The 121896-nt window shown below is 42.4% G+C and overlaps 1 protein-coding gene across 1 annotated transcript; it reads left to right on the top strand.

Annotated features, from left to right (window-relative positions):
- Positions 1 to 424: 424 nt before the first annotated feature.
- Positions 425 to 96173, top strand: LOC116985511 (nodal modulator 1-like). The gene is made up of 31 exons (XM_033040272.1): positions 425 to 678; positions 17284 to 17373; positions 18107 to 18152; positions 23190 to 23290; positions 23772 to 23875; positions 24320 to 24392; positions 27539 to 27691; positions 27986 to 28123; positions 33885 to 33974; positions 36009 to 36114; positions 38573 to 38723; positions 38840 to 39014; positions 42866 to 43007; positions 46937 to 47068; positions 47165 to 47301; positions 47748 to 47835; positions 58371 to 58434; positions 58528 to 58623; positions 62969 to 63178; positions 64795 to 64877; positions 66987 to 67143; positions 73458 to 73584; positions 75085 to 75198; positions 78594 to 78721; positions 79804 to 79945; positions 83690 to 83773; positions 86815 to 86925; positions 87310 to 87411; positions 87533 to 87652; positions 90112 to 90204; positions 95624 to 96173. The coding sequence occupies exons 1-31, from the start codon at positions 523 to 525 to the stop codon at positions 95753 to 95755; spliced, it is 3645 nt and encodes a 1214-aa protein (XP_032896163.1). The 5' UTR covers positions 425 to 522; the 3' UTR covers positions 95756 to 96173.
- The last annotated feature ends 25723 nt before the right edge of the window (positions 96174 to 121896 follow it).

The following is a 121896-nucleotide window of genomic DNA, read 5'->3' as shown; positions in this document are numbered from 1 at the left end:
TCTGTCGCTCCCCCACCCTAGACATTGTACTAGTTTCACAGTTGTCCTGGTGAGTTTCATTTTCTGTATAATTGTGGGCTCCTCCTTTCCTTGACCAATCTTTACTTTTTGCATATATTTTATTCATGTTTTCTATATCTCTATATCACTATTTATATTTGTAGTCCCCCTGACTCTCAGTAAGAAGAAGGTCTCGACCCGAAACGTCACCCGTTCCTTTTCTCCAGAGATGCTGCCTGACCCGATGTTACTGCAGCACTGTGTGTCTGTCTCACGTTACTCTTCGACGAAGCTGTTCACTGGGGTGGACTGGCGGTCCCCGGGCTGCAGGTCGCGGCCGCTCCGCTCGGTGGCGGTGTTGCAGAAGGTCCGCTGGGTGGCGGTGTTGCAGAAGGTCCGCTGGGTGGCGGTGTTGCGGGAGGTCCGCTTGGTGGCGGTGTCGCGGGAGGTCCGCTAGGTGGCGGTGTCGCGGCCGCTCCACTGGGTGGCGGTGTTGCGGGAGGTGTGTGCGGCACCGGTGTAATGGCGGCGGCAGTGGCGGTGAGGGTGAGGGCACTGGCGCTGGTGGTTGCGCTGTCCGCGGCGCTGACGAGCCGCCTGGCGCAGGGCGAGGACATCGTGGTGGGATGCGGCGGGTTCGTGAAGTCGGACGTGGAGATAAATTACTCGCTGATCGAGGTGAGTGTGGGCACCGGGCCCGGGTTGGGGGGGGGCTCGTCCCCGTCACCTCACCTCGACCCCGCCCATCCCGTCACCTCGACCTGGGCCACGGCCGCCTCCCCCTCCCCCTCCCCCGCCCCTGCTGGGGCTCGACCCCCTGCCGATGTCATGTTTCTTTCATTCATTTGTTCCATATCTCACTATCACCGTCTATATCTCTCGTTTCTCTCGTCACTGACTCTCAGTCTGAAGAAGGGTCTCGACCCGAAACGTCACCCATTCCTCCTGTCCAGAGATGCTGCCAGACACACATATTTGTTCCCTATCAACTCCTCCTTTCAACCATGGCTGATCTATCTCCCCCATTCTCCTGCCTTCTCCCCATAATCCCTGACACCCGTACTAATCAAGAATATCTATTTCTGTCTTAAATATCCACCCCGCCACACAACCCCACCGCACTCCTGCACGGACCAGGCCAATGACCACCCCACCCCCTGTCCCCAACCTGCTCTTTCACCCCACCAGCCGTCACATACAACAAATAATCCTCCGTCAGTTTCGCCACCTCCAACGTGACCCCACTACTCGCCACATCTTCCCATCTCCCCCCATGTCTGCCTTCCGCAAAGACCGCTTCCTCCGCAACTCCCTTGTCAATTCTTCCCTTTCCTCCCGTACCACCCCCTCCCCGGGCACTTCCCGTTGCTACCGCAAGAAATGCAACACCTGTCCCTTTACCTCCCCCCTCGACTCCATTCAAGGACCCAAGCAGTCGTTCCAGGTGCGACAGAGGTTCACCTGTATCTCCTCCAACCTCATCTACTGCATCCGCTGCTCTAGATGTCAGCTGATCTACATCGGTGAGACTAGTGGAGGTTGGGCGATCGTTTCGCCGAACACCTCCGCTCGGTCCGCAAGAACCTACCTGACCTCCCGTTGGCTCAGCACTTCAACTCCCCCTCCCATTCCCAATCCGACCTCTCTGTCCTGGGTCTCCTCCATTGCCAGAGTGAGCAACACCGGAAATTGGAGGAACAGCACCTCATATTCCACTTTGGGGAGTCTGCATCCTGCGGGCATGAACATTGAATTCTCCCAATTTTGTTAGCCCTTGCTGTCTCCTCACATCCCCCAGCCCTCGGGCTCCTCCTCCTTTTTCCTTCCCTCTCCCCGCCACCCCCTATCAGTCTGAAGAAGGGTTTTGGCCCGAAACGTTACCTATTTCCTTCGCTCCATAGATGCTGCTGCACCCGCTGAGTTTCTCCAGCATTTTTGTGTACCTTCGATTTTCCAGCATCTGCAGTTCCTTCTTGAACACTGCTCCTTCACCTGCCCGGCCGCTTCTCTCTCTCTCCCCCCCCCCCCCCCCCCCCCCCCCCCAACCCCCGCAACAAGGTACAGTCAAAATTGCACATGTTTTCAACTGCAGTGGCTTATTAGGAACTTATTGGCAGGTCAACTTTATTTGCCACATACACATTTAAGATGTACAATGAAATGAAAGTGGCAATGCTTGCGGGATTGTACAAAACAACAGAACAGAATCAGTATTTATATTAAAAAAAGAAGACGCAACAGTATTTACGCCCTGGTGAGATCAGAGTTTACAGTCCTGATGGCCTGTGGTAAGAAACTCCATCTCATCATTTCTGTTTTTGCTGCGTGACAGCGGAGGTGCTTGCCTGACCGCAGCAGCTGGAACAGTCCGTTGCTCGGGTGGTAGGGGTCCTTCATGATCCTGCAGGCTCTGGATCTGCACCTCTTGGTGTATAGGTCCTCCGGTGGGGGGGGGGGGGGCATGTAGTTCCCATGGTGCGTTCGGCCAAACGCACTACTCTATGCAGTGCCCTCCTGTCCTGGGCAGAGCTGTTGCCAAACCAGATAGAGATGTTTCAGGCCAGGATGCTTTCTCCAACACCAGAGTAGAAGGATTGAAGGATCCTCAGAGAGACTCTGAATTTCCTCAGCTGCCTGAGGTGGTAAAGGCACTGCCTTGCCTTTCTCTCCAGTGTGGCAGTGTGTGTTGTCCATGTCAGATCCTCTGTGATGTGGACTCCCAGGTAGTTAAAAGTGTTCACCCTATCCACAGTAGTCCCATTAATCCCCAGTGACGTCCTTGCTTGTTGTGCCCTTCTAAAATCAGCTCCTTAGTTTTTGTGACATTCAAGAAGAGGCTGTTATCCTGACAGGTCAGCCACCTCTTCCAGGTAGGCCTTCTCATCGTTATCGGAGATCAGGCCCACCACCACTGTGTCATCAGCAAACTTAATGATGGAGTTGGAGCTAAACCTGGCCACACAGTCATGTGTGTACAGGGAGTACAATAGGGGGCAAAGGACGCAACATAGAGCGGAGCGGGTCAGTGGGCGATGGATAACAGGACAACGGACGGTGGAGCTTAGTCCTGTGTCAGCGCGATCAAGGGACCAATTGAGGTTACCAGCGCTTACATAGGAGTAAGCTCCACCGCCCACTGTCCTAGTATCCACCTCCCGCTATCCTGTTATCCATCGCTCGCTGATCCGCTCCACTCTATGATCTTTGCTCTTGAGCTGGTCCCCTCACTGCCAGGTCTACATTAAAAGACACGGACCGGGCAGTGAATACCATGCATGTCACCCATCACAGCAAGTGAGGCCATGTCCTGCTCCCAGCGGCAGTCGGAATTTAAGGATTTGCAGGAAGCGGCTGACATGGCAGGAGAGAGGTGTTCAGACGGAGAACACTGCCAGAGGTGAGCGGGCCGGCAGAAGGTGCTGAGGTCCCGGCGGCTGCTTGCAGCCACTCGAGCTACTTCCCTCCCCGGCCACAATGCGGCGGCTCCGCGGCACCGGTGAGTGAGTTGCTGGCATGATCTCCCACCCGCTCCTTCTCAACGCTCCTGCCCGTGCTGACCCGGGCCAGACTCCCCACAAGCTGTGAAAGGAGTGGCGCAGCACACCAAGCAGTGGCACTGTCCTTTTACAACCGCTTCCCACTTAACAGCCGCTTCCCATCAGCTGCCAGCAATGAGGGATAGACTTGACTATCCCTCAGTACAGCAACATCGTCCTTGATGTTGCTGTACTGAGGGATAGCCAAGTCTATCTTGGCTAACAACCTAACCTTCGGCCTCCAAGACGCAGGTAAATTTTCGAGCCTTATTTTTGGGTAAAAAATAGCGTCTTCATTGCCGGTAAATATGGTATTTAAAAACATATAGCTCAAAGAAATCTACTTACCACATTATTTGTACACAAACTCCATTCTTCTCTCTTTGTTTCTTATGATACTCTTAAGATAATGACAATCCATGTTTGAAAAATCCGCCAAGAAACTTGCGCTGCGTATGCGCAATACGCTGCGCATGTACGCAGTCCACGGTGCAAAGGCAGAATTTCAGCTGCCCTTATAAATCGTTGACATTGGACAAAGGACATTTATTGTCACATACACCAATTGGTGTAGTGAAATTTGAGTTGCCATTTGCAGCACACCAATAAAAGTAAGACACCACATTAAAAAAGAGAATTGAACATAAAACATAAAAACATCCCCCCACAATGGTTCCCACTGTGAGGGAAGGCACAAAGGCCAGTCCTCTTCCCCTTGTTCACCCCTGGTCGGGCCTATTTAGGCCTCCGCAGTCGCCGCAACGGTGGCCCGTTGTACAGGCTCTCTCGCCGGATGATGGGGCTTCGGCGTCGGGAGAACACTCTTATTCAGCGGCTTGGGGCGGCTGGAACGGCCGCTTACTGCCAGAGACCGCGGCTCCCGAAGTCCACAGGCCACGTTGGTCGGAGCTCCGACACTGGCGATCTCGGTGAGAGATCCCAGGCTCCACGGTGTTCAGAGTCAGCGCCGCCGCGGCTGGAAGCTCCGCAACGACAGCTCTGCGATGTTGGGAGTCGGCGGTCACAGCACTCCGGAGCCCACCGCAATGCGACCCGGGTAAAGCATCGCCCGCTCCGCGATGGTGCCCCAGCGCTGCGCCACCGCCGAAGTTCTGACCGGTCCCGGCAGGAAACGCCACTCCAGTCCCAGTGGTAGGCCGTGAGGAAGGGGTGAGGATACAGCCCGGAGAAAAGCCGCATCTCCGACCAGGTAGGGACTGAGAAAAATAGTTTCCCTCTTCCTCCCATCCCACCCCCCACATAAAAAAGATTAGACTTCCAAACGAACATTTAACATACTAAAAATGTTTTTAAAAGAGTGAAAGGACGAACAGCTGCAGGCTGGGCTGTCATACTCAATGACGCCCCTCAGAAGGCTTGAAGCAGCGTTGACGGCACGTGAGCTGCACATACTTTTGCATGTTACATGTACAGTGGATGAAAGGCACGGGAGAATTATGCCTACCTAAGAGATGATCTCTTAGGTAGGCATAATTCTCCCGTGCCTTTACTATTTCTAGTTAATAATTACCAATTTATAATTTTAGTCAAGGTAGGCACAGCCTACCTTGCCTACCCTGACGGCACATGCCTGGTAGGCATGGTGGTGTGGGATTATGATGATATTAGCTGTCTTGAGGTAGTGCTTCTTATAGATCACTTTGGTTGTGGGTATGTCAGTACTCTTGATGAGCCAGGCAATGTCCACCATATTCTACAGCTCTTTCACACTTGGGTGTTTGAATTATGGAACCAAGCCCGGATGCAACCAGTCAGTACACTTTCCACTATTCACCTGTTCAAGAGTATTTCCCAACATGCCAAATCCCTTCAAACCTCTGAGGAAGTAGAGGCATTGGTGAGCTTTCTTTGTTATTGTATCAATGTGTTGTGCCCAAGGGAGAACATCAGATGGGCATGCCCAGGATCCTGTTCTTGCTAATGTTGAGAACAAGATTGTTGTTCTGGCACAACTCAACCAGATTATCTCCCCCTGTACTTTGCTCCATCTTAACACGTTATTTGTCCAACAATGGTGGTATTGTTGGTAACATATCTGGATCTTTGGGAGCCTACAGTAATTGATATAGAGGAAGTAGAACGCACAGCCTTGGAAGTGCCCCTGTGATGAAGGTCAGCGAGGTGGAGGCGCTCCAAACTCATTGTCAAACCCAGTTCCCTGTGTATGATGAATGTGGAGGGATAATGGTGTTGAACGCTGAACCGTACTTGATGAACAACAGCCTGACATATGTGTAGGAAGGAACTGCAGATCCTGGTTTAAACCAAAGACATACGAAAGCCTGAGAGAAGGAATGGATGATGTTTCGGGTCGAGACTTTTCTTCAGGCTGATGTCAGGGGAGAGGGAGATACATAGATAAGGAAGTGTAAGGTCTGAAAATAGGGCAAAGGGAATGGAGATCAAGAAAAATGTATAATAGATCATTGTTAGCTGGGAGAAGGTAACAACAAAGCCAACAGATAAAATGTAGTCGGAGACAGTTGGACTGGTCGGAGAACTAGGAAGGGAGAGGGATGAAGAGGGAGGGAAAGCAAGGGTTACTTGAAGTTAGAGAAGTCAATGTGACAATATTATCAATTTAAAAATGTAAGACTGTAATGATGTAATTTGGTTATGTACCTATCTCCAATAAAAAATATTTTCAAAAAAAAAAAAGAAGTTAGAGAAGTCAATGTTCGTACCGCTGGGGTGTAAGCTGCCCAAATGAAATATGAGGTGCTGTTCCTCCAATTGGCACTGGGCCTCACTCACAATCGTGAGGCCCAAGACAGAAAGGTCAGTTTGGGAATGGGAGGGGGAGTTAAAGTGTTTAGCAACTCGGAGATCAGGTAGGTTTAGGCGGACTGAGTGGAGGTGTGCAGCGAAACGATCGCCGAGCCTGCACTTGGTCTCACCGAAATACAGGAGTCTACACCTGGATCAACGGATACAGTAGACGAGGTTGGAGGAGGTGCGAGTGAACCTCTGCCTCACCTGAAAAGGCTGTCGGGGTCCTTGGACGCAGTCGAGATGGCAGGTATAGGGACAGGTGTTGCATGTCCTGCGGTTGCAGGGGAAAGTACCTGGGGAGGGGCTGGTTTGGGTGGGAAGGAACGAGTTGACCAGGGAGTTGTTGAGGGAATGGTCTCAGCGGGAAAGGGGTGGTGATGGGAAGATGTGGCTGGTGGGATCCCATTGGAGGATTATATGCTGTGTGCGACGTCTGATGGGGTGGTAGGTGAGGACAAGGAGGACTCTATCCTTGTTACAACTGGGGGAGGGGGAGCAATAGTGGAGCTGCAGGATTTGGAGGATATGGCGAGGGTCTCATCTATGATGGAACAGGGGAACCCTAATAAACAATGAGGGCATCTCCAATCAACGAACATCAATAATACCAGTGCTGAAGAATAGCAAGGGAACATGCCTTAATGACTATAACCATATAACCATATAACAATTACAGCACGGAAACAGGCCATCTCGGCCCTACAAGTCCGTGCCGAACAATTTGTTTCCCTTAGTCCCACCTGCCTGCACTCATACCATAACCCTCCATGTCAATTGAGATGAAGTGCTTTGAGGGGATAATAGACAACAGGTGCAGGAGTAGGCTATTCGGCCCTTCGAGCCAGCACCACCATTCCATGTGCATGGCTGATCATCCACAGTCAGTACCCCGTTCCTCCCTTCTTCCCATATCCCCTGACTCCGCTATCTTTAAGAGCCCTATGTTGCTCTCTCTTGAAAGTATCCAGAGAATCGTCCTCCACCGCCCTCTGAGGCAGAGAATTCCACACTCACAACTCTCTGTGAAAAAGTATCTCCTCATCTCCGTTTCAAATGGCTTACCCCTTATTCTTAAACAGTGCCCCCTGATTTTGGACTACCCCAACATCGGGAACATGTTTCCTGCCTCTAGCGTGTCCAAACCCTTAATAATCTTATGTGTTTCAATAAGATACCCTCTCATCCTTCTAAACTCCAGAGTATACAAGCCCAGCCGCTCCATTCTCTCAGCATATGACAGTCCCGCCATCCCGGGAATATGCCTTGTAAACCTACGCTGCACTCCCTCAATAGCAAGAATGTCCTTCCTCAAATTAGGGGGCCAAAACTGCACACAATTCTCCAGGTGTGGTCTCATTAGGGCTCCATACAACTGCTCCTATACTCAACTCCTCTTATAATAAAGGCCAATATGCCATTCGTTTTCTTCACTGCCTGCTGTACCTGCATGCTTACTTTCATTGACTGATGAACAAGGACCCCCAGATCCTGTTGCACTTCCCCTTTTCCCACTTGACACCATTTAGACACCATTTAGATAGTAATCTGCCTTCCTGTTTTTGCTACCAAAGACCTCACATTTATCCACATTAAACTGCATCTGCCCACTCACCCAACGTCCAAGTCACCCTGCATTCTCATAGCATCCTCCTCACAGTTCACACTGTCACCCAGCTTTGTGTCATCTGCAAATTTGCTAATGTTACTTTGAATCCCTTCATCTAAATCATTGATGTATATTGTAAATAGCTGCAGTCCCAGCACCGAGACTTGCGGTACCCCACTAGTCACTGCCTGAAATTCTGAAAGGGACCCGTTAATCCCTACTCTTTGTTTCCTGTCTGCCAACCAATTTTCTATCCATGTCAGTACTCTACCCCCAATACCATATGCCCTAATTTTGCTCACTAATCTCCTATGAAATGCTATGATACAAATTAATGCCTGACTTAGTACAGAACTGGATCAATTTCACTCTGCCTATCACCACAACAGATTGGCAGAGGATTCAATCTCGACACTCCACTCTGTGCTGGACCACCTGGCCAATACACATTGAGAAGCAAAGACCAGCAGTCAGAACATCCTCAATCTGGGACTCAGAACAAAGGGAAGCCGCAATTTTAGTTGAAATAGCTCACCATCATTTGACATGACAAGTTTTGAGTGCTCGTAGTTCCTTTGTAATTAAGAGATTGAATAAAGCTAAGTATACTAGTAAGATTAAACGAGAACTTACCAGTTCGAAGTTTGATCGTTATTTTATGAGGAGTAACGTTGAGGGATTACGTGAAGAACCCGCCAGGACGCATGCGTGTCATTCTTCAAAGCAGCGGTGTGAAATCACAGATAACAGTAATGATTGAACATAGTAAGATTAGAGAAGAGGATACCAGTTGAACTGTATGACCAAGGGTGGGAGCGGAGGGCACGTAATCCCTCAACGTTACTCCTCATAAAATAACGATCAAACTTCGAACTGGTAAGTTCTCGTTTAATCTTACTATTTTACTTCGGAGTCACGTGAGTGACTACATGAAGATTTCAAAGCTCTGTGATTTCATGCCGTGGAAACGAGTCCATGCATCACATCTGCCTTAATTGACTAAGGGAGGAATTGTGTTAACATGTTTAAACATGAATCCGACATTGAAATCCATGATAAAGTTATTAACAACAAATTATAGCCCCTATTTCATGGGGTAAAATCATATTACAGAACTTAAAATTGATTCTGCAAAAGTTCCAGGTTTAACCACTGGTTTATGGTAGAATTGTTGGAACGTTTTTTCCCTTGACCATCCTGCTGTCTCCAGGATTTGGTCCATCGGTACGTCCAACTCCATAGCTGCCGATGTAGCTGCAGCCCTGGTGGAATGAGATTTGAATATGTTAGTATCCACTCCTGCTGTTGTTAAAACCTGTTTCAGCCATCTGGAAATAGTTTGAACCGACATTTTTTGTGGGGTTGCTTGTGGCTGATTAGTAGTGCCATCTCATAGCCTCTGATGTTTTTGGTGTTCTCCATATATAACAATAAATGTCTTATTATACAGAGATGATCATCTATAGGGTAAGCCCTAAATTCTATTTTGAGGCCTGATGGTCCCGGTCTGTTCTGTTCGACTAATTCGTGAACATGAAAAGTTATATTTCTTGTTGAAGAAGTTATATTGTCCAGCCTTAACTTATGTAAAGACTGTACCCTTTGTGCTGTGACCAAAGCCATCAGCATAACTGTTTTATGCGTCAGTTTTTGCAGGGACAGAGCTGTTGCTGGAGACCAGTTCCTTAGCAACATTAGGACAATACTCACATCCCATATTTGAGAGTACCTGGTTCTTGGGGGATTGATATTAAAAAATTCCCCTCATAAGTTTGGTTACCAGGGGGTGAGTCCCAACAGAATGACGCTCTGATCCTCGCCATAGATATGCTGAAAGGGCACTTCTGGTGCAGTTAATGGCACTGTAACTGAGCCCCTCATCATAATGGAGGCCTGCCAGGAATTCCAGAACATACGTTTTGTTCGTCGTACAGTAGTGATGTTGTTCCTAGAACAATATTTCCCACTTCCTGATGTGGACCCGATATAGTTTCTTTGTGGACTGCCTGTGAGCCGCTGTATATGTTCATTGTTCGGTTCGTTAGTCCCAGGTCCGGAAATGGTTACTTAAGATTCTGCTGACGAACACATTTGTCCTATTATGGTAGGGATGATTTTCCCGCCCGTTACGGGATGAACCAACAATCTGGTTATTTCGGAACGGAGAGCCATGTTTAGTTGTATTTTGCGTAATACCCGACTGATGAGGCAGAAAGGAGGGAATGCATAGAAAGAACAATTCCCCCCCAATGCAGCGAGAAGGCATCCATCGCTGATGCCCCAGTCTGATTCCCAAGAAACACAGATAGGCAACTGGTGATTAAGCCGAGATGCAATAGATCAATCTCTGGTGTTTCATATCATGCTACAATGTCAGCAAACACTTTGCGGTCCAACATCCATTCGATGTTTGTCATGAATTTGCGTGACCTGGTGTCTGCCACTAAATTTGAGGATACCTGGTAGGTAACTAGCTGATATTCAAATGTTTTTCTGAATACACCATTGCCAAATTGTGTTAGCCGGATTATCACATGATACCGATTTGATTCCATCCATGTAGTTAGTATATGTCACCATGGTGGTGTTATCAATCTGTAGTCTAACATGCAGGTGATGCATTTCTGAACAGTATGATTTTAGTCCATAGAACGCACCCAACATTTCCAAGTAGTTTATGACATGTATCTGAAGCAATGATGCTTCTTGTGCATCCCATCTATATCCACAACTAGAGATGGGGTTAGTAACACGCCAACCATGAACACTGGCATCAGTTTGTAGCACCACTGAATGGTTGCTGACAATGATAGGGTTTGAACAATGCCCAATATTTTCCCTATCATTGTAATTCCGTGATTGCTTAGATTGGTAGCCTCATTGGTCCCTACACATGACCAGTATTGATTTTAAGTGCTTATACCTTTGTCCTTGTAATTATTGGTAAAACAAAGGTCAAACAGTGTGGCTGGAAAGGCCACAGTATTGACAATTACCCTTGCTACCAGTCGAATAGATGGTTTACTGATGTCAATGAGGTTGTTGGCCTCAGTTAAGTCTGTACCTTCCTTTGATAAGTTACCCACATGTAGACTAAGTCAAAGGTGAACCCCAAGTAGTCCTTAGTGGTGGAAGGTGTTAGCTTAGAATTAATAACGTCTATAATCCTTCCGCATAGGCACCGTATAGCAAGCATCTTTTAATGGATGCAATCCATAAAGTAGCCTATGGAATCAATTGTTTGGCAGTAACAAAAGTTTCCAATTTCGAATGAATTTACTGCACAATGTATTCAGGTTTGTCAGACCTGAATGATTGGTAACCACATCTTTTTGTTTTTCGTAAAGATATTGACACGAATTCCAAAGAGTCGTGTTGGGATTTCCCCATGATTCCCTAGCATCTAGCCTCTCCAGTTCAGCATGCACTTCCAGTTTTTCTTATCGTGAAGGCACGAACGTTCAGTTCGGTACATGCTGAACCGGGAAATTTTGTGCACAAATTCAATTGTATATCCCTAAACACTAGGTAGAAAATAAGTGTTAGTAGTTATTGCACTCCATGCCTCCCAAGATATGTAATCTACACACCAATTTGTGTTATTTACACCTCCTGTTTTTTGGAAGAGACCAGACCCCCCTACCTCCATGGTGACCAGTGGAAAGTTTGTTTTCTTCCTTGCAGTCGCCGTAGAGGTTGTGGCGTCGGATTTGGGATTTGGGGTTGCACGTCTTCCACGAAGGCCGGTCTGGGCCAGGCCTAAAAGACCTCTGTCCTGTAGCCTGGCCTTTGAGCTTTCACCTGCTTCTGTGTGTCCTCCTGCTGGTGGGTGCGTGGAGGTGCTGTTGTCGTGTGTAGGAGATCCTGCCTGTTGCCGCCTTTATGAGCCCCAGGGTATTGGCCTCCTTATTGAGCTCTTTTACCTGTTTTGACAGGTTGCCCCCAAGTAGTAATATTGGTGGTTTAATCCCTCCAGGTCTGCACAGCTCTGCAAACTTAGGGTTTAAAGCTGGGCGGATGGCGTTCTCCTGAGACTATTAATCTCATACTTCATATTGCAGAATAATGCCACAGCATCTTAGCTAAACATCCTGCCTTCTGACTCCTGTTCCAATGTGTTTTCAGATGTAACTGTTCACCGTGGGAAATTTTTGAGGGATACCCATTTTCCGGTGCCAAATATTTGGCAGTAGTGTCTATTACAGCCATGTTCCTGTAGTTGTTTTTAGATGTACAAACTTGGACACCTTTTCCAGGAGGTTCCCTTGTTCTTGCACCCCCTGCACACTGATTTCTTCCTTCAGCAAAACCCCTCTTCAGAGCCAGCCCAGAATTGGCTCTCAGTACTCCCCTCTGTCGAGGGAGATGCACTGTGCAGCCCTGATAAGGTGCTGCCATGGGTGTATTATATAACCATTGTGACTAGACTCTATCTCCCAGAGTCTGTCACAGTGGAGCATGTGCTCCATAAGCTGCTCCATTTGGCCTCAGTAACGCTGGTCCCCGTGGCATTTCTTTGCAGTTCGACTTGTCAGCTAAGTCGGGCACAGCTGATCCCACTAACAGTAATCTGGTGCCGTCAGCCGCTGCTGGCTGTCCGCAACTCCGTAGTTCTTCCCAGCCAATGCAGCCCTTGTGGACTCCTGTCCATAGTTTCCCCCTGTGAAAACCAGCACAGGAAACAAAGCATGACCACAGTAATTCCCTTACCTGTCGGTCTTGGTTTTAAAAAACTTGCCACTGCAGGGGAATACTCCCCCCCCCCCCCGCCTGCCGTTTTGACTTGTCAGAGTCAACGGCTCTGTGTAGTCTTCCCACCCGGCCGTGGTGTTGATCTGGCCGGTACGGGTGCCAAGTCAGGCACAGCTGATCCCACTCACGGTGATGCTGGTGCCTTTAGCTGCTGCTGGCTGCCCGCAACTCCGCGGTTTCCCCAGCCAGTGCTGCCCTTGTGGACTCTTGTCCATATTTTCCCCCTGTAAGAAACAGACACGGGAAACAAACACGACCGCAGTAATTCCCTTACCTGTCGGTCTTGGTTTTAAAAACTTGCCGCTGCAGGGGAATGCTCCCCCTGCTGGCCGTTTCAACTTGTCAGAGTAGTCAACGGCTCTGATCTGTGTAGCCTTCCCGCCCGGCCGTGGTGTTGATCTGGCCGGCGCGGGTGCTAAGTCGGGCACAGCTGATCCCATTCATGGTGATGCTGGTGCCTTCAGCTGCTGCTGGCTGCCCGCAACTCCGCGGTCCTCCCCAGCCAGCTTTAGACGCAGCCCTTGTGGACTCTATTTTTGTCCAGTTTCCCCCTGTAAAAAACAGCGCGGGAAACAAAAAATGACCGCAGAGTAATTCACTTACCTGTCGGTCGCAGTCTCAAATTTACCGCTGCGGGGGAACTTCGTTCCACCCCGTCTGTCGTTTCGCAATGCGTGAAGCGATATGACACGCATGCGTCCTGGCGGGTTCTTCACGTAATCACTCACGTGACTCAGAAGTAAAATTTACCATTTGCCAATGAAATGTCTCTATAAGTGCACATTTTTGGCACAACATCTTCACTCAGTCCTTAATCCTGCTCATTTTCCCTGTTGCCTCTGTCTTTCTGCAGATATTTTTTCCTGCTGCATAGAACATATTTTGGCTTAGTCAAGCAGATAATCTGACCAATACTTACATGCTGTTTATGCGGTATGTTTTTGACCATTTATTTGACTCAAGTTTGAGTAAAAACCTTGAGCTGGACGGAGTCGGACTTGATCCTATAATCTGAGAGCATCAGAACTGTACCATAGCTGTCGACAAAAACAGATGATTACTATTGGGATGCTAAGAGTCATACAGCATGGAAACAGGCCCTTCAGCCCAGCTTGCCCATGTCGACCAAGGTGCCCCATTAAAACACTATCGCACCTGCTTGCATTTGGCACATATCTCTAAACCTTTCCTATCCATGTACCTGTCAAAATGTATTCTATATTGTATTCAAATATTGTAAGTTTCTGCCTCAACTGCTTCCTCTGGCAGCTCATTCCATATATAGGAAAGTGAAAAATTTGCCCCTCAGATTCCTATTAAATCCTTCCCCTCTCACCTTAAACCTATATCCTCTGGATAATATTCAATGTGTCTACCCAATCTATTTCCTTCATGAACTTATACACCTCTAAAAGATCACCTCTCATTCTCCTACACTCCAAGGAATACAGTCCTAGTCTGGTCAACCTCTCCCTATAGCTCAGCCCTCAAGCGCACCCAACATCTTCTTAAATCTTCTCTGCACTCTTTCCAGCTAAACAACATATTTCCTGTATTAGGTGACCAAACCTGAACACAGTACCCCAATAGTGGCCTCACCAGTGCCTGCACATCTGTAACATAACATCCCAAACTCTATACTTAAAACCCTGACTGATGAAGGCCAAAGTGCTGAAAGCTTTCTTGACCACCTTATTCACCTGTGACACCACTTTCAAGAAATCACATACATGCACTCCAGGATTCCTCTGCTCTACCACAATCCCCAGTCCCTGCCATTTACTGTATAGGTCCTTCCCAAAATGCAAATCCTCGCACCTATCTGTATTAAACTTCATTAACCATTCCTCAACACACCTGCCGAACTGATCAAGATGCAGCTGTAACCTTAGATAACCATCTTTGCCATCCACAATACCTCTTCTGCAAACGTACTAATCATGCTGATAGAAACATAGAAAATAGGTGCAGGAGTATGCCTTCGAGTCAATATGATCATGGCTGATCATCGAACTCAGTATCCTGTACCTGCCTTCTCTCCATACCCCCTGATCCCTTTAGCCACAAGGGCCACATCTAACTCCCTCTTAAATATAGCCAATGAACTGGCCTCAACTACCTTTTGTGGCAGAGAATTCCAGAGATTTACCACTCTCTGTGTGAAAAAAGTTTTTCTCATCTCGGTCCTAAAGGATTTCCCCTTTATCATTAAACTGTGACCCCTTGTCCTGGACTTCCCCAACATCGGAAACAATCTTCCTGCACCTAGCCTGTCCAACCCCTTAAGAATTTTGTAAGTTTCTATAAGATCCCCCCTCAATCTTCTAAATTCTAGCGAGTACAAGCCGAGTCTATCCAGTCTTTCGTCATATGAAAGTCCTGACATCCAAGGAATCAGTCTGGTGAACCTTCTCTGTACTCCCTCTATGGCAAGAATGTCTTTCCTCAGATTAGGAGACCAAAACTGTACGCAATACTCCAGGTGCGGTCTCCCCAAGACCCTGTACAACTGCAGTAGAACCTCCCTGCTCCTATACTCAAATCCTTTTGCTATGAATGCTAACATACCATTCGCTTTCTTCACTGCCTGCTGCACCTGCATGCCTACTTTCAATGACTGGTGTACCATGACACCCAGGTCGCGTTGCATCTCCCCTTTTCCTAATCGGCCACCATTTAGATAATAGTCTACTTTCCTGTTTTTGCCACCAAAGTGGATAACCTCACATTTATCCACATTATACTGCATCTGCCATGCATTTGCCCACTCACTCAACCTATCCAAGTCACCTTGCAGCCTCCGAGCATCCTCCTCACAGCTAACACTGCCCCCCAGCTTCGTGTCATCCGCAAACCTGGAGATGTTGCATTCAATTCCCTCGTCCAAATCATGAATATATATTGTAAATAGCTGGGGTCCCAGCACTGAGCCTTGCGGTACCCCACTAGTCACTGCCTGCCATTCTGAAAATAACCCGTTTACTCCTACTCTTTGCTTCCTGTTTGCCAGCCAGTTCTCTATCCACATCAATACTGAACCCCCAATACCGTGTGCTTTAAGTTTGTATACTAATCTCTTATGTGGGACCTTGTTGAAAACTTTCTGAAAGTCCAGATATAACACATCCACTGGTTCTCCCTTATCCGCTCTACTTGTTACATCCTCGAAAAATTCTATAAGATTCGTCAGACAGGATTTACCTTTCGTAAATCCATGCTGACTTTGTCCAATGATTTCACCACTTTCCAAATGTGCTGCTATCCCATCTTTAATAACTGACTCTAGCAGTTTCCCCACTAACGATGTTAGACTAACTGGTCTGTAATTCCCTGTTTTCTCTCTCCCTCCCTTTTTAAAAAGTGGGGTTACATTAGCTACCCTCCAATCCTCAGGAACTACTCCAGAATCGAAAGAGTTTTGAAAAATTATCACTAATGCATCCACTATTTCTGGCGTACTCTGGGATGCAGCCTATCCGGCCCTGGGGATTTATCGGCCTTTAATCCATTCAATTTACCTAACACCACTTCCCGGCTAACCTGGATTTCACTCAGTTACTCAGATCCAGTTTCCGGCAGATTATTTATGTCTTCCTTAGTGAAGACGGAACCAAAGTAGTTATTCAATTGGTCTGCCATGTTCTTGTTCCCCATGATCAATTCACCTGTTTCTGAGTACAAGGGACCTACATTTGTTTTAACTAATCTCTTTCTCTTCACATATCTATAAAAACGTTTGCAGTCAGTTTTTATGTTCCCTGCCAGTTTTCGTTCATACTCTATTTTCCCTTTCCTAATTAAGCCCTTTGTCCTCCTCTGCTGGACTCTGAATTTCTCCCAGTCCTCTGGTAGGCTGCATTTTCTGGCTAATTTGTACGCTTCATCTTTTGTTTTGATACTATCCCTGATTTCCCTTGTTATCCACGGATGCACTACCTTCCCTTATTTATTATTTTGCCAAACTGGGATGAACAATTGTTGTAGTTCATCCATGCAGTCTTTAAATGCCTTCCATTGCATATCCACCGTCAACCCTTTAAGAATCAATTGCCAGTCAATCTTGGCCAATTCACGTCTCATACCCTCAAAGTTACATTTCTTTGATGTAAGCCACAAACTGCAATGGGCCCAGTACCGATCCTTGAGGTGACATTTCTGGTGGGGACCCTTTTCAGTAACGGTCACCTATCCATATTCTCCCGAGATGCTGCCAGACTCACTGAGTTACTCCAACTCTTTGTGAACGCATGACATATTAGATCATGAAACCTGCTGTGGAAAAGGAGGAACATTGAAAGAGGGTGGGTTATTCAGCTCCTTGTCCTGCCATTCATTTACATTTGGCCGATCTGAATCGAAAATCGCATTTTGCTGGGGTGTTAATTTTGAACTCTTCTTGTACCTTTCCCTATTACGGCCCAACTGCCTTGATAAAGATGGTCTGTAAGCCCAGTTTTACGTTGAGGTTAAAAATGTAGAATGTTTAGATTATGTTTAACAAATATTAAAGGAATTGATGAAACAAATGTTCTCAGAATTGAAGTTTCTGAGCCAATTTTCTTCTAAATTAAAGGAAAACCATGATTGCTTTCACAGATCAAACTATACACAAAACAAGGAACGCTGAAATATCAGACAGATTGTGCTCCCAACAATGGCTACTTCATGATTCCCCTATATGACAAGGTAACATATTTTGTAAACTATGATAATGCCTTTATGGTGGTATGAATCAGTTTGTACTCTGTTTGGTTATGATAGAATCCTATTTCAATTTCCAAACTATGTTTTTGGTTTCACACTTTCTCAATGATTATCTCAGTTTTATAAAAAGTATTGACTAGTTAACCAATGATAATCTGAGCAGCTCATGCAATTGTTCGGTAGTTTTAATAAATTAGTTTGAGGGTGGCACAGTGGCGCAGCGGTAGAGTTGCTGCTTTACAGCGCTTGTAGCGCCAGAGACCCGGGTTCGATCCTGACGTTGGCTGCTGTCTGTACGGAGTATGTACGTTCTCCCCGTGACCTGCGTGGGTTTTCTCTGAGATCTTCGGTTTCCTCCCACACTACAAAGACGTACAGGTTTGTAGGTTAATTGGCTTGGTATAAATGTAAACATTGACCTTAGTGAGTGTAGGATAGTGTTCATGTGCGGGGGTTGCTGGTCTGCGGACTCGGTGGGCCGAAGGGCCTGTTTCCGCGCTTTATCTAAACTAAACTAAAAATGGTATATTCATTACAAATGTATGTAATCTCTGCAGAATCAACTTTATAAATTTTATAAAGTATTCTGATTTGGAGTGTTGTGCTGACATTGATAAAGTTATCTGTGGATTAATTATTGCATTGGTGAAAGGACCACTTTCTTTGTGTATAAGCGTGCCTTGTTCTATAATATCTATTACAATTTGCTTTCTAGGGGGATTTCATTTTAAAGATTGAGCCCCCCCTAGGGTGGAGCTTTGGTGAGTACTTTTTAATTCTGACTAAAATCAGCCATTTTTTTTTATTTTGTGAAAACCTGCAGGGTTTACACCAGCCCCCCACCTCCCCCCCTCCGTTGTATGTCCCCAACAGAAGGCCACACCTCAATTAGGTTTGAGCCCATAGTGATGTGGAGCTCCTTCCATTGCCTTTTTATCCAACAAGGAGTCCTCACCTCCCAGTAACGACCCTTTTTCTCATCTGCAACATTCCTTCTTCACATGGACTCCTCCTGCCGGCCTTATACATCTCTGCACCATTTTATTTCCAGTTGCTAGTGTGACATCAATCATCTTGACTTCTTCACTCCTGTCACCACACCAATCTCATCCCTTCTGAACATACAGCCAGCCCTCAGCCCACTCAATCCGAACAATCCGCTATCAAAAGTGCCTACATGGGAGGCGCTGTTGTAGTCTGGCAGGCTGCCCACTACTGTGCTGAGGCCAGCTCTCAGACACCTTCTCATAACTACCCCACAAGACCCCAACAGACAAACCATCATCTCCCAGACCATAACTGATCTTAACACCTCTGGCAATCTTAGATCATGACATAGGTACAGAATTAGGCCATTCAGTCCAGAAAAGTGCATTGCTGTTTGATCATGGCTGATCTATTCTTCCCGTAACCTAATCAAGAACCTATCAAATTCCACCATAAAAATATTCAATGACTTGGGCTCCACAGCTGTTTGTGGCAATGAATTCCACAGATTCACCTCTTCATCTCCATTCAATGTCTATGCTCATTGGTCCTAGATTCTCCCACTACTGGAAACACCCTCGTCACATCTACTCTATCGAGGTCTTTCATTATTCAGTAGGTTTCAATGAGATTCCACCCCCTCATCCTTCTTTAACTCCAGCAAGTACAGGCCCTGCGCCATCTCACACGCCTCATACATTAACCCAATCTTCCCCAGGATCATTCTCGCGCCCTCTGGATCCTCTGCAATGCCAGCGCATCCTTCCTCAGATCTGGGGCTTAAAACTGCTCACTCACTCTTCCCTCCACCATCTTAGAGTGCCCCAGTCGTGTACAACCCATTTCTATCTCCCAAAATCCTCAAACAGGACTGCCCGGGCAGGCCCATTGTTTTTGCCTGTTTCTGTCCCACAGAACTCATTACCAAATACTTCAATTCTATTCCCCCCCCCCCCCCCCCCCCCCCCCTTGTCCACTCAATTCTGACACTTCTGAGACACCTCACATGCTCCTCAACACTTCAATAACTTTCAATTCCTAGGCTCCCTTTGCCTCTTCATCACCATGGACGTCCATTCTCACCTGGAGGGTCTTAGGGCCTTCCAGTTCTTCCATGATCAGAGACCCAATCGATCCCCACCACTAACATTCTCCTCTACCTGGTGGAACCTGTCCTCACCGTCAACAACTTTCCTTTTAACGCTGCGTTACTTTCTTCAAGTTAAAGGTGTGGCCATCGCCATTCGCAGGGTCCCAGCTATGCCCGCCTTTTTGTTGGTTACATCAAATATTCCTTATTCCAAACTTACATTGGCAATACCTCTCAACTCTTTCTCACTACATTGATGACTGCATCAGGGCTGCCTCCTGCACCCATGCAGAATTCGTCAATTTCTCTGACAGCTCTCTCCCCTTTCTCTCCATCTCCATTACATAGTCTATGACTGATGTCTGGTATAAACCCACTAACTCACAGTTATCTGCAATACATCTCCTCCCACCCTGCCTCTTGCAAATTACTCTGTCTCCGCCGCATCTGCGTCCAAGATGAGGCTTTCCATTCTAGATGTCTGAGATCTCTTTAGGAAATGTGGCTTGCACCCTGGTATTGTAGATTAATTCCTTATTAATGCCTCCTCATGTGCAACTCCTCTAACCTCATGTACTGCCTTCAATGCTCCCGATATGGCCTCCTTTACATCGGAGTGACCGAGTAGGCATGGCAACCGGTATGCCGAACAATTATGCTCGGTCCATCAAGGCCTAGTGGATCTCTAGGAAAATGTTAACTTCCCTTCCCAGTTCCATCCCAACCTTTCTGTCCTGGGCCTTCTCCATTGCCAGAGTGAGGCTGTACATAAACTGGAGAAATAGCACTTCATATTCTGCTTGGGTATCTTACAACGTGACGGTATGAACAATGAATTTTCCAGTTTTTGTTAATTAATCAACCCCCACCCTCTCTTTTGTTCTCCCCTTCCCTGTATCCTACCTGATATGCACTAATTTCTCCTACAATTCTGCCCTCTTTCAGCTTCCAGCTACATTCATTCCCCTGGCCTTACAATTCACGTCACTTCTCTCTGAAGACTTCTTTTCATTCATGGCCTTTGTTCACCAATCAGCCAATCACCCTCTTCCCTCCTCGCCTGTATCCATCTGTCATTTGTCTGGCTCAGTGCCGCCCACCTCTGTTCCAGTCTTCTCCTCCCTACAACAATCAATTTGAAGGAGGTTCCTAACCCAAAATGTCGCCCATCATGTTCTTCATAGGTATTGCTTGACCCACTGTATCACTCCATTACTTTGTGTTTTTTGCTCAAGATTCCAGTATCGGTAGTTCCTTGTGTCTTCTATTTTGTAACAATGCACTGTTCTTCAATTCACTCGATTCTTTGCATGAATTGACTGGTTAAATATATTAATGTGATGATGTCAGCTGCAGACAATTATAGAATAATGGGTCCATAATTTTATTTTTACATAATTACGATTTTGATTGTAAATGTCATTGTATAGTCATGAACGTTGTTCATAGCTAAACCTACCTGGTCCCCTGTTTGCTCAGCAGTTTAACTCCCCCTCCCATTCCAAATCTGACTTTTCTGTCCTTGGCCTCGTCCATTGTCAGAGTGAGGCCAAGCGCAAATTGGAGGAACAGCACCTCTTATTTCGCTTGGGTAGCTTACACCCCAGCGGTATGAACATTGACTTCTCTAACAGCCCTTGCTTTCCCTCTCATGATGGCGGATGTGCGGGAGTGGGCGCCGTCTGTGTATGGCAGCCTGCCCGCAGTCCGCCTCTACACCTTTCTTTATTTTATTTTATGTTAGTGGAGGTCTTCTATGTGGGGGGTGGGGGTGGGGAAGGGGGAAACTTTATTCTTAGTCCCCTACCTGGTCGGAGAGGCAGCATCCCTCCGTGCTGTTTCTTCGCCCCGTCCTCGCGGCCTACCACCGAAAGGGGAGCGGCGTTTTCCTGTCGGGACCGGCTGGGACTACAGCTTCGGCGGCGGTGGCGCAGCGCTGGGATACCAACAAGGAGCGGGCGATGCCTACCGGGTCGCCGTGCGGTAAGCTCCGGAGCGCTTTGGTCGCCGACTTCCAACATCGCGGAGCTGTGGCTGCGGGCGTTCGGCCGCGGGCGGCGCTGGATTTGGATTTGGAGCGCCGCAGAGCCAGAGATCGAGTTCGCCGGGGTCGGAGCTCCAGCCGGCGCGGCCGAAGGACTACGAGTGCCGCGGTCTCCGCTCTCCGGGGAGGGGACAGCCGCTCCAGACTTTTCCAAGCCGCTGAGGAATGTTTCACCCGACGCCGATGTTTCATCTTTACGGCAAGAGGGCCCTGAAAATCATCGGACTGGCTGCACGGCCACAGATGGGCCCTGACCTCGGGATGTTTCACAGAGGAAGAGGACTTAACTTTCTGGTGCCTTTCCCCCGCAGTGGAAATGTTTTGATTCTGCTGTGGGGGGATGTTTGTGTTGAACTCTGTAATATGTTGTGTCCATTTTTATTCTTTTTTTTTTTAAAACCTTTTTCTATGGTTTGCAATGGAACTTATTATTATTTAAATTATGTAAAGCGCTTTGGGGTCAATGCAAATTGGCTTAAAATGCGCTATATAAATAAAGTTTACTTACTTACTTACTTACTCTCTCACCATCCCCTCCCCTTCCCAGTTCTCCCGCCAGTCTTACTGTCTCCCACTACATTCTATCTCTGTCTCACTCACTCCCCTGACATCAGTCTGAAGAAGGGTCTCCACCCTAAACATCACGCATTCCTTCTCTCCGGAGATGCTGCAGGTTCCGCTGACTTACTCCAGCATTTTGTGTCTATCGTGTCTATTTGAACCAGCATCTTTCCTACACACTGCACCTAGTGTTCTGGGCACAGTGCAGGTTTCCATATCTAAGAACAGATGTGCTTGTATTGGAGCATCGCAGAGAAGATTTTCTAGACTGTTTCTTGGGATAAGGGATTGACGTATGCCGAATCATCAGCCAATCATCCATGTCCTGCCTGCAATTGGTCCAAAACGCCGCAGCGAGACTCCTGATGGGCACCCGAAAAAGGGACCACATCACCCCGATCCTGGCCTCTCTCCACTGGCTCCCAGTGCGATTCCGAATCAATTTCAAGCTCCTTTTTGTTTACAAAGCCCTTAAACGGGCTCGCCCCCACCTACATCAAAAATCTGCTTTCCCACCATACCACTTCCTGGTCCCTCAGATGGGCCGACTTGGGGTTACTGACCATCCCCCGGGCTAGGCATAAACTCAGGGGCGACCGCGCTTTTGCAGTTGCAGCACCTAGACTATGGAACAGCTTCCCTCTTCCCATCAGAACTGCCCCCTCCATCAACTCTTTGAAGTCTAGACTTAAAACTTATTTCTACTCTCAAGCCTTCCTTGATGTCCTCTGAGGGAGGGCTGTATGTATTTATGTATGTATTGTTGATCTATGTACCACTGTTTGTAGCAAGTTAGTACCTGCACCAATCTAAAGCACTTTGGTCAATGGGAGTTGTTTTTAAATGTGCTACAGAAATAAAATTGACTTAACTTGACTTGACATAAGAAAATGAGAGGTAATGTTATGGGACCACATGATTCTGATGGGGATTGACATGGAGAATGCTGAGAATGTTGCCCATAATTAGACCATGATCAAAAGAGGGCATAAGCTCCTAAAGAATATGTGAGGTAATATAAGATAATGCCTCATTGAGCCTTACGACTTGTTGGAATTTTATAATCACTCGCCACCTTCAAAGGAACACTTTCTTTCTCCCCCCATATGCACCCAGAGCCTACAAATGTGGATCTTCACATAGATGGCATGAATGACATTTGCACCAAAGGCGAGGACATCAATTTTATGTTCACTGGATTTTCTGTCTCTGGAAAGGTAAGAAAGATATTTCTTTTGTATCTGTGGGTTAATCGGTAAATTTACAACAAATCCATTTTGTAGGCGACATGACACATTTTAGAACAACTTTGCTTTTGAAGATTAGTTTAAGAACGAACTGCAGATGCTGGAGATCCTTCTTCAGTCTGAAGAAGGGTCTCGACCTGAAACGTCGCCTATTCCTTCACTCCATAGATGCTGCCTCACCCGCTGAGTTTCTCCAGCATTTTTGTCTACTTTTGTTTTTGAAGATGGTATGATTAGATGTATTGGGGGAGCAAGTCTCTGAGGTTTCAGACCTTTCAGAGGAAGACAAAATTAGTTTAAATACACATCAATGATTCTGATTTCATCTTCATGGCTGATAGCTTTGGAGTTATCTTGCAATTTAATTTATATATTTTTCTTGAATTTATACCAAATTGTCAATGAATAAGGTGAATTTTCCACAGGATGTAAATATGACCTCTTTTCTCAGGTGTTAAGCAAAGGTCAAAGTTCAGGGCCTGCTGGTGTTCAAGTTACATTACGAAAGGCTGGAACCGAGGTGGAGCAGACGTCATTGACTCAAATTGGAGGAAAGTATGTGCATGCTTACATACACGTTGTAACATGATGGTAAATGTGCTCTAGTTTCATTCTAAACTGCTAGATGCAGGAAGATTGTTCCCGATGTTGGGGAAGTCCAGAACAAGGGGTCACAGTTTAAGGATAAAGGGGAAATCTTTTAGGACTGAGATGAGAAAAACATTTTTTACACAGAGAGTGGTGAATCTCTGGAATTCTCTGCCACAGAATGTAGTTGAGGCCAGTTCATTGGCTATATTTAAGAGGGAGTTAGATGTGGCCCTTGTGACTAAAGGGATCAGGGGGTATGGAGAGAAAGCAGGTACAGGATACTGAGTTGGATGATCAGCCATGATCATATTGAATGGAGGTACAGGCTCGAAGGGCCGAATGGCCTACTCTGCATCTATTTTCTATGTTTCTATGTAAACCGAGTCGGCATTTTCTATCTTTTTGTAGATATGCATTTACGAGAGTGCTACCTGGTGACTATGACATTGTTGCTTCTCACCCTACCTGGACTCTACAAAAAGTAAGTTATGGTTAATGCCTTGTATCTGTTGAGAAAATTCTGAAAGTGAATAATTTATATGTGATGTCTATTGCGGAACTCAGAATGTGTAGTTATTGTTATGTGTGATGGCCATAGAATTTCTTGATGCAGATTATCTCAATAAGTTGTCAATATGCAGCTGTCATTCATTAACAAATGCATCACTGATACTGGCCTATTCGCTTCAGGACTGGCACACAATGTGCATACAAATACACGCCAATTGGTGATGTTTCGGGTTGAGACCCTTCTTCAGACTGAAGAAGGATCTCGACCGGAAACGTCACCCATTCCTTCTCTCCAGAGATGCTGCATGATCTGCTGAGTTACTCTGGCATTTTTTGTCTATCTTCGATTGCATCTGCAGTTCTTTCATACAAAAACACATGCCAAGTTGTGTTGCATGTATTTGGAGAAGAGTGGATACCATTCTTCCGAGAACCAGATCTTGGGAATTCAAGTCTGGCGACGCAGAGTCATACAAGAAGTTCAGATACACCCTTGATAAATCATCAAAAAAGCGAAAAGGGAATTTTGCTCTGAACTGGAGGATGAGACGAACTTTTGGCAACTGTGGCAAGGCTTGCTCGCCATCACTTCCTGAAGGTAAGACCAGGGGTGTGCTCAAGCGACAGTGAAGCATTACTTTCTGATGAGCTCAATGTGTTCTACGCACGATTTTATAGGGAGAACATTGATGTGTCTTCCCGAGCCTCCATAGCCTCTGATGGTATTACAATCATAGTCACAGTGGCTGACACCATAGATTCTTCCGGAGGGTGAACTGGAAAGTGTCTGGACCTGATGGTAGACCTGGTCGCGTTTTTAAAGACTGTGGACCAACAGGCTGGACATTTGGTGGACCTCTCATTACTGAGGTCTGAAGTACCCACCTGCTTTAAAAGGTCATTAATAATACAAGCAGAGTAAGGTGCCGTGCCTCAATGACTATCAACCAGCGGCACTAACGTCCGTGGTGATGAAGTGCTTTGAGAGGTTGATTATGGCATATTTCAACTCCAACCTCAACAAGAACCTGGACCCACTACAATTTTCCAACCTGTTGACAATAGATCAACAGAGGATGCGATCTCACTGGCTCTCCACTGCACTGAATCGCTTGGACAATAAAAACACATACATCAGACTCTTCATAGACTGCAGCTCGGTGTTCAACACCATCATCCCCTCCAAACTTAGTTACCAAGCTCACAATACTCGGTCTATGTGCATCCCTTTGTAACTGGATGCTCGACTTCCTCATCAACAAAACACAATCAGTACGAATTGGCAGCAATATTTCCCATTCAATAATTGTTAGCACAGGAGCACCTCAAGGCTGCGTTCATAGCCCCCTGCTATACTCACTCTATACACATGACTGTGTTGGTCAGGGGTCAGCAACCTTGTTCTGCATAGGGGCTAGAACGCATGTCTGAACGGATGGTGGGCCACATCTATCACGTGTGCACATGGATCCCGCCCCGGATGGCAGGCATCAAATCACGTGTTCACAGAAGGTAGGCAAAAATGCTGGAGAAACTCAGCAGGTGAGGCAGCCTCATGCAATCCTTGCATGTCTCACACTGAGTTTCTCCGGCATTTTAGTCTACCTTCGATTTTTCCAGCATCTGCAGTTCTTTCTTAAACGTGTTCACAGAAGGTGCCGGCGGCTTTACACAGGATGCGGTACAGCCAGAGCTTGGCCGCTGCTTGGGGCGCCGCTGCTCGAGATACTCGGCCGTTGCTCGGGGTGTTCGGCCGCTGCTCGGGGCGCTGTTGCTCGGGCCGATGCTGCTCGAGGCACTCGGCCGCTGTTGGGACGCTTCTGATTGGGGCGCTTGGCTGCTGCTTGGGGCGCTCGGCCACTGCTCGGGGTGCTTGGCCGCTGCTCGGGGCACTGTTCGGGGCACTGCTGTTCGGGGCGCTCGGCCGCTGCTCAGGGCGCTCAGTGGGCCGGATGATTACGGGGGAAAAAATCCGCCTGCAGGCCGGATGATTTCGGGTTACAGGCTGCATTTTTTGATTGGTCGATGACACCACTGTTGTTGGGCAGATTATGGATGATGACAGTCAATATAGGGGGAAGATTGATCAACTGATCGAATGGTGCCAGAAAAACAACCTTCCTCTGAACGTCAATAACTAAGGAACTAATTGTTAACTTGAGAAGAGGAAGTCCGAGGATCCATGAACCTGCCTTCATCGACAGAGTGGTGGAGAGAGTAAAATACTTCAAATTCCTGGGCGTGTATATCTATGAAGTTCTTTCCTGGACCCATCACATTAATACAATCATAAAGATAGCCCATCAACGCCTCTACTTCCTTGGAAGATTGAAGAGATTCGGCAATTGGACAAATACTCTTGAACTTCTACAGGTGTACAGTAGAGAGCATATTGACTGGTTTCCTCACGGCCTGGTTCCGCAACTCGAATGCCCAGGAATTAAGACGATTGCAAAAAGTGGTGAACTCTACCCCGTCCAGCACGGGTATTGACCTCCCCCACCATCGAAGGGATGGACAGAAGTCACTACCTCGGAAACGCAGCCAGCATCATCAGGGACCCGCACCACCCTGGCCACACTCTTATTTCATTCCTGCCTTCGGGAAGAAGTATGGGAGCCTGAAAACTGTAACATCCTGCTTCAGGAGCAGTTTCTTCCCAACAACAATCAGGTTGTTAAACACAACAACCTCCAACTAAGCTCTGAACTACAAAGGGGGGAGTACTCTTTACATACTGTTGTGCTGCTGCAAGTAGGAATTTAATTGTTCCGTTTTGGGTCATATGTTAATAAAACACTTTTGACCCTTAAACACAATTGGACCACAGCCTAATTTTGTGGCTGAGCTCATGGCCATAAAGCACTCATGTTTTATATATCTATATATCCATGCCTGAACCTCTGAACTAGATTCATGGCTCTGTTATGTTACTTTAATTTGTCATTCTCTAAACAGTTTCATTCGTATTTAATGAGTTTTCAGATGCTGTGCAGTTTTAAGTTGGGGGCAATTTGCAGCGTAAATACAATTGGAATTTTCAGTTGAAACTTGAATGCATTTAACTGCTTTTGTTATTTTGAATTATAACTCATTCAATATGTCTTTGTTGTTCAGGCATCTACTTCGGTTCAGGTGATGAATTCTAATGCAAACACAATTGATTCTCTTGTGGTTGCTGGGTACGATGTTTTGGGCTCTGTGCGAAGTGATGGTGAGCCTATGAAAGGTGTATTGTTTCTACTGTTCTCGTCATCAGTCACAAAGAAGGTGAGAGAGAATAATGTGACCTTAAGAGAGCCATTCAATTAGAATTATATTTTGTAAGATGAGTTACAAACATTTACAATCTGTACATTCATAAGGAGTGATGATTATTTGCCTTTTTAAAAATACACATATATAATTTTATTTGAGTTTTTGAGAGCCTAAATAGAAATGGGTAATCTTACAGAGAAGATTGAAACTATGCTTGATCTCATTGAAAGCATTTAAATTGCTGTTATTTTTCATTTTGTGACGTAATTGCTTTTGACAATTAACATTCCCTCCCTTCCTTGGTAGGATATCACTGGCTGTAATTTATCTCTGGTTGAAGGATTTCAGGCAACAGATGAAGCAAAATCTTTCCTGTGCAGTGTAGTGTCAGGAGAAGATGGATCATTTATTTTTTCATCCCTCCCCAGTGGAGAATATACAGTGGTGAGTATGTGATAAATAATTCTTAGTGGTATCGACATTTTTTGGTTTTGAAGCTCTGCACAAGGTTCTGTTACAAATGCACCTGTGACAAATTAATTTTGGATATTGTAAAGACAGTAGACTATTGTGGTGTCCGTGTATAGTCTGGGAAAGGGAATGACAGATATTTTGTAATATTGAGCAGTCTAGGTTGGAAATTTGCTATTGTCAAGTATTGTCAGGTATTGTCAGATATTTCTATGCATTTACAATAGTCCTTTGGATTTCTAATAATGCTATCCTTCCAACATAATCTAAATATTTCAGATTAATAAAGTTTACAGGCAAAGCTACACAGAAGCAATAGTTTTATCGCAATTAAAACCAATGTTTAGAAAGTCGCACCTAATACATGACAAGACCTGTAATTGTTATATGGTTATATGGTTAAGACTCTAGTTATAGATTTTAGTGAATTAATCATATTACAAGGGAGTACTACTGCTTGCAGACATGTATCTGAGCATTTAGATACCGAATTTAAAATACAAATATGCTGCAAACACACCAGGTTGGACAGGATTTATGGAAACAGAAACAGAATTAATGTTTCAGGACTGAAACCTTTGTTAAAACGAAAGGTATTGGTTGTGTTTTCTTTGTACAGGTACTGCACGATCTATTGAGGGCTTCCAACATTTTCAGTGTATATTTTCGATTTCCAGCTTCTGCATTTTTGATTTTCACTTAATTTAGAATTACAGTAAAATTCTATTAATCTGCTATTGGACAATTCAGAAATCCTGTTGGCAAGGCATTTGGCTCATCTGATCCTGTTTCACTGCACTCCCTTTAAACTCACTGAGGCACTGATTCACATGTCCTTTTTTAAACTCACTAGGACCCCTTTAAATTCACCTGGTTCACTGGAAAATATGCTGCTGTGTAACATAGATGCATAGAGTGATGTAGCATGGAAAAAAGCCCTTTGGTCCAACTTGCCCACACCGGCCAACATGTCCCAGTTACACTAGTCCCACCTGCTCATGTTTGGCCCATATCCCTCCAAACCTATCCTACCCATGTACCTGTTTAACTGTTTCTTAAACATTGGGATAGTTCCTACCTCAACTACCTTCTCTAGCAGCTTCTTCCATACACCCACCACCCTTTGTGTGAAAAAATTACCCCTCAGATTCCTATTAAATCTTTTCCCCTTTACCTTAAACCTATATCCTCTGGTCCTCGATTCACCTACTCTGGGCATGAGACTGTACATCCACCTGATCTATTCCTTTCATGATTTGATACACCTCTTTAATATCTTAAAAAATCTTAAAGATACAACATCTTAAAACAATGTTTTGGGTTTTAACAGGAACAACCAATTGTACTGTGAAATCTGCCAATCAGGCACTGCCCAATTCTTGGGGTGCTAGAATCCAGTATTTTTCCATTTCCGAGGCATTCAGCCTGCTCTTGTAAATGCTTCTTTCAGGATCCCACTGCCCCAATCCTCTTCTAGGATGCTCCCCTCCTCATCTCCCCATCTTTTGTTACTAAGCTTCTTGCTGCTATCTTTAGAAGCATGGGAAACAGAGGACCATGGTGAGTTTGAAAATGAGCCTCAATGTCCCAGTTTCCTCCTTCATTCCAAAGGCAAGCAAGCAGCTGTACTTCTAAGCTACTGTAAGCTACAAACAAACTACTGTAAATTACCCCTCAAGTAGGGATGTGGCAAGAAGGGGAATTGAAGGGCATATGAATGAGATTGGGGCAACAGGGAGATATGAGGAGACGGTGGGGACTGGTAGGAATCCTCTTTTGGGAGAGGCTTACATCCTCTCTTGAGTAAACAAGCACCATTCTATTTCCAACCAAAATGTTTTTTTAGTCTATCTGCTATCCCCAGCTTTGTCCACCAGATGTCTCAGCTGATCTACTTATTCCTTTTGAGGCTCTGATTGCTTTCCTTCTGTAACCAGATCGTTTCATGTAACACAATTTTTAACAGCTTTTAAAATTACATTGATTTTAAGTATTTTTTCTTTGAGATACACCTGTTACGTAATGTTGTCATTCCCACATTGCAAAGAGCTGCAATGCCTTTGAAAAAAAATCTTATTTTTTATAAACTCAAAGGAGGAGCAAAATGTGTATTTGAAAGCATTTTGAAATCTGTTCATGTTTTTCAAATGGGTAAATCATTTGCAAATCTATACAATGGTGGGCTACAAATAGTTGACAGAGGTCTTGTTACCATCATGCTTGAAAGGAATCAAGCTGCAAAAGGAAGTGACCTTGTTCTAAATGACTAACAAGCACATGGATATTGGGGATGATCACAAGAGGTGGAAGGGAAAAAATTGACGTGTTTTTTTAGTGGAAAAGTTAAGTTATATTTAATTCTGTTGAGGGTTGCAATAACAGACTTGAGATGCAATAAAAAGTATTGGAAATTTGCACGGGTACTGAAGGAATATGAAAAGTACCCAGGAGAGATGCCATGGTAAATTCCTTTAGGAGATCATGATTGTTGCCATTTTTATTTATTTTCCTTGGAGTGCTCCTATTAGTAATTTTCATTTTAGTTGGACAGCAGTCGCAGAAAAATAAATCAATAATGGAATAAGAAAAGCAGCTATTGAAAAATATTGGGGGGAAAATAACATAAAGACTTCTTTATCTTCAGGCAATCTTTTTGGCTGTTTCAACAGTGAAAATCTGTTAGGGTAGACTTGATGGGGGTGAGTGGCATAATTCTGCTCTATGTCTTATGGTATTAGTATCAGTGAAGCTGAGGTTGAGTTGAACATATCTGAGGGACATTGCTAATCGCATAGATTGTTATCTGGTACAGCATCCCCTTTCCCATCAGAACTGCCCCCTCCATCTCTTTTAAGTCAAGACTAAAGACTTATCTATACTCCCAAGCCTTTCCTGACGTCCTCTGAGTGAGGGCTACATGTATATATGTATGTAATTTGTTTTGTTGTGCTATTCTTATAACAAATGTAAAGCACTTTGGCCAACGAGAGTTGTTTTTTAAATGTGCTATATAAATAAATGTGACTTGACTTGACTGGTGAACTTGATAGATTGATAAACGCAATGAAATAAGGAATTTGGTATGTGGGGAATTTGGCGCAGTGGAGCAAGAAATGTTAAATGCTTTTTAAAACAGGAGCAACAGTTAATATGTAAATAAAGTCATTAATTAGATCTAGAGATTAAAAAAAATAAATTGAGAATACTGATATTTCAATGGTTCAGATATTCTTGGAATAAAAATATGGCGGAGGTAAGTAGTGTAGCATCTAAGATTAAAGATAAATAAAAACATCATAGAGATCAAACAGAATCATTTAGCTGATTAGCTATAGTCTTCCTTGGAAGTCCATGAATCTTCAGATGGCCTCAGTAAGCATTTGTATTGGAAATGCCTTTTATTGGTTGACTTTGAGGGCACATCCAACTTACTTGGATACATCTGGGTGATGGCTAGTTCAGAGCTCCAGAGAATTTAGGAGAACAATATAAAATGGTTGGCTATCAAGCTGGTGTAGGATGTTGCTGAAAGTGAATCTGGATATTTCAATATGATTTTGCCGTGGGCAAATACTGCTTTTAGTTATTTCTGGGCGTGTAATTGTAACAACCCTTACACCATGCAAAGAGTAGAAACCCCAATGGCCAAAGGGGATTCAATAACTGAGGTTCGGTGTTGCCAACAACAACGTACTCTCTCCTCTACTCTCTCTACACCAAGGACTGCACCTCCACAGACTCCCCTGTCATGCTTCTCAAGTTTACGGAAGACACTATCCTGATTAGATTGATCCAGGTTTGGGGAGGAAGCCTTCGTGCCTTCGTAACAACCTGGAGCTCAATGCTCTTAAGACGGTGGAATTGATAGTAGACTTTAGGAGAGCTCCCCCTCCCCTGCCCCCGACTCAGCATCAACAACACCACAGTCACATCTGTGGAGTCTTTTAGGTTCCTGGGAACCATCATGTCCAAGGACCTGAAATGGGGGGCTACCATCGACTCTACAGTCAAAATGGTCCAACAGAGGATGTACTGCGGCAGCTGAGGAAACACAATCTGCCGCAGGCAATGATGGTCCAATTCTATATGGTCATCGTAGAGTCTGTCCTCACCTTCTCCATCATGGTCTGGTTTGGCTCAGCCACCAAGCAAGACATCTGGAGGCTGCAGCGAATTGTCCGATCAGCTGAGAAGGTTGTTGGCTGCAACCTTCTCCCCCCCACCCCCCATTGACAAACTGTACACTGCAAGGGCCAGGAAGCGAGCGGGTAAGATCATCTGTGACCCCTCTCACCCTGGCCACAAACTCTGAAGCACTTCCCTCTGGAAAGCGACTCCGGACTGTCAAAGCCACCACAGCCAGACATAAAAACAGCTTTTTTCCACGAGTAGTAGCTCTACTCAATAACCACAAGTCTAGCCTCATTTTGCTCTGGTATTTTATTTCATTCACTTATTTAAACTGTAATGTTTTATTATTAATGTTTAATGTTTTATGTGTCATTATTAATTGTTACTGTATGTCTTGTTGTTACTTGCGAGCGGAGCAGCAAGACAAATTCCCTGTATGTGAATACTTGGCCAATAGACTTATTCATTCATTCAACATGAGCCTCACATGGAGTGTTGCCTCCAGGGTAAAGGACATTACTAAGAGAGTTCAAAACATTTCATTGAAAGGAACAGAAATGGATAGATGCTGAGATCCACGTGGAAGGGAAAAGATTTGAGATTATGCAGTCAAGATTTTGGGAACAAGTGAATAAATTTAACCTGAGGTCTTAAATATGATAATTTCTACTTTATTATCAACTCCCCGTGGCAAGTAATATCAGTATAAAATTGGTTAGCACCTTTTGGATAAATGAGTACAGACCCGATTCCTTTAGCTATTCTGCGACATACTGGGACATTAAAAAAAAATCAGCATTAAACAAATAATTAAAACATAACTTAAACTTAATTAAAATCATGTCTAGAAATAGCTAAAAGCATTAAAGAAAAACTAAATACTTTCCGTTTGCCTCCTTCACCTTTGCCATACAATTCCCTTTGAACTCTTAAGGGTCTCAGATCCAGAGCCAGGTCTAGCTGCTTTTTCTTCAGCTTATGTTAGGGAATCCCAGCTAGACTGAGTCCTGCTGATGGAGTGCGGTAACTGGAATATGGTCACTCAGTATCTGTTTTGCAGCGGATGCTCCAAAGAAAGACATGCATAATGAATGTTGTGCATGTGCTACATATGGGGACATTCAGAAAGAGTTTAGTACAGTTGCACATTATAGGTTTCTTGACCGGCTTTGATTGAGTGAATAAGAAAATCTGTTTCCACTGAAAATTTTAACTCCAGTCAGATTTAAATTGATTGATGTCGATGCATCTGAATTTTGAAAATGGAGTATAATACCTAGACTGCACAAGTATAAGCACGAGTTCCTCCTGAGTATCATTAGCTATAATCTAAGCCATTTGTAATCATGTGGAATTAATCCATATATATTAAACCTTTATGGTGTATTCGAAAATTAGATTTAAGGCAGCTTTTAAGTTTTCAAAGTATTTTGGATTTAAGGCAAACATAAATTTAAATATTGTGGATTAAACTAAATTTTTGCAAAAAGATTTCAAATCCTTTTGCAAAAATGCGTGTTGATATGTAGTCAGATTTTTATTTACCATACTAGGAAGACTTTTTTCTACACTCTGTTAATGTAATGTCCTGTTTAAATTGTAGATACCATTTTACAGAGGAGAAAGAATCACGTTTGATGTTGCTCCGTCAAAGCTTGAATTCTCTGTGGGACATGATAGTTTGAGGATTGAGGTACAGTATCATAAAATGTCATATGTACAGTTGGCTTACAAAGCTTAATGCATATACCTCGGCAATCTGCTTTTACTGTTGTGCCATTATATAGAAATCACAAATTTTAATATGTACTAGACCAAGTGCAGACCCGTTCGGTCTGTTCCCCCAACGTGCGTTTGTGGGGGGGGGGGGGAGGCGGCATGCAGTGTCACAGACTAACTATCCCCCGCCCCCCCCCCCGCACTCATGCTAATTACCCCCCTTGATATTATATTAATATTATTAATTTGCTCCTTTTACCCCATAACCACCCTATCTACTGATGCATAGCCCCCAACTTGCAGTCACATCTAGGGGGGGTAAAGAGTGAGGGCAGAGAGAGAAGGGGCAGAGACAGAGAGATAGACAGATACACAGAGAGAGGGGCAAGAGGGATAGAGAGGAGGATAAGAGGGAGGGTGGGTGAGGGGGGAAAGGTGGGGGAGGAGAGAGAGAGAGAGGGTGAGAGTGAGGGGGAGAGAGAGGGGATGCTGAGAGGGGGGTGAGGTGGGGAGCAGGGAGGGGGAGGGAAGAGGGTAGGGGGTGTGGAGGGGGTTTAGGGGAGGAGGGGAGAGAGAGAGAGAGAGAGAGGGGGGGGGGAGAGAGGGGGGAGGAGAGAGGGGGAGAGAGAGGGTGTGCTGAGGGGGTGAGATGAAGGGAGGGGGAGAGGTGGGGAGCAGGGAGGGGGAGGGAGGGTGGAGGGAAGGGGGGTAGGGGTGTGTAGGGGGAGAGGAGAGGGGGGGAGAAGAGGGGGGGAGAGAGGAGAGGGGGGAGAGGAGAGGAGAGGGGGGGACAGGATGAGGGGGGGGAGAGGAGAGGAGGAAGAGGAGAGGGGGGGACAGGAGGAGGGGGGAGGGGAGAGGAGAGGGAGGGGATGGGAGGGGGGAGAGGAGAGGGGGGAGAGGAGAGGGGGGAGAGAGGAGAGGGGGAGAGAGGAGAGGAGAGGGGGAGAGAGGAGAGGAGGGGCAGAGAGGAGAGGGGGGAGAGAGAAAGAGAGGGATAGGGAGAGAGAGAGATGTGGGGAGAGAGAGGAGGGGATAGAGAGAGAGAGTGCCTTTTTAATTCAACCCAAACAACCATTTGCAGGCAATGCTTTTTTACTTCAAACTAACTATATTTTCATTTTCAAACCAAATTAAGGGTACTCACAGTGCTGTAGACATTTGTTCAGTGTCATTCAGAGCTCAGAGTGACAGGGAGTAATTGACAGAGCTCCAGCTTGCAGAGACTAATTGAGGCACACCACTTCCTGGTTTTATAGTCCCATCCCCTGCCTCCAGCGGGGGCAGCATAGAGAATGGGGAATTTTGTAAAAACGTTAATATCTCTGTCATTTTTCATTGACGGGAAAAATCCTCGGCCCACATACGGCGGAGGGGGGCTCTGAGCAAGGTGGCCAAAAATGACGGCCATAGGTGGCGGCGTTCTTTCGGAAATCGCAGCACAGATGGCCAAAACCGGTCAAGAACAGACTTTTAGTAATATAGATATTATCTACCAGCTGTTAGATAGGCAAATGTCATATAGGCCTTTATTGCAAGGAGATTTGAGTGTAAGTGACATGACATTTAACTGAATTATCTCAAGGCCTAGCAAAACTATACCTGGAATATTATGTGCAGGTGAGGTCTCTCTATCTAATCTATGCATGTATTTTTTAGAATTTAAAAGATGACAGCTGATGCTATGAAGCATACATAATTCTTATTAGTTTTGACTGGCCAGGTGTAGCATATTTCCCCTAAAGGTATCCAGAACCTTTAGTAGCAACAGGCATAAATAAAGGTTCACCATTCACAACCGAGAAGACAATTCTTCACCCAGAGGATGGTAGAGGTTCTCTCACTGAATATATTAAAGGCAATGAAAATATTTTGTTTGATGTTCATGGAATCAAGTAATATGGAGTTATAAAGTAAAGTGATGTTGAGGCATGATCTTGCTGAATGCTGGAGCAAGGAGTCGAGTGGCCTATCCCTGCTTATGTTTCTTACGTTATGTTTATTGCAGCCAGTGTTTCGAGTGATGGGATTCTCTGTTACGGGTCGGGTTTTGAATGGACCCAATGGGCAAGGAGTTCATCGTGCTACTGTTACCTTAAATAACCAGATCAAAGGTATTTAAAAGCTAAAGTTTGGTAGTGTTTGTTATGAAAGGGATACATTGTGTATTTCAAGTCATGTCAAATTTATTATATGCACAGCCACAGTGAGATGCCTGTACAATTAAAATCTTGTTTGCAGCAATCACAGGCACGCAGACTCTGACAGGGTAGTATTTCTCCTACGCATCTAAAATTATGAATTGGCCTGTTACTCATTAGAAGACCTCTGTGGAAAAACAAAAGCCAGAGCAGAAAATGCATTATTGAAGTTCACTGATTCTAGCATTGTATACCCTTTCTGCTTATTAATTTCAATATTTATTGATTGCAAATACATTGCAATATTTTTCAGATTCTAAGTGTGCTTGAGATTGGTGCCATTTGCTTCTGATGCACAAATGTTAAAAGAACCATTGAAAATTGCAGAAACAGGCAGTCGACTGCAGTTTGAGATCACCTCGCCAATTGCATAACTCCAGACTATGCAAAGTTTAGTTTTTTTGTGACGGAATTCTTCCCAGTCCACTATATAGTTGCTTCATAAGGAAAAATACTGGATGATAATGAGGAGTTGTGTTAAATCCCGCTATGGAAAAAAGATTGAGACAGCCAATGCCACTGATTCTATTAAATGTCTAACCTTAAGATTTGAGCTTGCATGTGCAAAAAGCCTACTAACACAAATAGCAGAACCACTACCCTTGTACAACTTGCGGACATGCAGAATGACTAACCGCAGAGAACTGATTTTAGCAAAGAATGGAAAACAAACAACTTCATAATTGGAGGTGATCAACTTTAAGCTACTTTGCTGATAACCAACTTTAAACAAAGGGTGAAAAACAACCCCATATTTGAAGAGGACCGATGACATCATGCTAATGGATGACTGATGTAAAGGAATATGTGGAAGAAATGTAATTGGATAAGAAGGGGGAAGGAAAGCTTTGTTTAAAAAGGTATATAAGGTAATGCCTGAAGAAGAGGAGTAGCGACTCTTTGAAGGGTTACCTGGCCTGCAGCCGGGTGAACTGATGTAAAGACTCTGCTCAATAAAAACGTACGTTTTTGGGAACCCAGTGGTCTGGTCGATTATTGTCGCAACAACCGATGAAAAAAAGGCTTGAATCCTCATATGGTGTCAGAAGTGGGATGTCAACCAACGACTGATCCTGCCGGTTGAGAAACGCCGACGGGTGGGGAGATCGGAGGAGGAGTGTGCACCCAAGTGAGTACATTTAGTTAAATTGCCACTTGGTCCTCCCTCAGATCTCGTCGCTCTAAGGTAATTCACCGGCGCGGGTCAGTTGAAGGGACGACATCCAGATCTACCAGTTGCAGACACTGGGATAGGAAGTCTCGAGGGCGACCCTTGCCTGACCGAGCAGGAAACACCCCAGTTGAAGGGGGACCGTTGACGGTATACAAAAGGTTGTGCACAGGGATTAAAAGGGGAAAGTGGAAATCCTTCGGTTCTGAGAGGCCGTAAAGATTATTGTCGCAACATGAAAAAAAGGCTTGAATCCTCAATAAGAACAAGTGGACAATCACTATCTAAAATTATCACTGGATATTTCAATTTTTAAAACACAATGCACCAAATTATCCACTTCCATGGTAATAGCAAAGAAATATTTTGTTTTTCTGCTGGTATTGCTGTTAAAATACAATCAGCATTGATCAGTGCTGCTTAATGGGAGCATTGGTCTGTTGGAGATCTAGCTGCCTACATTTCAATAAACCACAAATTACCTACAAAATTTAAATGTCCCCACTTCAGCAGACAACATTCATTAATATTGATGAACACAAATGATTTCATGTCATCCTCTGTTGGTCGACATGTGTAATAGTCAAAGCTGAGTTAAACAGCAGTGAATTGAATGACTTGCTGTTTCACAGTTTTGATTCTGGTGTATTTACTTGTGTTACTGTTTGGATGCAAGTTTGAGATTACATAGTAGAGCATTTCTGATCAGTTAATGAAGTGTGCAAGGGATATCACTCTTCAAAGACGAGCATTTTGTAAATTAATAAGATAAAACAATATGTTACAGAGAGAAAAATTGTCAGTTATATCTGCAATGTCAGACTTTATTCCTAAAAGCGTATTTGTGCAACGTTTCCTTTTTTCCAATCCAGTTATCAAGCATTTCAACTTACGGACTAAGAAGTTGGTTGTGAATGCTACAGGAATAATTTGTCTTGTATGAATATAAATCAAGGCTAGGCAACTCCACCGATATTTATACCCGGGTCTTTTCCGTACACAGCCTGTGTCAATTAATGGGATTGGTTCTTTTAACAGTAGATTTCCTTTATCAGCAGGATTAAAACAACTTGATTTATACCACATTGTAATAAATAGAAAGTTCAAAAGCATTTTGCACTGAATAGTTCCTATCGATTCCAATTTTTGCACAACTTTCATGTTCTTTTGTTTTATCACTCATCTTTTATTTTTGTGCAGTGACCACAAAGACTGATGGCTCATTCAGGCTCGAAAACATGACAGCAGGTACATATACTATAAATACACAGAAAGAACACATTTTCTTTGAACCAGTTACTGTGAAGATTGCTCCTAATACACCTCAACTGGCTGATATCCTGGCCTCAAGGTAGGAGAATTGCAGCACACAGAAGATAAATATTATATTAATTATTCAGTAAGCTGGCTATATCATTCAACCCACATTTTAACACAGCTTGGTGTTTTCCTTCTGTTGCTCCACAGCTTTAGTGTGTGTGGGCACGTGACAGTCAAACGTTTCCCCGAAGGATTAAAACAGATAGTCAAGTATAAATTAGCAATGGTTGCGCAAAATAAGGAAAAGTCATCAATTATAACAGAATCGGATTCTCGTGGATTATTTTGCTTCCAGGCTAAGACAGGAACCTACAACATTCAGGTGAAGATGTAATTTTTGCCAAGATATGTGCTTTGCTGAAGTTTTCTTGTTTGTTTATTTATTAGTCTGAGAGTACAATGTGGGTTCATTATTATGTGCTTCGTTTCACTTTCTACACTTAGGAATCCTATTTATTGCCATATATTTGGTTCCTTCCCATCCAGTTAGAGCATTGTACTATCAATGATCTTGGTTTGAATATCAAGAGCAAATCACCAGATGTTTAAAACAGCAACTGTGTTACATTTGAAATTTAAATTGTCAGCAAAATTGAAAAATCGAATAATTTAATGATCATTTACAAGCAACTGTTTTATTTCCTATAATAATGAAATCTAGCTTTATTTCCTTTTATTATGGTGTTTGCAGTAAACTTCCTGTATAATAATGAAGCAGCATAGGCAGTAAATGTTGGCAGCTAGTTGATATTGGATGCAAGAAACAGCTTTATTGGTCCCCCATTCCAGTGCACAAGGGAATGATTAGATTTGAGCTAAAGACTTGAACTCTTTCCGATGTTATTCTCCAGCTGAGGGGCAATGGTTCATTACATACAGACTACCTCTTGCCTGTAATGAGCTAACTCAGACCATGAAATTGAAATCAGGACTCTCTTTCTTTAGATTTTGTGCATTGTCTTTGCACATCTGGCTATCAGAAAAGATGGGGTTATTGATTAATTAACAATTAATTGGATGAATATAATCACTTTTTATTTCAACACTGTGCATTTTTTTGCCCTTTTCTGAATAGGCAGACTTATTAACCTCTGCACGTTGCAGATAGCTAGATCGCAGATTAAAAGCGGTGTCCGACGAGAGACACAAAAAGTTGTAGCTACCAATGGCCTGTTTCCTTTATCTTTTTTACTTATTTGCATATCTTTAATTCATTTGTTTTATATCTCTATATCACCGTCTATATCTCATGTTTCTTTTTCCCCTGACTCTTAGTCTGAAGAAGGGTCTCGACCCGAAACATCATCTATTCCTTTTCTTCAGAGATGCTCTGTCCCGCTGTTCCAACTTTTGTGTCTTCGGTGTAAAACAGCATCTGCAGTTCCTTCCTACACATGGAAACAGGTCCTTACCTCCAACATGTCCATGCCGACCAAGATGCCCCATTCAGCTGTCTTTGGCCCATATCCCTCTAAACATTGCCTATCCATCTACTTGTCCAAGTGGCTTAAATATTGTTATAGTACCTGCTTCAACTACCTCTTCTGGCAACTCGTTTTATATATACACCACCTTCTGAATAAAAGAGCTTCCCCTCAGTTTCCTATTAAATATTTCCCCTCTCACCTTAAACATGTGTCCTCTGGTTATTGATTCCCCTACCCTGTGTAAAAGACCCTGGGTACATTCCCTTTAATGCATACCCCTCCCGATTTGATACACCTCTATAAAGTCACTCCTCAGCTTCCTGGGCTCCAAGATTAAAGTCCTAGACTGCCTAACCTTTCTCTTTAGCCCAGGACCTGGAGTCCTGACAACATCCTGGTAAATCTTTTCTGCATTTTTTAAAATTACATCCTTCCTATATCAGGGTGATGAAAACTAAATACAATACTTCAAATGCAGCTTCACCAACATTTTGTACAACTGTAACATAATGTCCTAACTTCTATACCCGATACCCTGTTTAATCTAGTGATACAGCATGGAAACAGGCCCTTGAGTCCACCGAGTCCACACCAACCAGCGATCATCCATGCACTAGTTCTATCCTACATACTAGGGACAATTTACAGAACACAATTAAGCTACAAACCTGCACGTCTTTTGAATATGGGAGGAAACCGGAGCACCCTGAGAAAATCAATGCGGTCACAGGGAAAAAGTACAGTCTCCATACAGACAGCACTGATGGTCAGGCTTGATCTTGAGTCTCTGGTGCTGTAAGGAAGCATCTCTTCTGTGCTGCCCCTGACTAATGAAGGCCAATGTACCAAAAGTTTTCTTTACCATCCTACCAACCTGTGGTGCAACTTTCAGGGAATTTATTAAAGCTTTATTTCAGACACAGGTCCATATAACACATCAAACAGTACAAAGAATTACAAAGATACATTAAAAATTGCATATTAGCCTAAAATATATATAAGCTATTGCACCAATGCCGTCTTAGCCTAGAAGTGAATCTATAGCAGCTTTTCAGAGGGCTGTACATGTACTGTTCAAGAAGGAACTGCAGATGTTGGAAAGTCGAAGGTAGACAAAATTTACTGGAGAAACTGAGCGGGTGCGGCAGCATCGATGGAGCAAAGGAAATAGGCAACGTTTCGGGCTGAAACCCTTCTTCAGACTGATGCAGGGTGGGGGGGGCAGGAAGAATAAAGGAAGAGGAGGAGCTAGAGGGCTGAGGGAGAGCTGAGAAGGGGTGGAGACAGCAAGGGCTACCGGAAATTGGAGAAGTCAATGTTCAGGCCACCGGGATGCAGACTGCCCAAGCGGAATATGAGGTGCTGCTCCTCCAGTTTCCGGTGGTGCTCACTCTGGCAATGGAGGAGGCCCAGGACAGAAAGGTCAGATTCGGAATGGGAGGGGGAGTTGAAGTGCTGAGCCACAGGGAGATCAGGTTGGTTAATGCGGACCGAGCAGAGGTGATAGACTTTTGACCGACATCCACTATAAACCCACTGACTCCCATGGCTATCTAGACTACACTTCTTCCCACCCTGCTTTCTGTAAGGACTCCATCCCCTACTCCCAATTCCTCCGTCTACGCCGCATCTGCTCCCAGGATGACGTGTTCCACACCAGGGCATCGGAAATGTCCTCATTCTTCAGGGAACGGGGGTTCTCATCTCCTACCATGGATGAGGCTCTCACCAGGGTCTCTTCAATACCCCGCAACACTGCTCTCTCCCCCCATCCCCCCACTCGGAACAAGGGCAGAATCCCCCTAGTCCTCGCCTTCCACCCCACTAGCCGTCACATACAACAAATAGTCCTCCGTCATTTTCGCCACCTCCAACGTGACCCCACCACTCACCACATCTTCCCACCTCCCCCTCTGTCTGCTTTTCGCATAGACCGCTCCCTCCGTAATTCCCTGATCAATTCTTCCCTTTTCACCCTTCCCACCCCCTCCCCGGGCACTTTCCCTTGCAACCGCAAGAGATGCTACACGTGTCGCTTTACCTCCCCCCTCGACTCCATTCAAGGACCCAAGCAGTCGTTCCATGTGCGAAAGAGGTTTACCTGCACCTCCTCCAACCTCATCTATTGCATCCGCTGCTCTAGATGTCAGCTGATCTACATCGGTGATCATTTCGCCGAACACCTCCGCTCGGTTCACATTAACCAACCTGATCTCTCTGTGGCTCAGCACTTCAACTCCCCCTCACATTCCGCTTGGGCAGTCTGCATCCCAGTGGCCTGAACATTGACTTCTCCAATTTCCGGTAGCCCTTGCTGTCTCCTCCCCTTCTCAGCTCTCCGTCAGCCCTCTGGCTCCTCCTCTTCCTTTCTTCTTCCCGTTCCCACCCCCCCCCCCCACCCCCCCCCCACCCCACCCTGCATCAGTCTGAAGAAGGGTTTCGGCCCGAAACGTTGCCTATTTCTTTCGCTCCATAGATGCTGCCGCACCCACCCATAGATCCCTCTTATACAGCACTCCCCAGACCCTACTATTCACCTACTATTCACTGTCAAGGTCCTACCCTGGTTTGCCTTCCCAAAATACACCACCTAACACTTATCTGCATTAAGGTCTATGAGCTCCATTGTGGTATCTAAATTATTTTCAAGAAGATTCATGTGTTTTTAATGTTATTGGTGAGTGAAAAAATTGCCGAATGTTTAGCACACATTTGCTTTGCTGTCATTAATTTTGAATTCCAATAGGTTATGGTCAGTGATGCTGAAGACAAAGCAGGACTTGCACTGAAGCCACAGTTTCATGCAGTCACAGTAATAAATGTACCCATAATGGACCTATCCTTCATCCAGTTTATGGCATCCGTGTCTGGGAAAGTGATATGTTTGGGTAAGTGAATGTTTGGAATTTATTAAATGACTTGCTAAAATTGCATCCCCACTAAAGCCATTTGTCCTCCTACATTCAATTTTGGATCTGATTCTTTTCATATTGTTAAAGTTACAAAATTCCAAGAGTGATATAGAGAGAATTTGACCCACAGTTAGTGAAGACAGTCCTGCCGTACCAAACAAATCTATATTATATTAAGTCACCAACATTGACAAGTTTGGTGCTTTAATACATGTTTAAAATGTGTTATATATGCTTTAATCTATTTTGTTACCTCATAGTCAGCTGAAGAACAGATAAAATAGAATTCCTGCATTTTGAATTTGGCTGAGGAATGAGAAATGGCTGTTGGGAAGTGGTAATCTTAATGTAACATTTAATCAGGGCAATCCTACAATCTGTAAATTAGTGACGAGTAAAACAGCTACCAGCCCAGATCAGATTGACAACAGGAAAGGTTTGGTCTGATTTGACAGCTGTTCTCTCTTCCCTCAGTCTTTTCCAATCATTATATACCCAACTTTATGAATTGGTGAATGTTTCCGATCATTTCTTATTTTAATGACATCTCCATACAGAGTAAAAAGAGAAAAACTCCTCCCATTGTGAAAGGATCAGGAATCAAGAGACATAGATGGAAGATGAATGGCAAAACTAAATAAAGAACTATTCGATGAAATGCTTGTATTCATGCAGAGTGTGGTTAGAATCTGGAAAACACTGCTGGAGTAGCTATGTGGACAGGTTTAAATGGTAGCCTTTAAAGGAGAGCTGAAGGAAAATAATTTGCAGGACAATGTAGTTTGATGGGTTTGCTCTTTCATTGAGCTGGTATGGACTCTACTGACCCAATAGCCTCCCACCATGCTGTAACCATTCCGTCGCGTTATGGCTCATTGCGAAAGACCCACGTCGTGCACATTCAAGGGCAATAAGTGTTCATTATATTGTCACCTCATGGAATCTTAGATAATCCTTTGGATTTCTAATAATATCCTTCCAATATAGTTTAATATTTCAGATTAACAACGTTTATAGCCAAAGCAACACAGAACCAATAGTTTTATCACAATTAAAATCAATGTTTAGAAAGTCACACTAAATAGATGATGACTCTAATTATATACTTTAATTAATTAATCATATTACAAGGCCAGTGCAGGTTGGACAGGATTTGTGGAAACAGAAACAGAACTAATGTTTCAGGACATAAACCTTTGTTAAAATGAAAGGTATTATCTGAAGCATTAGTTCTTTCCACGGGTGCTGCATGATCTACTGAAGGCTTCCAACATTTTCTGTGTTTATTTCAGATTTCCAGCTTTTGCATTTTTTTGATTTTCACTTAATTTATAATTACAGTAAAACTCTGACAATCTGCTATTGAACTCTTCAGAAATCTTGTTGGTAAGGCATCTGTCGCATCTGTTTCCTGCACTCCCTTTAAACTCACTGTTGAGTCACTTCATGGAATCATAGATAATTAATGCGGAGATGAAGATCTTTCAGCCTAGCGTCTCTGCTCGATGAAAACGAGCCACCCTTCCTAATCTATTTTCTAGTAGCCCAGATGATCTTGGCTCTTTCAGTGCAAGTCCATCTATTTCTACTATCCTTTCAGCAGTGGGTTCCACCTCAACTGCTATCTGAATGAAAATACTGTTACTCACCTCTCCTCAGATCCTTTTACCAATTATTCTAAATCTATGCCCTAGTTTCTGCTGAGGGGTATCAGTCCTCTGTAATTGTTCTAATCTCCTCATCATTTTATACATCTCAATTAAATCTCATGTTAGCCCCCTCACCACCATTTAAAAGTAAACAGCCATAGTTCATCTCACCTCTCTGCACCCATTCTGATTTAATTGCAGCTTTCTTGTAATATGACCCGATCTGTACCAAGCTCAAACTGTTGTTTAATTAATGTTGTTTATAGGTCTTGCATCGGCTCACTGCTTCTGAAGTCTGTACCACAGTTAGTAAAAAAACCAGCAATGTATGAAAACTGAGAAAGTGTTTATAAATGTTCTAATTATTCAATTTGTCAACTTGTCAGTAAAATTCTCATCAAGGACACTTGAGTAAGGTGAACGTAAACAGCTCAACATCAATGCGTATTTCGCCATGTACAGTGCCCTCCATAATGTTTGGGACAAAGACACATCATTTATATATTTGCCTCTACTCCACAATTTGAGATTTGTAATAGAAAGAAATCACATTTGGTTAAAGTGCACATTGTCAGATTTTAATAAAGGCAATTTTTATACAATTTGGTCTCACCATGTAGAAATTACAGCAGTGTGTCCCCCCATTTCAGGGCACCATAATGTTTGGGACACACAATGTCATGTGAATGAAAGTAGTCATGTTTAATATTTTGTTTTGTATCCTTTGCATTCAATGACTGCTTGAAGGCTGTGATTCGTGGATATCACTAGTTGCTGGGTGTCTTCTCTGGTGATGCTCTGCCAGGCCTGTATTGCAGCCATCTTTAGCTTATGCTTGTTTTGGGGGCTAGCCCCATCAGTTTTCTCTTCAGCATATAAAAGGCATCCCTAATTAGGTTCAGATTGGGTAATTGACTTGGCCACTCAAGAATTGACGATGTTTTAGCTTTGAAAAAATTCCTTTGTTGCTTTTGCAACATGTTTGGGATCATTGTCTTGCTGTAAAATGAACCGCTGGCCAATCAGTTTTGAGGCATTCATTTGAACTTGAGCAGATAGGATGTGTCTATACACTTCAGAATGCATTATGCTACTACCATCAGCAGTTGTATCATCAATGAAGGTAAGTGAGCCAGTACCTTCAGCAGCCATACATGCCCAGGCCATAACACCCCCACCACCGTGTTTCACAGATGAGGTGGTATGCTTTGGATCTTGGGCAGTTCCTTCTCTCCTCCATACTTTGCTCTTGCCATCACTCTGACATAAGTTAATCTTCGTCTCATATGTCCACAAGACCTTTTTCCAGAATTGTGGTTGCTCTTTTAAGTACTTCTTGGCAAACTGTAACCTGGCCATCCTATTTTTGCAGCTAACCAGTGGTTTGCATCTTGCAGTGTAGCCTCTTTATCTCTGTTCATGAAGTCTTCTGCGGACAGTGGTCATTGACAAATCCACACCTAACTCCTGAAGAATGTTTCTTATCTGTCAGACAGGTGTTTGGGTGTTTTTCTTTATTATTGAGAAAATTCTTCTATCAGCTGTGGAGGTCTTCCTTGGCCTGCCAGTCCCTTTGCGATTAGTAAGCTCACCAGTGCTCTCTTTCTTCTTAATGATGTTCCAAACAGTTGATTTTGGTAAGCCTGAGGTTTGGCTGATGTCTCTGTTTTATTCTTGTGTCTCTGTCTCATAATGGCTTATTTGACTTTCATTGGCACAACTTTGGTCCTCATGTTGATAAACAGCAATAAAAGTTTCCAAAGGTGATGGAAAGACTAGGTGCGGAGAGGTCTCATACCTGCATTAAGGAGGCAATTAAACACACCTGAGCAATTACAAACACCTGTGAAGCCATGTGTCCCAAACATTAAGGTGCCCTGAAATGGGGGGACTATGTATAAACACAGCTGTAATTTTTACATGGTGAGACCAAAATGAATAAAAATGGTCTTTATTAAAATCTGACAATGTGCACTTTAACCACGTGATTTTTTTCTATTACAAATCTCAAATTGTGGAGTACAGAGGCAAATAAATAAATGATGGGTCTTTGTCCCACACATTATGGAGGGCACTGTAGATCAGTAAATTATATTTCAATCATGCCTCAGTTTTTTTTATACCAGCTGTGCGTTGAAGAATGGGTAAAATGTTGCGTACTTTTAAAATGAATTAATGCAATATTCAACACTAAGAATGGGTAGGGTTTTTTAGGTGATTTAATTTATTTCACCGAGTTAATCCCTTTTCATTCAGATTCCTGCAGTGATTTAACTGTGACCCTTCAACCATTGAGGCGCCATGGTGAGAAGCAAAGCTTGCAGCTCTCGGGAAGCGCTGACTCCGTGCTTTTCACTTTTAATGACATCCTGCCTGGGAAATACAAAGGTGAGACCTTTATGCCTGGATGCACTGAATTTTTTTTCTTGGATGTTTATGAGCAGCAATTCATTCATTATTGTCAATGCTGTGTTTTTTTTGCAGTGAATATTGTTCATGAAGAATGGTGCTGGAAAAATCGCTCTCTGGAGCTTGATGTTGTTGATCAAGATTTAACTGGCACAGAGTTTAGACAAACAGGCTATATGCTTCGATGTGCGCTCTCACATGCAATAACGTTGGTAAGTGGAATCCTTTACCTCAGTACCAGTTTCTTATACCACAAAGTCCCTTGATTCTCTTAATAACTAAAAATCTGTGGATCTCTTACGTGGATCTGAGCCTCCACGGTATTCTTTTATGGAAAAGCCAAAGATTTAGCACTCAAGAAATTGCATCTCATCTGTGTCCTGGATGCACCCCCCCCCCCCCCCCCCTTCCTTTCCTTTGTAGGCACTCAGCCAAAGGAAAGAACATCTCTGCATCTACAATAGTTGAGCATCTAGAGATGTTTTTATGCATCTTTTGTGAAATGTTAATATTTATTTATTGAGAGCTAAAACGAGTAAGCTGATCATTTCAGGTTGTTGCATTGCTTGAATTTTCCTCAATGTTAGCACTGATATCAGACTTTGCACATTATATTTATCTCGTGCTTAAAGTTGCCTTTTTTCCGTCTATTTTTTAGGAATTTTACCAAGATGGAAGTGGCCCAGATAATGTCGGTGTTTATAACCTTACAAAAGGAGTGAACAGATTTTGTCTATCTAAACCAGGTATGAAACCTCTGTTGTTATTCCTTGACTTGAAACTGATTTTAAATCTTTCCTTTTCAATTTCCGATTCCTATGGAGATTCTACTGAAACTATTGCAAAGCAATGTGTATTTGTCTTGTACTCTAAGATAGGAGTATATGCCAAAGTACTTTGCAGAAGGTAGTCAACAAATAACTGTTGAATCATTATTAGGTGAAACCACAAAGCTTAGTTTGAGTGAGATATATTGAGTAGCCTTTAACATTGGGAAGTATTGTAGAACAGGAGAAGGTTTTCAAGACAGCATAGAGCCAATTGGTTGAAGATTGTAGTTGGAGTGGGGAAAGTTGTGGTGGTTGGGGTTGTGTATTGGGGCAGGGCAACATTGGTTGTTGTGGAAAAGAAGCACAAGAGGACATAAAAATTGGTTAAGACTATTAAAGTAGATCCATTTAGGTGCCAGAGCTAATGTAGGTTAGAAAATATAATTTGAAATAAATATGAAGCTTAGCTTGCATCGATATGGGCATCAGAACATTGTATAATAGTTATATGTAAATCTTGGGATGTAAAGGATGTGTTGAAGAAATTGTATCCAAAATAAACCAATGTATGGTATTTAAGGTGTAGGAAGGAATTGCAGATGCTAGTTTACACTGAAGATAGAAACAAAATTCCAGAGTAACTCAGCGGAACAGGTAGCATCTCTGGATAGAAATGGGTGACGCTTCGGATTAAGAAGGATCTTGACCCGAAACGTCACCCATTCCTTCTATCCAGAGATGCTGCCTGTTCCGCTGAGTTACTCCAGCACTCTGTTTTAATCTATGGTATTTAAGGTTTCAATATCAGTGGGAGTAATTGGAATCGTTGATGTTGGTGATGCATCTTGCGCCGGTCGTAAAACTGCCTTTATGTATTGCCAGTTAATTGGCAGTTAATGGTACAGAGTTTTTGATGGAAATCAAAAATAATGACTAGTTGAGGAAATTCTTAACTAGTACTTTGCAAAAACATGAGACAACATGCCTGGAAGCTGGTGCATGTGGTCAACTTATTAAAGAACAGTATAGACGTTAGGCTAAGGGTGCATTGTTGGGAAATTAAGTGATCACATGACAGAAGACTTGCTGTGATTGTTGGGAATCACAAAAATACTGCCTGGAAGTACCACCTGTGAGATGGGCCATGGACAAGATTATGTAATGTAGATAGAGTTTTCTAATATTGCTGTTCATAATTAGCTTTGGAAACATTTATGTTTCCTGAGTATATTATTCCCAGTTCTCATCTTAATATGCTTGATGTTTTGCTTTCAAATTCCATGCTGTGATTTTCTTTTTACGTCTGCCCATATTTTATAGAATCATAGAAAATTTACAATACAGAAGGAGGCAATTGGCTCTGTGTGTTACCTGCCAAATATCGTTTTGCAGCACCAAGTCCCTAACCCAGCAGCTCACAGCTTTTCAAGTAATCATATTAGTAATTCTAAATATAACAAAGGTGTGTGGTCCACCACCCTGTCGGCAGTGTAATTGAGACTTCAACCATCCTCTGGGAGATTTTTTATTTTCATTGCCTCCTCCATAATTCTTCTACCAATTACTTTAAATCAATGGAGACACAAGAAATTGTAATAAAAAATAATTGCAGATGCTGTTTTTTACCAAAGATAGATGAAAACTGCTGGAGTAACTCAGTGGGTCAGGCAGCATCTGTGGGGAAAAGTCCGTTAACCAGTTCAACAGTCGCAGCAATGTATCCCTCTTGGGCTCACACCGTCTCTAACCAACAATCAGCCTATTAGGGAACCTCCTTGCCTGAAGTCATCTGTTGTTGGCCCCGATTTGTCTATTTTTTTTCTCATTTCCAGTTGCCCTCCACTACAATCAGATGGAAGAAGGGTCACGACCATAAAAGTCATGTATCCATTTTATCCAGAGATGCTGCCTGACCCACTTACTCCAGCATTTCATGTCAATCCAAGGAATTGCCATGCTGATTTACAAAAAAAAGACAAGGAATTAATGGCTTTGTGGCCAAGTTTACGGATGAGATGAAAATAGGTGGAGGGGCAGATAGTGTTGAGGAAGGAGGTAGTCTGCAGAAGGACTTGGACAGGTTTGGAGAATGGGCAAAGTAATAGCAAATGAAATACAGCCTAGCAAAGTGCACGGCCATGCACAGTGGCAGAAGGAATGAAAGCGTAGACTATTTTCAAAATGGGGATAGGATTCAGAAATTGGAGATACAAGAGGACTCGAGTGCTGGTTCAGGATTCCAAAAATCAATGACAAGTCTCACCCCGGATGCTCTTCTCTCTATGTAAGCTAATTATGAACTGCAATATTAGAAAACTCTATCCTACATTACATAGAAACAGAGAAAATAGGTGCAGGTGTAGGCCTAAATCTCGCTGTTTCACAAGCCATTCGGCCCTTCAATATGATCATGGCTGATCGTCTAAAATTATATACCCGTTCCTGCTTTTTTCCCATAACCCTTGATTCCTTTAGCCCTAAGAGCTAAATCTAGCTCTCTTGAAAACATCCAGTGAATTGGCACACACCTTCAGATTCCGGGACAATTTCTTCCCAGCTGTTATCAGGCAACTGAAGCATCCTATTACCAACTACAGAGTGGTCCTGACCTACCGTCTACCTCATTCGAAACCCTTGGACTATCTTTAATTGGACCTTGCTGAACTTTATCTCGCATTAAACGTTATTCCCTTCATCCTGTATCTGTAAGCTGTGGACGGCTTGATTGGAATCATGTATAGTTTTTCCGCTGACTGGATAGCACGCAACAAATAAGCTTTTTCACTATACCTTAGTATTCGTGGCAATAAACTAAACCAAACTAAAATGTTAATTTGTACCGTGTGTTGGTAGTAAGGAAGGCAAATGCAATGTTCCCATTCATTTCCAGAGGGCTAGAATATTAAAAAACACAAATGTAATGCTGAGGCTTTGTAAGGCACTGGTCCAACCTCATTTGGAGTATGGTGGACAGTTTTGGGCCCCATATCTGAGGAAGGATGGGATGGCATTGGAGAGGGTCCAGAGAAGGTTTACGAGTATTCTACCAGGGATGCTTGGATTAACATATGAGGAGCGTTTGATGGCTCTAGGCTTGTACTTGCTGGTGTATAGAAGGATGAGTGAATTTCATTGAAAACTAATGAAAGGCTTAGAAAAAGTGTATGTGGTAAGGATGTTTCCACCAATGGGAGAGTTTAGGACCAGAGGGCGCAGTGTCAGAATAAAATGAGATACCTTCAAAATGGAGATGAGGTGGAATCTCTTTAGCCAGAGGGTGGCTCATCTGTGGAATTCATCTGTGGAGGCCATGTGATAGCGCATTGTTAATTTGGAGATTGATATATTCTTCATTAGTAAGGGCATCAAAGGTTATGGAGAGAAGGCAGGAGAATGGGGTTGAGGGGGAAAGTGAGATCAGCCATGATCAAATGGCGGAGCAGAGCGGACAGTGGAGCTGGGCCGTATGGTCCAATTCTGCCCCTATGTATTTTGGACATGGTGCTGGACTAACTCAGCGGATCAGGCAGCATCACTGGAGGACATGGATATGTGATGTTTCAGGTCGGGACTCTTTTGCAATGTCTGAAAATGGGTCCCGAACCAAAGCCGATTCATGTCCTCCAGAGATGCTGCGGATTTGCTGAGTTACTCAAACATTTTGTGTATTTTTGTTTACTTTAAACAGTTTTGTGTTGTTTGCTAAGGGAAGTAAGTTCTTCCTATTTACTCTATCTAGGTGCCTGGTCATTTAATACTCCTCCTTTAAATCTCCTCCTTGGTAATTTATATTCTAAAGAATCAGTCGGAGCTTTGCAATTTTTCTTTATGGCTACAATTTTCCATTCCTGGAACAACCTCATAAATCCTCTTGTCTAGTGCAATCACATCTTTCCTGTAAAGTTACATTGCTCAAACTCCAGTTTGTGTTGGAGCAAAAACTCTGCAGTTTATTCAAAGCCTTGAATAATATCGAAAAGGTTCTTATCTGACTTTTTAATCATATTATTGGGTTATCTTGTTATGTATGAGGATTTTTGGATATCTACTCTTACTCTAACATCACTTTGTGCATCCAAACCATTTACGGAGTCCTCCATAATGTTTGGGACAAAGACCCATCATTTATTTATTTGCCTCTGTACTCCACAATTTGAGATTTGTAATAGAAAAAAATCACATGTGTTAAAGTGCACATTGTCAGATTCTATTAAAGGGTATTTTTATACTTTTTGGTTTCACCATGTAGAAAATACAGCTGTTTATGCATAGTCCGTCCCCCCCCCCCCCCCCCCCCCCCCCCCCCCCATTTCAGGGCACCATAATGTTTGGGACACATGGCTTCACAGGTGTTTATAATTGCTCAGGTATGTTTAATTGCCACCTTAATGCAGGTTTAAGAGCGCTCTCTTCAGCACCTCGTCTTTCCTCCAGTCTTTCCATCACCTTTGGAAACCTTTATTGCTGTTTATCAACATGAGGACCAAAGTTGTGCCAATGAAAGTCAAACAAAGCCATTATGAGACTGAGAAACAATAATAATGCTGTTAGAGACATTAGCCAAACCTTAGGCTTACCAAAATCAACTGTTTGGAACATCATTAAGAACTTACTAATCGCAAAGGGACTGGCAGGCCAAGGAAGACCTCCACAGCTGATGACAGAAGAATTCTCCCTATAATAAAGAAAAATCCCCAAACACCTGTCCGACAAATCAGAAACACTCTTCAGGAATCAGGTGTGGGTTTGTCAATTACCTCTGTCCGCAGAAGACTTCATGAACAGAAATGCAGAGGCTACACAACAAGATGCAAACCACTGGTTAGCCGCAAAAATAGGATGGCCGGGTTACAGTTTGCCAATAAGTACTTAAAAGAGCAACCACAGTTCTAGAAAAGATCTTGGAGGCAATTAAATACACCTGAGCAATTATAGCCCTGTAAAGATCAAAGCTAAAAAATTGTCAATTATTGGGTAGCCAAGTCTATCGCCAGATCTGAACCCAATTGAGCATGCTTTTTAAGGGCTGAAGAGAACACTGAAGGGGACAAGCCCCCAAAACAAGCATAGGCTAAAGATGGCTGCAGTACAGGCCTGGCAGAGCATCACCAGAGAAGGTACCCAGCAACTGGTCATGTTCATGAAATGTAAACTTCAAACAGTCATTGTAGGCAAAAAATATGCAACAAAATACTAAACGTGACTACTTTCATTTACATGACATTGCTGTGTCCCAAACATTTTGGTGCCCTGAAATGGGGGGGGCTATGTACAAACACTGCTGAGATTTCTACATGGTGAAACCAAAATGTATAAAAATGGCCTTTATTAAAATCTGACAGTGTGCACTTTAACCACATGTGATTTTTTTCTATTACAAATCTCAGATTGTGAAGTACAGAGGCAAATAAATAAATCATGGGTCTTTGACCCAAACATTATGGAGGGCTCTGTATTATCTTGCCATTTTGCTTACATTCCCTTGCCATGTTGCCTCTACCTCAATTGACCAGAACATCTATATCCTCCTTCAGTCTAAGGCTTCTTTTATTGGCAACAACACAGTTCATTTTTGTATTCTCTGCAGATTTTTAGCATGGCCTTACAAGTCTAAATCAGTGTATATAAAAATAACACTGGAGGCGTAGTACTGAGGCAACATATTAAGCAGAACTCATATTTGTGACTGCTCTCTGAGCTCTAGAATCCTCTGCAACTGTGCTATTATAACTTATGGCTGGTCATATTCTTCACAAGAAATATGAATCTTTAGAACTACAGTGCGTCTGAGCAGAATACATAAAAGAAACCTAATGCGTAGAAAAGCTAGAGCTTTGGTGGTTATACTACGTCCTGAAACATAGTGATGACAAAAGTTGCAATGAACCTCAAAATGTGTGATTAATATTGAAGGGGTATTCAAAAAGAAATTGCCAATTGTGTTAAGACACTTCAACAATTTATTAAACTTGAATTAATCTTCTTGAAAGAAATGGGGCTACGCACCTTTAACAAAGGTTTCCACTCTTTGTTGCTTTTCATTGTCCAACTTAATATCAACCTCTCAATCAAATTTCCAATCTTCTAAATGTATAATTGAAGTTGGTGTTGCCTCATGCACAATACATTTATAAGGTAACCCATTGACTTCTCTGCAAAATTGTTCCAGTTCAGTGCATGTTTACCTGCTTTGAGGGCATACTTTATTAGGGAAGCCAAGGCAAACAAAGTAAACCATTCAATCTACTTTGCAAAAGTGAAATCTGTCTCTCTGAATTTCAGTTCTGTATGACTGAAAAGATTAAAAAATATAATATATTCATATTATATTTCCTGGTGGCGGCGCGACTCGTTGCAGCGGCACCTACAGCCTGTCTGTCTTTTTTTTATTTTTGTCTAGTTAAATGTAGTGTTTGTGTTTTTTTAAGCTTGGTTTTAAATGTGTATATGTGGGGGGGGGAGGGGGAAACCGTTTAAAATCTCTTCCCTGTACGGGAGACCCGACCTTTTCCCTGTCGGGTCTCCGTTGTCGTTGGGGCCTAGCACCGTGGAGCGGCCTCCAGCCTGAACGACCCGGGGGCTCGGGAGACTGCGGAGCTGTGGAGCTGCGGACTACTCACCATCGTGGGGCTGGCCGGCCTCGGAGCGTGGGGAGCGGTGGTGACTCGCTGCTGCGACTCGACTCCTGGGGCTCGGAGGCTCCAGCAACGCAGCCGCAGGTCCGGTGGACTGAGACAACGGGAGCTCGCGGGTCCGGGGGGAGAGAGAGAGACCGCTTCCCGGAGCTCCCGCAACGCGACTTCTCCAGCCCGTGTCGCGGGGTTGGAACGACCTGGAGCGGGGAAGTACATCACCCGGCACGGCTTCATGGCCGTGGGACTCACCATCGCACGCTGGGGCTCCGACCTTGTACTTTCAGACCGGGAGCGGGGCCGTAAATCGCCCCGCACGGCCTAAAATGGCCGTGGGACTTATCATCACCCGCCTGGGGCTTGGACATCGGGAGAGACATGGAGAGCAGGGGAGAGAAAAGACTTTTGCCTTCCATCACAGTGAACCCATGTTTGTGTGAACTTAATTGTGTGTATGTCTGTAGGACATTGTCTTTGTTTGTATGGCTGTGGAAACAAAATTTCGTTTGAGTCTCACTGGGGCTCAAATGACAATAAATGACAATAAAAAAAAATATATTAACTTCGGATGAACAATTATTTGAGTATTGTTTGTTGGGTTTTTTTATGACGGCCATAATCTATCAATATATCTGGTTTAAAGGAAATATTCTGTGTCCTTTCAATCATGTGACAGTAATTGCAGGTAACGTATATTGCATTTTCTAAGGAATTAGACCATAAGACATAGGAACAGAATTGGGCCGTTCAGACCATCAATCATGGTTGATCTATTTTACCCTCTCAACCCCATTCTCCTGCCTTCTCCCCGTAACCTTTGATGCCCTTCCTAATCACGAACCTGTCAATCATTGCCTTTAAAATACCCAAAGTCTTGGCCTCCACAGCCATCTGTGGCAATGAATTCCACAGATTCACCACTCTCTGGGTCATCTCTATTTTGAAGGAACATCCTTTTATTCTGAGGCTGCGCCCTCAGGTTCTGGAATCTCCCATTACTGGAAACATCCTTTACACGTGCATTCTATTTGGCCCTTTCATTATCAGGTAGGTTTAAATGAGATCCTCCCTCATCCTTCTAAACTCCAGCAAGTACAGGCCCAGTGTCATTAAAAGCTCAACATACGTTAACTCAATCATCCCTGGGATTATTCTCGTAAACTTCCTCTGGTCCCTCTCCGAAGCTAGCACATATTTTCTCATGTATTGGGCCCAAAACTACACACAATATTCCAAATGTGGGAATCCTGCACCAGCACTCCCAAGTCCCTTTAAGCCTCTCATTTATGAATCTACTCTCCATTTAGAAAGTGATCTACACCTTTATTCCTTCTACCAAAATGCATGATCATACATTTTGTCACACTGTATTCCATTTACCACCTCTTTGCCTGCTCTTCCTACCTAACCAATTCCTTCTGCAGCTTCCCTGCTTTCTTAACACTACCTGCCCTTCACCTCTCTTCGCATCATTTGCAAACTTGATCACAAAGCCATCAAATCCGTCATCCATTTTGGCATATAAGGTGAAAAGTAGCGGACCCAACATCGACCCCTCCGGAATATCACTAGTCACCAGCAGCCAACCAGAAAAGTCCCCATTTATTTCCACTCTTTCTGCCAAGCAGCCAATCTTACATCCAGTGTAGTACCATGTCTCTAATACCATGAGCTCCAATCTTGTTTAGCAGCCTCAAATGCGGCACCTTATCAAAGGCCTTCTGAAAGCCCAAGTAAACAACATCCACTGATTCTCCCTTGACTATTCTGCTTGTTACCTCCTCAAAAAATGGATTTGTCGAGCAATATCTCCCCTTAGCAAAATCTAGTTGACTTTGACCTATTTTATCATGCACTGCCATGGAACCTGAAACCTCATCCTTAATAATGGACTCTAAAATGTTTCCAACCACAGAGGTCAGACTAACAGTCTTATAATTTCCATTAATTTGTCTCATTCCTTTATTAAATAGTGGAGTCACATTTGTGATTTTCCAATCCTCTGGAACCATTCCTGATTCTAGTGATTCTTGAAAGATCTCCACTAATGCCTCCACAATCTCTACAGTTAGCTCGTTCAGAACCCTGGAGTGTATCCAGCAGGTCTAGTGATATCCACCTTCAGACCTTCCAGCTTCCCAAGCACCTTGTCCTCAGTAACAGCAACTGCATTCACTTCTGCCCCCTGGCACTTGAATTTTTGGTACATTGGTGGTGTCTTCCACTGTGAAGACTGGCGCAAAAAAAAGTACTCAGTTCATCTGCTATTTCTTTGATCCCACAATTGCCTCTCTTTTACTCTTTACATATCTGTAAAAACTTTGGTATCCTCTTTTATAATATTGGTTAGTCTACATTCATATTTCATCTTTTCTCCTCTCATTGCTTTTTTAGTTGCCTTCTGTTGATTTTTAAAAGCTCCCCAATCATCCAGATTCCCACTAGTCTTGGCCATGTTATATGCCTTCTATTTTGCTTTAGTATCTTTGACTTCCTTTGTCAGCCACAGTGGCCTAATTCACCCATTTGTCCTCTATGGGATGCAAAGATCCGGCATCTTTAGAATTATTCCCAGAAAATCCTTCCATTACTCCTTCACTGTCATTCCTGCTGAGGTCCCCTTCTAATCAACATTAGCCAGCTCCTCTCTCATGCCTGTTATCTTTACTCAACAGTAATATCCATACATCGTAATAATAAGTTTGGCATGAGTGCATATCACTGGAATATAACTGTCTCTGCAAATGACAGTGTCTATCATTCTACTTTACAAATATGAATGCAACATCAACTTTGAAAACAAACAACACTCATTTCTAGCATCTGTTTGTTTATCAGGCCATAACAACCATATTACAACCAATAAATTATATGAGGAAAAACCATTGATATTATTTATGCGGCCATGTTTATACAGATAAAGCATTAGTAGAAAAGGGAAAGTAGAAAATTGCATTGCAATTAACATTTGCAATGAGTTAATGATGAGTTGATGTATTATTATATCATTTGAGAAATAAATATTTTACCATGATACTGGGGAAAAGGTGCCTCTGTTCTTTGAGAATTGCAAAAGGATCTTTGTTGCTCATCTTACAGAGGTTCCTCTGAATATTTTAATTGAAATAAATCATCCATTAGTGCAGCATTTAGAATGGATTGGATGGGAACCTCTGTTGAAACAATGTTTCAGAAGTATGCAAAAGCAAACTTTAACTTTAGAGGCAAGAGAGGAAACAATTTGGCCCACAATCTTTTGTGCTGCAATTCGTCTTGCATAAATGCAGATGGGAACAGCATAAAATGTGGATTTTTCATTGTTTGATAAAATATTAATGTAAGTAGCCAATAAAAATAACTACCAAGCTTGTGGTTGGTTAGTTATGTTCCCAATTTCTGCCCAATTCACGGAAACTAATTTCTTTCTTTGAAGGTGTCACAGGTCTTCAGGAACTACCCAGTCTGGATCAGTTTTCCCCATGACCTTTCCCTCCCCATTCTACAACTTGTGAGATGTGTAGGAAGGAACTGCAGATGCTGGTTTACACTGAAGATAGATACAGAATGCTGGAGTAACTCAGCGGATAGAGAGAAGGAATGGGTGACGTTTCAGGTCAGGTTTCGGTCTGAGGGAGGTTCTCAACCAGAAACGTCACCCATTCCTTCTCTCCAGAGATGCTGCCTGTCCCACTGAGCTACTCCAGCGTTTTGTGTCTATCTGCAACTTGTGATATCATTAGTCTGGTAATTATTCTGTTATAACAATTATCAGCGTGATGAATATTGGATGTTGTATGGAATAGGCTTCCTATTGTTATTAAATAAAGTGTCATTGAGAAGGAGAAATTTTTAATTTGATTTTAAAAATCTTGATTCCAGGTGTATATAAGGTAACCCCTCGTTCATGCCATCAATTTGAACAAGAATTCTACATCTATGACACGTATGTATTCAACCTTCTTTCCTAATGCAAAACCAATTTATTTAGGCTTTGTCATTAATTCTCAAGAGTAATACTCTACTATTTATTTATCAGAGCGGCACCGACCATTTTAACCTTAACAGCGACTCGACATCATGCCCTGGGAGCTGTTGTGACAGATAAATTAATGGATGTCACAGTCACCATCAGGTAAGAGTAGCCAAAGTCAAATCTTATTCAATCATTTGCTGTTCTAGTTTTGTGTTAGAAAATATATTTTCTTTCATTGGGAAAAGTAAAACATTTTTGGAGGATTTTACGACCCTGTCGTTACATTGTGGGCAATGTTATTGCTTGGTGTTCAGTGATTTGTGTTATTTTAATCTTTTCTCATATCTGCCAAATTTGTGTGTATTTTTGTTCTGCTAACATCATGAACATACATACATATTGACCAAAAAATGTATAACGAAAATGTGTTATCAAATGTTGCTTGCCTAGAATATTTGAATTCTCTGCATATAGTCATCAATTGGTCTATAGTATTATCAAAAAATGACTCTCAAAGTCTTCACAGGTAGACTGCCAGTGATGAGCCTTATCAGTAAAGCCCACAAATTGATATTGAAAGAGGCGTCACAGGTGAAGAAAGCTCTTAGCTCCTGGCCTTCATCAGTTAAGGAATTGAGTACAGAACTTGGGACATTATGTTACATTTGTACAAGACGTTACATTTGGAGTATTGTGTTCAGTTTTGATCAGCCTGTTCTAGGCAAATGTCATTATGTTTTAAAGAATGCAGAGAATTATTTATGAGGATGTTGTCAGGACTTGAAGGCCTGTGCTATAGGAAGATGAGTAAGCTAGAACTTTATTCCTTGCAGTGCAGGAGACCGAGGAGTGATTTAAAGAGAAGAATAAAATCATGAGGGCAATTGATAGGGTGAATCTTTTCCAAGGATGGGGAAATTTGAAAACCAGAGGACCTGGGTTTAGCAGAGCTGCTAAGTAGTACTGATTTTCCGTATTTTGTACGGAAATGCAATTAGAATACGGATGTAGTGTTTTGTGGTGTTAAATACAGATTTTAAATACGGAGTTCAGTTCAGTCTGAAGAAGGGTCTCCACCAGAAACATCACCCATTCCTTATCTCCAGGCTGCCTGTCCCGCTCCAGGTTTAAACAGAGCGCTGCCAGTTTAACGCGTGGGAATTGAAATGAAGAGCTGTCGGCTACAGCGCAATGGTTCTAAAAATAGCGGTACCAGCTGGAGCGCTATGGGCTTTACACATAGCGCTATGGGTCATAGACTGTTCAGGAAAATTCTCATATATCAATGAGTCTTTGGAATTATCTTTCTCAGTGGAAGTTGAGCCTTTGATTATTTTTCGGGCAGTGGTAGAATTCTGGATAAGGCTAGTGGTGACAGGTCCCCAGTGGGATTGCAGTTTCATTGGGATTGGCCCTGATTTTACAGAATGGTGGGTGGGCTCAATGGGAGAGAGGGAGGGGTGGAGAGAGGGAGAGGGGAGGGAGAGAGGGAGAAGGAGAGAGGGGAGTAAGGAGATGAGGCGTGAAGGGACTGAATATAGGTATAAAACCACATAGGAGGGAGGATTATAGTATTGTTAGAGGTAGTAGATAATTGGTGGATGTGGTCTTTCTGTGTTGGATCGTTTTCGCGACTTTATTTCTAATATCTCTCTTTATTCTCAATGGATCCTTTTATCGCTTGCTCGGCTTCCAAAATGGCTTGTACATCATCATCTGGTGCGAAAAGCAGGAAGCAGCTGTTCAAATAGCAGTATACAAAGAGATGGTAATGAATGCACTGTCAAGTAAGGTGCGTAGAAGACATGTCAATTGGTAGCAAAGTTATGCTTTCTTGTACTCTTTTTTGGGTATGACTGCACATTAAAAAATAAAATTTTTGTCAGCAAAATGGTACAGCGTAAAAATACTGATTTCCTCAGCAAAATACTGATTTTCAGGTATTAGAATACTGAAATGCTCTGACAAAACCTGGCAGCTCTGGTTTAAGGTGAGAGAGGAAGAGCTTCATCATGAAGTGCTTCGGATGGTGCACATTAACTTCAACTTCCCAGCCAGCCTCGATCCACTGCTGTTTGTTCCTCCCTGCTCCCTTCCAGCAGAAGGTATAGAAGATTGAAAGCGTGTAACTCAGGAAACGTTTCTCCTCTGTTATGCTCCTGATCCATAAGCTAAGTTACCGTCTGATTCTACTACACCATTGCAGATGACACCAGCAATCTTGGTATCATTCTCAAACTTAATAACCCATCCATCTAAATTTACTAAACAACAGAGGTCTCAACACAGATACCTGCTGAGCTCCACTGGTCACAGACCTCCATACTATCATCCTTCCACCACACCAACTCTTCATTCCGTAAAATAGTTCTCAGTCCAAGTCACTGTTAATTTCTACATATTAATCTTTTGGATCAGCCTACCAATGGGGACTTTATCAATTCCCTTACTAAAATCCATACCAACAACATCTACTGTCCTATCCTCATCGATCACCTTCATCATCTTATCAAAAAACGTGATTAGGTTAGTAAGACGTGTCCTGCTATGTACAAAGGCAAGCTGACTGTCCCTATTTAACTCATTCTCTTCCAAATGGGAGCAAATCCTACCTCTAAGAATCCTCTCCAATAGCTTTCCTACCACTGACGTGAGGTTTACTGGCCTATAATTCCTTGGATTCTCTCTTAATTCCCTTAAACCTAGGAAGAACATTAGTTATTTTCCAGTCCTCCGGGACCTCGTTAGTGGCCTGAGACAATGAAAAAATCTTTGTCAAGGCTCGTGCAATCTCCTCCTTTTGCCTCTATATCAATAACTTTCTTAATCACAAACTGTCCTAGCATTTTAGTATTGTCCACATTGACCTCACTGACCTCCATGTCCTTCTCTTTGGAGAATACTTAAGCAAAGTACTTGTTTAGTACCGCGCCTACATTCCCTGACTCCATGCACAAATTCCTTTCTTCATCCTTGAGCAGTCCGACCTTCTCCTAGATTACCCTTTTGTTTTTAATGTAGATATAAAAAGCTTTGGAGTTTTCTTTAATCTGATTTACCACAGCCATTTTGTGATCCCATTTGTCCCTTCCAATTGCCTGCATGTGTTTTTTCTTCAACGCTTTATATTCCTCACACGGCCTGTCTGATTTCAAATACTTAAACCTTGCATAAACATCCTTTTTATTTTTGACCAAATTTACAGCCTCTTTAATCAGCTGAGGTTTTCTTACTTTGCCACCCTTACGGGAACTGCCTTTAAACAATTTCCACATGTCAGAGGTAGACAAAAATACTGGAGAAACTCAGTGGGTGAGGCAGCATCTATGGAGCGAAGGAAAGAAGGATTTTCCAGCATCTGCAGTTCCTTCTTAAACATTTCCACATGTCAGATGTGGCTTTGCCCAATAGCAACTGCTCACAATTTATTCTCCCGTTGTAATTTGTCTTACACCAATTTAACACCTTCCTGCAAGGTCAGGGTCAAGGGACCTTATCCCACGGTCAAAATAATCTTAAAAATTTGCGGAGTTGTGATCAGCAAAATGCTCTTCCACTGACTGGGTCACAGGGTCTGGCTTGTTTCCCAACATAAGGTACAGTATGTTCCCTTCTCAATTTAAACAAAGCACATACTGTTTGAGGAAACCTTGTTGGATACACCTAACAGATGCTGCCCTGTCTAAGCCTTTGGCACTGAGCTAGTCTCAGTCAATATTGGGAAAGCTAAAAGTCACACACTAAAACAACCCTGTTGTTTTGGCATTTTATTAGTAATCTGTCTACATATCTGTTCCTCTATCTCCTTCCGGCAATTGGAAAGCTTATAGTTCGACCCACCTTTCTTATTTTTGAGTTCTATCCATATGGCCACAGCAGATGAATCCTCCAGGATGTCCTATTCTCCAGATTTTAGTCTGGTAACTCAACAACCATATTACCCTGTCTGCTCGATTTTGATATTGCCGTTGATCTAATGAGTGACTAAGGCTTTTTCTTAAAATAATGCATTGGAAATGAAAACAAATGCTGGATATATACAAGTAGACAAAAAATGCTGGAGAAACTCAGCGCGTGAGGCAGCATCTACGGAGACAAGGAGTAGGCGATGTTTCGGGTCGAGACCCTTCTTCAGATTGGTTAATATTGTTTGAAAAAAAATCGACAGGTTATGATATTTGAAGAATGCAATGTGTACCAGATTTATGGCTTAGAAATATTTAAAATTATATCTGTTTGGCAATTTGTAACCTTTGTTGGTTAAGAGGATGCAGAATGTATCCACTTGACTGAAAGGATGTATTCTTGATTATGATTACCATTTAAGTATTGATGAGTGAGTGATTCCTTAGATCATCGAGTCTCCGCTAAATTTAGAATATTTGGTGATATATCTTCAGTAAACCTACTCTGATTCAGTAAATACAACATTTCTTTTAAATAATTCTTTATGCTCATAATTTTTGCCTGCTTCTCTGCTGTTCTTCTTTCCTCCCCTGCCCAGATCTTCCATTGACAGTGAACCTGCTTTAGTCTTGGGACCTTTGAAGTCAAATCAGGAACTGCGACAGGAACAACAGTTGGCAGAAATAGAAGCCCGGAGATTTGAGCGGGAAAAGAAGGCCCAAAAGGAAGTAGAGAGAGAGCCTCCGGCTCAGGAAATTGTGGAGGAGCTCGAGGGACCATTTGTTTATGAATTCTCCTATTGGGCAAGGTAGGCTTTAATCGAGATTAATAATCCATAATTACATTTAGTGTTTTTTTGTTGTTGATTTGTACACAGCACTGTCAAATATTAGAAAAGGAGAAAAAAGAAACGCACTTCTTATTTTGCATTAAAAATGTGAAAATTTGTTTTGAAAAAAATCATCTTGCTGGGATTTCATTTTGAGAAGATGAATATAAATGACTTGGAAATCATGTCCATTGTATGTACTGCAAGCATTAACGCATCGCTCTCTAGCAGAAGTAGGATGCTTAACTATGATTTATGAGCACTATTTTGTCAATTTATTAAGTTAAACATCTTATCGGATTTTAGTCAGAATCTTTGGATGTCTTCCATTTATTGCAATCGATTCTATTAAGTTGTCTGGGAGAAACAATCTTGTCTATGTAAAATAAATTGCTTCTTCAGATTTATTCCAGAAATAGGAAAAAAAAATGCCATCTGGATTGCTTTCAAAGCAAAAGCAAAGCATATTTCCGAATATGCAGTGTTTTAACTTTAAAGTATTTTGTTATATATTTATCTAATTTGATATGGAATTTTCTTATTATCAGCTTTGTTCTTTGAAGCTTTGATGATGAATTTTGAAAACCTAGTGAAGTGTTTCTTTTAAATATTTTCAGTAAGTGAGTATTGAATGTGTAAATATAGTTTTAAAAAATCATAATCTAAATAGAGAGAGTACAGAGGAGATTTACTAGAATGTTGCCTGGGTTTCAGCAACTAAGTTACAGAGAAAGGTTAAACAAGTTAGGTCTTTATTCTTTGGAGCGCAGAAGGTTAAGGGGAGACGATAGAGGTCTTTAAAATGATGAGAGGGATAGACAGAGTTGACGTGGATAAGCTTTTTCCATTGAGAGTAGGGATGATTCAAACAAGAGGACATGATTTGAGAATTAAGGGACAGAAGTTTAGGGGTATCATGAGGGGGAACTTTACTCGGAGAGTGGTAGTTGTGTGGAATGAGCTTCCAGTGGAAGTGGTGGAGGCAGGTTCGATTTTATCATTTAAAAATAAATTGGATAGGTATATGGACGGGAAAGAAATGTAGGGTTATGGTCTGAGTGCAGGTAGATGGGACTAGGGGAGAATAAGTGTTCGGCACGGACTAGAAGGGCCGAGATGGCCTGTTTCTGTGCTGTAATTGTTATATGGTTATATAAATTAGTGCCTCAACATTAAAGGATATAAGTGAAGTTCTGTTTCTTCAGACCAGATCAGGCATGGCTGGCAGTTCCCCTTCCTTGAAAGACTTCTGAATCAGATGGATTTGTATGACATTCCTTTAGTTTCATGTTAATTGAGTATCTACCCAATTTATTTCTAGATCACGTGGTGTGGATTGATCATAAGTATCCTGTTTTGAACTGTTTTTAAACAATACTTTACCATCAAACTCAAAATTAGATCATGCATTTAAAGAAAGATATCCATGTTCCTTTTTCTGTAAAGATTATTTTTATGATTCTCTTTTGTTTGGCATTTACATTTTATAGTCTGTTCTACCACAAAGCTTCCATATAATTGTGGACACTATGGATAATAATATTTTTGTCAGCAGAGCCATCTATAATCTTACAATCATTTGGATTTTCTTATAGAGCTGGAGAAAAGATTACAGTCACACCTTCATCAAAGGAACTTCTCTTTTACCCTCCATCAGTGGAAGCAGTTATTACTGGAGGTAATATTTTACCTAGCTTGAAAATTAAACAATAAAGATAGCGAAAAATTGCATTTTATAAACATTTTGTGCTCAATTATTTCAATCCTCACTATCTTTTACATCTTCCTGGTAAAACATGCAGGTCTATAATCTGAAAAATCTGGCATGGTCATATCGCTGCAGTGCGCTTGATATCATTGAATTGTGATTTAAAAATAAGTATGTGGGTAACTGTTGTCACAGGAATGTCCTGCCACAGGAGATGTGTATGATGGTGGGTGGCAGATTGTAGAATAATAATTGTTAGAAGATCACCAAATCTCTTTGGCCAACAATTGGTCACTCCTAGATTGACAGAGGAAGGCAATAAAGCAAACTGTTAAAAGAAATCTGAGATTTTTAAGGTGAAGATGTAAAGCATTTAATAGTTGAACTGTTTAAACATGTTTTAATCTGACTATTAAAGGGAGTCATCAGACATTTAGAGATCAATTGGAAAGATTTACAATTAGGATATCGAACAGCGCCTCTGAGTCAGATGCAGAATTGTAATGTAATTCTAGTTAGCTGTCTAACCATTTTGTCTTTATAGGCTTATAGATTTATACATCAGATTTAAATTAATGTGCCTATTTGTAATCAACTAACAAACTGATTTTACTGTTCTACTTTACCATCTATCTAAAATTTGGGCAATAATGCGAACATTAGTTTTTATTTCACAAAAGTTCAGAGTCACATATTTCAAATGTAATAAACCAACACAATAAACATAAATGCGGGTGGACTTGCATGCACTTTTTAGAATAAACTTCGTTAGAATAATGGTATTTTGAATGATAACTATTGTAATACTTGAGATAACATTCAAGGCATGTAATGTTATAATCGGAAAAATGGCTCAAATTTTAAATGCTGAGGAAATTATGAGGAACATGACCTGAAACATTTATTTTTAGTACCTGAAACATTTATTTTTAGTGCAAGAAAGGCTTAAAAGTAAGAATTGAGGGTTGCACAGTGGTGCAGCGGTAAAGTTGCTGCTCTGGAGCCGGAGCACAGAGTTCGATCTTGACTACGGGCTCCGTCTGTACTCCCTGCGACCGTGTGGGTTTTCTCTGTGTGCTCTGGTTTCCTCCAATGTCCTAAAAACGTGCGGATTTGTAGGTTAATTGGCATCTGTAAATTGTTTCTAGGGTGTAGAATAGAACCAGTGTACGGGTGATCATTGGTCGGCATGGACTCGTTGGGCTGAAGGACATATTTCCACGCTCTATCTCTAAAACTAAATGCTAAAACTAATTAATTGAAATTTCAAATTGCTATTATTCTTTCACTTCTGACATTATTTTTTCATGCTGTACAAATAAACAATAGTCAAACAACATTTTTGAGATGGTACGTCGACTTGTCAGTGACTTAAGAAAAGAATTTACATTTTCTGTTAAAAAATAATTTTCCTTATAAGAAAATCATATTTACAACTGTTGATGTGTGTCCAAAAATTATTGCTGTAGTTTGGGCAATTTACACTCTCAGGTTTGCTGTCATGACAACACAATTTTTCCACATTTTAAATTATTAAAAATGTCTTCGTCCTTTTTGCTTTATTACTAGAAAAGAACTGCCTCACATATTAATGATCAGCTATTATAATAACCTGTAGTGGATTATAACGCTGCATACATATTGGTCTGATTAAATGAAGTATTTCAAGGTGAAGCATTGAAAAATATTCGAAGTGTGTATTGTTTTTTTTGTTAATCATTTTGACCTTTCATTTTTTTAATATTCCAACTGCATGGAGTGCTTGACTCCTCCATGGTTCTCTATCAGAATTTTTAACAGACTTATTCTAACAGTAGGTTGCCCTGAATGTTTTTTTCCTAATATTATCATGTAATATTTCATTCTGCTAGGTTTTTAATTATCTTGATGAGGTAAGTGAATGGGTTGTTGGCTTTCTTAAAACAAATATGCATTGCATTCAGCTATAAGTATGAAAAATATATTTTGTATTCATTTGGTTAATACTTTCAATAATAAAAAGCCTAAGAATATTTAAGAACTTTGCTTGAAGCATTTTTAATCTGGTGCTACCAATTAATGGATAATATTTTGTTGCAGAAACTTGCCCGGGAAGGTTAATCGAGATTCAGGGAAAAGCTGGCCTATTTCTGGAAGGACTAGTTCACCCACCATTGGAAGGTGTTGAGATAATCATCGCTGAGAAAAGCTCAGTACCACTTATCACTATGTTTACTGATGAAGATGGGTCATACAGGTAATCTGAAAAATCTAATGGAGGCGAATGTAGTAAATGTAATAAAATTGTATTAGGTGGTGCAGCGGTAGAAATTGTTGCCTTACAGTGCTTGCAGCGCCAGAAACCCGGGTTCGATCCCAACAATGGGTGCTGTCTGTACGGAAATTATACGTTCTTCCCGTGACCGCGTGGGTTTTCTCAAGAGATCTTCAGTTCCCTCCAACACTCCAAAGACGTGCAGGTTTCTATGTTAATAGGCTAGGTATAAGTGTAAATTGCCCCGAGTGTGTATAGGATAGTGTTAATGTGCGGGGATCGCTGGTCGGTGTGGACCCGGTAGGCCGAAGGGCCTGTTTCTGTACTGTATTTCAAAACTAAACTGTGCTACAGTAGGGTAGAATTCCCTTTATTTCATTTAGTAATATAGACCTAAAGAGAAACTTGAGTTGTACAAATGTTGGGATCACGACTGTAAGTGCTGCATAGTTTACAGTGTAAAACACTGAAATAGATTGGATTGCATCTGCTGCACCCAGAATTATTCAGACCCGTACACTTTACACCTTGTTGAATATTGTTATATGATATCAGGACATAAATGTAATGGGTCGCTGAGTAAGTTTGTTAACGACACTAAAATTGGAGGAGTAGCGGACAATGTGGTCGGCATTAAAAGGACACAGCAGTTTAGGAGATGTTGCATTTTGGGTGGTTGAATGTAAGCGAAAAGTATAATGTTAATGGCAAGACCCATAACAGTATTGTTGTGCAAAGGGATCTTGGAGTCCAAGTCCATAGCTCGCTGAAGGCAGTAGCACAAGTGAATTGGGTGGTAAAGAAGGCATATGGTATGATTGCCTTCATTGCTATGGGCATTGAATATAAGAGTCATGATGCAGCTCCATAGTACTTTTATTAGACTGTATCTGGGCGATCTCAAGAATCAGGGCTTATTTAATTTTTAACACAACTTTGCAGCACAGTCTAAACAGAAATTCAAATAATAATAGAACAGGCACTTTCACAAGTACAATTTTATTTTATCCCACGGGGGGGGGGGGGTTGCTGGGGGTAGTGGTGGAGGCTGTTACGAAAGTAGTGTTTAAACTTTTAGATAGGTGCATGGAAGTGCAGGGAATAGAGGGATACGGATCATGTATAAACAGATGAGATCAGTTTAACTTGGCATCATGTTCGGCATCATTTTGCCCGAAGGGCCCGTTCCAGTGATGTACTGTTATAGGTTCTATGTTAGGTAACGATTTTGAATAGATATTAGAGTTATTAAAAAAAACTGGTTGGACATTATGATATCCCAGTGATATCCTAGAGAGAGTACAGAGGAGATTTACTAGAATGTTGCCTGGGTTTCAACAACTAAGTTACAGAGAAAGGTTGAATAAGTTAGGTCTTTATTCTCTGGAGCGCAGAAGGTTAAGGGTGCACTTGATAGACGTCTTTAAAATGATGAGAGGGATAGACAGAGTTGATGTGGATCAGCTTTTCCCTTTGAGAATAGGGAAGATTCAAACAAGAGGACATAACTTCAGAATTAAGGGACAGAAGTTTAGGGGTAACATGAGGGGGAACTTCTTTACTCAGAGAGTGGTAGCGGTGTGGAATGAGCTTACAGTGGAAGTGGTGGAGGCAGGTTCGTTGGTATCATTTAAAAATAAATTGGATAGGCATATGGATGAGAAGGGAATGGAGGGTTATGGTATGAGTGCAGGCAGGTGGGACTAAGGGAAAAAAGTTGTTCGGCACGGACTTGTAGGGCCGAGATGGCCTGTTTCCGTGCTGTAATTGTTATATGGTTATATGGTTAAGTTGCTTTATGGTCTTTGGATTCTCGGCTTTTCATAAAGACGAAGGAAGCCAGAAGGGGGCAGTGTTGATCTTTGGCTAGAGCAGAATTCTAATTCTATTTCAGTTCAAAATTGTAAGCAGTGAGATAAAATAAAATTGTACTTGTGAAAGTGCCTGTTCTATTATTATTTGAATTTCTGTAAGTCGTGTTTCTCTATGTCAGTTTAGACTGCTGCAAAGTAGTGTTAAAAATTAAATAAGCCCTGATTCTTGAGATCCCAACCTGGTTATCGTTTTGTCTTATACATTTTTGTGCAATGCAATTCTTTCTTAATTATCAGTCATCTCCTTAAACTTCCTCTGCTGTCTATCGACCTTGCCTTCTACAGCAAATGTGAAGAGTTGGTTATTAAAATGAAGATCATCCATTCAGTTGTCCCCATACATCCTTCCCTACCATATCCATAAGACTTTTCCAAAGCATCTCCTCATGACTTCAAACAAAAGCATGACTTGGTCACAGCTGCAAATTAACTAGCAAGTTATTTATAATAAGAATTATTTTCAGTTGTGAATGTCAAAATAGTTGCCTTGTGTTTAAACAGGATAATTTCCATCCTTAGATGCCCTTCCTCATTAGTCTTTGTAGCCCCCAAACTCTAATAAAATTGTGGCTGACGTGATCCTGGCTCCATCTCCGCTCTCTTGCCCATTCATCATAACCCATAGTCCTTATAGAACAAAAAACTGTCCATCTTGGCTATGCGTATATTCAATGATGCAGCCTCCACAGCTCATCAAATGAGACCATAGAGAAGAAATCTCATTAAATAGGCCATTATTGGTTATTTGAAACAATGCATTGATGAGGATCTTTGTTTTTTCTCTAGCCACTGGGGAGGTCCCAGAGGACTGCAGAGTGACCAGTGTTCGTTGTTTAGGAAAGGGGGTAGAGAGTCCAGGGAATTATAGGCCTGTGAGCCTCACGTCTGTAGTAGGGAAACTATTGGACAGAATACTTTGAGATAGGATTTACTTCCATTTGGAAGAGAATGGACTAATTAGGGATAGCCAGTACATCTTTGTATGCGGCAAATCGTGTCTCATTAACTTGATTGAGTTTTTTGAGGAGGTGACAAAGGAGATTGAGGCAAAATGCTGGAGTAACTCAGCAGGCCAGGTAGCTTCTCTGGAAATAATAGGTGACGTTTTGGGTTGAGACCCTTCAGACTGAGGGGATTGTTGAAACTAGACTGTTGAAGGTAGGATCGGTGGACGCTGTATGCATAGATTGTAGTAAGGCTATTGATAAGGTCCCTCATGTTGGGCTGATCCAGAAGATTAAGATGCAAGGGATTCGTGATGATTTGGTCGTATGGACTCAGAACCCTCTTATTCATAAAAGAACGTGGGTTGTGGTGGAAGCTATCTATTCTGACTGAAGGTCTGCGACTAGTGGAATTTCACAGAGATCTGAGCTGGGACCTCTGCTGTTTGAGATATATATTTAAATGACCTGGGTGTAAATGTAGATAGGATGGTGAGTGAGTTTGCAGAAGACACCAAAACTGGAGGAGTTGCAGATGGTGAGGAATGCTGTCATAATATATAATAGGATATAGGTAAACAGCATAAGTGGGCAGCAAAAACAGCCGATCGAGCGTAACCCGAGCAAGTGTGAGATGGTGAACCTTTGGAGGTAGAACGTAAGGAAAGACTATACCGTTAATGACAAAACTCTTAATAGCATTGATGTGCAGAGGGATCTTGGATTCCAAATTCATAGCTTACTAAAGGTGGCAGTACAAGTAGAGAGGGTGGTAAAGAAGGCAAATGGTATGCTTGCCTTCATTGCTATGTGATTGAATATAAGAGTCAGGAAGACATAATACAACTCTGTAGGACTTTGTTTAGGCCGCATTTGGAGTATTGCATGCAGTTCTGGTCAATAGATAATAGGTGCAGGAGTAGGCCATTAGGCCCTTCAAGTCAGCACTACCATTCAATGTGATCATGGCTGATCATCCACAATCAATACCCTGTTCCTGCCTTCTCTCCATATCCCCTGACTCCACTCTTTAAGAGCCCTATCTAGCTCTCTCTTGAAAGTATCCAGAGAACCGGCCTCCACCTCCCTCTGAGGCAGAGAATTCCACAGACTCGCAACTCTCTGTGAAGAACTCTCCTCATCTCCGTTCTAAATGGCTTACCCCTTATTCTTAAACTATGGCCCCTGGTTCTGAACTCCCAAACATCGGTCACCCCATTAAAGAAAAGATGTGGTGGCAGAGGAGGTTTACTAGAACTCTGCCTGGATTAGAGGATTTCATCGACGGGGAGAGGTTGGATACACCCAAGGTACACAAAAATGCTGGAGAAACTCAGCGGGTGCAGCAGCATCTATGGAGCGAAGGAGATAGGTAACGTTTCGGGCCGAAACCCTTCTTCAGTCTGAAGAAGGGTTTCGGCCTGAAACGTTACCCATCTCCTTCGCTCCATAGATGCTGCTGCACCCGCTGAATTTCTCCAGCATTTTTGTGTACCTTCGATTTTCCAGCATCTGCAGTTCCTTCTTGAACACTTTGGATACACCCAGATTGTTTTCTCTGGAATGTCAGAGATTGAGGGGAGACTTGATAGAGGTAGATAAAATTAACAGAGGCATGGCTAGGATAAATAGAGGTAAATATGTTAGTGATGTTTAAGAGACTTTTAGATAGGCATATGGAAGCACATGGAATAGAGGGATATGGATCATGTACAGGCAGATGAGATCTGTTCAATTAGGCATCATGTTCAGCACAAACATTGTGGCTCGAAGGACCCATTCCTGTGCGGTACTGTTCTATGTTGTACATTCTCTCTAATATCCTCTCAGCAAACAATTATCATGTCAACCCCTCTTGGAATCTTGCATGTTTCAGAAAAACTACTTCTCAGTTCTCCTAATCCTAAACTTGCATAAACTTAAACCGCTTAATTTTTCCTCATAAGATTGAAAACTGCCTCCAACATAAGTGTATCTTTCTTAAATAAGGAGACCAAAATGATGGTCTCCTTATTAAGTATTCCTGGTGTTTAAGAAAGAACTGCAGATGCTGGAAAAATTGAAGATAGACAAAAATGCTGGAGAAATTCAGCGGGTGACACAGCATCTATGGAGCGAAAAAATAGGTGACGTTTCGGATCAAGACCGTTCTTCAGACTGATGTGGGGGTGGGGGGGGGGGGGGTGGGGGGAGGCGGGAAGAAGAAAGGAAGAGGCAGAGACAGGGGGCTGTGGGAGAGTTGGGGAGGGGAAAGAGGGAGAAAACAAGGACTACCTGAAATTGGAGAAGTTAATGTTCATACCACTGGGGTGTAAACTACCCAAGCAAAATATGAGGTGCTGCTCCTCCAATTTGCGGTGGGACTCACTCTGGCCATGGAGGAGGCCCAGGACAGAAAGGTCGGATTCGGAATGGGAGGGGGAGTTGAAGTGCTGAGCCACCGGGAGATTAGGTTGGTTATTGCGAACTGAGCGGAGGTGTTGGGCGAAGCGATCGCCAAGCCTACGCGTGGTCTCACCGATGTAGAGCAGTTGACACCTATTCCTGGTATCTCACTAGCAGCTTCTACAGTTAGAGCAAGACTTTCCCGCTTTTGTTCTCCATCCGATTTATCTTCTTAATTACATGCTGTTTCTATATGCTATTGAAATCATTCCACAAAGAAGCATTCTGTGGTGTCTCACCAATTTAACTATACTCCGCGTATCTATTATTTTCATCAGAATATTGCCCTACGTCTGCCAAATTTTTGTCCACTTGCTTTGTCTATATCTTTTTGCAGACATTGTGTCATCACACGTTGGTTTATTCCTTATTTTGTAACATAACTTACTAAAATACTAGAATAATCATTAACACTTACTCTCTCCATAGATGCTGCTAACCTTTCCAGTGCTTTGTTTTTTTTTCAGATTTTCTGCCATTCCACTGTTTTTGCTTTATCTTTATAAAAGTCATTGATATAAATTGTATATAGCTCACCCTTAGTACTGAGCCTTGTGGTACCACATCAGGTACATCTTTCTTAACTGAAAATGACCGCTTATCTTTCTTCACTTTACTTGCTAGCTAGCTAAATGTCTGCCACGCTTAATATTACCCAGTGCCAGGAACTTTTACTTTTATGTGGTTACCTTTTATGTGGCATTAAAAAAAAATGTTAAACCCCTCTTGGAACTTAAAAGTACACAACTTTTAATCTACTGGCCATATCCAGCATATTGCATCTTCAAAAAATGTATTTGTCAAAGGTGATTACTCTTTCTAATAACATATTGACTGTATTTGGTTGAATGTACTTGATTCTACAAATGTCCTGCTGCTTAATAATGAATTCCCAGCTTTTCCCAAAAACTAGATAGGCTGGCTTGTGTTGAGTTTCTATCCATCTCCTTCTTTGAACAGGAATATTTCATTTGTATTAAGGCACTTGAAGGGACACGAGTAGTATAATCTTTTTTTTGGTGAAATTTTCAAGGGTTGGACCATTACACAGAGACCAGGCGTATTCCATATCGGCTCAAAAGGAGGGTTTTGTACTGACCGCAATAGATGGAACAGTTGGTGATTTTAAAGCATTTGCACTAGCAGGAATAACTTTTGAGGTATGATAAATATGAATTACTGTGAAATAATTAATGGAGTACTTTGATATTTGTGTCTTTTTAGTTTGTAATGAACTTTATGGAAGCTGCTGATCAATGTGTTTTGGCATTTGCACCAATAAATATGGTTGCATGGCACATGGCTTCTTAGAGAGTTAAATGTAATGGACCATATTAACTGACAATCGTCATATTTTACGCTTTTCATTACAAAAGTGTTTGATGGAACTGAGCCTGTACTCGCTGGAGTTTAGAAGAATCAGGGGGGACATAGAAACATAGAAATTAGGTGCAGGAGTAGGCCATTCGGCCCTTCGAGCCTGCACCGCCATTCAATATGATCATGGCTGATCATCCAACTCAGTATCCTGTACCTGCCTTCTCTCCATACCCCCTGATCCCTTTAGCCACAAGGGCCACATCTAACACCCTCTTAAATATAGCCAATTAACTGGCCTCAACTACCTTCTGTGGCAGAGAATTCCAGAGATTCACCACTCTCTGTGTGAAAAATGTTTTTCTCATCTCGGTCCTAAAAGATTTCCCCCTTATCCTTAAACCTCATTGAAACGTACAGAATAGGGAAAGGTTTGTATAGAGTGGATGTGGAGAGGATGCTTCCACTCGTGGGAGAGTCCATGATTGGGGTCATAGCCTCAGAATTAAAGGACGTTCTTTTAGGAAGGAGATGAGGAGGAATTTCTTTAGTCAGAGGGTGGTGAATCTGGGGAATTCTTTGCCACAGAAGGCTGGGGAGTCAAAGTTGGTGGATATTTTCATGGTAGAGATAGATAGATTTTTGATTAGTACTGGTGTCGGACGTTATGGGGAGAAGGCAGGAGAATGGGGTTTGGAAGGAGAGATAGATCAGTCATCTACTCTGATTGAATGGCGGTGTAGACGTGATAGGCTGTATGGCCTAATTTTGCTCCTATCACATGATCTTATGAAATGCATATTTAAAAATCTTCCAAATGTTCTCTTTCTCAATTAAAAAATTTAAATCACTACCATTATATTTAATGGGTTAATTTAGTTATTACCACAGGTTTTTCGGGGTTGCATTCTAAATTGCTAAATGTTGAGATGTATCTTTCCTTAAGTCTGTTGAGGATTAGTATTTAAGTCATAGGTTGTGCTGGCATTAACTTTATCAAATTGATGTGTCTGTTTGGCTTACTGGTAACTGCAAATCTGCAAGTAATTCAATAGTTGAGAATCAGCTTGGGATATAAACTCTTAAGATTATTTGCAGTGGGTGCTTTCATGTCTAATTCTCAGAGCATGCATTTTAAAACCTTAATACCTACATATACTGTATCATCCCTTAAAATGGATATGACATATACTTTTTGTTAACAGAATAGACCTCTACATTAATGCATGATTATGATGCGGTTATAATATTCATCGTATGAACATTTGATGTCATGGTATTTGTGTAATTGTGAATTTTGACATTATCTTTTTAAAATTGTATATTACAATATTTGTAAACAGATAAAAACTGAAGACCTTCATCCCCTTGCTGGAGTCCTTTTGTCTCTTAGTGGAGGACAGTTCCGCTCTAATCTTCTCACACAAGAAAATGGCATGCTGACTTTTGCAAACCTGGTAATGATTCATTCATAAAAATGTGAAGTAATTGAACAAATCTTAACAATAGTTGGAGGCTTTGCTGTTAATTTTGTTTTACGGAGAGGTTTTTGGTGCCAGAGTTGGCATTTGGAGATTCAAGATCATTTAAAGCACGCATCAGGTGCATAGCAAAGATTACTTTAGTCTGCCTTGACAACAACTCTGCCCCAGGAAGAAAACACAGTGGTATTAATGACTATGATATAGTTGGGATCACGGAGACATGGCTCCAGGGTGACCAAGGCTGGGAGATGAACATCCAGGGATATTCAATATTCAGGAGGGATAGACAGAAAGGGAAAGGAGGTGGGGTAGCGTTGCTGGTTAGAGAGCAGATTAACGCAATAGAAAGGAAGGACATTAGCTTGGAGGATGTGGAATCGATATGGGTAGAGCTGCGAAACACTAAGGGGCAGAAAACACTAGTGGGAGTTGTGTACAGGCCACCTAACAGTAGTAGTGGAGTTGGGGATGGCATCAAACGAAATTAGAAACGCGTGCAACAAAGGTAAAACAGTTATAATGGGTCACTTCAATCTACATATAGATTGGGTGAATCAAATTGGCAAGGGTGCTGAGGAAGAGGATTTCTTGGAATGTATGCGGGATAGTTTTCTAAACCAACATGTAGAGGAACCAACGAGAGAGCAGGCTATTCTAGATTGGGTATTGAGTAATGAGGAAGGGTTAGTTAGCAGTCTTGTTGTGCGTGGCCCCTTGGGCAAGAGTGACCATAATATGGTTGAGTTCTTCATTAGGATGGAGAGTGACATTGTTAATTCAGAAACAAGGGTCCTGAACTTAAAGAAAGGTAACTTTGAGGGTATGACACGTGAATTGGCCAAGATAGACTGGCAATTGATTCTTAATGGGTTGACGGTGGATATGCAATGGAAGGCATTTAAAGACTGCATGGATGAACTACAACAATTGTTCATCCCAGTTTGTCAAAAAAATAAATCAGGGAAGGTAGTGCATCCGTGGATAACAAGGGAAATCAGGGATAGTATCAAAACAAAAGGTGAAGCGTACAAATTAGCCAGAAAAAGCAGCCTACCAGAGGACTGCGAGAAATTCAGAGTCCAGCAGAGGAGGACAAAGGGCTTAATTAGGAAAGGAAAATTAGATTATGAAAGAAAACTGGCAGGGAACATAAAAACTGACTGCAAAACCTTTTATAGATATGTGAAGAGAAAAAGATTAGTTAAAACAAATGTAGGTCCCTTGCAGTCAGAAACAGGTGAATTGATCATGGGGACCAAGGACATGGCAGACCAATTGAATAACTACTTTGGTTCTGTCTTCACTAAGGAAGACATAAATAATCTGCCGGAAATAGCAGGGGACCGGGGGTCAAATGAGATAGAGGAACTGAGTGAAATCCAGGTTAGCCGGGAAGTGGTGTTAGGTAAATTGAATGGATTAAAGGCCGATAAATCCCCAGGGCCAGATAGGCTGCATCCCAGAGCACTTAAGGAAGTAGCTCCAGAAATAGTGGATGCATTAGTGATAATTTTTCAAAACTCTTTAGATTCTGGAGTAGTTCCTGAGGATTGGAGGGTAGATAATGTAACCCCACTTTTTAAAAAGGGAGGGAGAGAGAAAACGGGGAATTACAGACCAGTTAGTCTAATGTCGGTAGTGGGGAAACTGCTAGAATCAGTTATTAAAGATGGGATCGGAGCACATTTGGAAAGTGGTGAAATCATTGGACAAAGTCAGCATGGATTTATGAAAGGTAAATCATGTCTGACGAATCTTATAGAATTTTTGCGAGGATGTAACCAGTAGAGTGGATAGGGGAGAACCAGTGGATGTGTTGTATCTGAACTTTCAGAAGGTTTTCGACAAGGTCCCACATAAGAGATTAGTATACAAACTTAAAGCATACGGTATTGGTGGTTCAGTATTGATGTGGATAGAGAACTGGCTGGCAGACAGGAAGCAAAGAGTAGGAGTAGGGTCCTTTTCACAATGGCAGGCAGTGACTAGTGGGGTACCGCAAGGCTCAGTGCTGGGCCCCAGCTATTTACGATATATATTAATGATTTGGACGAGGGAATTGAATGCAACATCTCCAAGTGTGCGGATGACACGAAGCTGGGGGGCAGTGTTAGCTGTGAGGAGGATGCTCGGAGGCTGCAAGGTGACTTGGATGGGCTGGGTGAGTGGGCAAATGCATGGCAGATGCAGTATAATGTGGATAAATGTGAGGTTATCCACTTTGGTGGCTAAAACAGGAAAGTAGACTATTATCTGAATGGTGGCCGATTAGGAAAAGGGGAGATGCAACGAGACCTGGGTGTCATGGTACACCAGTCATTGAAAGTAGGCATGCAGGTGCAGCAGGCAGTGAAGAAGGCGAATGGTATGTTAGCATTCATAACAAAAGGATTTGAGTATAGGAGCAGGGAGGTTCTACTGCAGTTGTACAGGGTCTTGGTGAGACCACACCTGGAGTATTGCGTACAGTTTTGGTCTCCTAATCTGAGGAAAGACATTCTTGCCATAGAGGGAGTACAGAGAAGGTTCACCAGACTGATTCCTGGGATGTCAGGACTTTCATATGACGAAAGACTGGATAGACTCGGTTTGTACTCGCTATAATTTAGAAGATTGAGGGGGGATCTTATAGAAACTTACAAAATTCTTAAGGGGTTGGACAGGCTAGATGCAGGAAGATTGTTCCCGATGTTGGGGAAGTCCAGAACAAGGGGTCACAGTTTAAGGATAAGGGGGAAATGTTTTAGGACCGAGATGAGGAAAACATTTTTCACACAGAGAGTGGTGAATCTCTGGAATTCTCTGCCACAGAAGGTAGTTGAGGCCAGTTCATTGGCTATATTTAAGAGGGAGTTAGATGTGGCCCTTGTGGCTAAAGGGATCAGGGGGTATGGAGAGAAGGCAGGTACAGGATACTGAGTAGGATGATCAGCCATGATCATATTGAATGGCGGTGCAGGCTCGAAGGGCCGAATGGCCTACTCCTGCACCTATTTTCTATGTTTCTATGTATGTACACCAAAGTGATATCATTGCCACCTCACTTACTGACTGCCTGATTCCTTCATTATGAATAGTTCTGTTTTCCAAGCTGAAGAACTGAGTTGAGATTGCTTTGGTTGGAAATTTTGCAACTGGGAGTGGGGGAAAATTGTAATGACAGTAATTCAGATAGTTAAATAAAACCTAGCAAATTTTATTACTGTCTTTTTTAAATGTACTTGTAATTATCAGTTTGTAATTTAGCTCTGAACTGTTAAACAAATGAAGAAGCATCTCTTTATAAGTATGTGGCCTGAATTGCATTCTTTGAACTTTGTTCATCAGAGCATGAAGTCACTTTGTGCTGTGTTTATATTGGGTTGCAGAGTCCTGGTCAGTACTATTTCAAACCAATGATGAAGGAGTTTCGATTTGAACCTGCATCCCAAATGATCGAAGTGCAAGAAGGACAATCACTAAGAATCCAAGTTACAGGCTATCGGACAGCTTACAGGTTTGTGGGGTTAGATCTGATCTACTTTTCGTGCACAAAAATAACGCATGGATTTTGGAATGGAAAACGTATGTGGCTGTTTTTATAATCATGACAATGGAACAGCTCTTGTGTGAAAGTAATTATGGCATTATGTTCATTATTGTAAATCGCAATATTTAAATTCAGAATAAAGTAAAAATGTAACATGCTATGAATGAATATTTGAGGGAAATGTCACTAATAAGGCAAATTCAATTCACTGATTGACAGAATGGTGAAAGTGATAGTTACAAGCAATAAACTAATAGTGCATTTATAGAGAACTAATTTAATACTTCATGTTTGAATGACTGCAATCTCTACTTTAGTGTGTTAAAACCTTAAATAAGCTTCAAAAATGGATTGTAAATTCATTCTACTACAGCTGAACTGAAGTGGAACATTTTTGAATGTGAAACTTGGAATCAGTGAGTGTAAGTGCTTATCACTGAGGTGCATTTTCTTTTATTCATATGGGATGAATCCCCAGTGCTCTGATTTTCATTGCAATTTCAACAGCCTGGTTTAGCGGAAATAGTGGCATATCTCAGTGAACCTCCACAGACCAGTAGGCTCACTGTGCTGCTGCTCCAAACAGGATGCTGTGATGCATATGGTTCTGACTGAGTAAAATATTAGCCCGCTGGAATGAAAGGGAGGAACACACTAAGCTGTTGTCATGAGCTTTTTAGCAGTTACCATCAGAGGAGCCCAGGGAAATGTTGTTTTGTCAAGAAAGGTGAATACAAAAAAATGAGAGACATATTAAAATATCTGGATTTCTTAGAAAGCTGAATTCAATGCAGCTGCAAGATAAATAAATTGTCTCTTCCATCCACTTTTTATTTGTAGCGTTGATGTTTTTGATAAAACATACACTCACTGAATATATTTCAAATTATGAGCTTCAATGGTGAATCTTGAAAGCTGGTAATTTACCAACGTAACCAGCCTTGCTGCCTCAACTGTCTTTGAATTGTCTTGAATTAAATTTTTGAGAAGGCGATTTCTTACATTCTACCTTAAAAGTTTAAAATGTATGTTCTATCTTTAAACAAAAGCTGCTATGGCACAGTATCTTCACTGAATGGGGAGCCTGAACAAGGAGTTGCAGTGGAAGCTCTTGGTCAAAAGGATTGTAGTATTTATGGAGAGGATACAGTGACCGATGAAGAAGGAAAATTTCGCCTCCGTGGTCTTCTGGTAATGAATAACAATTTAATTTTTATGGATCTAATTATAAACATATTAAATTGAGCATACCGATACACTATTAATACCCAGAATGTATTTCTGGGAACAAGAGTGCTGGTGAAATCAATGCTAAAAGGGGCACTGTAACTTTACAAACTTTAAGATGCATTACTAACAGACGTTATGTCAGGAATGTGACGTGAACCCTCTGTAATGGGAACATGGTTGATTGCCCCGTGGTTTGTTTTAAAGAAGAGAAATCAAGACTGAACAGTGGCTGCCACTGAGGGCTGATGTTGGACAGGTTGGGCGTGCAATGTAGCTGCTCAGCAAGGGACTGGAGTCATCTCCTGGCTGGCAAGACAAGTGAGGGATATGCTGGCGTCTGGCATTCCCTCTGGTAGGCTGCCCAGATCATGTGGAGTTTGTCATCATCTCGTGTTTGATATGGTAGAAATTGCTATCTCCCCCTGTCTTTGTCTGCATGGCTCAACCCAGTCCAGAGATTTCATTGTGGTAACAAGTGGAAAGGAGACTGTTAGTCCCCAGCAACGTCCTGCATTCACTGTGCTGACTATTACGCAGCCCTGAGCTACACATTGCAGTGCTGAGCAACCGCATTGCCCAGTCTTGCCGGCCTGATAGCTGCCCTCAGGCATTTGTACCTGTGAATGTTGAGGTTTGCGGACCAAGAGCATGATAATTAATCATTACTATTTGGGATAGCGCTAAACAGGATTCGAGTCACTGTTTTTAAAAAAAAAAGACACAAAGTGCTAGAATAACTCAGCGGGCCACGCAGCATCCCTGAGCATGTATACGTGACATTTTGGGTGAGGACTCTTCTTCAGCCATTTTGGATCGCATCTCTTCTTTGAGTCAGCGTTGTTCAATCAGTAGTATATGGCCTAAGTTCACAGACAGTGATAAATAACATAAAGTTTGTTAACTTTCTTTTATGGAAATCTACTTTGCAATTGACATATTCAAATAGGGCCAGTGCAAAATACTGACATTCCCCCAGTGATCTCTAGTAAGTATTCATCTTATGTACATTAATACATACATACATACATACATACATTACTAGCCAGGATTTTGCCATAAATGCCATGTGCCTTTTCATGCCTTTTTTGATGATTTCACCAGGATTTCACCTTTTTCAAGTGCCTAAATCAGCCTTTTTTTGCCATTATGCTAAAAGGTCGTCCTATTTTCTCTAGTTAAACCCTGATCACAATGACGTTTTCTGTGTTAACAAGTTAATATTAATAAGTTATTATAAACGTGTTAACATAGTATAACTTACAAGAAAATTTCCACCACCGGGCGAAACCGGAAACGCCACCGTCAGCTGTTCATTCGTTCATGCCACTTCCCGCTGGTTCAATCTTCTCCAAGATCTATTTAAAAAAGAACTGCAGATGCTCGAAAAATCGAAGGTAGACAAAAAATGCTGGAGAAACTCAGCGGGTGAGGCAGCATCTATGGAGAGAAGGAATAGGCGACGTTTCAGGTCAAGACCTTTATTCAAACTGATGTGGGGGGGAGGGGGGCGGGGAAAAGAAAGGAAGAGGCAGAGACAGTAGGACTGGAAGGAGAGCTGAGAAGGGGGAGGAGGGAGAAAACAAGGACAATCTAAAATTAGAGAATGTTGATACTGCTGAGATGTAGACTACCCAAGCAAAATACCCAAAGCTTGTCCCCTCACTACATTTACTGCTGGCTCCAGTCGCAAATCTGAGTTTTCGAGTGACCTGTGCATCCATTCATTGATGCTGGAATTCCACTGTGAAAATTGGAAAACAAATCTCTCAGAGTTTTTTAAAGAAATACACAGAGGAACATATACCAAGCGAGTCATCATTATGGAAAAATTATGTTGACACCAACGTCAACATTGTTGTGCAGAAAATTAGAGATGAAGTTGCATGCAACAAAATATGAATCTCAATAGACGAGACAGCTGATGATGCTGTGGGGAGTTATGTTGCCAATGTGGTCATCAGTACACTGGAGGCAGGTCAACCATAAAAGGAGTATTTGTTGACATCAGAAGTATTGGAGAAGTCAAACAGCTCAACTATTACTCAGTTATTTACATCTTCACCTGCTGTACTTTGGCCAGAAGGTATAAAACACAAAAACGTTCTTCTGTTTGTGACTGATGCAGCTCTGTACATGAAAAAATCTGCTCGTGCTCTTAAAGGTTTATTCCCCAAAATGTTGCATTTGACATGCTTAGCTCAAAGACTTCATAGAATTGTCGAGCACATACGTAGCTTGTTTCCAATTGTCGATCGCCTAGTTTCCAATTTCAAGAAAATCTTCCTCAAAGCACTGTCACGTGTGCAGTTGTTCAAGGAAATGGCACCCAAGATTCCGCTACCTCCTCAGCCCGTTTTGACTAAGTGGGGTACATGGCTCTGCTGGACTTTTGAAAAGATAAAAGTAATCGTCAACTGTTTTGAAGAAGTAGAATCTGCTGCAATCAGGATCGTCAGTGAAATAATGCAGAAAAGTCCCTTCACTGCGATCTTGTGTTTATTGCTTCCTATTTTGCAAACTTCCCACAAGCTATCACTTCGCTTGAGAAACGTGCTGAAACATTAGTGAATAACTTGCAGATTTTCAACAAAGTAACTGACGATATCCGTAAAGCAGTGACGTGGGTAAAGACATACAAGGAAAATGTGTGAGAGTGATTTTAGCTAACAAAGATCTTGAAGAAATACAAAACATAGCTAAAGTTCTCAAAGGTAGTTGTAATGCACAAGTTATCGACATGATTATAGGGTCTGTAGCTTGTTTCGGGTATGCACCAGTGACCTCAGCTGAGGTAGAAAGACATTTTTGCAACTGAAGCATATTCTGTCTGACAGACGGCATAGTTTAACAGCAGATAAGTTGAAAAAATACTAGTAATTATGTGCAACCAGGCAACTTTGGTCATTTAATGTAGCATACCTTTATATTATCATTTTAACCATATTTTAGTGGTGGAAATACATGCCTTGTTATGCCTTTTTTGGTCAATAAATGCCTTTTCATGCCTTTTTTGTGATTTTATTATGCCTTTTTGCTTGCCTATTTCAGAGTTCTTTAGTGCCTAAACATCCTGGCTCTATACATTACATGCATCTCTATTAATACATTGATAGAGTTTGGGATCTTTCCTAATACCCATGCTCATCATGCCAGCCAGGATCAGCACACACTGCTTTTTAATACGTCCTCAGCAAATTGTAGTTTCCATGAACTGCAGAAAATATAGTACAAACAAAACTGGTCAGGCAAGACTGACTAAATATTTTGTGAACAATATTAGATTGTCAACAGCACATTACATCAATGTATTTATAGCTATATATGCCAAAATTCTATTAATCTAATTAGGGCTAAAAAGCACTTCATTTTCTTGTTAAAATTACTGATCAGAAGTATTAAAAAGGAGGAAAGAACTGCAAAATGCTGAAGTAACTCAGCGGGACTGATAACATTCCTGGATAGAAAGAATTGGTGATGTTTCTCCGCTGCATCTGTAAAGTCTCATTGCAGCAGGTTCTTGAATGAGCCATTGTGCATTTGAGCCGAAGTGTGGCGATCTAACATTTGTAAATCTCGCATGCAAACACGTTGATCAAGTATGTGATCAATTAATTGGAATTCTTCATTCGTACATCAATTTCTAATTCTCAGTTTCATTGGGGTTTAAAAGAAAGCTGATTATTTTTTCTGTTTTCTTGTTTATAGCCAAACTGTGTCTATCACATCCAGTTGAAAGTTGAAGGCAATGACCACATAGAAAGGGCTCTACCACAATACCGTGCCATACAGGTGAGTTGAATGTGGAATTTCTTGGCCGAGATTTTGCGATCAGCTTCAAGGTGATCTAGAAGAAAATGAGCTGTGAAAATCTTTCATTTCAGCATGCAGATTTTCCTTTTCTATATAACCATATAACAATTACAGCACGGAAACAGGCCATCTCGACCCTTCTAGTCCGTGCCGAACACGTATTCTCCCCTAGTCCCATATACCTGTGCTCAGACCATAACCCTCCATTCCTTTCCCGTCCATATAACTATCCAATTTATTTTTAAATGATAAAAACGAACCTGCCTCCACCACCTTCACTGGAAGCTCATTCCACACAGCCACCACTCTCTGAGTAAAGAAGTTCCCCCTCATGTCCCAAACTTCTGTCCCTTAATTCTCAAGTCATGTCCCCCTGTTTGAATCTTCCCTACTCTCAGTGGGAAAAGCTTATCCACGTCAACTCTGTCTACCCCTCTCATCATTTTAAAGACCTCTATCAAGTCCCCCACTTCTACTTCTGCGCTCCAAAGAATAAAGCCCTAACTTGTTCAACCTTTCTCTGTAACTTAGTTGCTGAAACCCAGGCAACATTCTAGTAAATCTCCTCTGTACTCTCTCTATTTTGTTGACATCCTTCCTATAATTAGGCGACCAAAATTGTACACCATACTCCAGAATTGGCCTCACCAATGCCTTGTACAATTTTAACATTACATCCCAACTTCTATACTCAATGCTCTGATTTATAAAGGCCAGCACACCAAAAGCTTTCATTACCACCTGTCATTAATTTGATTCTGGAGTCAGCTGAGCAACAGACATATTGAAGAACTCTCACACAGAGCAGACTGTATCATGCATATTGTAGAATTTTACTGAAACCAGTAAAGATTGAGGTGTAAATATGAGATTAAGATGGAAGCTGAACATGAGCAAATTTTAACAAGTGTATGCTGAGGAATTTTTCAACAATTTTCTTGTAAAGACTTGCTGTAGAGTTTAAGGAGCATAAATCTACAAGATGGTAGTCACTCTAAAGTTGAGGATAGCAACTAATTTTAAGGTTCAGAGTTTAGTTTAGATCAAAAAATACCGTGCGGAAACAGGCCCTTTGGTCCACCGGATCCACGCCGATTAGCGATCCCTGCGCATTAATACTATCCTAAACACTAGGAACAATTTACATTTATACCAAGCCAATTAAGCTACAAACCTGTATGTCTTTGGACTGTGGGAGAAAACCAGAGATCCCAGAGAAAACCCACGCATGTCATGAGGAAAACGTATAAGCTCCGTGCAGACAGCACACGTAGACAGGATCAAACCCGGGTCACTGGCACTGTAAGGCAGCAACTCCACCGCTGGACAACTATGCTGCCCTGCAGTATTTCATAGTTGAAGTGGTGCTATTTGAAAAGTATGTTGCAGAGACTTATGGTAACCAGAGCCATACCCATCATTACTGGACCAAAATGATTTTCAGACCCTGTAATTTATACTTGGCTGATTGTTCTGCAAATACCATCATGGCGGCAACCAGTGTGGCAAATGTGACATCGGTCAGAAAGATATCTCCAGTTAAACTCTACAATAATGACAGCACCATTAATTAGTGTTCTTATTGTGAATTTCCTATTGCTTCTATTTTCTGTCCCCTTCATGGGATCTGCTCTTTTTATCTGCCCTTGTCACACATTTATCTCATTGATGAATTGGAAGCACTTTCCATTCATATCCCGATCAGTAGCAACAAAATTGCCAAATGCTGTGATACATCCCAAAGTGGGTAGATTGCTGGTGGCAACTATTTGGCAAGAGGTTCCTACTTCTCAAGCAATGTCATTTGCTCATCTTCAAATGTGTAACTGTGATACACTTGAACAAACTAACTTGAGTGTAGTTGCTTTATTCCTTGCAAACAATGGTGAGGAGAGTTCAGAGAAAGGTGCAATACAGCTTGTTCCATGCCACTGATCTGTATGGCTAATGGGCCTGTCCCACTTCGGCTATTTTTTAGGCGACTGCCGGCGACTAGGTTGTCGCCAGGGTGTCGCCTGTATGGTCGTGAGTAGTCTCCTCAGTCGTCCAAAGAGTCGTAGCTTCTTTCTGGTCGCCGCTGGATTTTCAACACGTTGAAAAATTTTCTGAGACAATCAGCGACAGTGGGTTTGATGCCAATGAGCGTAGCTTGACTTCTCCTGACGTAGGTGCTGTCATAGTTGTCGCCAGGTTAACGTAGGTTGTTGCCAGGTGACGTAATTTGTCACCGGTGCTGACTTAGTTTATTTTTTGTTAAAGTAATGATTCAATTTCAAATTTTATATTGAAGGGGGGTCCATTCGCGGTTTTTTTTCGGCGACCTGCTACGACTATGACAGTCGCCGGCAGTAGCCTAAAAATAGCCTAAGTGGGACAGGCCCATTAGACTTTTTACTAAATTAAAAAGGTAATTGTTAAGTATAAAATCTAGTTTTATGAATTTGTGCATAAATGTTATTTTAATAAAGTTATTTCTAAAACAATGCCATATAACCTTTATTTTTCTGAAAAGTAATCCTTGGGTCCAGACCTTGTTGGCCCTCTCTTCAGCCTTACTGCCCCTCCCCCCCCCCCCCTATGCATCCCATTTGTGGGCCAAAGGTGGAGGGAGGGTCTATCACTGGCTGTGCTGAGGTGTGATTAGATTGGTGACTGAACCTTGGGCAGGTCTTTGCAGGCCATTAAAGTTTATTATACTATTTGCTTAGCCTTTGTCACTTACTCCGAACATCTACCACTCACGCTTCCCCATTTATCACTTGCCACGATTTGCCCCATCCCATGCTCTCTGTTCCAACTTTCTCCCCCCTACTCCAAGCAGTCTGAAGAAGGGCCCTGATCTGAAATGTCATGTGTCCATTTCCTTCACAGATGCTGCCTGACCCTTTGAGTTCCTTAATTTTCTTGTTCAAGAATCCAACATCTGCTGTCTCTATTTTCTTTACCACCTCAGCCTGGTTAGTAATCTGGTACACTAAAAATCTATTTTGTCTAATCTTTTGGAATATTTTTTTGGACAGGTTGAGGGCAGCGATATTGATGGCGTGAATATTCTAGCATTCCGGCAAATTAATCAGTTTGATTTAAGTGGTAATATTATCACTTCACCAGAACATCTTTCCACTTTGCGGGTAAGTCTCACTGGTTCATTTGCACAAGTCGATACCATCTGTCTCTTTCTCCTGGCCTCTATTTCTGGATCTCAGTCAGTTATGGAAATAACCTGAGCACATATTTTCTTTGTCAAATATGCTTTTTTATGGCTTGAGAGATGAAGAAATAATGGCTGTGGCAGTTTTATCTCTCCTGCTTCCCTTTGATGAAGCATCTATTTTAGTTAACAGTTCACTACAGCAGTCTCTGATGGCGTTCATTATACAGTTGTAAAACTGCTGCTGGCTGACAAGAAACGTTGTGAACCTATTAGGATTTCATAATTTGTAGTAAGATATAAACGGATGCAAAATATTTGTTACCTAGTATTTGGTTAAAATATTTATGTTTGACTTATTTAGGTTGTGCTGTATAAAAGTGAAAACATGGACAACCCCATTCAAACTGTGTCACTGGGCCAGTCGCTTTTTTTCCACTTCCCACCGCTGTTGAGAGATGGAGAGGTAAAAGAAACTCCATTCTGTAATCTGAATATAATTGTGTAAATGCACAAAATAGTTTTTGTTGGCTAAATAAAGATTTTATTTAACGGAAAGGTATAACCTGCTTTGTTAATTCATACAGAATTATGTAGTGGTGCTGGAGTCGACATTGCCCAAATCACTCTATGAGTACAGCTTACCCCAGATATCATTCAGTGCAACAGGCTACCACAAGCATGTCACCTTTTTGTTCACTCCTTCGGTAAGCAAATTAAAAACTATTTTGAGATTCCGATGATAATGCTGTGTGAGGTAACTTATTTATCTGCTGTAACATCCATTACAATTGAGAAATGTTGAACATTTAATCTAATGAGAAATTTCTGACTCGTTCTTTTGATAAATTATACTTCATCAAGAATAAAATGAATTGAATATATAATATTGGAATTTTTACTGATCGGTAAGTTTTTCTCCTGATAGATGCTGCACTTCTTCACCCTTTTAGATTTCTGGCTAAAGCCTTCTGGAAATCAAAATCCTAAATTGTACAATTTATTGACACCGTGTCCATTGTTACCTAATTAACTTTAGGCACACTATATAGGCTAACTTACCAAAAGGTGCTTATTAAGCAGACTGCTTTTTTATCAGTTGACAGGGATTCATTTGTGCTATTTGACTATAAACATTTAGTCTCATTGCAGTAGTTAATCAAATTTAGGATGGCTTTATATTGCTGCTTTCCTGTTGACATAAAGCATTTTAGGAGGTGCAGCACAAATCGGCATGGTAACAAGAAGATTGTCAAGCACGATAAAGCTGTGTCTTCCAGAGATTAGTCTGTTCAAGTAATTGAGAATCAACAAAATCCGAAGATAGACACAAAATGTTGGAGTAACTCATTGGGCCAGGCAGCATCTCTGGATAGATGGAATAGGTGACGTTTTGGGTCGAGACCCAACGTTTATATTATGTGAATGCCCCCAGGCGGTTTCATTGGAGCAGAATGGGACAGAGTCAAGGAAACGCAAGGGAAGTTGACTGCAAACTTGGTCAAAGAGAAATGTTTAAGGAAAGGAAAGGGAGGCACGATTCCAGAATCTTAAACTTTAACATCAAGACATTGCTGTCAATGCTGTGGAATGTACAAGTTACCGAAAAGGAAGGGTTTAGAATTGAAACCTGTCTGATATGCTGAAGGTTTCCAGCATTTTCTGCTATTATTTTAGATTTCCAGCAAATGTAGTTAATTTAAGTTTCAAGGGTATGGAATTCTGGGGGTTGAAGCAGTGGAGGAGTTTGGGAGAGGGAAGGTGTGGAGGCATCCGAACCGATAGGATAAGAAATTTGTGAATGTTCACAGCAGAAGAAGCCATTCACTCTTTCAATCCGTCTCCATTAAATTGGAGCTCCACTACAACTCTATGTAATCAGTGTTAGTTAATGGTCTTTGATCATTGTGCATTGAAATTTGTGGTGAGGCCAAAGTTAATGATTTTTCCTGGGAAACTGTCAAAAGCAATTATTTCCAGCCTCTGCAGCTAAAATGAAACACTAAAAATAAATCTTAAATATATGTCAACATGTTTGCTTTACCATGTATTAGAACCTTTTATTCATATGGACAGTCACCTTTAACTATGAAGGTTTAACTTGGTTCTAAATAATCAACTTTGTTGTATCAAACATTATTAAAAAATATATATAGACAATTCCAAACGTGCCCTTATGTTGCATTGTGTCAAGGGGTTGAATTTGCAGAACATTAAACAACTATTATTTATTTATTAAACTAGATAATTTTTTGATGTATTGTTTAGTGTGATTTAGTTTGGAGGCAGTAGGAATATTCCATCTCCGATAGTAATCGGGCTGAATAATTTGTTTAAGAAAGAACTGCAGATGCTGGAAAAATCGAAGGTAGACAAAAATGCTGGAGAAACTCAGCGGGTGAGACAGCATCTATGGAGCGAAAGAATAGGCGATTTCGGGTCGAGACCCTTCTTCAGATAAATAACTTTGTAATTGTGAGAGAGAACTAAGTTCGTATTTACAATTATTGAAATTAAATGATGGCATTGTACTCTGATTTGAATTTTGGGAAAGTCAAATAAACTAATTTGAGTAAATATTACACAAATATTTTTGATTTTATGATGCTGTCTGTAATTTGTACTAACCTTTTCCAATTCAGGCAGCTCTGTAAGAAAGTTCTGAACTGCCATTTATGTCGTGTTTGTGGTGAGGAGTGAGTGGAAGGGAAGGGTTATGGAGTGTCGATCAAGCTTATGAGTCAGTCAAGAAAAGGTCACTCAAGTTTTTAGTTCATATATTCATGTCTAAAACAAACACACACGTGTGTGCAAGTACACATACAAGATTTCTTTCACCATCACAAACCTATCATTGCATTTAATTGAAAATAATTCTATTGCCATCTCTTCATGTGGAATTTCTACTACCATTGCAGCAAATTATCGTTTGGAAAAATGGCACTGTGGTCTTGAAAAGTATCACTACAGGATGACTGATCAATAGATGCGTTTGAAGAAGGGTCTCGACCCAAAACATCACCCATTCCTTCTAGTCAGAGATGCTGCCTGTCCCACTGAGTTACTCCTGCATGTTTTGTCTATCTTTGGTGTAAACCAGTATCTGCAATTCCTTCCTGCACACTGCAGGATGAAACCTCACTTTGTTGTGTTTTTTCTTTTCCAGAGAAAACTACCAGAGCAGGATGTTGCCCAGGGATCATACATTGCTTTGCCCCTCACTCTGCTTCTGCTGTTGGCTGGTTATAATCACGAAAAGGTAAGCTTCTGCTTCAAGGACTTAATTATAAATGAGATGTGTGCAGCACACGGGCCTTTTATTGCAAGTTTTATGATATAAAACAATGTGCGGAAAATTAAAGACAGCTGTATAACCAATTATGAAAACTCAAGACCAATGATGTAAATAGCAATTCACGTTTGATGCAAAAAATAATCAGATCCAATTACGAGTCGTTCGAACTAACACAGAAAACAAGGGCACAGATAAGTCTTTCACTGGAGGTTCAAAATTAGAATATTTTGAGAAGTATTTCTGTAAGCTATTTTTGGAGCTCAGTAGGCAAGTGCATGGGTCATTGAATCAGCCTTTTTGCGTTGCAGTCTATTTTAAATATCTCCATTTTTATTTTCAGTGGTACTTCACTCTTAAGATTAACTTCAAGATTGCCCAATTATATTTGTTAAGTCTGTCATTTATTTAAACCATTTCAAAGAGACAAAGGAAGGTTTATTTTAGTGATAAACTAACAACAATATTGTTACATATGAAGCTGTGGCATGTCAAACTGCTGAATTTGACCTTGATTGCATCAGGTTGGATTTATGTCTGTTACTGATTGATTAGGATGGAAAAAAAAACCAAATATATTTAAATTAATTTTACAAATATTTAGCACAGGAATGTGGCCTTTGGCTCACAATGTTTGTGCCGAATATTATGCCGTTAAACTGATCTCATCTGCCTGTACATGATCCATATCCACCATTGCTGTCAATCTATTTTAGGCACCCACTACTCTCGTAAACTTGCCCCACACATCTTCATTAAACTTTCCCTCTTCCACCTTGTGCCCCCGTGTTGGACATTTCCAGCCTGGCTAAAAGGTTCTGACAATTTACTCTATCATAATTTTATATACTTCTGTCAAGTCACCCCTCTACCTTCGATGTTCCAGATAAAACAATCCAAGTCTGTCCAACCTCTCCCTGCGGCTGAAACACAAGCAGCATGCTGGTAAACAACCTCTACACCTTCTCCAAAGCCTCCACATCATTCCTGTAAACGGGCACCAGAACTGCATGCTATACTCCAAATGTGGACCAACCAGTCCTATTGAGCTATATCATGACTTCCCGACTCTTACATTTAATGCCCCCAGCAATGAAGGCAGGCATACCATATGCCTTCTTTACCACCCTATCCACATGCTGCCTCCTTGAGTGAGCTATGAATCTGGAATCCAAGATCCCTCTGCACATCAATGCTACTAAAGGTTTTGCCATTAACTATATACTTTCCCCTTACATTCAACCTCCCAGAGTTCAACATCTCATACTTGTTTGGGTTAAACTTTCTCTGCCCATTTCTGCAGCTGATCTATATATAACTGTATTTTCTGACAGCCTTCCTTACTGCAACTCTTCCACTTTTCAGTCGTCATTTATAGTGGCTTGCAAAAGTATTCATACCCTTGAACCTTTCCACATTTTGTCACGTTACAACCACAAACGTAAATGTATTTTATTGGGATTTTATGTGATAGACCAAAACAAAGTGGCGCATAATTGTGAAGTGGAAGGAAAATGATACATGGTTTTCAAATTTTTTTACAAATAAAAAACTGAAAAGTGTGGTGTGCAAAAGTATTCAGCCCCCTTTACTCTGATACCCCTAAATAAAATCCAGTGCAACCAATTGCCTTCAGAAGTCACCTAATTAGTAAATAGAGTCCACTTGTGTGTAATCTAATCTCAGTATAAATACAGCTGTTCTGTGAAGGCCTCAGAGGTTTGTTAGAGAACATTAGTGAACAAACAGCATCATGAAGCCCAAGGAACACACCAGACAGGTCAGGGATAAAGTTGTGGAGAAGTTTAAAGCAGGGTTAGGTTATAAAAAAATATCCCAAGCTTTGAACATCTCACGGAGCACTGTTCAATCCATCATCCGAAAATGGAAAGAGTATGGCACAACTGCAAACCTACCAAGACATGGCCGTCCACCTAAACTGACAGGCCGGGCAAGGAGAGCATTGACCAGGGAAGCAGCCAAAAGGCCCATGGTAACTCTGGAGGAGCTGCAGAGATCCACAGCTCAGGTGGGAGAATCTGTCCACAGGACGACTATTAGTTGTGCACTCCACAAATCGGGCCTTTATGGAAGAGTGGCAAGAAGAAAGCCATTGTTGAAAAAAAGCCATAAGAAGTCCCGTTTGCAGTTTGCCACAAGCCATGTGGGGGACACAGCAAACATGTGGAGGAAGGTGCTCTGGTCAGCTGAGACCAAAATTGAAGTTTTTGGCCTAAATGCAAAACGCTATGTGTGGCGGAAAACTAACACTGCACATCACCCTGAACACACCATCCCCACTGTGAAACATGGTGGTGGCAGCATCATGCTGTGGGGATGGTTTTTTTCAGCGGGTACAGGGAAGCTGGTCAGAGTTGATGGGAAGATGGATGGAGCCAAATACAGGGCAATCTTGGAAGAAAACCTGTTAGAGTCTGCAAAAGACTTAAGACTGGGGCGGAGGTTCACCTTCCAGCAGGACAACGACCCTAAACATACAGCCAGAGCTACAATGGAATGGTTTAGATCAAAGCATATTCATGTGTTAGAATGGCCCAGTCAAAGTCCAGACCTAAATCCAATTGAGAAACTCTGGCAAGACTTGAAAATTGCTGTTCACAGACGCTCTCCAACCAATCTGACTGAGCTTGAGCAATGAAGAATGGGCAAAAATTTCAGTCTCTAGATGTGCAAAGCTGGTAGAGACATAGTCCAAAAGACTTGCAGCTGTAATTGCAGCGAAAGGTGGTTCTACAAAGTATTGACTCAGGGGGGCTGAATACTTTTGCACGCCACACTTTTCAGTTTTTTATTTGTAAAAAAATTTGAAAACCATGTATCATTTTCCTTCCACTTCACAATTATGCGCCACTTTGTGTTGGTCTATCACATAAAATCCCAATAAAATACATTTACGTTTGTGGTTGTAACGTGACAAAATGTGGAAAAATTCAAGGGGTATGAATACTTTTGCAAGCCACTGTATATATATCACAAACAGCAGAGGTCCAAGCACAGATCCCTGTGGAACTTCATTGATCACACACCTCCATGAAGAATATTTACCTCCCACCACAACCCGCTGTCTATGAATAAGCCAGTTATGAATCTGTAGAATCTAGTCATCGTGAATCTCTTAAACTTTTGGATTTGCCTACCATGAGGGATCAGAACAAAAGCTGTACCAAAACTCTCTCCAATAGTTTCCCTACCACTGACGTGTGGCTCACTGGCCTATGATTCCCTAGATTCTCTCTACTTCTCTTAAACAAAGGAACAACATTAGTCACTTTCAAGTCCTCCAGGACCTTGCCTGTGGCTAAAGAAGTAACAAAGATCTTCGTCAAAGCCCCTGCAATCATCTCTCTTGCCTTCCTCAATAACCTGGGATAGATCCCATTAGGCCCTAGGATTTATCCAACTTGGAATGCTCTTCAAGAGCCAAAGCACTGCCAACTTCTTGATTTCAAACTGCCCTAGCATATTTGTATCCTCTACACTGATCTTGTTGTCCTTCAGGTCCTTCTGCTCGGTGAATACAGAAGAAAAGTACTCCTTTAGTACCTCACCTATATCCTCTGACTCCAAGAATAGATTATCTCCTTAATCATTGAGCGGTCCTACCTTCTCCCTGGTCACCCTCTTGTTTTTAAACTAGCCTTGAGAATTCCCTTAATCTGATCTGCCATGGCATTTCTTGGGTAAACAAAAATGCTGGAGAAACTCAGCAGGTGAGGCAGCATCTATGGATCGAAGGAAATAGCCAAAGTTTCGGGCCAAAAGCCCTTTTTTCTTCCTGACCAAGTTTACAGCCTCCTTGGCCGTGCACGATTCTCTTTCCTTGCCGTCCTTATCCCAAATTATAATCTACTTCTTTGCACTATTTCAAGTTTATACTATTTTTTTCGAAAAGGAAGAACACAACAGTTACATTTATTCATTCTTGAGGAGTAATGGAATACCAAATATATTCAGCAGTCAGAGGAATCTAATTTATTGAAATAACCTTGCAGGGTTTTCAAAACCTGATCTCCTTTTGTACGGTAGAATTGGGGATATATTTAAAAATAATTTTTGCTGGAAATTTTTATAGGTGCTGCCGCAACAGATAAAAATTTTAAATGCAAGCTGTTTGAGAAAGGGTCTCGTCCGAAACATCACCCATTTCTTCTCTAGACCAGTGTTTCCCCAAAGTGGGGTACGAGTACCCCCAGTGGTACGCGAAAGGTCTTCAGGGGGTACGCGGCAATTGTCAGCTATGTACTACTGAAACACAGATTAATTATTAGAAAAAAATATTGTGGTTACAAATTATTTTATACATACATATTACAAATAAATTATATATTTTGTATGAATTCTCCTACTCATGTTGTAATAGCTGCTGCATCTGGGTAGTTTGCAGACTCCCGTGCGACAATTTTTATCGGCTTTTACAATAAATTACGATTGTTTTTAACGAGGGGTACAAGATGCTTACGAAAATTTACAAAAGGATGCACGGGCATCAAAACTGGGAATCAATGCTCCAGACAATGCTGCCTGTCCCGTTGAGTTACTCCAGCACTTTGTGTCTATCTAAAGTTCTATTACTTTGAGTAATTAGCATTCAATGTTAATTCTCTCAGCTCTACCATTTCCAAATAATGCTATTAGCTTAGCAGGAAGGCACAGGAACAGTTAACTTGCATTGAAGCCAGTTGCTTAGTTTGACAGAAGCAATTATAAACCCTTCAAATTGCTTCAAATTTTGTGTACAAGGAATTAAGATACATTTTATTGCAGCAGTATTGTATCATGATGCTATAAAACGCTTGCATGTGGCAGATTTATAGTAAGAAAGATTGTGTTGTAATCTTATCAGGCACACAGTGAATATATTTCATTTGTCCCGTCTTTGATCTGAAAGCAGTTCGTGTAGTCCAATTTCATGTGGCATTAATTTTTCTGGCAAACCATGCAGTTCTTATCTATCATGTCATGTGCAATAATAAATATATATAATACATTATGTTTTGTTTGGGAGCAAAAGTTGTTCTCTATTTTTAACACTATGCTATGCAGAAAAATTGAAATTATTATTTTCAGTATTTTGCCATTATTGCCTTTGTTAGTGAGAGCCCTCTATAACTGCTTATTCTTTTAAACAAAATATCGTGAGTTGTTATATCGTTACAATTCCTGCAAAGATTTTTTTTGACACATGACAATGTTATTGTGCCCATTCCGTTCTCCTCTCTAATTATTACCACCAGACTCTTCTGCATGGTCAACTCATACCTTTGTTCACAATCAAGTTTGATTCAGGAGATAATTTCTGAATGAGGATTTCACTTGGTAGTAAATTCAGCATTACAAATATAAATTGTGACCTTTTTCCCTGTAGCTTATTCCATTGCTGATGCAGTTGGTAAATCGTTTACAATGTGTGCGGGCTCTCAGCCAAGGTGGCTTGGATGGTATTAGTCAAGAGGAAGCAAAGAGACAAGCCAAAAGACCAAAGACACGGCGAACATAATTAACAGTGAATGACCTACATGTCACTTCCATGCATTTCTTGCTCAGTGCAGGTTTACACAATGAAACAATCTCTGTTGTTGAAATTGCTCATCGTTACACGATAAGAACCTATTTTTTTTCTACTGCTAACCTCTTAAAGTTCTTTGATTGTATTTATAACAAACTAAGGTTATGTTTGATTTTGATCATTGCTCTGAACTGATTTAAAGATTTCTGAAACATTGGACAGAATTTGGATTTAATAGCTGATTTGTTAATTTATTTTTGCTGTTGTGGGAACTCACCGAAGAAGCAAAGCAACTTGCTTGTTTTATATTTGGTTGTACTGTGTATCTGAACTGAGCCACTTGAATGTTTGGTAAAATGTAAATCCTGGAAAAGAGAATTCGTATATTAAAAAGATTTTCACAATTTTATTTCCAAGCTATTTTTACTTTGTTGAATAATATGACTATGGGCTATGTTATTCTTCTGCTAATTCATTGCCTTAGTAATTGATAGCTTCACATATTCACTGCCGGAACTGCTGAGTGTTATTAATTTTATTTTTTTATTATTGTTATAATTAGTTTTCCAATCCAAATCTGCCCATATCCACAAAGCATATTAGGTTAAAGTTACTTATGGTAAAACCACTTTAAAACATATATATATATATATCGACTACATTGTCTTTGCAGACAGACAGAAGACAGACAGATTATTTTATTTTAGTGGAAAAATAAATAATTTTCATAATCTTTGCTACAATCTCGTTTCTTCCTGATGCCATTTTCCTATGCCAGAATAAAGATGTAACATAGCAATACACAGAAGTCCTCCTGCTTTTCCTTTGTCGGATCACTATATAATCTGCCGTATTCGAATAACATAAAAAAATAAATGACAGTAATTTGTTCTTCTTTTGGGCTGCAAAGCAATGCATCGGTTTAAAAAAAACCTCAAGGGACTTGACTATTTGATATGAAAAAATAATGAAAATAATTGATCACGTAGTATTCCTTTAAATATTTTTGGAATATAGATGCCATATAACTCGTGACGTGTCATGATAAACATTAATGATTTTGGCTGCTACATTTCAATGTCGTAATACAGCTTGTAGATCAATTGTAATTCTCCACTAATGCTATTAAAAGACAGGTGCTTTTAGCATTTTAAACTTGGGGACAGAAGTGAAGTGCAGCAAATGCCGTGATTCACCTTTGAAAATGTAGTTTACAAATAACAACGACATGGAGGATAAGCGTTTAAAAGGCTTCATTAATTAACATTTAAATACATGCTGTTCTTAATAAGAAGTATTCTTCATATCTAATTAAATTGCAGTAAATTAAATTGAAGATGGCCATATCTGATAGAAATAGTATGTTATATCACCCTGGAACCCCATAGTCATGGAGTGATATAGCGTAGAAACAGGCCCTTCAGCCCAACTTGTCCACACCGCCCCAACTACACTGTCCCCACCAGCCTGCGTTTGGTCCATATCTGTCCAAACCTGTCCTATCCATGTATGTGTCTTAACTGTTTCTTAAACATTGGAATAGTCCCAGCCTCAACTACCTCCTGTGGCAGCTTGTTCCATACACCCTGTGTGAAACGTTACCCCTCAGATTCCTATTAAATCTTTTCCCCTTCACCATATACCTATGTCCTCTACCTTAAACCTATGTCCTCTAAACCTCATAATGAAGAATTGTGATAGGAGGTCCCTTCTGCATAGCCCTAAAAGAAGAAAACGTGACAACTAGCAGACACCTCAAGTGATGTTGTGGGACAATGACACTTAAAAAAGGTCCATCTGATTATTTTATAGATGCAATGTTAAGCAACATGTGTACATAACAGACCATATAGCATAATGTTGAAGAAGAACGATGTTCCTTTCTGTCTTGGCTAGTACTTATTCCTCAAGCAACAACAATAAACAGGTTATCTGATCTTGGTTTTTTCAGACTGTGAGGCCCTGGATTGAAATTTGGCTCCAACTGCATTTCCTAAATTAAAATATGCTTTGTCGTGTGCCATGTAAAAACTTGCTCCTTCTTCCTTCAACTGGTGCAGACAAATTTACTTAAACTGACCCCATTGATTACTCTGTTTCCTGCTGGACATTGGTGCAGTGTTCATGAATCATCTAGTTGAGAATGCTGTCACCACACTAAGGACAACCTTCAATTACAGCTGTTTTATACTGAACTAGAAACTCTGTTCTTTTAATGCCAATTAAAATAACATAGGAACTGATTGGAGCCAGATTGCATTGAGGTTGTTATAAAACTAGTTAGTTCCACTTTGTTAGTATTCTGTTGCCACAAACAGCATGATATGGTTTGGTAATATGTCATGTTCATTTGTTTCTCATTAAGGCTTATCATATTTTTAAGTAATGGAGTATTTATGGTTATAAATTTTATTTGCATATTTACTAAATATCTTTGCATAAATCTCCTGTGTAATTTGAACGGCAATAATTCGTAATTTTATTTTCTAAAGAAGCTTAAATTATTACTATAAAACACTTGTTCTATTTTATGTGAAACCAAAATTAGTCATGAAAATTTACAAAGGAAAAATACGGAACAGATAAAGATGAGAACAAAATATTGAGCACAATTTTCAAAACGGTGAAATTGAATGAAAATTAAAGAAAAAAGGAAATAAAAATTAATTATGAAAGTCAATTTTTAAGCAAAGCAGGCAAATGAAACTTCAGTAATGGGTGATGCAATGTATTGAAAAGATTTTTGTGTAAATGGTTTTTGATTGAAAAAATATATAAAGTGCTTTGGAAATGAATGGACATTAAATTGTTTAAAAGGTTCTGAAATTATTTGATTAAGGTTTCTGAAATTACAATAGGAAATAAAATTGTAAAAATAGAGAAAAATGTCTACTGGCAGAATGGTCCTGGACAAGGATCTTGACTTCAATTACAACAGCGCTCTTCACGGGTTGAAACATTTTTCCAGCCAATAGACAATAGGTGCAGGAGTAGGCCCTTCGAGCCAGCACCGCCATTCATTGTGATCATGGCTGATCATCCCCAATCAGTTCCTGCCTTCTCCCCATATCCCATGAGTCCGCTATTTTTAAGAGCCCTATCTAGCTCTCTCTTGAAAGTATCCAGAGAACCTGCCACCACCGCCCTCTGAGAGAATTCCACAGACTCACCACTCTCTGAGAAAAAGTGTTTCCTCGTCTCCGTTCTAAATGGCTTACTCCTTATTCTTAAACTGTGGCCCCAGGTTCTGGACTCCCCCAACATCGGGAACATGTTTCCTGCCTCTAGCGTGTCCAAACCCTTAACAATCATATGTTTCAATGAGATGCCCTCTCATCCTTCTAAACTTCAGAGTGTACAAGCCCAGCTGCTCCATTCTCTCAGCATATCACAGTCCCGCCATCTCGGTATGGCACAAGTGTAGATTGCTCCTCCACAACAAGAAATAATTTGATGCTGTTGATATTTTGATTCTGTGATTAGTAATTCTTTGAGGTAGTATTATGTGAATGTGGAACGAGAGTCGGTGGCTGGAGTTAGGATCCAGATCAACAAACGTCGCCTATTTCCTTCGCTCCATAGATGCTGCTGCACCCGCTGAGTTTCCCCAGCAATTTTGTGTACCTTCGATATTCCAGCATCTGCAGTTCCCTTTTGAACACTTTGTCTACTCCACTGCGATATCTCCTCAAGGTATGCCTACTTTGAAGAAGTTCTCCTCCTCTCTCCGGAGACAGTTTCACAACCTCCTCTCTAACTGCACACCTTCTGTGATTCCCCCTGCCCTCCAACTGTACGACCATACCCTTACCCAGACTCGATACCACAGCCACATTTGCTTCCCAAGCAGTCGTTCCAGGTGCGACAAAGGTTCACCTGTATCTCCTCCAACCTCATCTACTGCATCCGCTGCTCTAGATGTCAGCTGATTTACATCGGTGAGACCAAGCGGAGGTTGGGCGATCGTTTCGCCGAACACCTCCGCTCAGTCCGCAATAACCTACCTGACCTCCCGGTGGCTCAGCACTTCAACTCCCCCTCCCATTCCCAATCCGACCTCTCTGTCCTGGGTCTCCTCCATTGCCAGAGTGAGCAACAGCGGAAATTGGAGGAACAGCACCTCATATTCCGTCTGGGGACCTTGCGTCCTTATGGCATTAACATTGAATTCTCCCAATTTGGCTAGCCCTTGCTGTCTCCTCCCCTTCCTTAACCCTCTAGCTGTCTCCTCCCACCCTCCCATCCGCCCGCCCTCGGGCTCCTCCTCCTCCCCTTTTCCTTCTTTCTTTCCCACCCCCCATCAGTCTGAAGAAGGGTTTCGGCCCGAAACGTCGCCTATTTCCTTCGCTCCATAGATGCTGCTGCACCCGCTGAGTTTCCCCAGCAATTTTGTGTACCAACAATTAATCTCACTGGATGACAACAGGCCAAAAAGACTGGACAGCTCACTTCACTTCTTTTATAGAAGAGGAAATGAAACTGATGCCAAGCCTTAGTGGAAGAGTCGCTGATGAATTTATTCAGTAGGTTGAGTTTTAAGAATACTTTCCCATGATAACGGTGTTCTGGGTCTGGAACTAATGCTGAAGAGTCTCTGACCAAGAGGAGGAGAAAGGAATTAGAGTATAAATAGAAATATAGACAGGTGTGGAGATAGGGAATCCTACCGTAGTCTCAAAGGTGCGATATGTCTTTAACTTTGATCAATTTCATGACAGAAATCCATTAATTATGTTGAAGTCAGATTGGTTATTGAGAGTAATGAAGTTAATGGAGATTGGGGGTCAAGCTGTTCATACGGATGAGGGGAGATGGTTGAAAGTGGAGACTGGGAGAATTGTGATTAAACTGCACAATTATACAGAATTCTTCATAGGAAATATTGGAGTGAGGAAAGATGAGAAAGAAATCTGAGGAGAGATTTTACCGGCTCCTAGGCCTCCAATATATTTGTGGAATGGTGGAAATATAGAGCCAAAGAGGGAGACCTGCTTGAACTTGTTGAAGGATAATGCAGGATGATCCCAGCAATGTGACAGGTGCTGCTGGGCTGGTGCCGTTCAATTTAAGAAAGAGAAGATGGGATGGCAGAGTAAGAAATGATGTATTTTATAGAAAGAACATCAAACAAAGATGAAGAATGTGAATAGATCAGCAGCATCACAGGTTTTGATAGGTGGAGGCCAGTATGTGTTTGCACTCTCATTAGTTGCTCTCTACTTTAGTATGAAGTATGGTGATGCACAGGAAAGTGTTCGCAATGAGTCCATGTTTCTGTGCCTAAAGTGTGGTGTAAGTAGGTTTTCACTTGGGGAATTGGAGATTGGAAATGCATCTCCGTTTACTGTAATTGCGTTCTAGTCCGTTCTAATAACATGCCTCGGCTCCAAAATTATCCATTTTGAATATTAAGCTACTTTTCAAATCTGTTTGCACAAGTTTACACAGCTATAAATATTACCAATATATTTTGGCGTTATTTGTCATTTTGGATGTATGTACAGCACGAGTACAAACTTGGTAATAACAGTACAAATAGTAACGTTCATACTGTGTGAAACACAGAACTACATTTATCATGACAACGTTACCCAGTGTAGAAACTGAAGTTTCCAAACCTCTTTTCATCTTTATATAAACAGTAATTGTGATTTCACCATTTCAGTAGAAGCCTTTCTCTGTGGAACACCCACCATCAGGCTGCTTTTCAGATCAGGATTTCCAAATGGCAACAGAAAACTAAAGGTTTACATTATTCAGCTGTGTTACAATCTGGAGAATATGTTTGCAAAATGTATTAAATCAAAGGAACTTTATAAACAAAGGCCTTCACATAGTAAACATTGAAAGTTGGGAAACATTGAGAATGCGTTAGAGCTGGCAATTACACAATGCCTTTGACATCTTCAAACCATCCTGACATTATGTTTCTGATGTTGTCGAGTTAAATGCAAATGCCACTTTGCAAACACTGAGTTCCATTAAAAACTAAGATAAATGACCAATTAATGGTCGTAATAGCTGATGGCTAAATGTTGGCCAGTGTTCTCTTGTTCTAATGCCAATACTGTGGAGAAAGATTCAGTTTCAAATCCCATTTGAAAGATGCCATCTCCAGCATCCTGGGTCTGCTCAGCTTGCGCATATGTCTAAGTGAGAGGAAGGTAGACACAAAATGCTGGAATAAGTCAGGCAGCATCTCCGGAGAGAAGGAATGGGTGACGCTTTGGGTCAAGGCCTCTCTTCATTCAGACTGATGTGGGAGGAGTCATCATCCACAGAAGCATTTATCAGGATGATTCATGCCTTTCAAGAGAAGAAGGATGAAGGTGATGAAAAATATTAATGAATCTGCTTACAGAGCAATAAACATTTCCTTTGACAGGTTTTTGTCAAAAGTGTTTTGTAAATTATACAAATGCATAATGTTGCATGCAACCTCGGGGGGATAAAACCTTGATAGCCCCAGAAATCAGATGGAGGGATGGTGATGTGTGATTAACCTTCTCCCAGTGATCGATGGCAGGCAATAAGCTACATTCTTGTTGCCTGCATATCTGAATGAGTTTGGTGTGCAGCTAGCACTATTGGCTGGATGTATCATTGTCGACGGCTCTGCATAATAGCGTCAATATAATGTTTCCTGTGCTAATTAATGGTAAACGACACGTGTTAAAGAACAAGCAACTGCCAGCAGATATTTTTGACCTGCTGAGTTACTCCAGTTTTTTGTGGCTATTTTTTTCTAAATGATTCTGACAGGTAAATTGAAGAAAGAGAGGGATGGATTACAACACTTTGGAGGAGATAGAAAGTGGCACTGCAGTCATAGCTGATAACATCGATGTTACAGGGTATCAGCAATCCAGCAATCTATCCATCTCCAACAAGTTACAAGGATCACGGAGGCATTGACTGGGAGAACACGTCCCTCCTGTCCATTTTCAACCTTGTTTTCATACTTTGCAGCCAGCCAGGCCAGCTGCTGAAATGCCCCATGGAGGTGCAGTAATCTGCAGCTGGTGCTCATCCCAGAATAGGTGAATCGGGGGCCAGAGGACATAGGTTTAAAGTTAAAGGATAAAGATTTAATAGGAATCTGAAGAGGTAACTCTCACACAAAGGGTGGTCGGTGTATGGAACGAGCTGCCGGAGGAGGCAGTTGAAGCTGGGACTATCGCAATGTGTAAGAAACAGACAGCAACATGGATAGGACAGGTTTGGAGGGATATGGGCAAAATGCAGGCTGGTGGCACTAGTGTAGCTGGGACATGTTGGCCGAAGGGTTTGTATCCACGCTGTATAATTCCATGACTATGACTCATCCCAGAGCTAGCGAGGGTCATGTCCAATGTCACCTTCAGTCTCCTCCACTGCCAGTGAGTGGTACTTCACTGGATGTGGTACGGCTCCAGTATTTGCAGTGTCAGAGAACCAGGTTATGGAAATAAATGTAGGGGGTCAACTTTCATTATGTAATATTTCATGATCTTTTCTGTATTTTAAAATAAATTGTAACGTGTTTTTCCTTTGGTTTCTGTGCTCATCAGTGAAAATAAGATGGAGACTTGGTGAATGGAGTATTGGCATTCCATGCGCTGATTTGGTTGACTCATCCACTTCCAATATTTTCCTCACCCTTCTACGTTTTGGCAGCTTTGTAGATGCTGGCAAAGGCTGAGCCCTCATGATGGCAAGGCTGCAGAGCAGACCGTCATGAACTTGACTGTCATATTAATGTGTCCACCACAGCATGGCTTCCTCCACAGCAGGCACAAAAAGCTGGAGTATCTCAGCAGGTCTGAAGTTCACACAAAGGTGGAGGGGAGTTCACCTATCAGGGATTGTGTAGCATCGAGCTTCCCATTCTATGTGGAGTGTAGACATGGGGCTGTGCTTCAGTGGAAAACCCTAGCAATCTGGTGGGCATCCTATGACGTGCATCCATGTTTAAATGTAGTTGGACAATGACCACTGCTGAATGAAGCCAAGCTTGCTTCCAGGAGGCTGGGCATGGATCTGTGCGTGATTTGCTGTCTACTGTGGCATCAGCAGGACATTGAACGAGTGGGCATAAAAAGCTGGAGTAATTCAGCGGGACAGGCACCATCTCTAGAGGATAGACACAAAATGCTGAAACATAGAAAATAGATGCAGTAGATCATTCGAACCTTCAAAATAGCACCGCCATTCAATATAATCAAGAGAGTTTATTGTCATGTGTCCCAGATAGGACAATGACATTCTTGCTTTGCTTCAGCACAACAGAATATGGTAGGCATAGCTGATCATCCAAAATCAGTACCCTGTTTCTGCGTTCTCCCCATATCCCTTGACTCCGTTTGCCCTGACAGCTATATCTAATGCTCTCTTGAAAATATCCAGTGAATTGGCCTCCACTGCCTTCTGTGGCAGAGAATTCCACAGATTCACAACATTCTGGTGAAAAAATCTTTCCTCATCTCAGTCCTAAATGGCCTACCACTTAATCTTAAACTGTGACCCCTGGATCTGGAAGTAACTCAGCTGGACAGACAGTATCTCTGGAGGGAAGGAATGAATGATATTTCAGGTCAAGACCCTTCTTCAGGCTGAGAGTAATGGGAGAGGGAGACTAGAGATATGAAAGCGTAAGGGATGAAAACAACAGGTCAAAGTAGGCAATGATCAAATAAATGTTGAATGGTTCATTGTTAGCTGAGGGGAAGGTGACAATGAGGCATACAATCAGTTAAATTAATCAGAAGGACAGTGAAACTAGAGGTCAGAGAACTAGAGTGGGGGAGGGATGGAGAGAGAGGGAAAGCCAGGGCTACTTGAAGTTAGATAAATCAATGTTCATAATGCTGTGGTGTAAGCTGCCCAAGTGAAATATGAAGTGCTGTTCTTCCAAATTGCGTTGTGCCTCACTCTAACTTGAAAGAGTGGGATCTCTTTTGGTTCCAGTTTGTGGAAGAATTGGGATACTACAGCCTCAACAATGTGTGTGTGATCTGTGGCACTCTTCACCAGTTAGCTTCCAGCAAGAGTAAATGCCAAGTAACAACCTCTTTTCAGATAAGCAGTATCTGCGATCACACAGAGGTGAAGTGTACATCCGATATCTATTCCCAGCTCCAAGCCCATATGCTCATAGCCCCAGAAATTTTACAATTCAATGGCCATTTGCTATTTGACCTACTTTGAGATGGCAGCTGTAGCTGCACCTTATGGGAGATTTCAGTGGGGAGAACCCTGCTAAAGTGAAGACATACCAGACATTGTTTCTCATTGAGACCCAGGTAGAACAATTGCTTCCTGACTACACTTAATCAATATGTGCTCCTTCTGAAGGCCACTCTCCCATACCTTTCCCTTGAGGTCTGCTCAGGAATAAATTAAAATCCTGCACACTAGCCAAGCACACTGACAGTGCGGACGGCAGTGGACCTACTGGTAGGACAAGTAGGCCCCGCCCACAAACCATGGACTCAGAACCCAGGCCCGAGCGACCGGCATTGACGAGAACCACGCCGTCAAGAACGAGGAGGGACGTGGAACATGGAGGCCCGAGTCCCTGGGGGCCGAGGTGGACGGACAAAGGGGACCCAGCGTGGGGGGGAGCGGCGAGAACAAAGGGCAACGGGGGGTTCGGGATGACAAAGAAATTACCAACAATATTTAGTCAAGAGTGTTTTATTGTCATGTGTCCCAGACAGAACAATGAAATTCTTGCTTGCTGCAGCACAACAGAATATGTAAACATAGTACCCTGTAAACAATATAATAAATGTGAAAAAAAAGTTCAGTGTGTATATACACATACTCACAAGTATACATATATATATCATATCATATCTATATTAATAAAAGGCTGATCTTGAAGCCTGAACTTCCTGTTGTTCTGTATATTGATTTTAGAAAAAACGCTGCCACTTACGGCTGTGATTTTTGGCCATCTTACTCAGTCCCCCTCTGCTGCGCAGAACAAGAGGATTTTTCCCATCGATTAAAAATAAAAAAGTTATTAGTGTTTAAAAAATGTTGAGATTCTCTCTCCTGAAGGTCACGCCCCTTCCGGAGGGACTATAAAACCTGGAAGTGTTGAGTGCCTCAGTCAGTCTCTGCAAGATGGGGAAGCGAGAGGGTCACGTCTCTCAGCCTTAGCTGTGAATAACACTGAACAAATGTCTACTAAGCTGTGAGTGGTTTTACTGACCTGTCAGTGCCCTTAATGTGGTTTGAAAATATAGTTTGGAAATGCTAAAGCTGTGTTGCCTTTGGTTTGGAAATGCTAAAGCTGTGTTGCCTTTGGTTTGGAAATGCTAAAGCTGTGTTGCCTTTGGTTTGGAAATGCTAAAGGTAGGTTGCCTAATTAAAGTTGCCTAGCCTAAGTAAAGTTGCCTTGCCTAATTAAAGTTGCCTTGCCTAATTAAAGTTGCCTTGCCTTCTATATAATTAAAAGTCTAATCTTGACCACTTCCTGTTTGCGCTTTATATTGATTTTAGAAAAAAACGCTACCACGTACGACTGTGATTTTTGGCCATCTTACTCAGAGTCCCCCTCCGCTCATCAGGGGCCGAGGATTTTTCCCATCGATGAAAACTAAAAGAGTTATTAGTGTTTAAAAAATGTTGAGATTCACTCTCCTGTCAATCACGCCATGAAGGCCACGCCCCTTCTGGTGGGGGGGAGGGACTATCAAACCTAGAAGTGTGCGCTTGTCTCAGTCTCAACAAGATGGAGGAGGGAGAGGTCACGACTCGCTGTCTTTTGTGGCCTTGCACCCTGCTTGAAACGGTATGAAACTGCACTTGAATTTGGTGGCCTTGCACCCTGCTTGATGTGGTAAGAAACTGCACTTGAATTTGGTGGCCTTGCACCCTGCTTTAAAAGGGATTTCAAGGAATAGCAGTGTCAACTGCCAGCCCAGCAGTCGAGAGTGAGTGAGCTGCCAGCACAACAGGCTTGAGTGACTGAGCAGCCAGCCCAAGAATCCATTCGGCCCACAATGTCCATACTAGCCCTCTGGATACCCATCCCTTCAGCCAACAACACCCATACTAGCGCTCCAGAAAGCCCCCCCCCCCCCCCCCCCCCCCCCCCCCCCCCCCCCCCCCCATTTGGTCAAGAGGTGGACATTTTTGTTGGGGGACCAGCCATCCTGTGTGATGCTGGGACCCAACGGGTCCCTCTTAGTCGAGTATATACTTTTAAAAGTGTAATTGTGTGTGTGTGTGTGTGTGTGTGTGTGTGTGTGTGTGTGTGTGTGTGTGTGTGTGTGTGTGTGTGTGTGTGTGTGTGTGTGTGTGTGTGTGTGTGTGTGTGTGTGTGTGTGTGTGTGTGTGTGTGTGTGTGTGTGTGTGTGTGTGTGTGTGTGTGTGTGTGTGTGTGTGATTTTGCCTTTGAAATATATCTCCTCGAAAAGCAGGCGCAAAAATGGGGAGATTTTAACATATTTCGGTAGGGATTGACCTTATGATTTCAGAAATCCACTCAATTATTTCCCCAGATTTTGAATATAATTGTTCACAAAACTCACGTTAAAAAAAATAATCGCCGCTTGCCAGCGGCTGATGTCACAATGCCCACATGCCCACCAAACGAAGCCCACCTGCCTCAAGCCCACCCGCCTGCCTCCTGGCCCCACCCATCCACCCACCCCACTGTGGATTAAAGCATTGTTTATTTCTTTTTTTCATGGTGTTGAATTTTATTGTTTCTCTGAGTCTCTGTGCCCTATCTGTGTCCCTCCCGCCCAGCCCGGCTCTGGATTAAACTCTGCTGTTTTGCACGAGTTCAGTCACCCTCGATCTTTAAAAGGCGCAGAAAGAACGAGCAGGAGACGAGGCAGAGTGGGGGAAGAGGGGAATAGAGGGAGTGGAGTGGGGGAGATAGGGAGTGGGGAACAGAGGGAGCGGCCCTACCCCTCCCCTCTCCCCCCTCTCACCCCCCTCCCCTCTCTCCACCCCCGTGTCTCCCCCTCCCCTCTCTCCCCCCTCCCTCTCTCCCCCTCCCCTCTACCCCCCACCCCCTCTACTCCCCCTCGCCCCTCTCCCCTCCTTATCCCCGCTCCCCCTCTCTCCCTTCTCCCCTCCTCCTCCCACTTCACCTCCCCTCCCCCTCTCTGCCCCCTCCCTCCCCCCTCCCCCCCTGATGCTCCCCCTTCCCCCTCCTCCCCCTCCCTCTTCCCCACCCCCTCTCTCCCTCCTCCCCTCCCTCTCCCTCCTCCTCCCCCTTCACCTCCCCTCCCACTCTCTCCCCCCTCCCTCCCTCCCCCCTCTCCCCCCCTTCTCCCCGCCCCCCCTCTCTCCCTCCTCCCCTCCCTCCCCCTCCTCCTCCCCCTTCACCTCCCCTCCCCCTCTCTCCCCCCTTCCATCCCCCCTCCCCCCTCCCCCCCTGATGCTCCCCTTTCCCCCTCCTCTCCCCCCTCCTCCCCGGCTCTCCCCTTCCTCTTCTCCCCTCCTCTCCCCTGTCCCCTCTTCCCCCACTCCACCCTCTCCCCTCCTCTACCCCCCACCCCCTCTCCCCCCTACTCCCCCTCTCACCCCTTCACCTCCCCTCCCCTCCCCCTCTCCTCTCCCCCTCCTCCCCCCATCTCTCCCCCCTCTCCTCCCCCTCTCCTCCCGCCCTCCACCCCTCTCCCCCTTCCCTCCACCCCCACTGTCTCCCCACGCTCCCTCCCTTTCTCTGCCCCACTCTCTCTGCCCCTCAAGATAGGGTGGGGATGGGTTAAAAGGAGCCAATGAATAATATTAATATAATATCATGGGAGGTGGTTAGTGTGTGTGTGTGGGGGGGGGGTGGTTAGATGCTGCTGCCACCCCCCACCCCTCCCCCATCCCCACCCCGCGCGTTGAGACAGGTCCCAACGGATCCCCCTTGGTCTAGTATATATACACACACAAAAACCAAACAATAGTAATGCAATAATAGTTTATTGTTGTTCAGAGCTTAATTGAGGTTGTAGTGTTTTATAGCCCGATAGCTGTAGGGAAGAAGCTGTTCCTGAACCTAGACGTTACAGTTCTCAGGCTCCTGTACCTTCTTCCCGATGGCAGGAGTGAAATGAGTGTGTGGCCAGGGTGGTGTGGGTCTCTGATGATGCTGGCTGCCTTTTTGAGAATTTACTGTGTCCAATAAATCCCTTCGATGGTGAGGAGGTCGAGGATCCAATTGCAGAGGGATGTGCAGAGACCCATTTCCGTGAGCTTGGTAACCAGCTTTAAAAAAAATCTAGAATATTTATTCAAATATTAAAATAATATACACAGTACAGTAACAAAACAGAACCCACCACATAATACACGACAAACGATAAACTATTATAAAACTATCTTACGCTCCTTGCCAAGGATGCATTCAACCCCCCGCGGTGCCCAGCGGTCCCAGAAATCCCCCAGGGTGCCCGTGGACAGCTCGTAGTCCCTCTCGAAAACCACCTGGGCACGGACGTAACCCCAGAAAAGGGGCGGACAGCCGGCTTGGGCAGAGCCCTCTTCCGCCTGGCGCCGTGACTCGTGGATGGCCAGCTTGGCCAGGCTCGGGAGCAACCAGGACATCCTCGGCCCTACCTTCTCCCCTACGCACAGGGTATCCGAAGATGAGGATGGTGGGTGAGAAGGCGAGGAGAAGCCCCTTTAGATAATGAAACAGTGGCTGCAGCCTCACACACTCCATATACACGTGGTACACAGACTCTTCCAGCCCGCAGCAGTGGCAGGCGGCTGGCGAGTCTGTGAACCTCGAGAGAAACAGGTTGCAGGGGACTCCTCGGTGCAATACCCTCCACCCCAGGTCCCTGATGTAGAGGGGAGGGGAGAATCCCTGCGTAGTGGGTCCCCCGGTAACCAGCTTGGAGGGGATGATGGTATTGAACGCCGAGCAGTTATCTATAAACAAAGGCGTGATGTAAGTGTTTTTATTGTTTTTAATGGGTACTTTGTAAATTTGTCAGTGCCTAGGGGCGACTCTTTTGTCTACTGTATATGCAATGACAAAGAATTTCACTGTACCTTCACGCCACATGTGACAATAAAGTATCTATTTATCTATCAGTCTTCAGTTGTTTTCCTCACTCAACTTAACCTGGAGACAGCCTTTTGCAACCAGACATGGAGACTGAGAAAGACTCTCCAAGCTGTGGTGAAGAGCACACACCCACCATGGCAGGTGTCACCAATGAGGCAAGCATGAAGCCAGCAAGGCATTTCCAAATCCCAGCCAACATTCCCTGTTCACTTCCTTCCCAGCCACCCTTCCAGTGATACTGCGTCAAATATTGTATGATTTGCCTGGATACCACGCAAACTCAAATCTTACACTTCACCTCAGTACAAGTAACAAATACCTACACTGGAAACACCAGAAAATATCAGCAATGCCCTGCAGTCAAGACGCTACAGTGAAAAAATTTATTGAGCCACATGCTGGTCAAAAGAGATGGGGTTGGAGGTTGATTATCCCAAAGTTAAGGCATCCCCACTGGTGCTCTCACTTCAGATTAGGCTTGTTTTTGTTACGTCCTGAGGCTGTGTTTTGCATGTTATCCAAATAATACTATGCATGAATACAATCCTCTCCGTTGGATAGAAACCTTGTCGTGGTCGGGGAGCTTGTGTGTCTCAGTGACCCCTAGAGCTATGTCAGTGGGAGATTCCTCTCCTGTTAGGGTCTCCCATGCTAGACAGGCCGAAGGGTAGAGGCGAGATGAAGAGCGATCCACTGGTCCTCCAGGTTGGAGATGGAGCACAGGGTGAACAACCCTGTCTCGTAAAACAAATATGTTACGGAAACAGCAACTGAAGGAATCAACACTACTGGGCGTGATGGACTTCCAGGGCTATCGACGGATGCTAGGATGAATGTCAATGGTGAAGGACGAAAGGAAGCCACTGGCAGGAAGGTGGAAGTTCTAAATGCCAAACGTAAGACTAGGAAGAGAACCAGACAACATCCCAAGAATCGCCCGGCACTGGACACCGGAAGGGAAAAGGAAAAGAGGGAGACCCAAAGCCACCTGGTGTCAAATTGTAGAGAAGGAAATGAAAACAATGGAGCTGACCTGGGGTAGTGTCCAGAAGCTAGCCCAGAACAGACAGGAGTGGAGGACCTTCATTGCTGCCCTACATGCCAGGAGACTGAATAGGCAGTAAGTAGGTAAGTATGAATACAATCAGGTCAAACTCAAGTACAATTGATAGAGCAAAGGAAGAGACACTGACAGTGGAATATAGTTCTCAGCATTGTAGCACACCATTTCCAGAGACAAATTTCAACTTTCTTCAGCTTCATCTGCGGCCTTTCATTGTAAGGCAGGGATATTTCACTGATACTTTCACAATGATCAATTCCAATCACAACTCCTCGTAAGTGTAATGTAAATGACTGAGCACAGAGAGACTCAGTGACTAGCCTTAGCATTCATAGTTACTGCCATGGCTGAGTCACCTGCTATTGACATTCTCAGAGTCTTCATTTATTAGAAACTCGGCTGGTTTACCACATATTCCATTGGCAGCACAGTGGTGCGGTTGGTAGAGATGCTGCCTTACAGCACCAGAGACTCTGGTTTGAACCTGACCTTAGATATTGTGTGGCTTTCCTCTGGGTGCTCTGGCTCCCTCCCATATTCCAAAAATGTGTGGGTTTGTAGGTTAATTGGCCTCTGTAAGTTGCCCTGAGTGAATAGGGAATGGATGAGAAAGTCGGATAACATAAATGGGTTATCAGTTCATTGTGGACTTGGTGGGCTGAAGGGCCTGTTTCCATGCTGTATCTTTAAACGAAACATGCATGCTGTGACCACATGAACAGGTCAGAGTCTAGGGATCTCGTGGATGGTGACACACATTCTCAAACCACAAACTCTTCCCATCGTCTGCAAGGCGCAAGGTGCAATGAGAATGATGGAATACTTTCTACCTTCTTGGATCTCCAACAACCAAGAGGTTTGACAACATCCAGGATAGTGTAGCATCACTGATTAGCATCCCATCCACCATCTTGAGAAATTCCTCCCTTCCACTACACATGCATCATGGGTGCCATGTGCTTCATCTACAAAATACACCCTGGTTATTCATAAGGTCATGTGATAGGAGCAGAATTAGGCCATTCGGTCCATCAAGTCTACTCCGCCATTCAATCATGGCTGATCTATCTCACTCTCCTAATCCCATTCTCCTACCTTCTCCCCATATCCTCTGATACCCAGGCCATTCCTACAAAAAACCTCAAACCTATGACCTTTACCACCAAGATGGCCAGACAGCGCATGGGAATACCCCAATCAGATGGCTGTCAATCAGTTTCTTGGGGGCAATGATGGACAGACAATAAATGCTGGATTAGCCAATGGAATTAGATAAGTTTAGTCTAGAGATACAGCGTGGAAACAGGCCCTTCGGCCCATCAAGTATCCGCCGACCAGCGATCCCCGCACGCTAACATTATACTAGACGCACTAGGGACAATTTTACCAACCCAATCAACCTATAAATCTTTACGACTTTGGAGTGTGGGAGGTAACTGGACCTCCCAGAGAAAACCCACGCGGTCATGTACAAACTGGACAGACAAGCACCTGTAGTCAGGATCAAACCTGGGTCTCTGGCGCTGTAAAGCAGCAACTCTATCGCTGCGCCACCATGCCGCCTAAAAGGGGTGGGGGTGGGTCTGTTGCTGGCAAAGTGGGACCATGAGTTTGTGTTGAGGTATAGGCAGGTGGAATAGGTGAGGGACGAGAAATAAAGTGGGAAATGGGAGCTGAAGGTTAGACCATTTGTTCCATCTAATCCTTTCATTGACCTAAATTATTGGTAGGTTTAAAATGAAGCTAACTTTTTGCATGGAATTTCATGGAAGTTACAAATACTTCCCATTAATAGTTTCTGTCTCTGCTACAATTTTCCTTCTGTCTTTTCTCAATAGCTTCCATCTGGATTTCTGCTTCTAAAGAGAGTAGCTGTGAAACTGTCAACTTTAATGGGACAGGGCTCTTCTTTGCACACAAACAACATCAATTAAATTGAAATGATGATATTTGTGAGAAAATAAATGTTATTCTGACTGCAGATGTTCAGTCACATCCCCATCTCTGCTTGTTATGCTGTGGAGTCTCAATCACGAGAATTTCATTTCCCAGAACAGTTCCCATTTAATGCTAATCAGATTTTGACATGCTCTAATCCTTTATCACCGTCAGAACTCTCTGTACTCTGTCAAAGGACACTGAAACCAAATATTGCATATTAAATGAAAAACTATAATATAATTCAATGTTCCTTTGAAGGTCTTAAAATTAATTTTGGTTCACAAAATGTCAAGCTCACCCTGTCCGAGGTTGTCAGGAATCCTTCATGAAGCATGACAATTATAGTGCCTAACAGCTTGCAGTTTGTAATTATAATTGGGTATAGAAAGGTTTGTCTAATCTTCAGAAACACAGAATCTGAACTGTAAGAATGTCAAATGTGGCTGTGGATGTCATTTTGCCTGCCATTCAAGATGAAGGATTGTGCTGAATTAAATCAGCTTCAGATATTGATTAAAGAATAGGGCAGCAACAATACTGAACCTCTGCACTTGAACAAGTATCTTAGATTCGAATCCCAGTTTCAAATGACATGTAAATTGGAGAGTTGTGGCTACAATTGGATGGAATGGACAAAGAATCCACATTAGTTAGCAGCAGGAATGGATAATTATATTCAGCATAATGAATAACTTTTAAGAACTAAATGCCAGCAACTTCCTCACCACATACTTCAAGCTTTCTTTGCAATTCAAATTCGAACCATTTTGTGAACTCAGTAATATTTTTACTGTATATTTTTAGGATATTCCCTTCAGTTTCACTACTGAGTGCTGTATTTATGGAAACACCCATATACGCAGCTGACAATTTTACTGGTGTCATCTTTGACCATGTGCTCCCATATTTGTGAGAACATGATTTAGATCATTTTAAAGGCACTTCTTTTCTGAAGAAACAGGAACAGTTGTATTCATTCTTCCTCAGAGGACAGATTCCCCCACTCTTGTCATAAATGGGACACAGAGAAGCAAATAATTGTATAACCATCAAAATTTGAACACCTGGGTGTGGAAAAGAACTCTATGTAATTCTCTGGAGGTAAGGAATAGGTGACGTTTCGAGTCAAGACCGTTCTTCAGGTCTGAAGAAAGGTCTTGGCCTGAAACGTCACCTATGCCTATTCTCCAGAGATGCTGTCTGACCCGCTGTGATACTACAGCTTTTTGTGTCTATCTTCGTTTAAAACAGAATCTGCAGATCCTTCCTACCCATTTCATCGATGTAACTCTTCATGTATTGTCAAACATTCATACCAAATTTTGTTATTTAATTAATAATGATGGACAATTGCATCTTAATGGAAATAATCAATAATCAAAGCTATTTGACAGATTCCTGACAAGGTGCAAATATTTTGAAAGAAATGAATAGCGTAACTAAAGCAGGGGATGATGGCAGTAATGTTCCAGAAACCATTGTAACTTTATTGACACTTTATAGTTAATAACAATGAAAGACCATTTGGGCCCGTCTTGCTTTATTCATGCTGAATAATATAAATTCTATCTCACTGCTAACCCTAAATGTTTCTTAACATGGTGAGAAAACGGGAAATCTATCACAGATCCACACACCACAGAAACAGGCATTTTGGCCCATTAAGTCAGTGTCGACAGCAAGCAACAAACGTTACATTATTTACAACCCCTTCCCACTAGCTTCTACCACTAAATCACACACTAGGGACAGTATACAGTGGCCAATTAATCTATCAAGCTGCATGAGCTTGGGACATGGGAAGAAGCTGAGTGGGCTGTGGGCCGAGCATCAAAATGTGTCTAGAAATTAACTTTTGTGACCCATGTCTCGGAACTACCTTAAATTTTGCACAGATTTAGATAAAATATAATTGAGAAGGAAGTCATAACTCGTCATTGCCAAAAGTTGCACATTAATTAATTAAACTAATTAGAAAATGAGATCGAAAAAGTAAGCGCCATCTAGTGTCCAATGCCCATATGGGGGGCAACACCATGGGGAGCCTATTTCCGTGTTGCAGTCTCTTTAAACCATATATTATTATACCATATATATATATGTATATATATTTATATGACGTGAATATGACTGAAATCATATATAATTATGTATAATTATATTATATAAAAATAATATTATGAATATAATTGTGAGTTTTTTTTGGAATGAGACTGCCGCAGAGGTCCAGCTCCTGAAACAGCCTAATTAATGGGTGAGGGCAGTTCCTGTGGGTTCCCCCGTTTACTGAACCCCACTGACTGCCAGTGTGCAGAGTGGGGGTCACGCCATAGTGGGACTGGGCCAGTGCCAGGCTGGGGGAAGGCTAAGGCATCTTCCACTGACAGGAAAATGCCTAATCCTAACTCGCCCCCCCTTCCAGAGCTACCCACGGCTGGAGCTGGGCCGCTTTGGGACCGACTGCGGGCTCCGTACGTGTGGCCCCGCAGCGCGTCCACCTTGGCCAGCATGCCCCTCTGGTGGTGATGATGGTGGGGAGCAGCACAGCCCTGCACGCCGCCCGGGCCGCCTTCAGTACCAACATAGCGCCGGCTCCATCAGACCGCCCGCTCGCTTACTGCAACACCGGCCGGCCGACAGCCTGACCGACCCCTCACAGCACTCACCGGAGGCCCGGCACGACCGACCGCTCTGACCACCCACCAGAGGCCCAGCCCAATGCTCAACACCCGCCGGAGACCCGACCTGACACTCACTACCCACAGAGGCCTGGCGCCCCGACAGCCTGACCGATCCTCCACTGCATTCATCGGCCTACCAACAACCCCAACTGACCGATTGACTGACAGCTGACCGATTGACCGACTGACTGACCCTAATCCTAACCCTAGCTCTACATTAGTTATTTATCATATTTATTTAACAATTCACATCATAACTTTATAAAGATAAATCAATTGAAAAACAAAATGATCAGCAAGGTGAGCATTACCTTTATTCCTGGGAAACCTTGTTATTGTTTTGATGTAATGAGAAGGCAGCCATGATCCCAGGGTCCTCGCTGCCTAGCGACCATAAAACAAAGCGCGGGATTGGTCAATTTGCATCCGACCTCAATGTTAAACGTGCCTTGATTGGGCAATTACAACACAGAAAATTTGAGGTTTTTCTCATATTTCTTAAAAATGTTCAGGTTTTGGTCTTGACGAGTTTCAGGTATGATTTATATAATATTTTTACACAATACGTTAAAAATTCAGGTAGTTCCGTGAGTTGGGTCATGAACCTGAACAAAAAAGCTCCTCGGCCCACAGCCTGGAAGGGAAACCCATGCATTCATACAAACAGTACTGGAGGATTGGAGCCTGTATGCCTGAGCTGAAGCAACAGGTCCATTAGTTGCATCACTATGCCAACCCATACCATCTTTCACTTGGTGTAAACAGTACCATTGTGAGGCAGTACACCTCACGCTGCCTCCGCAAGGCCAGCAGCATAATCAAGGACGAGTCGCACCCTGGCCACTCCCTCTTCTCCCCTCTCCCATCAGGCAAAAGGTATAGAAGTGTGAAAACGCATACCTCCAGATTCAGGGACATATTTCATCCCAGCTGTTATCAGGCAACTGAATCATCCTACCACAACCAGAGAGCAGTGCTGAACTAGAGTTTATTGTCATGTGTCCCTAATAGGACAAATAAATTCTTGCTTTACTTCAGCACAACAGAACATAGTAGGCATTGACTACAAAACAGATCTGTGTGTCCATATACCATTATATAAAGTGTTTAAGAAGGAACTGCAGATGCTGGAAGATCGAAGGTACACAAAAATGCTGGAGAAACTCAGCGGGTGCAGAAGCATCTATGGAGCGAAGGAAATAGGCGACGTTTCGGGCCGAAACCCTTCTTCAGACTGATGGGGGGTGGGGGGGGAGAAGGAAGGAAAAAGGGAGGAGGAGAAGCCCGAGGGCGGGGGGATGGGAGGAGACAGCTCGAGGGTTAAGGAAGGGGAGGAGACAGCAAGGGCTAGCAAAATTGGGAGAATTCAACATTCATGCCATCCGGACGCAAGCAACCCAGGCGGAATATGAGGTGCTGTTCCTCCAATTTCCGGTGTTGCTCACTCTGGCAATGGAGGAGACCCAGGACAGAGAGGTCGGATTGGGAATGGGAGGGGGAGTTGAAGTGCTGAGCCACCGAGAGTTCAGGTAGGTTATTGCGGACTGAGCGGAGGTGTTCGGCGAAACGATCGCCCAACCTCCGCTTGGTCTCCCCGATGTAAATCAGCTGACATCTAGAGCAGCGGATGCAGTAGATGAGGTTGGAGGAGATACAGGTGAACCTTTATCGCACCTGGAACGACTGCTTGGGTCCTTGAATGGAGTCGAGGGGGGAGGTGAAGGGACAGGTGTTGCATTTCTTGCGGTTGCAATGGAAAGTGCCCGGGGAGGGGGTGGTAATGGGAGGGAAGGGAAGAATTGACAAGGGAGTTGCGGAGGGAGCGGTCTTTGCGGAAGGCAGACATAGGGGGAGATGGGAAGATGTGGCGAGTGGTGGGGTCACGTTTGAGGTGGCAGAAATGGCGGAGGATGTCGAGAAATACCATTATATAAATATATACACACATGAATAAATAAACTGATTAAATGCAAATAACAGATAATGGGCTATTAATGTTCAGGGTTGTGGCCGAGCCAATTTTAATAGCCTGATGGCTGTGGGGAAGTAGCTATTCCTGAACCTGGTCGTTACAGTCTTCAGGTTATCAAGTCTGATACATTTCCACCAATAGGAACAGACTGTGGTCTGTGAATGAGGAAGTCGAGGATCCAATTGCAGAGGGATGCGCAGAGACCCAGTTCTGCGAGTTTGGTAACCAGCTTGGAGGGGATGATTGTATTAAATGACGAGCTGTAATCAATGAATAACAGCCTGACATATGAGTTTTTGTTGTCCAAGTGGTCCGAGCGGAGTGGAGGGCCAGCGAGATCGCATCCACCGTTGATCTGTTATGCCGAGCCTGTAACAAGGTAGATTGGAAAATCTGGAATTCATCCCCGGTACATCCTTTCAAGAACCTGATAATAGCAGAGAAGATGTTCTTGAATCTTTCAAAGTTTCAAGCTTTTAAATCATCTGCCCATCGGGAAAGACAAGAAAAAAGAATGTCGGGATAAGAGTGTTCCTTTATTACATTGTCAATTTTCCTAAGGCAGTGAGAAATACAGATGGAATTGAATGGGGTGGGAAGGAACCTAGTTTATGTGATGATCTGGGCCCTGTTTCTAACTCTCTGCCAGTTCTTGCAGTCTTGGGCAGGGCAGTTCTGAGGTATCCCAACAGGATGATGTCTAAGATGCCTCTGTAAAAATCGGTAAGGGTTGTGGGGACATGCTGAATTTGTTTAGCCTTCTGGGAAAATAGAGGTGTTGGTGTGCTTCAGGCCATAAGGTCATAAGGTCATAAGTGATAGGAGTAGAATTAGGTCATTCGGTCTACTCCGCCATTCGATCATGGCTAATCTATCCCTCCCTCCTAACCCCATTCTCCTGCCTTCTCCCCATAACCTCTGACACCTGTACTAATCAAGAATCTATCTATCTCTGCCTTAAAAATATCCACTGACGGACCCACTCAACCTTCTGAGGCAGACAAATCCACAGATTCACAACCACCTGACTAAAGATATTCCTCCTCATCGCCTTCCTAAAATAAAGTCCTTTAATTCTGAGGCTTTGACATCTTGTCCAAGACTCTCCCACTAGTGGAAACATCCTCTCCACATCCACTTTATCCAAGCCTTTCACTATTCTATATGTTTCAATGAGGTTCCCCCCCATTCTTCTAAACTTCCTTAGTATTGGCATCAATGTGATTGGACCAGTACGAATTGTTGGTGATATTTACACCTGGGAACTTGAGTCTGAAGAAGGGTCTCGACCTGAAACCATTCCTTCTATCCAGAGATGCTGCCTGTTCCACTGAGTTCCTCCAGCATTTTGTGCCAATCCCAGGAACTTGAAGCTCTCTACCATTGATACAGACTGAGGCTTATATTCCAGCCCACTTCCTGAAGTCGATGACCAGCTCCTTCATTCGACTGACCAGTAAGGAGCAGTTGTTATCTTAACACCGTTCTTCACCATTGCTGAGCACCTTCAGCAACAGACTGGTTTCCACCAAGATACAGGACAAAACACCACAGGAGATCCTTTTTCCCTGTGGATATCAAACTGTACAACTCCTCCCCCTTCCGTCATGGGGTCGACTGACTCCCCTCCTGTCGAGGAAATTGAATTAGAGGAAGATTAAAGGAAAAACGGAGACTTTGAGTTTTGCTTCAAGAGGCTTCATTGCATGATATTACGGAGAGATGGCGGCAGCTAAATGCTCACCAGATTTCTGTCTTTGCAGCAGATTTAGCCGACTATTATAAAGTACAGTAAACAACTTTTATTTTATTAGATACAATTATATGAAAATATACCTTGTCCTTGGCTATATGTTTTCCTGTTATTACTATCCACTACATAGGTATTAATTATTTCATGTCATAATATAATTGTTGTTTATGTTGATCTTATTCAACAACGGATGGTTAATACAAATATAATACAAGGGCATCTTGATATTACTCTATCTTTTCTTTCAAGCAGAGAACACCACTGCCCCCTCCCCAAGCCAACCATAAGCCCCCATTATCTGTAACGTTTCTGCGCTACTAGAGGCAGGGGCATGGGTGGTCTATCCAACTATTGCTGCTGTGTTTTGTTCACCAACGCTACGCTTTCCCAGACAGGAAACACAGGGATGAGGACAATTCTAGGAGAGAACGTGCCTGAAACTTAACGTGCCTGAAACCTAAGTATCTGGAGATTTTAATTTTTCTTTTACACCTCCTCCCCCTCTCTCCAATCTTTACACATCCGCAATCCTTTCCACTCGCCACTTTAATTTCATGTTTCATGTATTTTGTGTTTTATGACTGTTGGCAGATCAATTTCCCTCTATTGTATTGCATCGTATAATTTCTGTTTGTGCAAAACTACATTTCTTACCGTGGTTTTGTAAAATAGTTTCAACCAATTATACAGATAGTTCAAAAATATAAACCTTCAGGCTTAATTCACCTTATGCAATTATCCATACATTGAAATTCAAATATTTATATAACATTCCAAACAGTTTCTATTCTTTGATTTTTACAAGAAGATATTTATGCCTCTAAATGTATTAAAGTCATTGTCACTGAATGGAAGAGACTGGGCAAATGAATGATAGCCAGCATGGCTTTGCACATGTGAAGGGCAGATGCTGGTTTAAGCCAAAGGTAGACACAAAATGCTGAGTAACTCAGCAGGACAGGCAGCATCTCTGGAGAAAAGGAATGGGTGATGTTTTGGGTCTCTTCGTCAGAAGAAGAGTCTCAACCCAAAACGTCACCCATTCCTTCTCTCCAGAGATGCTGCCTGTCCTGCTGAGTCATGCCAGCATTTTGTGTCCATCTCTGACAGTACATGGCAGGTCTTATCTTACTAACTTGATTATTTTGAGGAGATGATTCAAGAGATTGATGAAGGTAAGGCGGTGGATGTTGTATATATGGGTTTTAGTAGGGCTTTTATGGTATCAAGTCCCTCGTGGTGGGCTGATCCAGAAGATGGGACTCAGGGTGACTTGGTCATATACATCCAGAACTGCTTTATTCTTAGAAGAGAGAGGGATGCGGTGGAAGGTAAATATTCTGGCTGGAGGTCTGTGACCAGTGGAGTTCCGCAGGGATCTGTGCTGAGACCTATGCTGTTTGTGATATATATATATATAGATGACCTAGATGTACATGTAGATGGGAAGGTGAGGTGGTTTGCTGATGACACCTAAATTGGAGGAGTTGCAAACAGTGAGGATCAAGGCAATAGATCGTCTATAATACAGAAGACTCTAAAAAATCTATAGTACTTTGGAATTGCAATGACAGCACCCACTGAACAAGGTTTGGTAGCCTAGTCTATTCTACAATTTGAAAGATGCCAATACTTGTTGGTTGCAGGTAGAATAACAACATTTAAAATATATTTGGGCCGGTGCAAGGATAGGAAATGTTTGCAGGGTTTCCTAACCTTGTTCGTCCCGTTTACCTCTGGCAACTTTAATAGCACATAACAATGTTATTTCACTTATTTATGAACAACTAATGATGAACAGATACAAGTATACCAGAACCAAACGCAGTCAGTCAATTAGTAAAAATATGTACCGAATCAACAAATTTTCCCCCTGGGGGTACATTTAGCCCAGGGTTGGGAACCCTTGGTTTAGAGGGATGTGGGCTATACTGGGGTAAATGGGATAAGCTTAGATGGGGCTGTTGATCAGCATGGACAAGTTAGGCCACAGTTCCCATTTCTGTGCCTCATGACTCTATGATTCAATGACAATCTTAATCCATTCCCACGGATATACCTTTGCCTATACGAAGATGCTATTATTTTAAATCATCTCTCAAAATCATTCTGTTTCAATACATGTATCTTCATTTTTTTATTTTTTAGTTTCTCTTTTCTCTCTTGTATTCTTTCCACTTCTCTCAGGTCATTATATTCCCAGACCTGTTTAGTTTATTAAACCTTATTCCACTTCAGAGGTCTGACATTTAGGGAATTATAAATAAGCTGGCAGATGAAACAAAGTGAATTATTCTATATCCCGGTGTGTCTGTCTGATCCTTTTGAGACTTATTATTTGCATGCTCAGGCAATTTAACCAGCACAGCATTTCATTTCTGAGATGGCTTTGACAGACTCTGTGTGCTTTGTAATGTTGGCTGCACAACTATAGCAAAATCCACAGACATATTTTTAACTATTCGCTGCTTTGCAAAAAACAAAATGTATCACTGATCATGATGTTAGAAAGGTTTTTTTTTATGGAGTCCCAGTTATTAACTTACCATTTAAAATCTTATATCAAATGCAAGAGATTTTTTATCACTTGTGTAAAAAGTAACTGAAAACTATGTCACTTATGTAGGAAGGAACTGCAGATGCTGGTTTACACCAAATGCTGGAGTAACTCAGGCAGCATCTCTGGATAGAAGGAATAGACTCTTCTTCAG

Source organism: Amblyraja radiata, chromosome 22 (assembly GCF_010909765.2).
Source record: "Amblyraja radiata isolate CabotCenter1 chromosome 22, sAmbRad1.1.pri, whole genome shotgun sequence".
Classification (NCBI taxonomy): domain Eukaryota; kingdom Metazoa; phylum Chordata; class Chondrichthyes; order Rajiformes; family Rajidae; genus Amblyraja; species Amblyraja radiata.
This window is presented reverse-complemented; position numbering and strand designations above follow the sequence as displayed.

Coding starts and splice junctions, on each gene's coding strand:
- LOC116985511 (XM_033040272.1), top strand. CDS start 523: ATGGCGGCGGCAGTGGCGGTGAGGGTGAGGGCACTGGCGCTGGTGGTT. Junction 24,393..27,538: donor CTACCTGGACTCTACAAAAA/GTAAGTTATGGT, acceptor TTTGTTGTTCAG/GCATCTACTTCGGTTCAGGT. Junction 67,144..73,457: donor GATGAAGATGGGTCATACAG/GTAATCTGAAAA, acceptor GAAATTTTCAAG/GGTTGGACCATTACACAGAG.